The sequence below is a fragment of the Arachis ipaensis genome, chromosome B1 (assembly GCF_059453495.1).
Source record: "Arachis ipaensis isolate K30076 ecotype BB chromosome B1, ASM5945349v1, whole genome shotgun sequence".
In the NCBI taxonomy this organism is placed as follows: domain Eukaryota; kingdom Viridiplantae; phylum Streptophyta; class Magnoliopsida; order Fabales; family Fabaceae; genus Arachis; species Arachis ipaensis.
Genome location: NC_142436.1, coordinates 12,240,656 through 12,384,834, shown reverse-complemented (window position 1 = coordinate 12,384,834; position 144,179 = coordinate 12,240,656). Strand labels below are relative to the sequence as shown.

General features: G+C 36.3%; 9 protein-coding genes and 3 pseudogenes across 11 annotated transcripts; 8 read left to right on the top strand and 4 right to left on the bottom strand.

Moving 5' to 3' along the window:
* Window positions 1–10,009: 10,009 nt before the first annotated feature.
* Window positions 10,010–14,511, top strand: LOC107625144 (uncharacterized). The gene is made up of 6 exons (XM_016327725.2): window positions 10,010–10,317; window positions 10,448–10,646; window positions 11,230–11,359; window positions 11,452–11,652; window positions 11,768–11,935; window positions 13,879–14,511. The coding sequence occupies exons 2-6, from the start codon at window positions 10,513–10,515 to the stop codon at window positions 14,329–14,331; spliced, it is 1,086 nt and encodes a 361-aa protein (XP_016183211.1). The 5' UTR covers window positions 10,010–10,317; window positions 10,448–10,512; the 3' UTR covers window positions 14,332–14,511.
* A 7,511-nt stretch (window positions 14,512–22,022) lies between these two features.
* LOC107625135 (uncharacterized) lies at window positions 22,023–29,175 on the top strand. Its single transcript, XM_016327713.3, has 13 exons — window positions 22,023–22,418; window positions 23,052–23,173; window positions 23,276–23,430; window positions 24,311–24,461; window positions 24,859–24,893; window positions 25,560–25,635; window positions 25,738–25,774; window positions 26,185–26,447; window positions 26,885–27,139; window positions 27,314–27,418; window positions 27,571–27,621; window positions 28,032–28,113; window positions 28,757–29,175. Exons 1-13 carry the CDS (start codon window positions 22,070–22,072, stop codon window positions 28,927–28,929), a joined length of 1,854 nt encoding a protein of 617 aa, XP_016183199.2. The 5' UTR covers window positions 22,023–22,069; the 3' UTR covers window positions 28,930–29,175.
* Window positions 29,176–30,641: 1,466 nt separating this feature from the next.
* LOC107625119 (AT hook motif-containing protein) lies at window positions 30,642–35,531 on the bottom strand. 3 transcript variants are annotated; one of them, XM_088501024.1, is made up of 5 exons: window positions 35,328–35,524; window positions 34,791–34,829; window positions 31,687–32,348; window positions 31,151–31,590; window positions 30,642–31,014 (listed from the first exon to the last, which is right to left on the bottom strand). In XM_088501024.1, the coding sequence occupies exons 3-5, from the start codon at window positions 32,321–32,323 to the stop codon at window positions 30,919–30,921; spliced, it is 1,173 nt and encodes a 390-aa protein (XP_088357150.1). In that variant the 5' UTR covers window positions 32,324–32,348; window positions 34,791–34,829; window positions 35,328–35,524; the 3' UTR covers window positions 30,642–30,918. The 3 variants fall into 3 exon arrangements, with proteins under 3 accessions (XP_088357150.1, XP_016183186.1, XP_088357148.1); XM_016327700.3 differs by having other exon boundaries at window positions 31,151–32,348; window positions 35,328–35,531; XM_088501022.1 differs by having other exon boundaries at window positions 30,642–31,005; window positions 31,151–32,348; window positions 35,328–35,526.
* A 7,579-nt stretch (window positions 35,532–43,110) lies between these two features.
* Window positions 43,111–44,616, top strand: LOC107646382 (uncharacterized). The gene has a single exon (XM_016350571.1). It carries the CDS (start codon window positions 43,111–43,113, stop codon window positions 44,614–44,616), a length of 1,506 nt encoding a protein of 501 aa, XP_016206057.1.
* A 5,295-nt stretch (window positions 44,617–49,911) lies between these two features.
* On the bottom strand, window positions 49,912–50,520 carry LOC148575737 (uncharacterized). Its single transcript, XM_088501768.1, has one exon. It carries the CDS (start codon window positions 50,518–50,520, stop codon window positions 49,912–49,914), a length of 609 nt encoding a protein of 202 aa, XP_088357894.1.
* A 3,831-nt stretch (window positions 50,521–54,351) lies between these two features.
* LOC148575736 (uncharacterized) lies at window positions 54,352–58,269 on the bottom strand. Its single transcript, XM_088502525.1, has 3 exons — window positions 57,380–58,269; window positions 56,406–57,136; window positions 54,352–55,904 (listed from the first exon to the last, which is right to left on the bottom strand). The coding sequence occupies exons 1-3, from the start codon at window positions 58,267–58,269 to the stop codon at window positions 54,352–54,354; spliced, it is 3,174 nt and encodes a 1,057-aa protein (XP_088358651.1).
* Window positions 58,270–84,493: 26,224 nt separating this feature from the next.
* EMB2788 (ribosome 60S biogenesis amino-terminal protein) lies at window positions 84,494–101,130 on the bottom strand. The gene is made up of 13 exons (XM_088501021.1): window positions 99,861–101,130; window positions 99,022–99,751; window positions 97,783–98,278; window positions 97,362–97,513; window positions 93,892–97,281; window positions 93,567–93,779; window positions 91,926–92,129; window positions 91,591–91,794; window positions 90,412–90,570; window positions 87,989–88,333; window positions 86,827–87,262; window positions 85,417–85,513; window positions 84,494–84,968 (listed from the first exon to the last, which is right to left on the bottom strand). The coding sequence occupies exons 1-13, from the start codon at window positions 100,985–100,987 to the stop codon at window positions 84,767–84,769; spliced, it is 7,755 nt and encodes a 2,584-aa protein (XP_088357147.1). The 5' UTR covers window positions 100,988–101,130; the 3' UTR covers window positions 84,494–84,766.
* A 2,842-nt stretch (window positions 101,131–103,972) lies between these two features.
* LOC107646343 (uncharacterized) lies at window positions 103,973–104,932 on the top strand. Its single transcript, XM_016350536.1, has 3 exons — window positions 103,973–104,341; window positions 104,475–104,700; window positions 104,793–104,932. Exons 1-3 carry the CDS (start codon window positions 103,973–103,975, stop codon window positions 104,930–104,932), a joined length of 735 nt encoding a protein of 244 aa, XP_016206022.1.
* Window positions 104,933–105,915: 983 nt separating this feature from the next.
* Window positions 105,916–106,528, top strand: LOC148575735 (uncharacterized). Its single transcript, XM_088502524.1, has 2 exons — window positions 105,916–106,017; window positions 106,124–106,528. The coding sequence occupies exons 1-2, from the start codon at window positions 105,916–105,918 to the stop codon at window positions 106,526–106,528; spliced, it is 507 nt and encodes a 168-aa protein (XP_088358650.1).
* A 7,078-nt stretch (window positions 106,529–113,606) lies between these two features.
* Window positions 113,607–115,605, top strand: LOC107646334 (protein NRT1/ PTR FAMILY 5.4 pseudogene; annotated as a pseudogene).
* Window positions 115,606–116,010: 405 nt separating this feature from the next.
* Window positions 116,011–121,617, top strand: LOC148575734 (uncharacterized; annotated as a pseudogene).
* Window positions 121,618–122,358: 741 nt separating this feature from the next.
* On the top strand, window positions 122,359–123,020 carry LOC148575733 (protein NRT1/ PTR FAMILY 5.4 pseudogene; annotated as a pseudogene).
* Window positions 123,021–144,179: the final 21,159 nt, after the last annotated feature.

Here is a 144,179-nt window from a genome sequence, read left to right as displayed (position 1 = left end):
CGGTTAGTTTGTGGACTCTGAATTTCGCATCACCAGCCGTTTGGTTCAGAATTTTGTTGCATATATGAAAACTCATTTTAATTCTCAAGTAAAGATTATCCAAACTAACAATGGTCCTGAGTTTAAACTTGATATTTTATATAATTCACAGGGTATAGTGCATCAAATATCATGTGTTAAGACACTTCAACAAAATAGTGTTGTTGAGCAGAAACACTAACATATTCTTAACATTGCAAGAGCATTAATATTTTAACCATCCTTGCCAAAAAAAAATTTGGAATTTTGCTATTGGTTTAGCTGTTCATTTAATTAATAAACTTCCAACTCCAGTTTTAAAAAATAAAATCCCTTATGCTACCTTATTTGGCAAGGATGCAAACATCAGTAACCTTAAAGTATTTGGATGCTTGACATTTGCTTCAACCTTAACTTATAGACAAAGAAAATTTGATAAATGAGCAAGAAAAAAAATTTTTCTTGGCTATCCAATTGGCACAAAAATATATATTATGTTTGATATTCACACTAGAGAACTATTTTTGTCTCGAAATGTGAAATTTTATGAACATTATCTTTTTTTATAAATCCTTTCATGATAACATGACCAAAAATTTCATAAATGTTTCTTTTCTACCTATTTCTGATTCTAATTCTAATGGGTTTGATCCTTTTACTTATAACTCTTTAGATGCATTTCATCCATCTCATGTAAATACTGATTCTTTTCATGAGTCTAGAACCCTACCTCACTCATTGATTCACATGTAGCTTCTACTAGCCTACCAAATAGTGCATCATTTAATTCTCATTCAAATAATAACATACATCATCAGGATCTTAGAAGATCAACTCATACACATAAATCACCTTCTTATCTTCAAGTTTATCATTGTATGCTACTTAGAACAGGAAGTTCTAGTAACCAATCATGTTCTAAGCGGTACGGTTTATCTCATATGGTGGATTATAAGAAGTTGTTCCCTGTCCATAGAGTTTTTTTCCTAACAATAACCACAACATTTGAACCGAAGACTTATGAACAAGTTGTGCGGCATGTATACTGGAGAAATACAATTAGTGCAGAATTGCTTGCTCTTGTGAAGAATAAGACTTGGTCTATCACTTCTTTGTCTCTTGGAAAGAACCTCATTGGATGCAAGTGGATTTTTAAGGTGAAGTTTCATCTAGATGGTAATGTTGAATGCCACAAAGCCCGTCTTGTGGCTCAAGATTTTTGTCAACGAGTTGGCTATGATTACTTCGATACATTCAGTCCGGTTGTGAAAATCACCACTTTACGACTTATTCTTACTCTTGCTGTTGTCCATGGCTGAAAACTTTACCAATTAGATGTTAATACAGCATTCTTGCATGGTTATTTGCAAGAAGAGGTTTATATGAAACCCCAAGGTCTCGATGTTCCAAATGGTGCTGTTTGTAAGTTGAATCGTTCTCTATATGGCTTGAAACAGGCAAGCCGTCAATGGAATTTAAGATTAAGTGGTTTTCTTCAGTAACATGGCTTTATCAAGTCTCCTCATGATCACTCTTTGTTCACCAAGCACATTAACATTGGCTTGGTTATTATTATTGTTTATGTTGATGATCTTGTTTTATCTGGAGATAATCTATTTGAAATTGAAGCTATTAAAAGGGCGCTTGATACTGAATTTTAGTATTAACGACTTAGGCCAGTTGAAATTTTTTCTTGGAATGGAAGTTGCTCGTAGTTCCAAAGGGATTGCTTTGTATCAACGTAAGTACACTCTTGATTTGCTTGAGGAATATGGTATCTTGGAAGTTAAACCTGTTTCGGTTCCTATGTTGTATAATGAAAAATTTTCTAAGGAGAATGGAACAAGATTACCAGATCCATTACAATATAGAAGACTGCTCGGACAACTCTTATATCTCACCAATACTCGGCCGGACATTGCTTTTGCAGTTGAGAAACTCAGCCAAGTTGTCCAATACTCGTCGATCAATAATTGTGTACTATTTTTTATTAGGTTCTTCATTAGTGTCTTGAAAGATCAAGAAGCAAACAACTGTGGCATGTTCTTTCTCAGAGCTGAATATCGTGCCAGGGCACATGTAATTCGGGAAGGTCAATGGCTTCTTTATCTTCTTAATGACTGCCATGTATCTCATCCTTAGCCGATCAATCTCTATTGTGACAATCAATCTGTGATGTACATTGCAGCTAATCTGGTTTTTCACGAAAGAACCAAGCACATTGAAGTAGATTATCACATTGTATGGGAAAAGTCCAAAATAGGGGTGTTGAAAATTGCTACCTATTAAATCAGCTCATCAAACAACTGATTTACTTACTACTAGAAGGACCTTTTTGTAACGACCCTCCCAGAAAAACACCATGCTTAAGCCATAGTACTTTTACTAGAAAGACGTCACAGGACTTTCCTATTACTATCTACATAGTATTAAGCATTTACACATTAACTTGTCAACAGTTTTAAGAAAAACTAATTTTTTTTCCATCAAGTACGAATGTATATCAAAAAGCACATATTCACATAATTAATACTAATAATACATAATAGTTATTCAAAAGAACTCAAATACAAAACATATCCCACTGTAAAAAAAAATACAATACTAAAATATCAAGGGTGAGGGGAAATAAACCCAAAAGTAACTATCCAAACAAATCTTCTATTCATCTGTAGCTTCCCAATCAGTCGTCCTGTCTGTATCTCTGAAAAGATTTTAGAAAATTTGGGGTATTACAATCCATCCACCTTACAAAAATTTTCGTCCTCGAAAATTGATATAAGGTGAAAAAGATTCATACAACTTCACTTTCAAACCTACCAAAGAAAACAGAAAGATTTGGCATGTCTAGCTTTTAAACATGAAAGAAATCACAATTTATGAAAACAAAAGAAAAAATGTAGTGTGGTGTAGACATTGTGTGATAGATCTAATGCAAATTAAACCTCAGAACCTGAAGATTTGGAAATTAACAGATAAACTCAGGGTGCGTTTAAAGTCTTCAACAAGACATGACCACCTCCTTAATCCACAACCATCTCGCAAAGTTTTCCCACCAAATCCACAACTTTGCAATTTCTTGTGATATCTCGCACAAGTCGGTTTCACTTTTTGCATCCTCAAACCATATCCTAAGGAACTAATGTATTTCTTGCTATTGCTAGGTACCGTATATGACACAGGACAAACTCAAGCTTGAACAAAGAAATTCAAATTTCAGGAAGAAAAGAACGGATATCACAGACAGTGTTACAAGAATTTGGAAGGATGCTTAAGATCGTAATCGAACAAGGATGCATAAAATGTGAAGTCTACCAGAAGAGAGTTATATCGCATCTTAAGAAAGAAATTTGAGGCAAAGAACTTGGAGAGAAACAATGAAAGAAAAGGTAGCATAATGAGTCAAAACAAACTAGTTGAATCAAAGGCAACGACAATGTTTCTAAAGATCCGAGAATCGCTTGTTGCACTAGAACAAATTCCAAGATCAAATCAAGGAGTACAAAATTTATAAACAGTGACAAAGTTGAATGTTCCAAAGGATTCAATCAACAACTAAGACATAATCAAGTATGGTTGGAAAATATTCGAAACATATTCCAAGAAGGAAGTTCGAAACAAAGAATTCCACTGCAAGCAATTAAGAAAGAGATGACACCGAGTCATATCGGCACGAATAAAGATTATACGTCAAAACGTAACTAATCCCTACAACTTAACTTCTAATGTTCCCAAATCCCGTGATTTGCATTAGCTATTACTCCTATTTTGTCTATGATAATCCATTAATGTTTCCGTATACACAAATCATGAGTATTAAGTTGGCCAGACCTAATACCATGAGACATGTAACAGTAAACTAACGGCATTAATCAATAGACAATCATACACTTAAAAAACTCAAACTCTTGACAAGTCCTATTACATGACAGACACTTAGAGTATGCAGTGAAACATAGTTAGTCAATTTCCAAGGCTCTATAGAAAAGACTGCTCTGATATCATTTGTAATGACCTTTCCAGCAAAACACCATGCTTAAGGCATAGTACTTCTACTAGAAGGACGTCACATGACTTTCCTATTATTATCTATATAGTATTAAGCTTTTACACGTTAACTTGTCAACAGTTTTAAGAAAAACTAAATCCTTTTTCCATCAAGTACGAATGTATATCAAAAAGCATATATTTACAAAATTAATACTAATAATACATAATAGTTATTCAAAATAACTCAAATACAAAACCTATCTCGCTGTAAAAAAAAATACAACACTAAAATATCAAGGGCGAGAAAAAATAAACTCAAAAGTAACTATCCAAACAAATCTTCTATTCGTCTGTAGTTTTTCAATCAATGTGTCATGTCTATATCTCTGAAAAGGTTTTAGAAAATTTGGGGTGTTACACCTTTTTCTTAGCCTTCTTCTTCAACCTCAATCTTATTTTCTTCACTAAAATTAGATCTATACCACGATTTCTTCAGCATCGAGATTCAACAAGAAAAAATGAGCAGGGTGATAATATTTTTAGAACATATTGGATCAATACAAAATAGTTCATCTTTTCTTTCTCGTGAGATATATTTTCTGGTTCTACCTCTACTTTTTTACTATTAAACATAGGATTAAATAAACATCAATTTTTGATCTACTTTAACAACAAAACCTTCATAATCTTTAAAATCTATTTATATCACTTCTCTAGTAGTATTTAAACTTTTTGTGCTACTCTCAGTAGCATATTAAGATTAATCATCATTTTTTAATATTTATTTTAACTCTGTCACTTCATTGCGTAATAAAATCAATATTTGAAAGTCACAAAAAACCAATATTTGAAGAACTTCTTCAGGAATGCTAGAGCAAGACAAATTTAAAAAGATTTTTTTTTATTTTTTAAAGTGTTTGACAAATTTTTTAGTAATAAAAGTAAAAATAGAAAAAATAAAAAATATCAAGGGCGAGAAAAAATAAACTCAAAAGTAACTATCCAAATAAATCTTCTATTCGTCTGTAGTTTTTCGATCAGTGTGTCATGTCTATATCTCTGAAAAGGTTTTAGAAAATTTGGGGTGTTACACCTTTTTCTTAGTCTTCTTCTTCAATCTCAATCTTATTTTCTTCACTAAAATTAGATATAGACCACGATTTCTTCAGCATCGAGATTCAACAAGAAAAAACGAGCAGGGTGATAATATTTTTAGAACATATTGGATCAATACAAAATAGTTCATCTTTTCTTTCTCGTGAGATACATTTTCTGGTTCTACTTCTACTTTTTCAGTATCAAACATAGGATTAAATAAACATCAATTGTTAATCTACTTTAACAACAAAACCTTCATAATCTTTAAAATCTATTTACATCACTTCTCTAGTAGTATTTAAACTTTTTGTGCTACTCTCAGTAGCATGTTAAGATTAATCATCATTTTTTTAATATTTATTTTAACTATGTCACTTGATTGAGTATCAAAATTAATATTTGAAAGTCACAAAAAAATCAATATTTGAAGAACTTCTTTAGGAATGCTAGAGGAAGACAAATTTAAAAAGATTTTTTTTAAAAGTATTTGACAAAGTTTTTGGTAATAAAAGTAAAAATAAAAAAATAAAAAATATCAAGGGCAAGAAAAAATAAACTCAAAAGTAACTATCCAAACAAATCTTCTATTCGTCTGTAGTTTTTCGATCAATGTGTTATGTTTATATCTCTGAAAAGGTTTTAGAAAATTTGGGGTGTTATACCTTTTTCCTAGTCTTCTTCTTCAACCTCAATCTTATTTTCTTCACTAAAATTAGATTTAGACCACAATTTCTTCAGCATCGAGATTCAACAAAAAAAAACGAGCAGGGTGATCATATTTTTAGAACATATTGGATCAATATGAAATAGTTCATCTTTTCTTTCTTGTGAGATACATTTTCTGGTTCTATTTCTACTTTTTTACTATCAAACATGAGTTAAGCTCCACTTTGGTTCTTGAGATTGACGAGTTGCACTAATTTAGTCCTCTAGATCCCGATTGCATTAAATTAGTCTATCATATTCGAAAAAATGCACCACGTTTGTCCTTGTCCTATTTTCCGTCACCAGAGCACTGATGTAGTCAGTGACGTGGCCAATTGTTGCCACGCTGGACACAATGAAACGACGTCATTTTTAATTTGGCGCTAAACACCCCTTTGAACGACGTCATTTGTATGTGATGGAAAATAAAACATTAGCATTCCTCTTTTGTCTCCACTCTTTATCTTCAGCTTCTCCATGAGTGACGCAAAATAAGAACTGGTAGCTGCAATAGGATTTCTGGAGCCTATTGGAACACGAGAAACACTATACGGTTGTTTGAAGAGTTCGTTTGCCGCTACAAGGATCTTCTGTTTCGTCACCGAAGTTGGTGAAGAGAGTAAAATTTTATTTTTTCAAATTTTAGGTAATGCTTTGATGTTTGTTGATCATGGTTTATTCTTTTGTATGTTGTTAGTCCCCAAGTTTTGAAATGAATTTTGTGCTAGGGTTTTATTTTGATGTTGTTTGGGACTATTTTTAGGGGTTTATCTTCATGCTCTTTTCCAATGATGGAACAATCCGTATCTTCTCATGGTGGATAACTGTGTTTTATTTTGATATTTTTCTGTGCCATGTATGAATGTAGTTGATGAAAACTATCTTAAAGTGATCATTGTGTGGAACTGGTGATAAAAATAATTTTTTTTGAATCATGCAGATAGATGTGCAGTTAGATATTATGTTCCACCATGGGAAAAAATTTCAGAAAGATGAAAAAGGAATAACTATTTATTTTTCTGATATGAAGGCATGTGTTGGTGACATTGATGTAGATACTTTAGATGTGTTTTGGGTGAGAAATTATTATAAAGAACTAGGATATGATAAGATAAAAGAATATTGGTGGCATGTTCTCAGGAGGAGTTTAGATAGTGATTTAAGAGCTCTACATTCTGATGATGAATTGAGATACAATATAAGAATGATGGCACTCTCTGTCCTTACTATAGGTGTATTTTGAATTTATGACTAGTCTTTACTTTTGTGGGAGAATTGTCATTGATATGGCAGGAGTATTATTATTTTTCTTGAAACTCATTGATATGTTAATATATTATTATTATGACAATTTGTTCCACCCTTAATTATGCTACTGCAGATTTTTTTTTGTAATTTTTTTTCAATAATTTTATTAGATGACAGAAAAACTTGCTTTATGTTTATACCATGACTAACAATTTGAAAATTTGAAAATAACACTTTTTTTTTTCTTTTACTACACATTAACCCTAAACACAGTAAAACAAAATCATCCTCAAACTTTAACCACCAACATGAAACCAGTATTTATTGAATGTTTTAAGTATTAGTGTGTTCAGTGTGACAACAATTGGCCATGTCACTGACGGTATCAATGCTCCGGTGATGGAAAATAGGACAAGGACTAACGTAATGCATTTTTTCGAATCTGAGAGATTAATTTAGTGCAATTAGAATCTGAAGCACTAAATCAGTACAACTTGCCAATCTCAGGGACCAAAGTGGGACTTAACTCTATCAAATATAGGATTAAATAAACATTAATTGTTGATCTACTTTAACAATAAAACCTTCATGATCTTTAAAATCTATTTACATCACTTCTCTAGTAGTATTTAAACTTTTTGTGCTACTTGTTCGAGAAATAACGAGATCTTTCATCCTCACGAGTATTGGACCACAGACAAGGTGATTGGTATGGCTTTGTCCTTAGAAAAGGAGCTCCGAAATATTTTTGAGTTGCAACGACTATCTATCCCCTCAACCATTAGTGGCTCTTGGATTCCCCCCTCAGTGGGTACCTTTAAGATTAATTGTGATGCTAGCTATCCTGGCAGTGGTGCTCGAGTTAGTTTTGCTTGTGTTAGCAGAGATTGGAAGAGAAGGTGGCAACGAGGCTATCTGGGAACAATTGAAAGTCGTAGCATTTTGCAAGGAGAGTTGTTTGCTATTTGGAGAGGCTTTTTTTTAGCATGGGACTCGGGACAAAGAGACATTATATGTGAGACAGACTGTGTGGAGGCATTTACTATTGTCAATAATTTACAAGATTGCTCTGGGTTTATTAATCCTTTGGTGTTAAAAATCTGAGATATCATGTCTTGGAAATGGCGTGCTGATCTTCGGTTGATCTTGAGAGATGCAAATACAGTAGCAGACATCATGGCAAAGACGGCAATGAGGACTATTTCTCCCCAAGTGGAGCTTCCATTGCCTTGGAAGGAGTTTGAGAGTAGTATTCAGCGGGACTGCCTTTCTTAAGCAGTTTCTTGTTTTTTTTTCTTTCTTAGTTTTTGTTTATTTTCTTTTAAGTCACCAAAAAAAAAAACTTTTTGTGCTACTCTCAGTAGCATGTTAAGATTAATCATCATTTTTTTAATATGAGTAAAGTATCGTTTTTGTCCCCAACGTTTGGGGTAAGTTCTAAAATTGTTATTCCTAATGTTTCAATCGTCCTATTTAAGTCCCTAACGTTTCAAAATTGACTCAATGTTGTCCTGCCGTTAGGGATCCGTTAACAGAATTGACGGCGGGACAAAATTGAGATGATTTTGAAACGTTAGGGACTTAAATAGGATGAAAATGTTAGGGACAAAAACGATACATAAAAATAAATTTTAATTTAATTTTATCTTTCAATAATATTAATTTTTTACTGTACATAGTATCAATTATTTTTTAATTACATCTAAATAAATTACACTTAATCACATTACTTTTATTTTAAATAAATTTATTTTTTTATAATTTTAAAAAATTTTGATACATTAGAGACAAAAGGTATAATTTATATTTTATTGTATATATATATATCTATATATTATTTTTTTTCTTTTCTGCAAGTTTATATACTAGTCATTCTACAAACATTTCATGATAACTAAAAATCTTTAAGAGTAAAATTATAAAAAAAAAATTAATTTATTTAAAATGAAAGTAATATGAAGTGTAATTTACTTAAATGTGATTAAAAAATAATTGAATACTATGTATAGTAAAAAATTGATATTATTGAATGATAAAATTAAAATTTATTTCTATGTATCATTTTTGCCCCCAACGTTTTCGTCCTATTTAAGTCCCTAACGTTTCAAAATCGTGTCAATTTTGTCCCGCCGTCAATTCTGTTAATGGATCCTTAACGGCAGGACAACATTTAGTCAGTTTTGAAACGTAGGACGATTGAAACGTTAGAGACAACTTTAGGACTTACCCTAAATGTTGAGGACAAAAACGATACTTTACTCTTTTAATATTTATTTTAACTGTGTCACTTGATTGAGTATCAAAACCAATATTTGAAAGTCACCAAAAAAAACCAATATAACCAATATTTAAAGAACTTTTTCAGAAATGCTAGAGTAAGACAAATTTAAAAAGAATTTTTTTTAATTTTTTAAAGTGTTTAACAAATTTTTTGGTAATAAAAATAAAAATATAAAAAATAAAAATATTTTGTTTGAGAAATTATAATTTATATTTTTTTAAAAAGATATTTTAAACATAAAATATTTTTTATATAATAAATAAATAAACAATATCTTTATATTATTGTATTCAAATATAATTGATAAATAAAAAATTTTTATATAAAATATTTAAATATAAAATTATTTTTATTTTTTAAGTTTTTTTTAAAAAATAAAAAAATATTTTTTTTTAAAAACTCATCTAAAGAAAACTTATGAATAATAAGAAAGAACAATGTAATTTTTCTAATGAAAAGTATCACTGATTTTTATGGGACATCTGGAATAATTTTTTTTCATTTATTTTGTATTTTGATGACCTATTAGGCTATTACAATCGAAGGATACGAAATTAATTTTTAAGAAATAAAAATAAAATTGTTAAAAACTAAAGTGTCTTGAATAAAACTAAACTTCGAGTCACCAAAAAAACACAACAAGTCACAAAAAAAAAAAAAAAAACTAAAAACTTCGTTATGACCAATTTGGTATTTATTCTAAAATTTATTTCTCTCAGAAAATTCTCCCCAACGCACAGTCGCACACTATACCTTTTTCAAAAATCAACACAACACCGCTGTCTTCTCTTCCAGCTCCTACCAGCTTGAACCACCGCCCCGCCCTTCATCTTCTGCTACCGCCCCCGTCTTCATCTCCTGCCACCACCTTCGCCGCGATACAAGCTTCTTTCCGCCGCCGATTATCGTTTGTGTTCGATTCTTCTTCTCGCCGCAGCCTCCATTTCCTTCCTCCGCCGACGCAGGCTTACGTCGAGGTAACGCCCCCGCCATCATCTCCCCAGTTCTTGAACCCTAGAATCGTTTTTGCACTCGTAAACATATATTATATTATTCTGATTATCATTTCCTAACTGATTCTTCTGATTATCAATTCGGTCTTTACAGAACAAGCAACGAAGTTGGAAGTGATAGTCAAAGATAAGTAGACAGATACATATTGCATTGGAGAGATGTCGCGGACGCTGGTGCAGCCGATAGGGCAGAAGAGGCTGACCAACGTGGCCGTCGTGCGACTCAAGAAGCATGGCATGCGCTTTGAGATCGCCTGCTACCCCAATACTGTCCTCGCTTGGCGTTCCGGCGTGTAAGCGATCCTTCTACCTATTTTACTTCTTCCTATGCTTTTAAATTGCGGTTGCAATCTGAAAATATGGAAAATGTAATGCAACTGTAGTGGCACTCAAGATGTAGTCCGAATACGGGTTTAGTTTTGTAAGGCTACATTTGGGTATTTCTAGTCCTCTCTGTTAGGAAATACAGAAATTTGTGTGTCTCTGTTCACTCCATACCAAGTAAGTTTATGTGTCTCGGTTTATGTCTCAAGCAATATCCAAACTGAACCCGAAAGGAAGGAGTTTTGCAAATAGAGAAACTGAGGAGCGAGTCACCTTTAGATCAATAGCTTTCATTTTAAGTGAGTTCCACAAACATCCTCACTTTTGACGCCAAATCCTCTTAATTCTGCTGATTAAAACAGTGAACACATCGGTGTGTTTTGGTTTCAGGATCTTCTGCATGAGACACTGAAATTATTTTTTTTTTTGGTTTGTAACACCGAATTTAGTAAGTTGTTGAAAATTATGCAAAAATTGTATGATTAATTTTGGAAACAGAAAATTAATAATGATGAAAACAGATGACATTTTACATTTGTTTTTCAATAATAGGGAGAAGGACCTGGATGAAGTGTTGCAGTCACATACTGTTTATTCCAATGTTTCCAAAGGTGTTCTTGCCAAGTCAAAGGATTTGATTGCTGCTTTTGGGACTGATGATCAGACCAAGATATGCTTAGAGGTCAGATAAAAGAAAATGATGATGATGATAATAATTAAGGAAAAAATGTTTGGTGGATGATTGATTAATTAAATGCTGTGTTTTGGTTGCAGGTTTTGAAGAAAGGGGAACTTCAGGTTGCCGGGAAAGAAAGGGAATCCTTGCTGTCAAGTCAGTTCAGGGATATTGCCACCATTGTGATGCAGAAGACATACAATCCTGAGACGCAGCGCCCTTACACTATTAGCATGATTGAGCGCCTGATGAGGGACATTCATTTTGCTGTTGATCCAAATAGCAGTTCCAAGAAGCAGGTCAGGGGTCTTTTGCATCACTGTTTCATTCAACATCTTCACTTTTTAATTGTCAAACTGGTTCCGTTTTATAATAATGGTAATTAGTGAAAAGTGGAACCTGTTGTTTATACAGGCTTTGGAGTTGATTCAGGAGCTTCAAAAGCACTACCCTATAAAACGATGTCCGTTAAGAATCCGAGTTGCTGCTCCTGAGGAGGAAGTGCCTGCCCTTTTAGAAAAGTTGAATGAGTGGAAGTCTACCATTATTTCTAAAGAAGGATCTTCTGGTCAGCTATCTGTTGTAAGTCTTTATTTATCCTTCAATTCTTACAAACAAGTTTGGTATGTGTTTCAATTCCTTTATCAATTTTGTACCATTTGTTTTTACGCTTGGTTAGTCTTGGCAAAGTATATCTTGAAACAAAACCTATGTTTGGATAAGATTGTTATGATGGTATGTGATGAATGGAATGGCATTGAATAAAGTTTCCATCTCACTGTCAGATATGTTGAGAGATTGGAAAGCTGTGTCTTATAGTTTTCTTCCCCTTTGCTGTTGCCAAGGGGAACTCATATCTCAATGTCCCCATCATGAAATTCTTCTTTTTATCCCCCCTAAATTAATAATAATAATAATAAAACATGAACAGATCAACATGACACTCTATCACTATATGTCTATATCTGTGTGTTCATCACATGTTGAATATGTATACTAATAAAATTGTGCGGCACATGTCTCCAATAACTGGCCACACCATTTAATTATTTATTATATCTTTTTCTTCATTTTGATTGGAAAGCCATTTAAAATCTAAAGATGAATGTTATCCTTGTACCATTGAGATTTGTGTCTGATTCTTAAAATCTCGTCTTGTGAGCCCTAGTTAGTTTAGTTCTTATTCATTTCCTTCGCTAGTCTATGTACTTGTGTATGTGTAGTGAAAGTAGAAATCTTAAATATTTTTCGAAAATGCTAATTAGAAATGCCGCTCCATGTATTTTCTGGAAGGGGCTTAAAAATAGCTAACCATTATGAATAGATTTGTGCCATGTCCAAAAATTTTTTGTCCCGTGCTAGTGCTATTCAAGCATTGATATATGTGAGTTTTGCTCTGTGGTCCTTAGACTAGCTTTTTTGTGGTACACAAGTTTGGCATTTAACATTGAAGGGTAAGGGGAAACAGAGGCGTGTAAATGAGGAGGATGAGGAGATTAAGGGTCAAGTTTTGAGGAGTACTTATTTAAAAGCAGAAACTGAATCATTTGGCATTTGGCATTTAAATGTAGGTATTTTTAAGAGTACTACCCAAAATCGGTCTCTTAGAAATTTTTAGTTATCAACAAATTTTAATCATAAAATAGTCCCACATTAGTTTGTTCGTCTATATGGAGGGACTGATTGAGATTTTTAAAATTTTTTAGGTATTGTTATATCTTTATCAAATAAAGATAAGATTTGATTTGTCTAATTTTTACCATAATTTGACATGAGGATTGATTAGTCTAACAAAATAAAAGGTTAGAGACTGATTTGGTGATTAACATTTGATCAGGATTAAAGTGTCTGACTAAAAGTTCATTGGGGGACTGATTTGGGATGACTCTATTTTTAATTAGATTACAAAATGGATGTGAAATATAGAAAAAAAAAATATTTTCCTCTTATTTCATAAAATTTATAAGATATATTAGAAGTTAGTGGTTTCCAAGCTTTAGAAATCAATTTCTCTCACTTCTACTGTTTCAAATTTTGGGAGAATGCTTTCCTGAAAGACAGAAAGATAATTATTTTCTGTTTCTAGAAAATCAGAAATAGACAACACTAGAAATTTCAGAAGTATTGAAGAGAGAGAGAGAGTGAAAAACCAGTACTCCTTTTGGTGCTAAAATCACAAACAAATTTGCTCTAACACTTGGCAGTGACAACACATGGCACATAACTGGCATTATAAGAGAGATTTATTTTCTTGCATTTATTTTTACTTGTTGAAGTTTGTACCTACAATCTAGCATAGTAGCATTAATATACATCAAGAAGTAACTTGACCAATTCAGTTGTTGCCAACTTGCCATTACCTGATTTTGTTGGATATTGGCCATGTTTATTCATTGGTTTTTAGCAACGTTCAATCTGTTTAGAATTTGTGTAGTTAGGAATTTCCTTTTCCGTTGTGTATATGGTTAATCTTGAATATGCTAAAATGTGGAGGAAAATTGATATGGTTTCTGATTGGGTTGCAGATCTTTGAATTGGAACCTGGTCTATATAAGGGTTGTCATGACTTCGTTGTGAACAACATGCATGGAAGATTTGAGGTTCTTGCACACTCTCTTTATGTGGATGGGGATACCCAGGTAGAACAATACACTGATGATTATGAGGATATGCCTCCACCGTTGACCAAAGAAACTCGCGAATCTGTTCTTGAATTGAATGATAAACTTCAAAAGCAGACAATTTCATCTACGAGTAGGCTGCCTCCTGAGATGCAACAACAAAAGGCAAACAAGTGCAGCACATGCAATGTTTCTTTTGAGGACTCTAAGCAGTACAGGGAACACCACAAGAGTGAGTGGCACAAGCATAATATGAAGCGCAAGACGAGGCAACTCCCACCCCTTACCGAGGAAGAGTGCTTGGCAGACATGGAACTGGGTGACTTAAAATCTGATTTGAAGGATTATTCATTTTGAGTTGATAATCATCAAATTGTAGATGTTACTGGATAATCATCTATTTCGAGTCTAGTGTGTATACTTAGTTCAATTTTGTCTTGCATAGTCTGAGTTATAGTAAAATGCTTACCCAATGCTTACATGGGAATACTTGTAATAAAAATACTCCAAAGTAGTCTATGTCTTTTCAAGGATTAATGCTTCCCAATTTTCTCTTAACTTGATGTGTAGATTTCGTTTTGGTGAGGGTAAAATAAAGAAAAAAAGAAAGGAAAGAAAACAGGAACAAGCTCAGGTCAAGGCTACTGAGGCATATCCTGCAAAATCAGGCTCGGGATCTGAAGGTTGCAACCAACACGAAGAGGCCGAGTCTTCTCTGGTCCCTTTCTTTGCCATCCAATCAGTTCAAACCGCATCGACCACCTCTGCACCTGCTTCAGCTCGAAAATACGCAGGATTAAGTTAGCTTCAGCATGCTTATGAGGGATTCTCCAATGGGGATACCAATCCAAAGGCTTCTAGAGTCAGTCTCATAAATCAGGAGCAGGATATCAGCCTCCAAAGTCATAGACAACCCCCGGCCAAATGCTGCAGAGTTCATCACGAAGAACGCTTGTGCCTGACACTTTCCCGGAACAACCATGAATCCAATTACCATAGTAGTCACGTAGAACGAACCATAATTCTGGGAAGATGCTTCCATCACAGTTCAGCTTGGAAAAGCTAGTATTTGGGCAAGTTCAAGAGGCAAGGAGAGGATAGAAGTTCAAACTGAAAATCGAATTGAGGGCCGATTTCAGGTCTTCCATTAGCAATTGAGCTCAGCACGCTACCTTAGCAGCAGAATTGGTTGAATTGTTGAAAACCTGGTAGTTTCTATTCATCAAGACACCAAATACTAGCTGGAATCATTTCTAGATAGGGGAGTGATCCAATGCCACACTGCGAGTTAGAAGCCAATCATATCCCCTCTTGGTTGAGTAATCCTCTGATTCTGCCTCTTCCCATTTCCACCCCGTGCTTTTCCATTAATGAAACGCATTGGGTTATGCTAAGAATTTCAAGCTTGAGAGGTTCAGGAATAGAAGAAATAACTTGGTTCAAGTGCCACTGATTATTATAAGTCACAATTACGGAAGTCAATCTCTAAAATGTTTATGATCTGCATTCTTTCCAAAGCCATCCCTGGTTGCATCCATTTGTGAAACCAAAAGGGACCGGTTAAATCTCCTACACCCCACACAAAGTCACAAACCCCTCCTTTTTGAGCCGTTTTGACAATAGCTTTCCAAGTTCAGGAGGCTAAGCCTCTAGCCTTAACAAATAAATTGTGTTTTTTTTTTAATATTTGGCAAAATCACGAACCATTATAATGAAAGTTGGTTTTCAAACCTCGTTAGTGAACTGAACTCTCTTTTCTAATTTCTACTGTCTGCTCTATCTCAACTATCTCTATCTCCATAAAACGTAGATTGCAGGCCAATTTATAAGTTGGAACCGTGTCTCCCATTCTGTCCATCATGACACGTGTCACTCTCGTACAAAATCGCAACTTGCGTTTCCCAAAAATGTGTCACCTGCATGCCAGCACCTGCAAAACGCAGGTCATGTTTTGTAGAAAAAGCTACAAAAAAGCAGTCAAACCATGGTTGGTCTTATCTCCTGCATGCCTGCAATGAGCCACGTGTCATCGTATCAGCGTTCCTGAACCTACAAAACGCAGGTCACATTTCTGCCAAACTCAAGCTGCTTTTTGCATCTCTACCACTGCAACGACCCATATTATCATTATATCTGCCTACATATGAGTAAATCTCCACAGTGGTCTTCGAGATTGACGCCGTACACCAAAATCGTTCTTGAAATTCTAATTGTACTAATTATATCCCTGAAATTAGAAAAATTGCACCATAATAGTCCTGACCCATTTTCTGTTAACGATGCGCTGACGTGGCTTAATGACGTGGACCTTTAGTGACACGTGTCACCTCATGGTTTGGCCGCGTGTAACGGTATGATGACGTGTCGGTTAACGACATGTGACATGCTGACATGGATGGGTATGCCACGTGTCACAATGCTATTTTGCCACGTGTAAGATTATGCCACGTGTCGCAATGCTATTTGTCCACGTGTCATCCACTATGTCATCGTTACATATGCACCAAATTGATCCCTTACTTTACATCAAATGACTCATTTTAGTCCCTGAAATTGAATGTCGTGCACCAAATTAGTCCCTTCATAAGTTTCTTTTCATTTTTTTATAAATTTAAAATTCTCAATATTTTTTTATACACTAATTTTAATTATATATTTTATTTTAATTATATTTTATAATAAATTTTTAATTAATAATATTAACTTGTATCATTAGAGTACATGTTAACTAAGACCAAAATTTTATTATTGTCTCTTGTATTTATTTGTATCTGTTTTAATATTGTTCAAGTCATGGTTACAATAAATACTTATATTGATTAATAGTGTAATATAGAAAAAGCCGCCTAACTAAGGTATAGATAAAATAAATTATTATAATCGACAGTATAAATCTATCTCATTAATTTAGTGAGAAGTTAATTATATGGGAAATCGGACATTCTTAAAATGGATGGGAATAATGAATTTATATTAGATAATAAGTGCCTTATCAAGAATTCCTAAAATATTTATTAAAGTGTTAAATATTAAAAAAATGTATTAAGGAATATTATTATACTATTAACTTACACTCTTTATTAAATCAATATTAATATGTCACATAATTTTTTTAATAAAATATTGTAGAAAAAAATTGTATAATTAAAACTAATATTTTAAAAATATTTTATAAAAACATTTGTATTTAAATAACTTGTGAAAAGATAAAATTAAAATTAGTGTATTCAAATATATAGTGAAAATTTTAAATTTATAAAAAAATGAGAAAAACTGATGAATAAACTAATTTGGTGCACGATATTCAATTTCAGAGACTAAAATGAGTCATTTGATGCAAAGTAAGGGACTAATTTGGTACACATGTAACAATGACATAGTGGATGACACGTGGACAAATAGCATTGCGACACGTGGCATAATCTGACACGTGGCAAAATAGCATTGTGACATGTGGCATACCCATCCATGTCATCATACTGTTACACATGGCCCAACCATGAGGTGACACGTGTCACCAAAGGTCCACGTCATCACGCCATGTCAGCGTGTCGTTAACGGAAAACGGGTCAGGGACTACTATGGTGCAATTTTTCCAATCTCAGGGACGTAATTAGTGCAATTAGAATCTCAGAGACGATTTTAGTGTACGACGTCAATTTTGGGGACCATCATGGGGATTTACTCGCCTACATATCCTAAAATTACTCAATATCTTTGCATTACACCATTTTTCTTTCCATAACAAAATTAATTTGGAGTAAATAATATACTTTACTCAATCTGAAGATATTAAAATTTTATTAATTTAATTTTTAAATTTTTTATTTTAATAAATAAAATAAATGTAATAATTATCGAAATAAATAATTTAAAAAATATTTACTGATTTAAATTTTTCAGTCTTATCTCGTTTACACTGTGCACGCTTATAAGTAGAAGTCGTTTACAGCGGCTGTGGGGGCTCCAATTTGACTTAGTCAACCACTTTCTCCCCTCTTTTGACCCTTTCTTACCTTACTTTAGACCGATACGGTGATGCCGCGCTAGGCGGGGAACGACGGAGACATCAATAGGCTGAACGAGACGTCGCATTACGCTGGAGCGGCCGACTTCGAAGTTAGTTGCATTCTTTTTGTTCAATCTAAGTATATGGCTGTTGTTAGGGTAGTTCTGAAGTAACAAGAACATAGTTAAATGATTTAGTGATAAGTCTCTAGGAGGAACTTTGTTTTTCTTGTGCTAGGTTGTTAGTATTTATAACGTTCTAATTAGGAAAGATTTTCTGGCATATGTAATTTAGAGACATGTGTAGGCTAGAAACATGAAAGTATGTTCTTAAGTAGAAGTAACTATAAGTTAGATAGAAATATTTGTTGTGTATCATGCTAAAGTGATTTAATTACTAAAAAAAAAATAAAAAGTAAGAATTCAGTAATGTGCATAAATTTATGATCATCTAACGCTGAATATTTTTTTATTCTTCAGAGGCCTTGCCTTCTACTGCCCCGGCGAGTGAGCCATACCCTTCCTCCACCCGACACCATCGTCCCGTATCTGGTTGAGGCCGGATTCAGCGACACGGTGCCACTCAGGGACTTCACTTTTGACAATTCCCTGATTTTGGCACTCGTCGAGCGATGGTATCCGGAGACGCACACGTTTCATCTCCCGTGGGGTGAGGTTACTATCACCCTGCAAGACGTGGCGTACCACCTAGGCCTACGCGCACACGGTAACCCCGTTGGGGGTGCCTCCGTGACTTCGGTAGGTGGTATGGCACGGAGACGTGGGCTATGGTGGAGCAGCTGCTTGGTGCCAGGCCTCCGTTGGCGGCATAGCAGGCTGCGCAGAGGAAGGAGTCCTTCACGCTGAAGCTCGTGTGGCTGCGGGATCGTGTCTGCCAGATGCCCCCGACAGACGACCCGAAGACCCTTCGACAGTACGCCAGGTACTATATTATGCTACTTATCGGAGGGTATCTGATGACAGACAAGTCCAACAACCTGGTTGGCTACCGCTTCTCCGAGACTTCGGGGAGTGTAGGGCGTTTTCCTGGGGTTCGGCTGTGCTGGCTTGGACGTACCAGTCACTTTGTTCGGTGGCACAGCGGGCATCACGGACATCGCCAGTTTGAAGTGATAGCTTGCCTGGACCGCACCTTGCAATACTAGAATACTCACAGAGGGGTTGGACTGAATCAACGGCAATATGACCCCGCAGATCAGACTGCTGTCTAACTGACGATGGTAGGTGCTAGACAACTGTGCGCTCCACCAACTCTCCGAACCTCCCTGAACACAACAAAACAGTATTGCTTCAGCCATATCTCAAACCTACTTAATATATCGTACAGAAGTACTGAAAAGCACAAGTAAAGTTGAACTTACCAGTATCCAAGGTTCTGCCGAAGGGCCACACAGAGGCTCCATTGACAACCATTCTTAGCTTGACGGCACTACACATGATACTTTAACCGGTCCGATTCGATCACCTGGTACTCCGCACTCCTGCAAATACTGTAGTTCTTCACACCCTAAAGCACTGCCTCTCGGCTTCTAAACCTGTGGCCGACCCGAAACTCTACACCGCCGTCTAGATTGTAATCCTCTTCACCCGTGTCAGAGATCAGAGTCCTCTCATGCGATCCAGACTGTGATAGTGAGTTAGTACTGTCGATAGCGCCAGAATTGGGCGAGGTGGAGGCAGGACATGGCGCGCCACAGTCTGGACAGGTGTCTCCGGAACACACTCATCCTCATCCCCACCATCGGACGAGTCGCTGTTCGCCACGTAATCATCGTCCGACTCCTCCTCGCCCTCTTCTGCCTCATCCACTGGAATGGCGACATAAATGGGCGGTGGCGCGAGAGGTCGGTCGTCCTGTACATAGGTCGAGTGTACAGAACTCCCACCACCACTGTGTCCCACTTCGGCGGAAAGCTCCATTACCTGCTCCACCATGATCCTCCCATGGATGTCGAATATCAGTCGGAATAGTCAAAACCGGAAAACTCCGTTACCCATGGGTGCTAGACACGTTACAACTGACGTGTCTTATTTCGTTTACACTATAAACGAGATAAGACTAAAGAATTTAAATCGATAAATATTTTTTAAATTATTTATTTTGATAATTATTATATTTATTTTATTTATTAAAATAAAAAATCCTTTAATTTTTGGGTCTAAAATCTAGCCATGATCTAAAAAATTTGCACATTGGAACTAGGGATAATAATAGAACATTCTTTGTACCAATTGAATTATCCGAGACTTGGCCCATTATTGCCATCTGAAAATTATGATACAAAGAACAGTAAGGTATTTAAGATCAAAATTAAACTCAATGTTAAGAAAAGTTTTTCACTCGCATTTTACCAATATTCTATCTTTTTGAAAAAAAAAAAGTTAGCCTTTAAAACTTTAAAAAGCAAACACTTTAGTTCTTTACAAAATAATTTTTAATATTTATTTTCGTTAGACAATACAGTCTTTTTCCATTAGTTACTAACAATGATTGCTATTGACGTGAAACGTTGACTCGCACACATAGCCGATAAGTGTCCATATATACAATTTGGATAAATCAGTTCCAAAAAAATGAAGTAAAAAATAGTCCGTAAAAAAGTTTAAAAAATCTCAAAAATCTCTAAAAAATCTAAAATAGTTCATTCGAATTATTTATATATAATTATTTTTAAATTGATAAATTTTAATTTCTAACATTTTTATTTTAAAAAATCTCAAAAATCTCTAAAAAATCTAAAATAGTTCATTCGAATTATTTATATATAATTATTTTTAAATTGATAAATTTTAATTTCTAACATTTTTATTTATTTATCTCAAATTTGATTATTCATATATACAAAAAAAAATGCATTTTCAAATCCTAAATTATAAATTAATTTTCAAGTTTTAAAAAAAAAGTAAATAATTAAATGAACTTATATTTATTTTCGATCATGCAAAATATTAATTTAATTTGTAAGTACCATATTTTTAATTTTATGATCATTATTTAATGATGAAGAAGAGAATAAATTAGTGAAGAATTTCTATTTAATATAAAATTTTTTACAAAAACAATTAGAAATATTTGTGCCAAATAATTATGAAGAACAACACTTTAAAACTTGTATGCATTCTGAACCAAGTCATTTATGAAGTCAAATTTGTAAATTTTGGTTAATTACAATTACAAAGTTAATATGGATAATTTATAAAATCTCAATGCAATGTGAAAATTCCTAATATTTTGTAATATTTGAAGAAGAAATGTCTTAATAAATTCAAGTATTTTGTTTATATTTTTTTCAAAATTTTGGGATTTATTGGTTGTAATGTTGCATAAAATAGGTTTGCAGTTAAAATTATTTGTACTACTATAATTAATAGCTATGTTAAGAAAAAATAGATTTATTTCACTTATAAGTATTTTTCTAAGTTTATTTGGTGTCAGTATCTTAACAATTTTAGATATATAAATAATAATTTTTATAATGCAATGAACTGTTAGATTTAGTTGTTATTATTATAATTTTATACCACTTCGATATAAGTATTATATGTTAGTAATTAAATAATATTATTTTTTATGACATTTTAATGTTAACGAATAAAATAATCTTATAGTATATATTTTGTTATTTTATCTATTTTTTATTTATTATATATATTTTTAATAATATTTTATTATTATATTTTTTAAAAATATTATAAGACATTAACTTTTGAAAAAAATTAAAAATATTTAAAAGTACTATTTAGGAATTTTAAAATTTTTTTAAGGATTATTTTGATATTTTAAAATTTTTTAAAAATTATTTTATATTTTATCTTGGATATCAATTTGTTCAACTTGCATATATAAATATTTAACAGTTATGTGTGTGAGTTAACATATTCTATGTTAATATGTTAATGACTAATGAAAAATTATTTGTTTTGTATATTTTAAAATTTAAAAAACTAAAATATCCAATTTCAAAAATCTGAATAACTAATTTGAGTAATTACTCAAAAAAAATTGAAAAAAAAATTCTATGATTTTATATTTAAAATGCATCAAAATTAAAACCTGCTCGTATATATGTATATTCAAAATTATTCATTCATTATACTTGGCTTTTTGGCCAGAAAATTCTCTTTTTTGCAATTGCAAGAACAAGATCTCTCTATTCCAGTATTCCTTGATACACTTATATTCATACCAGTCAGCCAGGCAACCATAGAAGCTTCTAGGGAGAAGAGAGAGGAAGATATGGGTTGCAGGAACAGGGCGGAGTCGTTCGAAGAGGATCATAGCGGAGCATCGTCACTAAGCGAGGCGTTACTGTTAACGACGATGTGCATCATAGGCCTCCCCGTCGATGTCCACGTTAAGGATGGCTCCGTCTATTCTGGAATCTTCCACACTGCCTCTGTCGATTCCGATTACGGTTACATGCCTCTTCTTCAAGAAAACTTCTAAAGTTTTTCTTGTTATTATTATTGGTTCATTGCTGGAAAATCGTTTGTTGTATTGATTTCATCGTAATGTGAATTTTGATATTACATATGTTCAATGCTTTGAGTAATTGACGTTACTCTGCTTGAACAATCTCTTCTAGTTTTTGTTTAGTTTGGTTTGGTTTCACTTTCTTTAGTTTTTCAGTAATAGTAAACTTAATAGTGAAACATGAACTGTTTTGATCCTAAGAGAGTCTACAGTGTTAAGTTTCATTCGATTTGTGAGGGTTTCCTGTTAGCTAATGAATGAAATAGGAGAAATTAAACTGGTGATTCAATTGTTAAAATCCTAATAGGAGTATATGTTTTAGACTTTTAGGTCTGGATCTAGGGTGGTTACTTAATGGACTTGTTTCTGTCATGATTTCATCAAACTTTTTTTGTTAATATAGAAAAGCATAGTCCTAGTTTTGATCTTGTTTTCTATGTATTTATCTATAAAAATGGATGTTAGGAAAAGCTAGACCTGAGTTATCAGCATTCTTTAATTGTTTAGTTTTGGGATAAAACTCCCATTATTTGATTTCATTTGTCATCGTTCTCTTGCTTTTTGTGACGTTCAGGTATCGTTTTGAAGAAGGCAAGGATGACCAAGAAGGGAAAGGGAAAGACCAATGTGGGAAAGGAGGATTTGGTAGATACACTGGTAGTTCTATCTCGTGATTTGGTGCAAGTTGTTGCTAAGGTAAGGCACTTGGTTATGCAATGTGAATGCACGGCCTTACAATATCTCGGTTAGGAAATAACTACATGTTTAATATTAATACACGTGTGGCTTTGTATGCAGGAAGTAATGCTTCCTACCAAGAGTTTTGGTGGAAATATAACTAGTGATGATGGCGAAACAGTTATGCACGATATGTGTTCTCGTGAGAGTCCAACATGTGAGGTAGAGAATCATATGAAGTCTTTGACGGATGTAAAGCATGTTAATCAATCAAGGTACTATAAATGGATGGAAAGATGTGTGTTAACAAGAATGCTCAAGTTATGAACAGAATAATTAGCCGTTTCTTCTTTAAACACTTATCATCTTCGATTTTCGGTTTTTTCCTTTTTAATGAAAGAAAAGAAAACCTCTTTAGGGAGTGTTTGGATGGAGGGTTTTTGGAGGAAATGGGAATGAAAGATTTATCTTTTTTCTTTTTCGAAACAAAAAAAGTTAGTAGCTATACAGTTTCTATAAAGTTAAAAAATAGGATGATAGGAAAGTTCTGATAGTCTATCATTTTATTTTACTTATTCGAATATATCCCAGTTTCTTTTCCTACAAAACCCTTCCTTCCAAGAATATCCTTAACCTTAAGCATCACACAAATATCCTGACTTGTTTTAGAAAGCTTCAGAGATATTTTTTCTTCTGCCATCTACATTTAGAGTAAGAATCAACAGTTGTGATATTTGACTATTTGTGACCTTTGTGCACTCTGAATTTGCATTAAGAATCAACAGTTGGGATATTTTGTTATTTATGCTTATATCATTATATGTTTAAATTCTTCACAACTTGTATTTGCTGGTTGCTGAAGAATTGACCATCTTATTCTTATGTTGAAGTTCAGGCCTAGTTATGAATATTTCATATACTTGCTTTGAGTTTTTTTGGTTAGAGAAAGGAGGTTTAATTTGATTATTTGATTTGATGTGATTTTCTATGTATTTCACTATAGGCATGTCTAAGGGATTATTGAGTTCCTTGGAGATCTATTAATTACTTTTTGACTTTGGAGATTGAAATATTAATTGAATCCTCCACAATTTTATGTATTTTGGTTAGACAAAAGAGGATTAGTGACATTTCCCCCCCTTTATGTGAAAATAGGACTCCAGTCCAAAATGAGAATGGATTTACCCATTGTCTTCCACCTTCAACTGCTGCCATTGATTTTGAAAGAAATAAGTTGCCTGTTAATCAGATGAGAACTTCCACAGAAGTTGATTGCGGGAAAACTGATAAAACAAATATTGGAGAGGTAATGTATGCATGAACTTGTGCATGATTATGCATTACTGCATGCTAGCGAAATTACCAGGCCATGTTAACTTGCATCATTGGCTTTGATTTCCTAATTTTCAAAACAGTTACGTCGAAAATTGAGATATCTTTCTTGTTAATGTTATCCACTTTGGCTCCTTCAAGTTTGAGTTGATACCAACTATTTTTGTTAAAAGATTTTCTATTTTAAACTGAACTGACTCAAAATAAGTGTAATCAATCACTTTCTGAAATCATTTGCCATTTTCTATTGTTTAAGCATATTTATATTATAACAGAATGGTGGTGCATATTCTAGAATGTGCCTAACTGTTAGAATTGTTCATAGAACATATAATTCCTTACACTTAAGTTAAATTATTTTGTTGATGCAGATTGAAGCATATTCTGGTTCCTCAATCAACTGTAGGTATGACATTCAATTATTTTGATTCTTATGCTTGTTGGTAGAGTTAAAAAAACCATGATAATGTGATAATGTTGTAAATTGAACCTTGGGTTACATTTTCCTATTATTTCAATGGTAAAGAAACATATTTGTAAAACATTGATAGGAAACTTGTATTTTCTTACTCAATGAACTTCAAATTATACTATTTACATATGCATTATATAACTCAAATATGGATGTTTAGTGTGACAAATACTATATCCTTTGTATTTAATTTAATTTTTTCTTAACACATTGTATGTATATCTCGGGTAGTTTAGACACATTATTTAGGGTACATATATGTCATTGACATGTATTTTCAGTAAACTGCTAAAGACATACTAGAAAACAGTTTATTGTAGAAACTATTCCAAAGATGGCATTCCCTTGTCAAGTCCTGATTAAACTATCACAATTTGTTGATTTTACTCCCTCTTCCTAACAATCAAAAAACCCAAGTTGTAATAGACTTCTGTCATTTTGCTAATATACTTTGGTGGATTTGTGTCACATAAGATATGATATTATGTTACCTACTACCATGCTACCAATATGGCATGATTCGAATTTTTGAATAATCATAGTATGAGAATCATTGTATTATTTCATCAACCAGTTCCTCCTGACTGTTTCTATTGACAGACAGGCTGGAGATGACAATTCAAAAAGGAATGCTGATGACTTCAGAGAGAAGCCTGAGTTTGTTCAAGGAAAACTTGTATGTCGAATTCTTGGGTTGGGCAAAGCTACTAATTCCAAACAGGATTCTGTACATTTTATTCTTTTATATTATTATTTCTAATACTGTGGCTTTCCGTAGGATGAGAAGAATCAAGTCATCAAATCAACTCATGAAAGTAAGTCTGGTTTCTCTGATCTTATCTGCATGTAAAATTATCAGTATTAGTTATCACTGTTTACAGGAATAGCACAAGTTGTAATTGATAGTGGATATTGTAAACTATCTGGAATATTAAAAATTTTTATACACGTAAACCACTTTTCCCCCCTCTGCTAATCCCTATTGCAAAGTTTTGTTTAATGGCAGTATATATGATTTTGTTAAGTGACAATATATATAATTTTTCAAAATTTTAATGTGACCTCTCTTATTTTCTTTTGGGTTATCCACCACTTATTGCTCTCCAACCTAATTTGCGGCGTTGCCTTGTATTACTTGAATTTCTTCTTTCTAACACCAAGACAATGATGATGCTTCCATAGCTCTCTTTTATTCATATTTAATTTGTTGGAACTTCCATTACAGCTAATACTCATCTTGTCCAAGTAGAAGCTGTTGAGAATAGAAGCTATATGGCATCAAATGCTTCTGATAATGGGTTTTATAGAACTAACGGTAATGCATCTGTTAAAGCTGATGATCGGTGTAGTGAAAGGTCTACTACAGCAAATTCTGCTCCTATGAGTTCTGCCCAAGGCATAGATCTCATTTTAGAGTCACACAATATGCCAGAAAAATCTGTTGAGATGTCTGCTCCAAAGGGTACAGATTCTACCAGAAATACTAAGGTAAATAAATCAGTTTGACTTGTACCAACTGCTGTTGGCTAAATGCTGCTTATAAACAAAAGATATGTTGGCTGAGGATTTCTTTATGAAAAATAAAATAGAAGAATTCATGTTTCACATTGGATGCATTTTATTAATTTTCGTTGAGATCATTTTGTAAACTTCTTTCTCAAGGATTATTTGTCAGGTTCTCAATTGAATCATCTGCCAAATATTCTTCTATTTAATTGTGCTCAAATATTTTAATTAGTTAACACAAATCTATCATCCATCTCTTTAAGATCTTTAGAATATTTGGTTCATAGTCTTTTGTTCGGGTTTAACAAGAGAATAAGTAGATTGTGATAATGAATTTCCCCTTCCCCTCACCCCACCCAAAAAAAAAGTTAACTAATTGGTGTTAACATGCTGCTTTTCCCCATGTGACGTTCTTCTAGGAATTTAAGCTCAACCCAGCGGCCAAAATTTTCTCTCCATCTTTTGTAAATCCTATTTCAACAACTGCTTCCATGCCTATTTCTGCAAACATGGTTTATGTACCAAATAGTTCTCCTGTGGTACATACTGCTGCTGTTCAACCTGAAACCGGTCTCAGTACTTTTGCTTCACTGCCTTCCATGCCTGTTAAGGTTGCACAGTATAGTAACTTGACAATAGGAAATGGTGGAAGTGGTTCTCAATTTTCACCTCCTGTAAGTATGAGTAAATATTTTGAAAATTTTTCTCTTATTTGCATGAATGCTTGTACTGTGTTGTGTTTGATAATTGATACGAAATCTCATGACTGTGGTTACTGTCACAAACCATATATTGCTTAGTACTCATTGTAGTTATTTTGTGCATTCCTTTTGGCAACACCAAAATAGATTGTTGGACAACTTGCTCATAACAGAGCACAACCTCTACGCTATGGTGCACATTACCCTCCCGTTTTGTCTGAACATGCTTATTTGCAACCCAGCTCCCCTGCTGTAAGTATGAAAGGATCTCATGTACCATCTAACTTGATTTTTTTTTTTTCACTTTTGTTTTTGGTAACTTCTCACAATTGGTTGAGATAATCCATTTTACATGCTAAGGAATCTGCCACCAACAGAACATTGTCTTCTGTTTCTGAGTGCAGGTTATGGTTGGACGTTCCGGGCAGTTAGTCTATGTTCATTCAGTTTCCCATGTATGATAGCCTGCCTATAACCCCTTTAAAGCTAATTATTTTCTTCAATTCACCTTTAAATATAATTTGTAAGAAACTAATTCCACAGATTTTTTACTTATTTTAGAAAAGTAATTCCCACTGATAAGAATGCTCCTGTTCTGTATACCATAATTCCTATATCTATAAGGAATGACGGGATGAGACTTGTGTGGAAATGGACGGATATATCTAGCTTTTAGTTAATTCAATCAATAAGCAACAGACAATTGCTCCACTTTGCTATATCTTTTTTTTTTTTTTTTCTTATTCTTATACAGTTAGTCAAATTGAATTCAAATACTATTTTTTCCCCGTCTGCAAATGTTTACTGTTATGTTGTAATATTTTACCATTACATTTCTAACTTAGTATTTTGTCTGTAACTCAAGGATTTGGTTCATGGTGGAACTGCTATCTCCTCAATCTCAGCTCGTCCTATGTTGAATCATGTACAATATCCAAAGCAGCAAGGTAAAAGGATGATGGTTTCGTTCATAAATAAAGAACAGAGATTTATCACCCATACCCAAAATATACTAAATTAGAGAGAGGTTTATATTATCCGAAAAAGCACTGTGATGCGATAGTGAGTTAGTGACAATTCTGGGCGATTAAAAAGTCCTCAGTCCTTCCAAGTTCCAACAGCCTAGCCCAACTCTTGCTTGAAATTGGAACATATTCTCCCCTTTACATCATCTACCCATCTTGGTCACATTGTTTTTATTCCAGTGTTATCCCATCTTAATGAAGTTCTTTCTATTATCAGATTTTTTTTTTCTAAAAAAAGTGTTTCTTGCATCTCAATTCTCACTATGCACCTTTTTTGTTTAACATAGCATTGAGACAGAACTGGTTCATCGAAACTTCTTGTATAACAAAAATGCTATGTTCCCCCCAAAATCAACCATTATGTATTTGTGTATAAGTACATATGTTTAATTCATTTTCAATGTGTGTTTTATATTTCAACATATATTTATACTAGTGATCGATTTTGGTGGCTGATTTTAGTTTACACCTAACATATTTGTATGAATATATCATTTAAGCTATGATGAAACTGTAATTCAGACTTCATTTCATTTGTGCTGATGGTTCAATTTTCCAATATCAGGAGCCTCAGTTGGTCAGCCAATACCAATTTGTGTACCCCCGCCAATCCTAACGAATGCGCCGCAACCCTTTGCTCTTCAAAGCCACATTCCGCTTCTGCAACCTGGGTTTCCTGTAACTCGACCTGTTTCAGTACCCGGGCCAAATGGTTACTATGGAGCTAAATTTTCATGAGAGCATGCTCTTTCATCCAGGTTTATCTACTCGTGAGCATGTCAATTTCTGAGTTGAATCTAATTCTCAATTTTTTTTTTATTGATAGAAATTACAAAGTTTTGTCTCTTCTCTCAGTATGAGAACTGTACAGTTGTTTTTGTTATGAAAACATTATTAGATCCTTTTAAGGGGGATATTAATATACAATGCTTGTGGATGAAGTTCAATTCAAGTATTATTATTGGACGTGAGGAAATTTTATTACTTTCGGGGTTTATATGGTATGTTTGATAACTGAATGCGTTCTAATCGTTAGTGTACAATAATGTCATCACTAATTTTTTATATTTTATCTTTGACAAACTGATGTAACATTCAACGTGGATTTTTTACCAAGGTTGTAAAAATTGATCCGGTGATTAAACCGGTAGAACTAGTACAAAAGTTTAACCAAATATAATAAAATAATATATTTATATATAAAATATATAATTTTTTAGAAAAAGAAATAATTTTTTTATATTTTATTATTTTAAACCAGTTAACTAGTAAAAAATTGAACCTATTTGATTGATTACCAATTTTTTATTTTTTGATCAGTTCATTATTGAATAATTTTTGTCCTAAATCGAACCAGTTTTTTATTCCGGTCCGGTCTTAAAACAATGTTCTTTACATAGCTAATCGATTTTTTGTGATAGGCATTAACAATTTATTTATTGTTTTTTAAATGTATATTTTCCTTGTTAAAATATCATTCGTTAGTGTCCCCTTGATTTTGTACCAAAGTAAATTTTCCATATTTAATGTGGTACAGAATTGTTAAAATCAAATGAGTCATTATTAACTAGTTCGATTGGGAAAGTTTAAATCCTAAAGACGTAATTTTTTATTTATCCAGCATGCAATGTAAATTTTGGCCAATTGGCCATTGAAAATATGAATGAATGACTGAAATTGAAGAAAGTAATCATTTTTAATATGGTGGATGAATGGTTAAATGGGTAGAAAAATATACATGTATCATCGGAAAAAAATATGACAAAATTTCTTCATAAAATAAATTTATGGCAAAACATTGAATACGTTTAAAAAAGGTTCTTCACACAAATTTAAACTCGGTTTAAGAATGTGTTGTTTTTAATATCAATTAGCAAAATGTGGAGATAAGTACTGTGTTACACAGAAAACTACAATGCAATTAGCGCGTTCTGTGTCATTGTATACGAAAATTTTGTTCACGTTTGGTGGTGCTGAAAACTGAAATTCTGTGGCATCATGTGCGTCCGGGAATCCCGCTTCCTCCTTCAGCATGCAGCAGTGATATTTTCAAGAGTCAATACTTCCATGAAAGTAAATGTTAAAAACTTTTGCACTCTGGAAAGTGCTAGAAGAAGAGAGCTTTGTATGGGTTCATTCATCGAGTAACAGAGATATCAAAGTGAGTTTTTCACTCTAGGACTGGAGGGCGAATGAGAGAGATCTCTTAGTTTTTATTTTTACACTTTTAGAGTGCTTTATATATATGTTGTGGGTTCAGACAAATATCTGATTTTATGACGCTTTAATATCACAGGTTCTATGGCGGCAGAATGAAGATCAGTTTGTGGCAAGGCTAATGCCACCAGATGTGATGGTGGACATTGGATATGGATATAGATTTGTAAATATTACGTTGTGGTTCTTATGTACCCAAGAAAATATAAAATGGTTAAAGAGACACCTGTGTATGACAGTAACAATTTCTCTGTGAATAAAGTAATTACTAATTAGCATCCCTACTTGAAGGTTGCGTCTCTAATTTTAAAATAATTAATAGCAATGTAACAGGGCATAGATATGCAAGTTTAAAATTATTCAAGACCCTTGAGATACCTAGACCTGTATATTTCAGATATGCCAGAAAATTTTGCCTAACTTATGATATATAACCCGGCTGGCACATTAGCTACAATTGATTGATTAAATTAAAGGTTTTGTTGATTGAACAGTTATTCCATCTCCAAGTCAGGTTCCTAAATTCCTTATATCATCCAGCTGGTACCCAGATCCTAGATCTGCTGCTTTGGATGCCTGGTTCTCCGGTTTGTTATCCTGCAACATCTTAACAAATTATAGCCATATGTCAGTACACAGTTCACAACAAATACACATAATAGACTACGTATCAAGTGTTAAGTTTTGGTATCCTAGCTTCCATCTTACTTGCATAACAATTTTAAGTCAAGACTGTTTTTACCTGCAATAACTCTGTCATTTTTCCGGTCTTGGTAAAGTCTGACGGTTGGGGAGCAGAAGTGGAATTTTCCTGAGGATGAGATTGTACAGCTTGTAGAGGCTTAATTAAAACGGGTTGATCCATGTCATTTACTTTTTCTTCTTGTCTACAGCTTGATTCCTTCAGTTGCGTCTTGTCACCTGGCTTACTGTTGTCAGTGTCAACATCCATGACATCTGATGGAGCTTCGATCCTCTTGACAACCTCTGTAACGAGCTGCTCAAATGGTGCGTTAGGCACTCTCATTGATTTCAGTTCTTCATTTGGCAGATTAGAAGACTGATGGTGAGGAACAACTTCGCACTGCATGCTGCTCGACAAGATGTTCTGGCTAGTTTGAGAGATAAGTGCTCGATTTCCATCTGGTGCTGGGATTTCTTTGGCAACACTTGATCCACTTCCTACAGAAACTTGGGCCATAAATTGGGACGGTGGAGTTGAAACTGGCAACCCATTTGAAAAATTGGTAGGTTGGAGCAAAGCAGGCACTATATTACCTCCAGGTATTTGAGGAGCGGTTTGACCTGCCACAGTAGGTGCATTGTTTCCTAAAGTGACAACTGAATTACTAGAACCAGCTGCCGTTCTAGGTACAAGAGGGAGTGACGGTGACCCATTCATTGCATGAATTTCATTTCTATTAATGTTTGCATGCTGTTCATTCCTTTCCTTTGGAAGAGGATTCTGAAACTGAGCAGTTCCAGAAGGGATGGGAACCTCATCTCTTCGTATCATTGGAACACCTGGAGCAACATCATTTTCAGACGAGATAGGAACGTATCGTCCAGGCTTGAAGACTAGCCCCCTCAAAGTAGTATCAGAGTCACCAACTCTTACACTGAGCAGATACCCGGCATCAAATACTGCCTCAATTACACCAGAAACTGCCTGACCAATCATGGCATCATTTTCTTGATTCCTTTGGAAGTGTTGATTTACATTAGCCCCTTGAAATCCAGGATGTACTACTGCTGGCTCACCACTGACAGAATTCAGCTTTTTACTGTAACTATGTGAAATATATGAACCATCTTCCAAATCTGGTCGTGGGTACTTCCTTGGACGACCACGTTTGCGCTTCAAAGGCACATCGCCAGAACCATCTGGAGTGTTATTTTGGTTTTGCTGGTCCATATTATTATCTCTGTAACTCCAAGGTCTACAATTACAAGAGGAGGGAAGAAGAGAAAGGGGGGGGGGGTCAATATCAATAAGCTTCTTGAGTGGATTAAGTGTGTTTGGATTAGCTTATGCTAAAAACAGCTTACAAGCAAAATATCTGAGAGGTTCAAGAAGAGTGGCTACACCCCAACAAAATGTGATTATAAACGCAACATTGATAAACAAAAATATAAATATGTACTACAGCCAGCAGATAGGAACATAGTTTTCTAAAACAACACAAATTTTATGTACTCTCTACTAGGATAATGATAAACCTGCCTCAAGGTCACGAGCTACCAACTCATTGCCTAGTGTTACTAAAACCAATATTAGTAGCAAAATCAATATCATGGCTATGTGAGATGGTGTAATGATTTGGTACTATCAGCACACAATCTAACGTATAATATACCATTTTCCATATTCTACCTCACTATCAACAAAACTAGTTAGTAGTTTCCAATTTAATAAAGTTTGCAGCACACAAACAAATTGTTACCATTTTGAGAGATCTACAGTAAGCTTGTTGCCACAAAGAATAGAAAAAGATTAGTGATACACATGTACAGGTTTCATATTTTCATCTAGGCTTGCTTGGGAGAGTTTCGACCATCAGGGAAAGTCATGTTTGTTTAATCATCTGGCTGAAGGAATTGAAAGAAACAACAAAACAAACCATACTTGATGAAACGCATAACAAAAGTTTGACCACAAACTAACTAAAATTTCAAAACTGCAAGTGAAAGAAAGAAGTAAATGAAAACAAGTATCATAATGGAATGCAGGGAAAATAAACAGATATAATGAAGTATGCACAGTATAAAGAGTAAGTCATAATATAAGAAACATATAAATGACAAGAAATAATATAAAATACTAAAGCAATAAAACAAAATATATAACATCACTAAGGCTCAATTTGGGTAAACAGCTTAATTAAGCTCCTTTGAAAAAAAGAATTTAAACAATAAATACTTATATTAAAAGTAACTTATAAATAAGTTATTTTGTGTTTGGTTTTTTAGTGCTAAAAGTGCTTATTTAAAAGAAGAATGATAAAAAGCTTTTTACTATAAGAGAAGTCATTTTTTTTAACTTCTCCATAAGCACTTAGATAGCTTTTTAGAAAGTTACAATTTGGTTTTGAAAATTGTACCAAACATTAATGCTATAACTTTTCATAAGTTAAAAGTTAAAAGAAGTTACTTATGGACCTATCCAAACTGACAAGAATAGTTTGGATATTAAGCATTTGACAAAAATGCCTTGTCTATAGACATAGCATTATAGGACACAATGGCATTATTCAATCCATTTAGCCAACCCCACTTAGCACAAGGAAAAAACTCATATTCGAAGTCCATATTGTAAGCAACTCATCCAAATTGTCATTGGTACCAATCTTTAACAGAATATGCATGCAACCAATATGCAGAATAAGGAGTAAAGACCAATCCTTTTAGAACTCTATAAGAAAAATATCGTAGGACTCATTAATTAGTTGGCGGAGTCATGTTACCATTAAGAAAAAGTAGAAGGGATTAATTAGGTGTATTTGATTATTTTGAGCATTTCTCTTGGAGAGATTGTGGAGCTTCTAAATCTTCCACTACAAATCGATACCCCACTTGTATTTCCCCCAACAAAGTGCTAGTGATTTCCCAAATAAACACATTTCTAGGCTTTTATTAGTACCATTTCAAACATATGTAATTGTAATCCATTGACGATTCCCGACACTGAATAAACACATTATACATATAATCTCAGTTCAGTTGCATTAGCAATACTTCATTCAGCTGGTGTGGCCATTCAAATCTGGAAGCAAGAAAGGAGGACTAAGAAAAGGTGTCTTGATGAGGCTTTGGCGGCTGTTGGAGCAATTTTTCGTTTGAGAAAATGAAATTTTGTTCTAACTCTGACAGGTATATCAACATAATTATGAGCAAATTATAAGGAGGATATAAGGAGTTTTCTATAGATGATGGAAGAGAGAAGCTCATAAAGGAATAGATTGAAAAGGCAAGGAACAAACTAGAATGGATCATGTCATCCTATAAAATGAATCGTAAGTTTAGTGGGTAAGGGAAAGGGGCATAATGACAATGCCTCCTTCCCATTCCAATTTAATGGGGGCAAAGGAAAAGGACTCTGAGTGGCAAGGGGTGGAATTTTTGCAATTCCGCATTCTCTTTTTGAATCACTCTCAAACACATTCTTAGCAAAACTAGTCATTCACTTCCTTAATTGTTTCCTCTATTGCAATCTTATTCAAAGCCAGTGAACTACAACTAGTCAAGTACTCATTTGAGGGAACAAAATTTGACAGTATATCAACACAGAGATGCAGAAGCACCATAAAAACAGAGAAAGGGCTACTCTACGGTCTACAGAATAATAAATTAAATAGTAAGGAAAGTGTTTCTAGCTATTGGACCTCTTTCAATGGTGGTAACATTGGCAGCAACACAAGCACCTGCAACAATTACCAACACAAAAGTCAGTTACATAATAATAATAATAATAATAATAATAATAATAATAATAATAATAATAAGCATGATTCATGACCTAACAGTCATCTGTACCCAAGAGAAAAATTCCAAGGGGTTAACCTAGACAAAGTTTCAATTTTCAATTTTCATTATCACTTTGTGACACCAATTAAAAGTATACCCCAGAAAACTTCCCGATATAATTTCATCATAAACCAAAAGAAAAAAAAATCGTACACCACACTCCAATCCAAGGGTCTAACATCTCCATAAGTGGAAATAAAAATCTAATTCTTTAGCCTCCCTGACAATAAAAATTCTGAAAATATATATTAAAAAAAGAAATATTCACCTCAGAAAAACCCCGACAAGGGCTTGATCCTAAACGACAAAGAAAAAAGAGAACGCTAAAACAACTATGCATACAGATACATACATGGAGAGAGAGAGAGAGAGAGAGAGAGAGAGAGAGAGATTACCGCTTTCAGAATAGAAAAAAAAAGTAAAAGTAATAATGGAAAATGTGTTAAGGTTGAGAGATTGAGAGTGTTGAGATTCGATTTTGCAGAAGAAGACGAAGGAAGAGGAAAGAGGGAAGAAGAGGCGGAGAGAACGAGGAGGCTGGGATGGGAGCAGTGTAGAGTGTGCGCACAGTAACACACGTTCGCGCACACGTACTCAATGCTAATCTATCAGGCTGTTATATAATGGTTTGTCACCGTCCAGTAATAACGTGCCACGAGTCACTGTTTCCGTTTGATAATAAGTTAATAAATGAATAAAAAGGGATTTTTTTAAATAAATAATTTAATTATTTTAATTATTGAAATATATAATTTGTAAGGTAAACGAGATATGCGTATTTATAAACATAAATATATCATTTTTAAAAATAATAAAAAATATAAATAATTTAAATTAGACTAAACTCTTAAAAATAAAACGTTTCAAATAATAAAAAAGATGAATAATTTTAAATAATAAAAAAGATGAATGATTTTAAAATAATATAAAAAATATGTGATTTTAACTTATTGATTAATTGACATATCACATCTCATTTAAAATTATCCATTTAAAATTAATATATTATTTTTTTAGAAACCAATTTATTTAAATTTTAAATTAATAACTTCTTTATATTTATTTGTACTAAAAATTTTAAAATGAATAGTTTCAAATAACATAAAGTTAGACTATTAGTTTAGATTAATGGACGTATAATGTTAGTTTAGATTAATATTAGCCTACCACTTATATACTTTCATTTATTTCAACTGTTTGGAAAAGTGAACATATTAATAGTGTTAATAGTAAAAAATTTAAATTTAAATTAATTTAGTGTAAATTCAAATTTTTAACTAACATTATACGTCCATTAACACGCTAGGCAGTTTAATAGCTTTTTCCATTCGCTAACTTCCACCCGCTAACAGTTTTTATTAGGATTTATATTAAATCAATTTTTTTTTTGTGACTGAAATAAATTAAACAAAGAAAAACAAAAGAAACAAAACAAGGAACTGCTTAAATAGAGGGACAGTCCCGTTTAAGACTACTCTTAAACTCCTCCCAAGGTGAAAGAAGCTTCATATGCGAAAGTTGTAACTTCATCGCCATCTTTGCCATAGTATCTGCCACCGTGTTTGCATCTCTCATAATCAAACGAAAGTCAACACGCCAATTCCAATGCATGATATCTCTTATTTTGAGCACCAGTGGATCAATAAACCCAAAACCATCTTGAGTAACAAGATTAAATGCTTCCACACAATCCGTCTCACAAATAACATCTCGTTGACCCACATCCCAAGCTAAGAGATATCATCTCCAAATAGCAAACAATTCTCCTTGAAGAATACTATTACTCTCAATCATTCCCAAACACCCCCTTTGCCAGCTCCCATTACAATCTCTAATAACACAAGCAAAACCAACACTATCACCCGAACCAAAATAACTAGCATCACAATTAATCTTAAAAGTACCAATGGATGGGGGATTCCAAAAACCATTTAGAGTAGAGGGAAGGGACATACGTTGTAATTCAAAAATATTTCTAAGCTCCTTTTCTGAAGTTAATGCCAGACAAATGACTTTTTTCGGAGGCCAAGTTTCATGGGGATTAAAGATGTCGTTATTCCTTACTCGCCATATCCACCAAAGTCCCGAAAAGAACTTGAACGGGTGCTCTCTGCTATGATACAAGAACCAGTTCTTCAAATCCAAAGGATGACAAGGAATATCCAACCTTTACCAGACAAGCTGAGCTTTTGGACAATCCCGAATACAATGTATAACCGATTCCTGGCTAGAAAGACATCTTGGACACCTATCCGATGACGACATCCATCTTCTAAAGCGAAAACTTGCAGTAGGAAGAGCCTCCTTAAGACACAACCAAGCCAAAAACTTATGCTTTTCCGGAACAAGCTGACGCCAAAGCCAAAGCCAATTCTCCCTCTCCTCCCAACCAAACAGCTGCTTACACAATCACAAGTAACCATTGCGTGAGTCATAGACTTTGGCAGCAGACCCACTCCAATACCAACCCACTTCCGGACCTGCTTGTTCATCTGGATTGTAAGAGAGAATATTATCTTTCAGATTTTGAGATAAAGGAGAATAAAGAGCATCCAAATGCCACCTACCAACCGACCAAATATCCTGTATCCGGAGATTCGAATCAGAAATGTGGACATAATCCATCTCATTAGATAACCGTCCTTCTCTCCTTCAGCTAGAAAACCAAAAATTCTGGTTCAAATCTCCAATACACCAAGCAAACCCATCCTTCAACACTTTCCAAGCCTTGCAAAGACACCTCCAAATGAGAGAGTCCTTGTTCTTAGGATAACTAAAACAGTCATATAGAGATGATCGGTATTTGGCATCCAATAATTGGACCCATAGCTTGTTTGGCTGCTGGAAAAAAGTCCAAACTAGCTTCCCAAGAAGAGCAATATTTACACAATAAGGATCTCTAATCCCCAAACCTCCATATTTTTTTGGAGTAACCAGTACCTTCCAACTAACAAGATTCAATCCTCTTCCATCAACTTGTCCTTTCCAAAAAAAATTCCTCATCATAGACTCCAATTTACTAATGATTCATTTGGGAAAAATAGAGACCTGCATCTGGTACGTGGGAATAGCAGCGGCAACAGAATTAACCAAGCAGAGTCTACCAGCCCGATTGAGTAAACTCCCTTTCCAGCTTGTTAGCCTACTCCGAATCTTATCCAGGACACCATTGAAAGCTGAACGAGTCACTCTAGAATGGCTAAGGGTAACTCCAAGATACTTGCCCAAATCCTAGACAAATCTGATAGAGGATACCCCAGTGAAAACCTCTTTCCTTGTTGCAGAGACATTCTTGGAGCAAAGCGTTTTAGACTTCTCCACATTAATTTTCATCCCAGATGCTTTGCAAAAAGTCTCTAAAACCAACATCACATTTTGCACTTGTCTCTTTGTAGCTTTATAGAATAGAAGCAAGTCATCCGCAAACATTAAATGGGATATTCTTGGTCCCCCTCTAGAAATAGCAACCGGCTCCCACAAGCCCAAATCAACCTGATGACTAATAAAGCATGCAAGTCGCTCCATACACAACACAAAAAGATAGGGTGACATAGGGTCTCCTTGTCTAAGACCTCGGCTAGGAGTAAAGCCATTCAGACGACTCCCATTCCAAAGAATAGATAAGGAAGAAGCAGTGACACAATTCATAATCAAATTAAGTGTAGGAATAGGAAAACCAAAGCTCTTAAGGGTATGAGCTAAAAACCTCCAGTCAACTCTGTCATAAGCTTTCTCCAGATCAATCTTAAAGGCCAGTGTGCCTTTCTTTGATTTAGTCTTCTTCATAAAGTGGAGGACTTCTTGAGCAATAATGATGTTGTCAGGAGTTCCTCGTCCCGGAATAAATCCTCCTTGAAGCGGGCCAACAATCTCCGCAAGATGAGGACGAAGCCTATTAACAAGGACCTTCGTGATGATCTTGTAAACTACATTGCAGAGACTAATCGGCCTGAAATCTTTCATAGATACCGGTGATTCAACCTTTGGAATGAGAACCAGTAAAGTCTCCAACATTCTCGGATCAAGAGTAACACCGGAGAATGCCTGCTTAACCATCTTCCAAACATCAAGACCAATGATCTCCCAATATTCTTTGAAGAAGAAAGCTTGAAACCCATCCGGACATGGAGCTTTAAAAGAGTTCATGTGAAAAACAGCTGTTTTGACTTCCTCCATAGTAACTGGTGCCGTAAGATTATTGCAAGCTTCCTCATTCAGAGAAGGAAGAGGCACATCACCAAAGCAACCCAAATCAACATCATCCAAATGACAGAATAAGCTATTTTAAGATATAATAATAATTAAATTTAAATAACGCTACAAATTTTTATTTGACATATAATAATAATTAAATTTAAATAATAATAAAATATACTAAAAATTATTAACACTTTTTTATTATTTTAAGATATTAAATAGATTGATTTCTAAAAAAATAATAAACTAATTTTAAATTGACAGTTTTAAATTACGTAATAAGTTCAATCGCCTATTAATTAATGAGTTAAAATCATTTATTTTTGTTATTTTGAAACCTAATCTTTTCTATTATTTGAAACATTTTATTTTAAAAAATTTGAACCAATTTAAATTATTAAGATTTTTTATTATTTTAAAAAATTATATTTTTATATTTACAAATACATATATCCCGTTTATACGATAAACGAAATACATTCATAATTATCTTGTTTACAGTGTAAATGAGATAAATCAATGCAATGTAAATTAGTAAATACGTTATAAATTACATATTTTAGTAATTAAAATATTTATTTAAAAAAAATTCCTGAATAAAAATGGTAAGATTTGTTTTAATGTATTTAATAGATAAGAAACTAAAAATATTTATAATTAGGTAAAAACTCAGGTACAGTTAACTTTATGTGAAGTTGATAGTTGAGAGTTTAAATAATTTGATAAATTTGACTAAATTGTCATCTAACTATTTTCAACTATCAACTTCACATGAAGTTAACTGCATCTAACTTTTTACCTTATAATTAACTCATATTTTTATTTAATTTTTTTATTTGTAATACGTTCAAATAGTGTATCAAAAATTGAATTAGACTAATCGATCTGATTGAAGAATTGTAAATCAGTTGTCTGGTCAATTCGATTTAAGACTAAAAATGTTTTTATATTTAAATTGATTATAGAATTAGAAATAAGTTGAGCTTAGTTGACTCGAGTCAAGTTCAAAGTTTAACTCATAAAAATTGAGTTTAATTCATGATTGAACTCATTAACAATTGATCCTATTATATAACTCAAACTCAACTTATCAAAAGTTCATAAGTTAACTCAAATTCACGAGTCAATTCAAATAACATGAACATAATTTATAATTTTATATAAATAAATAAATTATAAATTATATATAAAAATTTATTAATTATATATTTTAATTTGTCAATCGATCAATTATAATTTATATTCTCTATTTAATTATATAAAAAATTATATAAGCATATGTAAAATTATATATTATTATTAATATAATTAAAATTATAAAATATATTATTGAGTTTAGTAAACAATAATAACACTTTTGGTGATGACAAACATGATTTTGATTGGATTAATAACTTAAAAATATTTTTGATGAATTATTTAGTGATACAGGCCCAAATGTTATTGTGTAGTCTAAACAATAGAATCAAATATCTAAAATTTTAACTACTTGGACCAAGTTCTTAGTCCAACCCATTGCCTTCATGAAATAAAAGGCATCTAATTGCTGGTGGAGTTCTCGTGATTTGGGTAAGGCACCGAGAAAAAAGAGAAATTCACTTTTTCACTAAGTACTAAAGAGAAAGGAAGAAAAAGCAAATCTTGGAGGCTATGTCAAATCAAATTGGAGCGAAAATCAACATGCTTAAGTTAAGCTAAATCAAAATAAAAAGGTAAAAATTTTTCATTAACATACAAGTCAATTACTCATTGAATCCACCTTCCCTCTGCACAAGCATTTTGGGTAACAAAAGAAAGATGGGGTCTACTTTCTTCTGTTGTGAATTAACGGCTAATATTGAAACTTGGGAGCAAAGCACAAGATTAAGGATTTTGATTTACCAAATTCATTGAAGATCTATTACCAATGAAGATGTTGCTGCACTGTATATCTCTGATTCTTAATCCCTGATTTTATAGTCTGATTGATGAAAAGAAAAGGGAAGACTTCAATTGGTTCAAGATTCAATGAGTTGACTTAGTTCAGCAAATCCTAGTCTTGGCAATGGTACTCCATATAAAAAGGAAAAATCAACTTTGGTTTTGGGTAAGGAGAGTGAACCAAAATCAGAGTTTTTATTGAGAGCTTTTCTACTGTTCTTGCTCAATGTTTTGGACAGTGTTTCTATATCAAAAGAACATTCTGCCAAGATGGAGAGCTACACAAGAGAGTGTTGAATACGGTTCATCCAATAGTTTCAGAGCTATTAAATATGATCTCCTTCATGATTTATCATTGAATATTCTATTTATATATTGTATCTTTCTTTGTTTCAATTCAGTGAAAAAGGGTATATATGTGAGGCATTCAGAAAAAGCCATTGAGAGAAAAGGCAAAGAGAAGTACTTGGAGAAAAAAGCCAAAATTTATGTTATATCTTTTTTTTACTGTATTTCTATTTTGTATCATGTACTTGAGAGGTATCCCTTGCTAAGTTGGGTGAGCACTTAGTGTGTTGTAAGTCTATGGAGTGAACCTAGCCAAGTCAAGCTTATGAAGAAATTTGATTTGTCCCTGATAGAATTAGGTTGACTCCTTGAAAATTGGTGTAGTAATACTTGAAAAGATAGTGAAAATTTCACTACTGTTATAGTGGAGACTGGATGTAGGCTATATTGCAAAAGGTAGCTGAACCAAGATACATGACTGTATCATTTTCTTCTTCTCTGCTCTGATTCTGTTTTCACTCGGTATGAGACAAAATAAAATTGTCTCCTGCATAATCAATCACGCAGTCTGAACAGAAGCGAAGTTTCATTTTTTGATTTGAGGATTAATTAATCAAATTTAAAAGAAGGTCATAGATTCAACCCCCTTCTCTAGGTTATCAAGAATCTTCAATTGGTATCAAAACTTCGGTCACAATGATCAAGTTTCACAACTTGGAGAAAAGGTCCAATTACAAACAACATGGATGCAAGCTATACTCTCTCTCTCTCTCTCTCTCTCTCTCTCTCTCTCTCTCTCTCTCTCTCTCTCTCTCACTCTCTCTCTCTCTCTGTTACGGATCGGGCCCACATATTCCACATCCAGAATGACTTCCATACCCGGTTACCCAGGTTCGAACCAACTCGCCCTTCCAGAAGGTTCGAGACCGGCCCACTGAAGCTCATAACCAACTTTCAAACGTCTCCCTTATCTTAGCCAAATAAGATAAGATAAGATATCGGCCATCACTTATAAATAGAGGACCCAGGTCCCTCCAGGTATTCATTCACTCTACACACCTTATACCGCTCAGATCCATTCTGACTTGAGCGTCGGAGTGTCTTTGCAAGTACCGCTCCCTCTGCCCCTGTCAAATAATCTGGCATCCGCCTCAATCCGCAAGTTCCCAGTCCATCTCTCAACCCGTATTGGAGGCTTCCAGTACATTGGTGTCTTCTGTGGGGAACTCGCGACGATTGGACGGAATGGCGGATGAATTCGAAGAACGATCCCCGAGCCACCATGACAACTCCCGAACAAGGAACCCGACTCCCAAACACTAAGAGGCTACACCCCACGGGAGGATAGCAAGCGCTCTTCGCCAGACCACTCCAGTACACAACAAAGAAAACAGCCCCATCATCGTCGAGGCACGACACCCTGAAGACCTGGGAGAAAAAGCAGCTCAGATAATCCAAGACCTCTGCCTCCAAGTACAAGTACTCGAGGGCCGGGTTGCAACCAAGGGAAAGCACAACGCCGAAAACGGAAGTCACGCAACCTCCAGATCAAGATCTCGCCATGAAACCCGACACGGCAGATCGTCAGAATGGCGACATGCCAAGAGGTACAACCGCAATGTCTCTTGTGATCACGGACACGACAGAATGCTCGAACGACGACACGGCAAGAGGTACGATTGCTGCACCTCACGAGACCTAGCTCATCAACACAACACGGACAACGACCGACGACACCGAGAGGCTAAATGCACAAGAAGCGACCACGTCATAATGGGAGCTACTCCCTTAACTGAAAGAATCCTGAAAGCAAAAATCCCTAAAGGCTTCGACAAACCCACAGATATGAAGTACGACGGAACCAAGGATCCCCAGGAACACCTAACGGCCTTCGAGGCCAGAATGAACCTGGAAGGGGACGCTGACGCAGTCCGATTTAGGGCCTTCCCGGTAATCCTAGCTGGGCCCGTGATTAAATGGTTCACTGCCCTGCCCAACGGATCCATAACCGGCTTTCACAATATTTTGCGGAAATTCATGGCCCAATTCACCACCAGAATCACCAAAACCAAACACCCCATCAGCTTGCTGGGAGTTACCCAGAGACAAGACAAGTCCACGAGAAAATACCTCGACCGATTCAACGACGAGTGCTTGACGGTTGACGGACTCACGGACTCAGTCGCAAGCCTCTGCCTAACCAATGGACTCATGAATGAAGACTTCCGGAAGCACCTCACCACCAGACTGGTATGGACCATGCACGAGATCCAAGGCGTTGCAAAAGAGTACATAAACGACGAAGAGGTAAGCCAAGTCGTAGCTGCCAATAAACGGCAGCATGGCAACACAGCACCTCGACATAACCCCCCACCAAGAGAAAACCAGAAGGAACACCCCACACCAGCAAACATCAACCGACCTCCCAGAGTCGGAAAATTCTCTAACTACACACCCCTGACGGCCCCGATCACCGAGATATACCACCAAATAGCAGAACGAGGTATCCTCCCGAGGGCCCGACAACTCAAGGAAAGAACTGGCGGGAACAAAACCTTATACTACGATTACCACCGAGGTTACGGACATAGGACACAAGACTGTTTCGACCTAAAAGACGCTCTCAAACAAGCAATAAAAGACGGCAAATTCCCCAAGTTCGCCAAAATTATCAGGGAACCAAAACGTGCAGAAAGAGACAAATCACCAGAAAGAAAAGGACGCAACCCGAGGACGCAAAGACAAACCCCCAGGGAAAGTCCAGAAACAGACCCGACCATAATCATAAACGTCATCACAGGCAAAGACGCCCCGGGTAAATCAAAATCAGCACTCAAGAAAGATCTCAAGATCTTGGCAATCAGAAATCAAACCCCAACCACCACCACTGGTAAGGCGATAACATTCTCCCCCGAAGACTGCCAACACGGCACCTCGGCAGAAGATGCCCCCTTTGTCATATCGGCAAAGATCGGAACCGGGCTAGTCAGAAGAATACTAGTGGATACAGGAGTAGACTCTAACATCCTTTTCAGAGGAGCCTTCGACAAGCTCGGACTCCGCAACGATAACCTACAAACACACCGCAACAGAGTCACTGGACTCAGAGACAACTTCCTCAAACCAGACAGTTCTATCGTCCTCCCCCTCACCAAAGGAACGGGAAACCAAAGGAAGACAATCCTATCTGAGTTCGTGGTCCTCAAAGACTCCATCGCCTACAAAGAAAAACAATCAACGATCTCTCCGCCGTCATCTTCACCAAATACCTTCTCATGAAGTTCACGGCAGTAGACGGCTCCATCGGAACCATCCATGGAGACCAGGAACTCGCAGCAGAATGCGACAAAGCCAGCCTAGCCCTATGAAAGAGATCGCGGCCGGCATATTTCTAGCCGACCTGGATGCCCGACAAGACGGACAACCTAGGCCAGAACCAGAAAGAAACATGGAGAAACTGCAAATAGGGCAAGCCAAAGAAGATTACAGTTTCATCAACAGGAACCTCCTATACGATCTTAAAGAATACCTCTCACGCCTCCTAAGACAGAGCAGTGACTTGTTTGCGTTCACACCCGCTAATATGCTAGGAATAGATCCTGACCTAATGTCTCACCGACTAGCCGTGGATCCCAAGGCTAAACCTGGGGCACAGAGGAGACGAAAAATGTCCCCCGACCAAGCTACCGAGGTCAAAAAACAGGTTAAAGCCCTCCTTGAAGTAGGCTTCATCAGGGAACTGCCCTATACGACTTGGCTGGCTAACATCGTGCTAGTCAAAAAAGCTAATGGGAAATGGCGGATGTGTGTCGACTACAGGACCTAAATAAAGCCTGTCCAAAAGACGCCTTCCCCCTACCAAATATCGATGGACTGGTAGACACCACATCCGGCCACCAATACCTCAGCTTCATGGACGCGTACTTCGGGTACCACCAGATACCCATGCACCGACCTGACGAGGAAAATATGACCTTCATCACTCCCGATGGCACGTACTGTTACGCAGTCATGCCCTTCGGCCTAAAAAACGCCGGAGCCACCTACCAAAGGCTCGTCAACAAGATATTCCAAAACTTGTCTGGAACCAAGTTGGAAGTCTACATAGATGACATGCTCGCCAAAACCGAATCCGGAGAGTAGCTCATCAGCGACCTCGAGCTTATAATGAACACCCTAATGAGACACCGAATGCGCCTTAACCCAACAAAATGCGCCTTCGGAATGGAAGCAGAAAAGTTCCTCGGTTTCATGATCACGCAACGTGGGGTAGAGGCTAACCTCGAGAAATGAAGAACCGTCCTCCAAATGGCAAGTCCAAAAAATCTCAAAGACATCCAGAAACTTACCGGCCGACTTACCGCACTATCCCGTTTTCTAGGGGCATCAGCGTAGAAGGAAATCCCTTTCTTCAAACTGATGAAGAAAGGAACCCCCTTCAACTGGGAAGCAGAATGCGAGGAGGCATTCCAAAATTTCAAGAAAGTCCTAGCGAAACCTCCGGTTCTCGCCAAACCCCAAACAAGAGAGATCCTTTACCTATACATCTCCATAACGGAAGAAGCACTCGCAGCAGCGCTTATCCGAGAAGACGAGAATAAGGCCTAGCGACCCATATACTTCATAAGCAAAGTCTTACAAGACATAGAAACACGCTATTCATGCCTTGAGAAACTCGCATTCACACTCCTCACGGCCTCTCGACGTCTCCGACAATATTTCCAGGCCACCCATTACAGTCTGAATCGACTATTCTCACACTTATTCATACAATTCGCATGTTTTACGTTTTTCCTTCCTAATTTTGTGCTATGATTGAAAACATGCTTCTTTGGCCTTAAATTTTCTATGTTTAAATCCTCTCTTATTCCCATTCGATGCCTTGATATGTGTGTTAAGTGTTTTCAAGGTTTATAGGGCAGGAATGGCTTAGAAGATGGAAAGGAAGCATGCAAAAGTGGAAGGAATACAAGAAACTGAAGGAACTGCTAAAGTTGTCCAGCCTGACCTCATGGTACTAAATCGACCATAACTTGAGCTACAGAAATCCAAATGACGCGGTTTCAGTTGCATTGGAAATCTCACATCCGGGGCTTCGCAACGATATATAATTTGCCATAGCTGCCCCGAAGCCAGGCAACGCGCACGTGTGGATCACGCGAACGCGTGACCTGGCAAAAACCCAATCCATGCTAACGCGTGGATGACGCTCCCGCGTGACTTTGCAGCGACCTGTACGTACCAGAAATCGCTGGGAGCGATTTTTGGGCTATTTTTGACCCAGTTTTTGGCCCAGAAAACACAGATTAGAGGTTATAAAATCGGGGGATCAATCCATTCATTCAAACAACAAAAAAGATACAACTTTCATAATTCACAAATTTAGGTTTTAGATGTAGTTTTCTAAAGAGAAAGGCTCTCTCCTCTCTCTTAGGATTTAGGATTAGGATTTCTTCTTCTTTATTCCAGGTTCAATGTTCCTTTACTTTAATTTCTTTTCTACTATTATTTATTCTATTACTTTAGTTTGTTTATTTTCCCAATTTGGTTTATGAACTCTTCATGTTAGATTTGATTTCTTTATTCAATGCAATTTGAGGTATTTCAGATTTATGATTGCTCTCTTTTATTTATTATATAAATAATTTGGATTTTTCCCCTTTTGACTTTGGTTGAGTAATTGGTGACACTTGAGTTGTCAAACTCAACTGTTGATTGAAAATTGGAGTTTGTTGATTGATTTGGATCCCTCTAAAGCTAGTCTTTCCATAGGAGTTGACTAGGAATTGAGGAATCAAGTTAATTGGTCCACTTGACTTTCCTTTATTTAGTAACGGTTAACTAAGTGGGATCAATAAACAATTCTCATCACACCTGATAAGGATAACTGGGATGGGATTTCCAGCTCTCATACCTTGCCAAGAATTTTTATAGTTAGTTTGTTTCCATTGCCATTTACTATTGTTGCTTTTTATCTTATTCAAAAACCCAAAAATATACCTTTTTCCATAACCAATAATAAATCATACTTCCCTCCAATTCTTTGAGAGATGACCCGAGGTTTAAATACTTCAGTTATAAATTTTATTGGGTTTTGTTACTTGTGACAACCAAACTTTTGTACGAAAAGATTCTCTGTTGGTTTAGAAACTATACTGACAACGCAATTATAATTATAAAATTCTTTACCGACAGAAATCCAATCGTCACAAGTCCTACAAAAGCCCAACCTAGCAGGGAGGATGCTTGCATGGTCCATCAAACTGTCCCAATTCCAAATAAAATTCGAATCCCGAAATACAATCAAAACACAGGCCATGGTAGATTTCATCGCCGACATAACGCCAGGAAATCCCACCCTCGAAACTTGGAAGCTACACGTAGACGGCTCATCGAACACCACTTCTGGAGGAGCCGGAGTGATACTCGAAAGCCAAAACGGGATCGTAATCGAGCAATCTATTCGGTACGAGTTTCGGATCTCAAACAACCAAGCAGAGTACGAGGCTCTCTTGGCCGGCTTAACCCTAGCCAAGAAGGTCGGGGCAAAAATCTTGGAGGTATGCAGCGACTCACAGGTAGTCAGCTCCCAGGTCAACAGAGACTACCAAACACGAGACCCCCTGCTCCAACAGTACCTCACCAAAGTAAACAAGCTAAAGGAAGAATTCGATCATGTAACCATACAGCACGTCCCCAGGGAACGAAATGCAAGGGCAAACCTCTTCTCGAAACTGGCCAGCACCAAGCCGGAACAAGGTAACCGGTCGCTAATTCAGGAAGTCGTCAGGACACCGTCTGTATTAGCCATGGCCGACGCCGTCCTACCAGTCTCCAATCAGGAATCATGGACCTTCCCTGTCCTACAATACCTCCTCAAGAGAATGCTACCCGAGAACCCTAAAGAAGCAAATCGGATAAAAAGGGAAGCCGCCAATTACACTATCATAACAAGACAACTATACAAACGAGGATTCTCGCAGCCCCTGCTCAAATGCATCGAGCCCAGGGACATGGAGTACATACTCCGCGAAGTCCATGAAGGCTGTTGCGGTCATCACATCGGAGGCAAGACCTTGGCCCAGAAGATCATCCGAAGCGGATACTTCTGGCCCACAATCATTAAGGACTCCATACAGACAGTCAAAAACTGTGACAAATGCCAAAATCACTCAGACTACCACAAAGCCACCCCACACCAGCTCAGCATCATAACGGCGGATCGGCCATTCAGAAGCCCGGGACAACTCCGATACATCATAGTCGCAGTGGACTATTATACCAAGTGGATCGAAGCCAAACACCTGGCCTCTATCACGGCAGCTCAATGCCATAAATTCATCTAGAGAAATATAATAACTCGATTCGGTATCCCAGAAGTCGTAATTTCAGACAACGAAACCTAGTTCGCTGACAAGAAGTTCAGGGAATTCCTAGAAGGACTACACATATCCCAACGCTTCAACTCGGTAGAACACCCCCAGACAAACGGCCAAGTGGAATCGGCAAATAAAATTATAGTCAAAGAACTCCAAAAATGGCTCGATAAAGCCAAAGGACTCTGGGCTGACGAGCTCGGGTCGGTCCTCTAGTCATATTGGACCACCCTCCAAAGCTCCACTGGGGAGGCCCCCTTCCGCCTGACATACGGGATAGAAGCCATTATCCCAGTCGAGGTCGGGGACCCTAGTCCACGAAGAACCATCGGAGGCAACAACGAAGAGGCCGAGCGAGACCTCACAGACGAGATCAGGGCCGTAGCCCATATGCGAGAGCTAACCTTGAAAAAGGTACAATCACGGCGTGATACAGAGAGACTTCTCACCCGACGACCTGGTCTTGCAACGAAACGACATCGGAGCTCCCACACCAGGCGAAGGAAGGCTCACCCCCAACTGGGAAGGACCATCCCGAATCAAAGGAGTGGTCGGGAAAGGAGCCTACAACCTTGAAAAGCTCGACAGAACCGAGGTCCCGAGAACCTTGAATGCCGCCAACTTACGACGATATTACACGTAGGCACACTCCCTCCCTTAAAAATTATGTCTGTCACTTATAATTATCTTATTTTATTTTCCTTGTACTGTTTTTGGGTACTCTTTCCCCCCAAACGGAGGGTTTTAACGAGGCCCAAACTTAATAAAATTTCATTTAAAAATGCACTTTCCTATTTCTCCCTATACCTTCGTTACGGCAAAAGAGCAAACGGCCAACATCGAGGACCGATCACCCTCGAGGCCTGAAAACGGATATCCATAACACACGACTAAAACGGCCTACCGAGCATCCTAAGTCATAAAGACTCAGGAAACGAAAGCCAATACAAACGGCCTACAAGATAAACAGCCTGACTAGCCCGAAAGCAACTACTCAAAAAATCTAAGACCTAACCGTATGGCTCAATAAAGATGAAAGGGCTCAACCAGCCCAAACGTTTGAAAAGGCAAAGAATATCTAAAACACGGCCACACGGCCAAAATATCCAAAGTCACAAACACGGCCACACGGCCAACAAAACATAAAAAGCTACAAGTTATGAAAACGGCAAATACAAAAAAATACAAGACACCGTATTCAAAGATCCACGATGCAACCTTCCTGAACAATCTTGAACGCCTCCATAACGGATACGTCGGTGTTTGGAGCGAGAATCTGAGCCTGAGCCCTCATCGTCTCCTCGGCCGCCGTCATCGCCTCCTTTACATCAGCAAGAAGCTCCGTCTTCTCCTTATTCAGCACCTCCACCTCAGCCTTCGATCCCCCAACCTCAGCCTTCAGGGAATTCACCTCACCAAGAAGCACGGCAACCTGAGATTCAGCGTCTGAAGCCCGCTTCCGCTCCCCACCCAGTTGAGACAAAAGTGAAGTCTCAACCTCGGAGAGACGAAGGATCTCAGCCCCGGCCTCCTCAGACGACTTCACCGCCTTCTCCCTCGCCACCTCAGACACTTCAAGCTGCTCCTTCAACTTCCTTACCTCAGACTGAGCCAGGCGTAATTTCTTGTCAAGAAGGCCAACCTGAGCCATAACAGGTTCAGCCTTCCGAACTATCACAGCAGAACGAAGGAGGGCCCGATATACCGACTTAGCTTGAAAAGTCACGTCACAATCATCAAAAAACCCCGCGGTGCCAGGCATCAAATACTGATCGATGAAAGCCGGAGCGTTGAAACTCCGGTCCATCATGGATGGAATAGCACCTTCTTCCCCCAAATTCTCGCTGCTGATCTCCTCCGGCCTCTTCCGCTTCCGAGAAGCCTCAGCAGCCGAGACAACAACCACTTCCTCATCTTCGCCAAAAAACGCCGGGCTGGGAGAAACACGACCACCACCCCTAGCCCCAGCCCCAGCTGAAACCACCTCCTGCGATACAGCATGGGAATCCTCAATAGGACAGGAAAAAGAGGTAGTAGGCGAAGGCACCGACGCCTCTTCCGGTCCATAGCCGCCTTCAACCATGCCAAAGATGTCAGACCACCAGCCATCTCAACTGGAAAAAGGAAAAAAGAAAAATATAAGTACCTAATACGGTAACTCGGGTAAAAAAGAAAATAAGTAAAGGAACACACCAACAAAAGTCTGGCAAGCAACTGGATCCCCCATCACATCCTTAGGGCTCAAGGGACGCTCCCCAAACAAAAACCAAAGAACATTAGCGACGTCCCGATCCTCCAGAGACAAGAACTCCTGAGTCGTCCGTGTCAGGACCGACGGTCCCGCGCCAAAATTTCAATACGTCAGAAACTGACGCTCCCCCTCCAATGTTAGCCAAAAGGGATGATGCCCCCTAGCAGGACGCACCTTGAAATACCCCTCTTTAAAACCATGAAAAGAGTCCTCGTACAAACCGAAGACACGACGGTGAAGTTGGGCCCTAAACAACATGTACCCTTTCTTTTGCTTCCCCTCTTTGGCAGGCAAGGTGCATAAGAAGAGGAAAAGGAAAACGTTCACCGAAGCCGGGAGCTCCAGGAACTCACACACAAGCTCAAAAGTCCGTATCGCTGCCCAGCTATTTGGATGCAGCTGAGACGGTGCCACGAAACACCGACTCAACAACTGCTGAACAAAAGGCGAGAAGGGAAGTCGCACGCCAAGCCGGGTGAACATCGCCTCATATACCCACATCCAATCCAGAACGGTCGGCGAGTCGAGATTGGTGTAACAAACCCTCTCGTCGACCCCGGGAAGAGCAAGTTCATAATGGCGCTCGGCGTCGCCACCCCACAAACAGCCCCCTGATCGTGGAGCCGCTGAAGGTCCGCCTCCGTTATCCGCAACGGCGTCCCCCAAACGTCACTAGTTACCCAGGAATAAAGGGAGGTAACGCCCCCCGCCGGGACCACTGGAGCGCCCACACCCTCAGTCCTCCGGCGAGCCATACCTAAAACAGAGATGAGCACCACCATCAGCCAAACCGCACGGCAAAAATGGTGGAGAAAAATCAAATAGACACCACTACCTACTGCCAACTACATAGTGGTGCTCATCCCCTCAAAAATAAAACCCACTACCCCAAGAACAAAGCACCATCACACAAAAAACCAGGACACCGTCCCACCCCACGCCAAGCAAAAACCACCAAAAAGTAGCAAAAATACACAAGAAACACAGGCAGCAAAGCAATGCAAATTCACAAAAGGCAAAGGGAAAAGAACACTAACCTGATGAAACAAGCGTGAGATTGGGGAAAACCAAAACAAGGAGTCGAAGCGCAAAAAGCGACGAGCAAAAGGCAATGAAGGAAGAACTCACAGAAGAAGAAATAGGAAAAATGAATCAAAGTGAAGGAAGGGAGGCAAAAAACCAAAACGGTTTTGAACTTTGAAAAGACGAAAGTACCCCTCGAAGTAACCAAAACACGAGGGGCAAAAAGAAAAAAACAACCCAAGCGTCCCCTCGCAATAAATGCCTCCTCGAAAAACGCAACTGACAGTAAAGGAAAAGAAACAGGCACAGGAATGCCAAACGATCACACCAACTACAACACGAACTACGGAGCTGACAGACCCTACGGACTAACCCATCCTAGGACCCGACGCGCCGACCCTCCACAATAAGAAGAACCCCTCCGGCGAACCGAAGAAGGCCGCCAACGGCCGAAATCATATCCTCCAGCGACGAAGACCGACCTTGCTCGCTCTCCCGCTGCGGGGGCAACTGTTACGGATCGGGCTCACAGATTCCACACCCAGAACAACTTCCATACTCGGTTACCCGGGTCCGAACCATCTCGCCCTTCCAGAAGGCTCGAGACCGGCCCACTGAAGCTCATAACCAACTTTCAAACGTCTCCCTTATCTTAGCCAAATAAGATAAGATAAGATATCGGCCATCACTTATAAATAGAGGATCCAGGTCCCTCCAGGTATTCATTCACTCTGCACACCTTATACCTCTCAGATCCATTCTGACTTGAGCGTCGGAGTGTCTTTGCAGGTACCCCCCACTGACCCAGTCAAATAATCCAGCATCCGCCTTAATCCGCAAATTCCCGGTTCATCTCTCAATCCGTACCGGAAGCTTCCAGTCCGCTACCAAAGCATCACTCTTTTTAAATTCCCCTGCATGTTGCACGTTCCACCATTTTTAATTAAGGTTTTTTACACTAATTTACACAGCATAATGTTACTTCATCAAATCATATATTGAAACGTTTAACACCCATTAAATTATAATTTGGTCATTGTATCCTTTTCTTTGAGCTGTTGTTACGGGGTCTCCATTTGGGCTAAGCTTTATAAAAAGAAAGGAAAAAAAAATACTTTCAGAAAGATAAACAAATAAATTTGAGTGGTTAACAATATATATAATATGAAAAATCACTTACAAAATTTGTGATGTTATTAATGTTTATTTTGCAAAATACGAACAAATAAGCCAAAAATATTATAACTTTTAGTGTTATTTATTTATTTATTTCGGGGATTTTTAAATTGGATTTTTTTTTTTAACTTTTACTTTGATTTTCTGTATACACTCTATTTCTGCATCTAAATTTATACTAATTAAACTTATTATAAAACAATATTTTTTTCCCAAAAGACTGATGATTAAAATAAAACTTCTTAACCCAAGTATGCTTGGGTGTGCATTTTTAAAGAAAAAAGAAAGAAGCTAACTGTTTTGCACGCAAAATAAAAAACAATATTAAGATCATTATGCATTATTATATTATCTATGTTGTGATTTGTCACAGTTAAATGTCTAATTCTCTAATTTTAATAGATAAATAAATATTTAATAGATAATTATCAGTAGAGATAACATTTAGTTTCTTGATCTGGCCATTCATTTGAAATGGCTAGAAATTGCATACGAGGGTGAATAGTGCTTAGAAACTTCTTTATGAATCTAGTTTGTATTTATAATTTAAGATAAATTCTTTAATAATTTAAATATATGAATAATTATCAGATTAATATTAATAAATTTTAAATTATATTTATTATTTTTATTGATTATAAAAAGCTCAATCTAATATATGCGAAAGTAACCTAATTAATTAATTAAGTGCCTAAATCTTTATTTCCAATTACATCTCATCACTCCTCACATTGCTACTATAACTCTCGATAATCTTATTAGCATAGTTAATCAATTAAGAGATGGAGTAGTGTATTTATTTATGTGCAACACGGACGACAATAATTCTTTTGGTGCATAGAAGTGATAGAGCCACTTATTTTCTTGCTATTATTATTATATAATATCCATAGAATAAAGTATAGTAGATACTAATTAAATATATACACAGCTTATTAAGGAAAAGACTTCCATCATATGAGCTAATACTAGATAAGGGGAAAATGTTATTATATTATTAGTGTGACTCCACAAAATGTATCATATTATTAGCTTTTCTTCTTGTCGTTGGTGTAAAACACAGCCTTTAATTTGTAAAACACACCCTTCCATCAAGAGATTCTACAAATTTAAGGCTTTCTTATATGAAATCTTTCCCACCGTCTCAATATTTTTGGTGTCTAGACAAGGAAAGAAACAAAGCAAAAACTATCTTAAATCCGAGCGGATGATTCGTTGGAGATCAACACCAGGCCCAGACCAAATAACATGATTAGAGTTACTCTTGGCACCATATTTAGCCATCCAATCCGCAGCTCTATTTGCTTCTCGGGACACCCATTCAACGTGAATAAACCAAGGACGAGATAAAAGCTCCTGAATCTTGAGAACCAAATCTGTTACTTCAGATGAATACCCACTTGTAAGCTCATGCATGATGGGCAGAATGTCAAGGCAATCCGTTTCACATATAATATCCCTCAAACCGCAATCCCAAGCTAAAACCAGCCCCCTCCAAGCAGCAAATAATTCACATCTGATTATAAACCAAGGGGGAATGCTTCCAGAACAGCCCGAGATCCAATCTCCCTTAGAATCTCTAATAATACACCCAAATCCCGCTAAATTTGAATCCATATACAAGCTTGCATCACAATTAACTTTAAAACCATTGCCTACCGGTGGTTCCCAACACAGGCAATTTCGGAGAGATCTAAAGGCATTGCTTCGATTCCTGTAAAGCTGTAAGTTCTTGGCGGTAATTCTGGCCAAGGCAACAACCTTATGGTCTGTCCAAGGGTTGTCAGTGTTGAATATGTCATTGCACCTATGTCTCCATACCCACCAAAGCCCTGCACCAAAGGACGCCTCATTGTTAGCCAAGGCCTTCCGAAACCACTCTTCAAGAGCAGTACCAGCCGTCGAGTCCAGGATACTAGGATCCAACATATACCAGATTGCCTTTGATCGTTCACAGTCTCTAAGGCAATGCTCCATAGTCTCCTGTGCCTTGTTACATCGCTTACACATATCTGAAGAAGCTAAATGCCGCTTGAATCGAAAGGTCTCAGTTGGTAGAGCATCATGTAAGCTAAGCCACATAGTAAATTTGAACTTCTCTGGAATGTTTGTGTTCCACAACCAGTTCCAATTACTGTTGGCATTCCAATTTAATGTTTTCTTTAATAACCATTTGTAACCCTCCCTTGCACTATACTTTTTTGTTGCTGCAGGCCACCACTCCCACTGTGGCTCCAACTCAGTCAAACTAGGATATCTCAGACCACAAATAAACTGCTTAATCTCATGCGGAATAGGCGTGGTAAGACTATCAACCTCCCAAGACACCCCTTTCCACAAGTCAGCCACCATGAAATCTGATTCAGAAATATGTACATAAGGGACAAGGTTGCAAAGCTTACCAAAAGGAGTCCACTCATCATACCAAACTGATTTGTGGACATCCCCAATATTCCAATGAAGCCCTTCCTTGAGATGCTCATAGGCACTAACAATGTTCTTCCAGGTAGCCGATGAAGAATTTTTACTGTTTCCGTTCATACCAGATTGATTTCTGAGATATTTATGCTTCAGAACCTGCACCCATAACTTCTCACTATTATTTAGACAATCCCATACCAACTTTCCCATAAGCGCCATGTTAGCACAGGAAGTATCCCTAATACCCAATCCTCCTGCCTTTTTAGGAGTTATGGCAACCTCCCACCTGACCAGAGGCAGCCCTTTTCCAGTCTCTTGGCCTTTCCACAAGAATTGTCTCATCAAGGAATCAATTTTATTACATGCATACTTCGGGAGAAGAGAAATTTGCATTTCATAAACTGGGATAGAGGCCATAACCGATTTAACAAGACAAAGCCTCCCTGCCTTATTCAGTAGGCGTCCTTTCCAACTGGAGAGCTTCCTCGAAATTTTTTCAATAATCTCCTGAGCCATCTTCCTGGAAGCTCTGGCATGACCGATGTTAATTCCCAGGTATTTACCCAAATCATTGCAGAACCGGATGTTAGAGACCCCTGAGAGAACCTCTTTTCTCCTCTCTGACACCCTCTTGGAACACTGAGCCTTTGACTTATGAAGATTTACCTTTAAACCTGACGCTCTAGAAAACAAGTCCAAACAATGCATGACCTCTATTACTTGAGCTTTTGATGCCTTACAGAAAAGCAAAAGATCATCTGCAAACATCAAATGAGAGAGTCGTGGTCCATTCCTAGAAACCGCAACTGGGTTCCACAAACCTTGGGAAACTCTATGAGAGATAAAGCAGGCAAGCATTTCCATACAGAGTACAAAAAGATAAGGAGACATAGGATCTCCTTGCCTCAACCCTCTCTTCGGATTGAAATTTTGGAGCCTGTTCCCATTCCACAAAACTGCCAACGAAGAGGAAGTCACACAATTCAATATAAGATTAATGGTAGCCTTTGGAAACCCAAACCGGACCAAAGTAGCTTCCAGAAAACGCCAGTCTACCCTGTCATAAGCTTTTTCCAAATCAATCTTGAATGCCATGGTCCCTTTTCGAGACTTGGTGTTCCTCATGAAGTGCATAATCTCTTGAGCAATGATAATATTCTCTGTGGTTCCTCTTCCTGGAATGAACCCTCCTTGCAAAGGACCAATGATCTCCGACAAGAAAGGTCTGAACCTGTTAACTAGAACCTTTGTGACAATTTTATAAATTACATTACATAAGCTAATAGGCCGAAACTCCCGTAAGGAAGAGGGAACTTCCACTTTAGGAATTAGAACAATGAGAGTATCGAAAATAGCCGCATTCAGTGGCTCACCCTCAAAGGCTCGCTTGACCAGTCCACACACATCGTTGCTAAGAGAGTCCCAGAACTCTTTGTAGAAAATTGCTTGAAATCCATCTGGCCCTGGGGCTTTAAATGAACTCATGGTCATCACAGCTCTTTTAACCTCTTCAGACGTCACCGGTTCCACTAACTTTTGACAAGCCTCAGTACTAAGAGACGGGCAAGGAAAAGGCCCCATGGCGTCCAGGTCAATATCCTCCCTTGTAGAAAAGAGCTTTTGAAAGAAAGAATTTGCCGCCATTTCTAGAGTCGTAGTCTCCGTGGCCCAAGACCCATCCTCCAAAAATAACCCATGAATTTTGTTCCTCTTTCTCCTGATAACTGTCTGCAGATGAAAAAATTTTGTATTTCTGTCTCCACATCTCACCCATTGTTCTCTAGATTTTTGATACCACAACAACTCTTCTTGAAGAAGGACATCATTCAGTTCCTGATGCAAAACTTGCTCTTTGATCCTAAGCTGTTGATCCTCCCGACTTTCCAGAGTAATCTGAACGTCATTCAAAAGCCTCTCCAACTCCCTTTTCTTAACAAAAATATTGCCAAAAACCTTTTTATTGAAGCTAGTTGCATCTTTTTGAACCTCCAACAAACATTTGACTACATCCGGAGCTCCTCTATTCCAAGCTGTATCAACAACATTCCTAAAAAGAGGATGAGTCATCCACGCAGCCTGGAATCTGAACGGACGATGGCCCTTGATAGCCCTCTTTTCCATCTTACACCTAGTGAATAATGGGCAATGATCAGAGTGAAGGCGCGCCAGCACCTCAGTATAAGCCTCCGGAAACATTAGTCGCCAGTCCTGGTTGATGACTGCTCTATCGAGCTTCTTGGCCACCTGCACCCCACCTTTCACCTTCCTATACCAAGTGAATCTTCTCCCAATAGCTCCCATATCAAACAGCCCACAATCCTCCAATGTTTCCGCAAATTGTTCTGCTCTGGCAAGTCTAAATTGCCCCCCTCTAACTTCACTCTGCAATAGAACATCATTAAAGTCCCCTAACACAATCCAAGGTCCGTGGATCATATTAGCAATCCTTGTCAAGTCACCCCACAATTCTTTACGCCGATGTATATGCGGATTAGCATACACCGCACTGCAGTAACTAGATGTATTGCCCATAGTGATTTCAAAACTGATACATTGATCAACTACATCCAATACTCTCACAGAAATATTTGAATTAGAACATAGAACCCAGATACCCCCACTATGACCATTAGCCTCAACAATACCAACACCCTGGTAACCTAGATTATTCCAAAAAGATTTCATCCTCTCGAAAGCAATATGGGTTTCAAACAGAATGAAAAAAGTAGGATGAAATTTATTCGCTAACTCCTTACTATGAACCCGGGCCAATTTATTAGAGGCGCCTCTAATATTCCAAAATAGAAAGCTTAAATCTAAATAATCCATAAAACAATTTGTATTGTAAAAGGACCAACCTCAGCTGAAGTCCCTAACGAGATGATGAAGATCCACCATCATATCCCCCTGAGCCTTGCTTGTCCTTGTCCGGTTGTTGCCCGGTTTGTATGTGTCCCTCCACTGACAACCCTTCCAATTTGCCAATTTGCTGCTTGCTGGTGTCGCCAAGGCAGTCCGGAGTCGACGGCGAATTCTGCAAAGAAGAAGGGCGCAACCTCTTGTGTCCATTTTTGATAATGGCAGTGAAAGTCGGCACCGCAACGGAGACAGCTTTGCCCTTCACCCCTTGCTGTTTGGAAGATGACATGCGTGCCTTAGATCCGCTAACCGACCCGGTCTTCACCCCTGATTCGGCTCCTCTCATACGTAGCCCAAAGTCACGGTTCTGGTCCAATTTCTGATTTGAGCGCACCGGCATTTTATCTTTAGATGTTTGTTGGGCTTTGTTTGATTGACTCAATTTTCCTCTCCTTTTACCGCTGACTTTGGTCCAGCCAGCCTCATTTTCCAAATGTTGGGATCCCACTTCCTTCCCATGCAACGTATCATCTAATTCCTTCCCAATTTTTGCAACTATCACTGACTCTTTGGGATTGCATCCAAATTCAAAAATTTTCTCTTTTGAGGCTTCCTGTGGCTGCACCACCTGGGCCGCCGTCTCGGTCACTGATGTTTCCTTTCGATCCACCCTTTCCGAATCTATTGGGGTCATTCTGCATTCAGTTGTTGGATGCCCGAAACAATTGCACTTGTCACAAATAAGGTGTAAGCATTCATACTCCACCTTATATTCAAACTCATCGACAATCACACTCCGGACCACCGGCAAACCAAGATTAATTTGCACGCAAGCCCGAGCAAATTTTCCCCTTTCCGCCAACTTAGTAGCCAGATCCACCTTGACTGGTCTTCCCACAGCAGAAGCGATTCTCATCATGGCTTTATCCTGATAGTACCATATGCTCAAACCAGAGATTCGAATCCAAACCATAGTCTCCCCGAAAGTGTCCTCACAAGGTTTAAAATCCGGTGTCCATGGCTTGACCGCAATATAGTGACCGAAGATCATCCATGGCCCCCCTAGTAAAACCTTCTCTCGATCGTCCATGCGATCAAATTTAACTAGGAAGTACCCAAAACCCACATCCAAGATTTTATATCCACCGGTGATCCTCCATACCCCTTTCAATTTGTGAAACATGGCCGTGTAACTAAGGTTTTTTCCAAGAACCTTAATCACAATTGCTTCCTTGTATGGTTCAGAAAGGATGTTCCTAGCCTCTTTGGAGAAGCAAACTCTTGAAGGCATAGGATCTCCTTGTTTTCCAGTGACCACTGCCATGGAATCCCCATCTAGAGCTTTAGCCCAATTTATCCCTGTGGCTACCGTAGAACCAATAACCTTGTCACGGAACGAAATCTTGGAAGTCACCCTGGAACTAAGGTCGCCCTTACTTGATCCCTCCTTCACACCTGATGCAAACCCTCCCACACTCTCCCCCTTATCTCTTTCGATGGCATGGCCATCTTCTTCACCGTGTTTCACCCTCAAACACTCTCTCCCGCTCTCTCCTTCTCTCATTCTCTCTGAGTACGGAGTACGTCCCCACCGTCTCAATATGACACGTGTGACAATAATATATAATTTATGATATTATTATATGATGATCAAGTTATTTTAATAGTTAATTAAATTTATCTAATAATTTATTGATACAATAAAAATTAGTTAAAAATAAAATTAAATGACATAAAAAAATTTAGTTAAATTTGATTATAAAAATAATTTATTTATCTAATATTCTCAATAAATTATAACAAAATGTTGAATAAATAAATTATTTTTATACTCTAAAATTTTCTATACTTCGTAAAAGTATTTGTTATCATAAAACAAATAATGGTTTTATAGTTCATCAGATAAAATACCGTCATAAATTAATAAAAAAGTGACAGATAAAATATTATTTTTAAATTGGTAAAGTTATATTTAAGTAGTGTAAATTAAAATGTTATTTTTATTGATCAAATCATATTATTTTATCATATATAATTAATTAGAGAATTCATCTTCTTAAAATTAAAAAGTAAGACTCTTTAAAAAAAACCTTTTTATAGTAGGTATACTTATTATTAAATGATGATATCAATCTTTTCAAAAATATAAATCAATCTTTCTCACTAGGAAGAAAAATATGTCCTATAATTTAATATTTATGTTGTTAAAATAATCACCATAATTTATGTTATTGCAAATTATATTCATACTTTTAAATTAGATTATTAATTGTCAACGAATTATAACTCAAATGACATAATCTCGTAATTCTCACCTAAAAATTTCGCACTCGACTCTCTTCCTAACTTTAGGAAAAGAAAACTGAGTTATTAATTAGTTGCAACCTATTGGAATCTGAATAATTTAAAAAAAATAAAAAGAAGAAATTAAAGAAAGTTGATACATTTACCTAAATATATATATACCTTTTTATATATGAAATTAAAATTATAAAAGATATATATACAGAGAAATTATTGGAGTCTAATAATTTTTAATATTTTAATTATTATTTGATCACTATAAATATTAAATTTTATTAATTTATATATATAAATTTTAAAAATTAAATATAAATATAAATTATATTAATTTATATGTATAAAATTTTAATAAATATAAATACATATTATATATTTTTTATACAAAATATCTATAAATATAAAATTATTGCTGGTCATCTAGCATTCGTCGTTAGTAATTATTAATTTATATATATATATATACTTTCATTATTGGAAGAGTGAAGAAAAAGTGTAATTTCCTGACATAGACATGTGTACTTGCCTTAGGTTGTGCAGTGCTTGAAACGTGCTTATAAATACCCCCTGATAATGCTGTGGCATGCATCGTACACATAAATACATAAATAAATATCATATTACAGAAGAGAAATAATGGGGTTGAAAAAAAATAACAATGCTTTTGTGAAGATAGCAATATTGCTAGTTCTCCTACTAGGACTCACTACAACAACTGTTATGGCTCATCAACGCTTCCATCGAAGGCCCTTTGCTTATTATAACTCCTTTGATCCAAGCTTCCTATTAGATCGTTCTTATAATTCCTTTGATCCAATTCAATTCCTCAATGGTAACAGTTACTTTTACAAGTCAACAACCGGTGCTTTTTCAAGGTCAAGGTCAACGCCAATGCCGCCGGTGCCGCCACCGGAATTAGGTCATGACTTTGCTAATTGGAAAGCATGCTTTTGTGCTGGGTCATACTCTCCTGGATGGAAATGCATTGATATCAGCGATTTCTTTGGTGAAGAGTGGAAAAAATCATTTTTGTTTCTTAAGGAGGAGATTTTCTTTGTCCATACATCAAATGATGATGATGGTGGAGATGTTCCTGTCGGAATAAAATATTTTCACCCTGGATCACACCATAAGGGTTTCCCATGAACCACATTATGTTGCTCTAATTAAATATCTGATGAGTGGTTCAATAAGCTCAGGCAAATTCATGTTAGGTATTGTTGGGGAAATTAAAGGAAAAAAAAATTCAAAAGAAACTTTAATTTGTGGGTTGTTTCACTTGTTTGGTTTAGTTTGGAATTGAACTTTGGATTATGGTGATGCATAGTGATATGTTTGTGTTGTTTAAAGTAATAGTTTTTATGAAGTCAACATGAACTTTTAGTTTGTGCTTTGTACGAGGAATGAATAATTTGTAAATGCCATGTGGTGTTTTTAATTTAACTAATTTAATAACAACTCTGCTAAATAACTAACAGGATCATGTCAACTCCTACCAATTTTTATTGAGTTAGATCTCAAAACCTAAAAAAGAAAAAATCTCATTTTTCTCTTTCCGATCTTAATTCAAAATTTAGCTTTAACCTTTTTATCTATCACCTTTTACCATTACTCATGTTCTTCTTCTCACCTCCATCAATGACACTAGCTTCACTGCTCAGCCTCCTTCACTCGCCGCTTCTGCCACTGTCGACGGGTCTCCTTGGCACCGCCTCTGCCTGCCACCTACGCAACCCGAGTTGCTCCCCTACCCATGAGGACGCCGTCGTCTTCAATACCACAACACAACGTTGCTGCTTCTCACGGAGGTTGACGTCGCCGCGGGAGTCCTTCTCGTCTAAAGGCGTTGATGACGCACTGCCTCCTCCAGGCTGCAACAACAACTGCCTCTGTGTCCACGCCGCCTCGCCGTGTCTCGTTGCTGATCATCGCACGCCGCTCTCTGCAATTATCATGGTGTTCTCTAATTGGTTAGTATATTGTTAGGGTTTTAAGTAATAGTAGATGCTTCGATTTTGTTTCAGGGTTAAGACTCTTGGTATTCGTGGTTCTTATGTGATGTTCTTCTAATTTCTGTTAGATTAATGAATTTTTCGTTGATTTTAATTGTTGGATATTTCTTTTGGGTAGCTTGATACAATTTTCTTGTAACTTTTTTTGAATTGCAGTTCATTGAGCTCCTTTAATTCATGCTTGTCTTAGTGGGAATATAATGGTGTATATTGATTTTAAGGCCGAATTTTTTATTTTGGACTTTCATGTCATGTAATTTCATTTAATTTTCATTTGTTATTATGTGTTTGTTACTTGGTTATATGTATGTTTGGTGTAACTTTGCTATTTTTAGCTATATGCTATGATGAGTTTATTGACTTTTTATTGGTTATATGCTACAATAGAAACACCAAAGAATTGAATTTACCAAAAATTCATCATTACTAAACACCAATTCACTATGATGAGATGTTAAATTGGTTATGAATGGCTAGTCTTTGTTTATAGCTATGATGAATTTCTTCTGTTGTTGATTTAGGAGCAAAGTAGGAACTTTTAAATGGTTGATCACATGGTGATTGACATAAATTCTTAAGAGAAGGCTTGTTCTAATTTTTCGAGAGATGCATAGATGGAGAAGAAATAAAAGATTGTGCAGTATAGAAGAGAAAGACTTGATAGGACTCTTGCCTCACTTGATCTTACAAATGATGAAATGCTCAAAACACATGTCGAAAGCCAACTTGTATGTTCTTTGGAACAAAAAGTAGAATGTCACGTCCCTTCTGTCCTTTGAATTCATTTAGAAATGGTACTAGCTTGGTGGAGCCATTATTTTTAGTTAAATTATTTTTTTATAGGTTTTTAAGATACTTCGTTTGATTAATTAGCATACAAGGAGAAGTTGTTAGAAATGAAGATGGCAGAGGCATCTTGTAACACCCTATTACACAGAGTTTTACGCTTAAGTCATAGAACAGAGGTAATGTGGTGCTACGGACCTCTAAACAGCAAAATAAATACATAATAGAGAATAAGATAATATACTAGGAGCCTTGAAACGAATCCGGTAAGCAAAAATTGCAAAATGAAAAGCGCAGCGTTCAAAGGAAATGATTACTTGCGTGCTAAGAAACCTAATAAGAACATGATAAAACATTAAACAAAAGGATAAAGGAAAGCCAAGGAACAGCATAACGAGCCCCCTGACTCAGCCTGCGAAGCTAAGGCTGGCCGGAGGATACATATATACATATAAACATACATAAGTGTCCCCAAAATATACCAAAATATCAAAGTAAACTCCTAACTCTCCCTCAACCTCTAAGAGGAGCACCATACATAAGTTACTTGGAGAGTAAGCTAAACATATATATATATATGTACAACCAGAAACCAAAATACACCCAAGAACCACTTCGCTTTCCAGGATCCAGATGTCTAGCGAGGAGCCTCTCGACCTGCATCTGAAAAACAACAATACAATATGGAATGAGAACCGGAGGTTCTCAGCATGGTAAAAGTGCCACGCGTATAATAAATAAGATCCTGAGAATGCCATAGGCAATCCTAGAACTCCGTTATTCAGTTATCCAACTTAAATACTAATCAGAAGCCATAAATAGAGGTAGGTGTTCTAATTCTACCTAACTCACTCAAATTCAAACTTAACCTAACACCAAACCATTTTCTCCGTTTCCTCCATCCTTCCATAATTCAGAATGCAACAGAAACAGGCAACCAAACAAGTTCACGCACAAGTAGTGAGCAGATAGTACAAATAGCAAGTATAACAGATAGTAGGTGACATATATCAATTAGGCAAACCCAGAAAATGTATAGCAGTCAAACAAACAAATGCATATGATGCATGCCTGTCCTATGGCTGATAGGGCCCATCTGTCGGTTATCCAGCCAACCCGACAAGTCCGAAAACCTTAGACTGTCCCCCGTCACGCATTCCCAAGAGTCTATGCATAGAGTTCATATTCATTTATCATATAATCACTCAATGGGGGCTATCCATACCCGAAAATTTATACGTGCCCGGTCACCCTTACGACGTAGGGTCAACAGAGTATCGAGAATCAACCTGGAACACGTGATGGCGAGCCACGGTTCTTACCCAGGGAAACTCGTATCTCAGATATCTTTATTCATAAGCCATGGAAATTATCATCAATTCATCATCAATTGGCAAGCCTTAACTTTAAACCTCATTAACATTCTTATCTTCTTCATAAAAGCCACCGTTTACAACTTTCTTCACCCTCAAGTTATCTTGTTTTCCTAGCTTCTTTTGTCTACTCAACCCAGAACCATACTTAAAGCCTTAAAGGGAAGAAAAATGGAGGTTTAGAAGTGGAAAATTGGTTTAAAAACGGCCAAAACCAGTTTTTGCAGCAGGCAGCATCCACGCGTACGCGTGAATATGCACACACGCGTATGCATGCTTCTCGCGCATGCGTCGCCAAAATTCCACGCCACGCGTACGCGTGGGTGGGCCTGTTTTGAAAAAAATGGGCAGAATGCCCAGAAGCATTCTACACCCAGTTTTTACCATCCTGCAACACAGTTTTATACCTCTAACTTGCAACATCCATAACTTTCTCTACGAAGTTTCATTTTTCACAAAATTGATATCAATCAAAAGTTCTTAAAACCATCTTTTACTTGCAACAAACCACAAATCAATCCAGAATTTGAGGAGTAAATTATGGATGTCCAAAGTTCACAAAAATTTGGTTTTAACCAATTTCCAACAAAACTTCACTTTCACCAATTTAAGTTTCTTATCATAGAACTTGCCTTACAATACCATATCAACCCAATACATCAACAACCATTGCCAATATAACCTATAATCAATTTAACCAACCTTGATCATCAACAATTATCCACATTTATCTCATACATCATTAACCCTTCATTTATTCATATCAATTCTTCACCTACACCAACTTTCATCATATATTTGTCAACCTTCCATCAACATATACCAATTAAATACCATTAACACAAATCAACCCTTCGTACATTCAACCATCAAATTAACATAATAACTATTTATTAACAATTACCAACCATACAACAACAACAACAACAAAGCCTTGTCCCACTAAGTGGGGTCGGCTACATGAATCAAACGACGCCATTGTGCTCTGTCATATATCATGTCTATAGAGAGACCGTTTACATGTAGATCTCGTTTGACCACCTCATGGATGGTCTTCTTAGGTCTTCCTCTGCCTTTCGCTCTTTGTCCATCTTCCATCTCATCCACCCTCCTGACTGGATGTTCTATCGGTCTTCTTCTCACATGTCCAAATCACCTGAGACGCGATTCAACCATCTTTTCCACAATGGGTGCTACTCCAACTCTCTCCCTTATATCTTCATTCCTTATTTTATCCAATCGCGTATGACCACTCATCCATCTCAACATCTTCATCTCTGCCACACTCAGCTTATGTTCGTGTTCCCCTTTAGCCGCCCAACATTCCGTACCATACAGCATAGCCGGTCTTATAGCGGTGCGATAGAATTTACCTTTAAGTTTTAAAGGCACTTTTTTGTCGCATATAAAACCAGATGCACTCCGCCATTTTGACCAACCTGCTTGAATCCTATGATTTACATCCTGTTCAATCTCTCCATTATCCTGTATGATGCACCCAAGATACTTAAAACTTTTAACTTTTCGTAGGATATTTTCTCCAATCTTCACCTCTATATTGGGGTTTTCCCTTCTCAGACTGAACTTACATTCCATATAGTCCGTCTTGCTACGGCTTATGCGCAGACCATACACTTCTAGAGCTTCTCTCCATAACTCCAACTTCTTATTTAGGTCTTCTCTTAACTCTCCCATAAGGACGATATCATCGGCAAAAAGCATGCACCATGGCACAGGCTCTTGGATGTGCACTGTGAGTACTTCCAAGACTAATGTGAAAAGGTATGGACTTAAGGATGATCCCTGGTATAATCCTATACCAATAGAGAATTCCTCTGTCACACCACCTTGAGTCTTCACACTAGTTATGGCCCCATCATACATGTCTTTAATTGCCCGAATATATGCGATCCTTACTCTCCTCTTTTCTAAAACCTTCCATAAGACCTCCCTTGGTACCCTATCATACGCTTTTTCCAAATCAATAAACACCATATGTAGATCCCTTTTATTACTACGATACCTCTCCATCATCCTTCTTAATAGGTATATCGCTTCAGTGGTAGATCTGCCTGGCATAAATCCAAATTGGTTCTCTGTTACTTGTATCTCTTTTCTCAACCTCCGTTCTATCACCCTTTCCCATAACTTCATAGTATGACTCATAAGCTTAATCCCTCTATAGTTTCCGCAACTTTGTATATCCCCCTTATTCTTGTAGATAGGTACCAAGGTGCTCTTTCTCTACTCATCAGGCATCTTCTTTGACCTTAAAATCTCATTAAAAAACTTGGTTAACCAATTGATGCCTTTTTCTCCAAGACCCTTCCAAACCTCAATCGGGATATTATCAGGTCCTACTGCCCTGCCATTTTTCATCTGCTTTAGAGCCTCTTTTACCTCGAAGTCTCGAATCCTTCGATAGTAGTCAAAGTTTTGGTCTTCTTCCCTTGTGCATAATCGACCAAGGCTCAGAAGAGTCTTATGTCCCTCATTAAATAACTCGTAGAAGTAGTTCTTCCACCTTTCATTAATCTTCTCCTCTTGAACCAACACCTCTCCATCCTTATCCTTTATGCACTTAACCTGATCCAAATATCTCGTTCTTCTTTCTCGGCTCTTTGCGATTCTATATATACCTTTTTCTCCTTCTTTCGTGCCCAAAGACTGATAGAGACCCTCATATGCTCTTGTTCTTGCTTCACTTACAGCCACTTTTGTCTCTTTCTTAGCCGCTTTATATTTTTCCCAGTTATCTGCATTGCGGCATAAAAACCACTCTTTAAAGCATTCTCTTTTTATCTTTATCTTTTCTTGTATACTCACATTCCACCACCAGGACTCCTTGTCTCTTGGTCCTATTCCTTTAGATTCACCAAAACTTTCTTTTGCTGTTCTTCTAATAACTTCTGCCATCTCCCTCCACATCTCTTCCGCGCTTCCATTCCCATCCCACTTTGCCTCTTCTCCTACCCGTCTTAAGAAACTTCTTTGTTCCTCACCTTTCATCCGCCACCACCTCGTCCTTGGGTTCTTCGTATGATGTCTTTTCCTCAACTTTTTCTCAATGCGAAAATCCATGACGAGCACCCTATGTTGTGTTGTCAAACTTTCTCCCGGGATAATTTTACAGTTAATGCAAAATTTCCGGTCGACTCTCCTCAACAAGAAGAAGTCGATTTGAGAGCTTGTCATGCCACTCTTATAGGTTATAAGATGTTCGTCTCTCTTTTTAAAATATGTATTTGCGATGAGAAGATCAAAAGTTGAGGAAAAGTCCAAAATAGTTTTACCCTCGGCATTGATCACCCCGAAACTATGGCCTCCGTGAATACTCCCATATCCAGTCACTTCTCTCCCAACATGGCCATTTAAATCTCCTCCTAAGAAAATCTTATCTCCCAAAGGTATGCCTTGAACCAAACTCTCTAGATCCTCCCAAAACCTTATCTTGTGTTGTTCGTCCGAACCCACTTGCGGTGCATAGGCGCTAATCACATGGAAAGCACCTCCCTCTACCACAAGTTTGATAGAGATGATCCGATCTCCCACCCTCTTGACATCCACTACGTCCTTCTTCCACTGCTTATCCACAATTATTCCAACCCCATTCCTATTCTTCACCTTTCCTGTATACCAAAGTTTGAAACCAGAAGTATCCAACTCCCTAGCCTTTGCACCAACCCATTTCGTTTCTTGTAGGCACATAATGTTAATCTTCCTCCTTGTCATGGTGTCCACCACCTCCATGGACTTTCCTGTTAGAGTGCCTATGTTCCATGTCCCAAATCTCAACCTTCTGTCGCTTCGACCTTTACCTTTTACTTTGTGAACTAGCTTATTTACCCTCGTCCGTTCACGAAAACGCGAGAACCCTTGCTCATTTAACACTACATCCAGGCACCGATGTAGCGGCTCTTGCTTTGACACCGTACTCGAGCCATACGGCGCGTTGGTTCCGGGAAACGACCTAGCTTTAGCGCAATAATGTCTTTGATTCATGTCATGGGGGTTTGGCTATATTTTTATGTTGGTTGCCGAAGACCTAACACAACCCTCCTCCTTTATCCGGGCTTGGGACCGGCTATGTACCGCAAGTGTAACATAGGCGGAGTTAATTACCAACCATAATTCATTAATTTTAACATCAACACAACCCATTATACACAAGTCCAACAACATGAAATCAATAACCTCATCATCCCAATTTATGTCCATCAACATTTATACCAACAACAACACAAAGCTACTCATTAAATGCCATTAACAAATTCAACTTATCCTATGGTTCTTCTAACCTAAGTTTTCACAACACCGTAAATATTAAACGTGCGAAACTTAAACCATACCTTGGCCGATCACTTAATCCACCCAAGGCAACCTCACAACTCAAAATTACAGCCCCTCCAAGCTCAATTAAAACAGCCCCCAAACCAAGCTTGATCACCAACAAGCCTCCATTCACTCCCAAGCCAATTCCAATGCTTATATACCCACTTAATCTACACCTAATACATATACGTGCTCCAATTTCAGTTTTCCCATCATAAATACAAGATTGAGCTAGGGTTAGAATGTTCTTACCATACCCATATGCTCAATAGTTTGAGCCCATAACTTCCGGAAGCTAACTTGAACCTAGAACACAAAAATTGGACAAGATTCACCATAGGTTTTCAAGTTTACCAAAGAAAGAGGGATAGAGATTCTGAACTCAATAGGAGGCTTACCAGAGAAATTATTTGGATAGAAAGGTAGAGCTCGACGCGCTGAGCGCGTGGCCACGAACGGTGTGGCGATCGGAGCCCGGATAGAGGAGTTATGGTAGTGAGAAGGAAAGGTGAGGGTTAGGTTTCTTCTCTTCTCCCCCTTGCTGTGTTTTTCGTTGCTATGGTGAAATGGAGAAGATGAAGCTGCTGCTTCATTTATGTTATAGGCCCGGTTGAACCCACAGGCCCGGTTTGGGCCCAGTTCGGGCCCGATTCAATCGGTTCGGCCCTTCCGGTCCGATTTTGGGCCAAATTTTTGAAATTAGTATCAAAATTCTCGTTTCGACGAGCTCTATACTATTTTGATATTAGTTTTGTATTTTTAGCTTTCCTAATAAAAATTCAACTTATTAACTAATAATTTACCGATTTTTGCGGGGTTTACATATCTAATTTTCTTGATATGTTAAGGAGTGCTTCTTCAGATGATATCTCTTTGCTTTTGTTAAATACTTATTTTGTTTTAACCGGTTAATACTTGGATGTGTCTTTAATAGATGTCTCTTCTATTTAAAACTTATTTGAAAGTATCTTTAATGAATGTGCTAGTGACTAATTGATTTTTCCAAACACGGGTGCATCTTTAATAGATGTGTCTTTAATGGGTGTATCTCCAGTTAGATGTGTCTTTAATAGATGTGTCTTTAATGAATACGTCTTCTATTTAAAACTTGCTTGAACGTATGATTAATTTCATAACTACTTAAAATCAGGTAAGATTTAGATTCGCTCTGGCACACCCTAATCTAATCTTTGAATACAAGCTCCTACCTTTAGTAAAGAAGACCAAGTTTTAATCAAGACTACAAAAATAAAAATGAAATAAATAATTATGTCATATAATCTGAAGATAATTGACTACAACCTAAAGTTCACAGTTCATGAAACTAAACAATAAACTTCATATTTGAGAAGAATATTATGTCATATTCTGAAGTTGATAATACACGAGCAAACATCATGTCTGAATACTAGGCTTGTAAGCAATACCATTATATATTGTAGTTATTATGCTTTAGGCATCTAATTTCAACAAAATATTGACAACTTTACAGTCACCTATGCAAAAAGTAAAAAATCTGACTAAAGGATTTAAGAAACATTTTAAAAACAAATCAATTAATTATTATTTTGGTCAGGCTCAGCATCAAAGGACAATGCAGGGTCTTCAGATGGATTAGGCTGCCTTGATCTATCTGATTCAGTTGCCCCTCCTAGCATATGATCGCTAATACAGATAAGAAAATTAAATTTAAAGGTTAGAAACTTATGTGATCAAGCACCAACTATATTCCAGAGCCAAGAAACATAATCATCAACCTGAATCACTTATCTTCACCACCATGCTCTTAACAATTTGGATCTCTGCTTGATATGAACTCACAAGTTTGATTTGCAACCACAAGACAAATTCTACTGTAAAAACAACATTTTTATTTTCTTTAATGACCAACACATTTGAAACAAGATCTTGAAAATGCAGAAAATCATTATTGTGATTACATATCTTCAAAATCATTCTTGATTTTCAACTTTAAAGCCTTGATATCTTGAAAAAATACAGGATGTTACAAGCATTATCACAGTAAATACGGAAAACCATTAAATCAACAAAACAAGAATAATATTCTTTAGCAATTATAGAACACAAATTTCCAAAATCAACAAACAGCGCAAATTCCACAAGGACCCAACAACAAAAAAAATAATCATGAATTCCAATACATATCTAACGTCTGCCACCCTCATTATCATAGTTTATAATAGAAACAACATATCACCAACAAAAATTTCAAAAACAGTGAATAACATACTTGATCATCTAAAATTTAAATACCATACACATGCACTTGGAAAAATCAGAAATTTAAAGAGGGAAATTGAACCATTGAGTGATTGTACCTAATTCGGATTCAAAAATAATGCCCCAACGTTGCTCTCTCGGGAGGCCTACAGCCGCGACCAAATAGAACGGGCTGGCGGCAGGAGGAGTTCGACGTGGAAGGGCCGGCGGCACTGGCTCAGAAGACCTGCAGCAGCGACCACTTAGATGTGTGAAAGGGATACGACGGTGGTGGCGGGCTGCAAATCGCGACGAGGGAGTTGTGGTGGTTGGTGGCGCTGTGAATCGCGACGAAAACGGCTCTGCGGTGGTCAATGGTGCTGTGAATCGCGAGGGAGGCGCTGCGGTGGTGGTGTGCTGCAAATCGCAATGAGGAGGACGCTGTGGTGGTCAGCGGTGCGGCGAATCACGACGAGAACGGCTCTGCAGTGGTTAGCGGTGCTGTGAATCGCGAGGGATGACGGCACTCTTGAGGGACAACAACGGTGGAGGTGGGGCGAGATCGCGGAGTGTTATTGGGATGGGGAAGAGGAGAATACAGGATTAAAGGGTTGTTTTACCAATCCTTATAATTTAAAATGGTAATTAATACTGATTATTCAGATTTATTTTTTTAATTTTAAATAAATAATTATTCATTATAGTTGTTAAAACTTAGCTGATTGTAAATTGTCCCCCAATACTTCTCCATCTAATAATTTGTAAGATCTTTTAAGTTTAAAACTTTAAAGGTTATGCATGCTATCCTAAATTTGTTCTTTTTTTGAAAGGACTAAATCCTTGGACTACTTTGTATGATTTTTATGGAGTTACATCTATTAAATCAAGTCACTTGTGGTTAGCGGTTACTTTTTGAAGAATTCACTTGAATTAAATGAGAATGTATAAGAAATTTTATTTTTATTGTGTCTTTCATAAATGGTGTTTCTTTTTCATATGTTCCATAAACAACTAATATAATTGTCCCTTATTAAAAGAAAATAGATTGAATTATCATGACCAATCGCTTTTCTAGGGTTTCAACCCAAGAATTCGATCTTCTTCGACAAAGTATTAAGAAAATTAAAACACAAGAAAAGGTTGATCTAAATCAACCAGGAGAATCCATGGATATCTTGGGGGGATGAGAATGGAAACTCCTCTCCTTCTTCGAAGGCTTTGTACAAGAATTCCCTCCTTATCATTCATGGTGTGCAAATGGACCAAGGCGATCTCTCCCTTGACGAGGTAGATGAAGATGAGCCTGACCTTGAAGATTGTTGGTACAATGAAGAGGAACTCTTTCTAAAAGAGGACAAGCCATTTGATCCTTGCCCAAATATCCCCGTGTCCAAAGAAGAATTTGAAGAGTGGTGTAAACTATGGAATGCGGCACTCATTGTGATAGTGCTAGGGAAGAGAGTGAACCTTGGCATTGTGGAGCATCGACTCAATAGGGACTGGGTCAAGAAAGGTACGATAAATGTTATTAATATGGATTGTGACTATTTTTTTGTTCACTCTTTAGATGAGGAAAACTACTCGCATGCCCTTCTCGGTGGACCGTGGAAAATAACAGGCCATTATCTGATAGTGCAACATTGGAGACTGTTCTTTTTATCCTTAAAGAATCAAGTTAAGAAGATTACGACTTGGATTTGCATACCAAATCTACCCATTGGGCTTTATAACCAATGCTTTTTATGGAGAGTAGGCTCTGCTATTGGCACTATATTAAAGATTGACCGAGCTACCTCAATCTGTTCTAGAGGAAGGTTCACCAGAATTTGTGTTGAGATTGATCTCTCTAAGAAGTTAGTTCCTCAGATTTCGGTTCTTGGTAGTACTCTCAACATCGAATATGAAGGGTTGCACTTGATTTGTTTCTCTTGTGTCAAATATGCTCATAGATTAGATCAATGTGTTGAAGCTTCGATTAGTGCAGAAGTCCAACAAAAGACGAGTGCCGACGACGTGCAGGCAACCGTGGAAGTTGACACAAGTCTGACTGAGAGTGAAGATCATGACATTAATGGTGAAGATTCTAATTCCAATCCTATAAAGAAAGAAAATCAAGACCCTCCAAATTTTGATCCTTGGATGATAGTGAGGAGGCAAATTTAAAGTAAATTAGGTTCGGGATTTAAGGGATATCGTATTATGAAAGATAACCAATATAATATAGAAGGTGCCACAAATAGGGAAAACGATTCAAGATTTGATCTTTTAAGTGAGGAAGATAATGAGAATCAACATGATAGCAATGTGCATGAAGGTGTTATGTCTAACATGCATGGTGGGCTAAGAATTAATGTTTCTTCTCAATCCAACAAAGGAGTCCAACAATCTATTCAAATTATTAAGAAGGTTCCTAGGCCTGATGCTGGTAAGAATGCCCAAGGTGGGAAAATAGAATAGTAATAAAAATGGCCCTAGTCTAGTTACTAAAGCAAACAAAGCCAAAGCCAAACAGGTTGACCCAATGCCCCCCAAAATGGATGATGCTATTACCCCGCTACAAGACTCGTCTTCCTTGGTTGGGATTTTAGAAAAAGAGAGTATGGAGATGGTTATGTTGGAGTACATGCGCAGGTTCCAAAAGAAACAAAGGGAAGCCTTTGAAGCCTCCAAATCGTGCAAGCATATTCTCGATAACTTTATGGTTAAAAACACTTTCTCACCCACATCCCAAACCATCAATCCGAGGCGGTGGATATGGTGGTGGGTGATGATGCTTCAGCTGTGGAGACCCTGCAAGAGAAACCGCTTGATGTTATAATGAAGGAGCAACCCGAAGATTCCATTGACGGTGAGAGGAAATCCTCTTATTCTTAAGGTGAAAATGGTAGGGCGAATGCCCAATCGTGATTTTGGTCTCTCTAGTCCCTTCTCCTTCTCTGTTTCCATAAATTTTATTGCTTGGAATTATCGTAGTTTTTCCAGTAAAACGTTTCCTTCTCTCATTAGAGATATCAAAAGAGAATTTGGGATTAGCTTTCTAATTCTCCTTGAAACCCATGTAAGTGGTGATCATGATGTCAAGATCAGAGACATGTTGGACTTTGATAACTGCCTTGTAGAAGAAGCCAGAGGTCATTCAGGGGGTATCTGGTGCCTTTGGGACTCTAGCTTATGGTAGGTGGATATTCTTCAGACCAACTCTCAATTTATTCATATGAGAGTATAGGTTGGTACCTCTAATCCTTGGGCTTTGACCGCGGTTTATGGGATCCCCCAGAGGCTACTACGCAAAAACCTTTAGAGTCTTTTGAGTTCTATGAGTTCCAACATAAATTTTTCTTGGTGTTCAATTGGGGACTTTAATGCTATTCTTCATAGTTTTGAAAGAAATGGAGGGTCTAATTCTCAAAACAATGGAGCTTGTGCTGATTTTTAGGCTTGTGCTGATTGCGGCTTGATTGATCTTGGGTGTACTGGTTGGCCTTTTACCTGGAGGAGAGGTAGCTTGGTTGAAAGGCTAGATAGAGGCTTGGGCTATGTCGATTGGCATATTATATTTTCTGAGGCTAGAATTAATCACCTTCTTTACTTCAAATTGGACCATTCTCCTCTGTGTCTACAATTTTTTATTTCTTCTCTGCCCAATATGGGTACGAAGCCCTTTCAGTTTCTTATGGCTTGGTTCTTTCACCTAGAGTTTGATAGGTTGGTTTAGAATAATTGGAATATGTAGGGATCCTGGTCTAAATGTGTTGATGATTTTCAAAAAGTGCTGAAGGCTTGGAACTCTACTATTTTTGGAAATATTTTTAAAAGAAAAGAGAAGATCCTAAGAAGACTTCGTGGTATTACAACCAGTCTTGACTCAAATAACATTGCAACAAGATCTATGGAGAGAATATGAAGATATTCTAACCCAAGAAGAATTGTTGTGGTTCCAAAAGTCTATGTGCAAATGGATTGAATATGGTGATAGGAATACTAAATATTTTTATGGCACAACTATAGCTAGAAGGTGGAGGAATAAGATGAATTCCCTTCAAGATGATAATGGCAACTGGATAAATGATATTTCTACGCTTGAGCAGATGGTTACTTCTTTCTGTTCCTCTCTCTATTGTGATGATACACCTGATGTTCCCTATATCCTCTCCAATGTCTTTCCTTCTCTCACTGATGATGATTTAGGTTATATTAGATGTAGTATTACTCTAGAGGAAGTTAAGAACACTGTGTTTAGCATAGGAGGTCTTAAGGCCCCTGATAAGGATGGGATACAACTCATACAAGCTATTTTTTACCAGAATAACTGGGATGTGGTGGGCTTAGATCTTTGTAGAATGGTAAAAAATATCTTCACCAATCCTTCTGATGTTGGTGAGATCAATGATACCCCGATCACTCTTGTTCCCAAAGTAGAGAATGTACTTAATCTAAAACAAATGACACCTATTAGTCTTTGTAATGTGTCTTATAAAGTTATTACCAAGATCCTTGCTAGGAGGTTTAGGAAGATTATGGATAAGCATGTGAGTCCTACTCAGTGTAGCTTTGTGCCTGGTAGGCATAGCTCTGAAAACATCATCATAGCTCAAGAAATTATCCACTCTATGAAAACTAGGAAATGTGCAAAGGGTTAGATGGCGATTAAGATCAATTTAGAGAAAGTATACGACAGACTCAAAGGGACATTCATCAGAAACACTCTCCTTGATATCGGCCTGCCGAACTATATTATTAAGTTAATCTACAGTTGTATCTCTTCGGCTAAGATAAGGGTTCGTTGGAATGGAGAGGTCTTAGATGAATTCTCCCCTTCTAGAGGAATTCATCAAGGTGACCCTATTTCTCCTATATCTTTGTCCTTTGTATGGAGTGTCTTTTTCATCTTATCGGGGCTGCTGTTGAGCATGGGTTTTGGAAGTCTATCCACCTGAACAGACATGGACCAAAGCTCTCTTACCTCTATTTTACGGATGATCTGATTCTCTTTGCTGAAGCAAGCTTGGACCAAGCTGAGATTATTAACAAAGTTCTTAACTCCTTTTGCAAGAGTTCAGGACAGAAAGTCAGCAATGAGAAGACTCGTGTGTCCTTCTCTAAAAATGTGGGCATACATGTTAGAAGTGAGATCATTAATGCTTTAAATTTCATGAGGACTGTTGATTTGGGAAAGTATTTGGGAGTTTCCCTAGTTCATTCCAGAGTCAACAAGAATACCTACGAAGAGATAATTAACAAGATGAACTCCAGACTGAATAACTGGAAGGCAGCTTCATTGTCCCTAGCTAGGTGAGCAACTCTGGTGAAATCTATCCTTTTCTCTTTTCCTGCTTATACTATGCAAACTACTTTTTTACCTGTTTATACTTGTAATGCGATTAATCGTAAATGCAAGAACTTTTTGTGGAGTGATGGTAATAATACTAAGAAGATTCATCTGGTCAAATGGAGAGATGTTAACAAACCAAAGAGCTCTGGTGGTTTGGAAATTAGACATGCAAAAGATATTAATCGTGCTTTCAGAATGAAGATCGACTGGGGACTAGTTGAAAAAAAAGGCACTCTGTGCGATAGAGTGCTCATATTAAAGTACAAGTGTGGCAACGACATTGTCCTTAAAGTTGCTAGAAGAAACAATAATTCTATTTTATGAAAGGGAATTCGTTCAACTTGGGAGGATGTTTAGACCAATTCTATTTGGCGTATTGGGGATGGAAATAAGATAAATTTCTGGAACTATAATTGGGTTCCCAAGCTTGGCCCCCTCAACCACCAAGCTTTGCAGGTAATATCTGATGTTGATATGAATTCTTCTCTTATGGATTTTATTTCTGTTTCAGGAGGTTGGGATGAGTGTAAACTGAAAGACTGGCTTCCTATGACTACGATGAACAAGATCGTTGCCCTCTCCCCTCCCTCCCCATGAAAAACTCAGGACCATATTGCTTGGGATGGATCCACAGATGACACTTTCTCCCTCAAATCTGGCTATAGTTCTATTTGTGATGATCCTGGGCCTCCTAATCATGTGTTCAATCTCATTTGACACTGGAATGACCCTGAACAGATTCGGTCCTTCTCGTGGTTGGTGGCTCACGAGGCTATCCTTACTAATGTGGAGAGGAGAAGAAGACACTTAGCGGATAACTCGTTGTAATGCAGATGATGAGACTTTGATCCATGTCCTTCGAGGTTGTTCGTATGCAAAGTTAGTTTGGAATTTTCTCGACCCCTTACATCATAGTCAAGACTTATATCATCTCAACTGCCAAGAGTAGTTATCTAGCAACCTTTCTAATAAATCTAATTGGTCTATTTTGTTTGGAGTGGCTACGTCGTCCTTGTGGTTCTACCAAAATAAATTGATCTTTGAGGGGTTGATGACTCACCCTGCTACTGCTACTGCTTCCATTAAATCCCAAACAAATGAGATTTTGAAGGTGATGAAGAGAACTCCTAGTCTTAAGAAACGTGGCCATGACTATGATCAGTTGATTAAATGGACACCTCCTCCTGAAACTTTCATCAAGTTGAATGTTGATGGCTCTTATTATTTGAGTATCACCAATGCCGCTTGCGGGGGAGTGTTCTGTAATCATTTAGGCAAGTGCTTGTTGAGATTTTCATGCAATATCGGCAATTGCTCCATCATGCATACAGAGCTATGGGGCATTATCAGAGGCCTTCCAATAGCAATAGCTAATGACTTCAAGCATGTGATTGCTGAGTCAGACTCGTTAATAGCCATTACCTTCATCTGTGAAGGTGCGGATACTCAGCACCCATGCAAAGCTCTGCTTGATAACGTTGAGCTCTTGGGTAAGCGCTTGCAAATGGTGAATTGGACTCATACTCTCCGTGAAGCCAATCATGTTGCTGATCTCTTGGCCAAGAAAAGGCAGTCTCTACCTACTGGACTCCATATTTTTTATAGTCCCCCACCTGAGATAAGACATGCTTTGTTGGTTGATGGTTATCACTCCTTTAGATTAAGAGAAGGGTGATAATGTTTTTTGTCTTTTCTTTTTGGGGTCCTTGACCCTGATAAACCTCAATTTTGTGGTTTATCTTGTGTTGAATTTAGAAAATTTTATCAATTTTTCTTACATTTATTCAATGAAATAGTATGGTTTTGTGAATTTCCCATAAATTGTGCTTAAGAGTGAAAACATACTTTTTAGGCCTTAAAATTGCTAAATTTAATTCACTTTAATTCCACTCGATGCCTTGATATGTTTGTTAAGTAATTTCAGATTTAGGAGGCAAGGATTGGATCAAAGAAGTGAAGAAAAAGCATGCAAAGTGGAGAATTCACGAAGAAATGAGAATTTGGTGATTTCTTGGCGACGCCTGCGCATGACCCACGCATACGCATGACCAGAGACTTTGCCAAGTGACGCACACGCGTCACTCACGCGTATGCGTGACACTGGTCACATGACCTCATTAAAGGAACACGCTAGGGACGATTTCTGAGCTTATCCAGGCCCAAATCCAACTCATTTCTAAAGCTATTTGATGTAGAATTCAAGAGGGAACTAGTGTAGAGTAGGAAACATGCTTTAGGTTAGTTTTAGAGAGAGAAGCTCCCTCTTCTCTCTAGAAATTAGAGTTCTTAGTATAATTGTCTCTTAGATTTAGGTTTTAATTCTTGTTTTCATCTAGTTCCTTTTACTTTTCCTTGTTCAATTGCTTTGATTTTCTTAGTTCTTCTTGTTAATTTCTCATTTTGGTTACTTTTATGCTAATGAACTATTGTTAATTTTTATTTTCTTTAATGCAATTGATATCTTTTTATGTTTCTTATTGTTTAATTGAGTTGTTATTGTTATTTTCTTACATTTGGTAGTAGTAGAATTTATTATTTTTGCACTTTTATAATGTTTTCCTTTTATGCCTACCAAGTATTTGATAAAATGCTTGGCTTAGTTTTAGAGTAGATTTTGAGCATTCTTGGCTTGGAAAGAGAAATTAGGTGCTCTTGAGTCATTAATACCCAAGTTGGATTGGTGATCTAGAGTTGTTAATTAATATTGTTTTTATTGACACTAATCTCTTGCTAATTCAATTAGTAAGTTGATTAGGACTTATGGATTGAAATTAATTAGGCCTATTTAATTTTCTCCCGATGTTGGAGATAATAAAATAGGATTAGCTCTTGATAATTATTGTGCTATGATTAATGACTAGGATAAAAAAAACCTTGGTTCTCAATCCTTGCCATGAATGCCTCTTTAGTATTTGTTATATTTAGTTGTTTACTTTCCTTTCTTGCAATTTAATTTCTTGTCTTCTTTATCCGCAAACCCTCCTTGAACCTCATAACCAATAATTAAGCATTCGATTATAATTCTTAGGGAGAATGACCCAGGAGTAATACTCTCGGTTATTTTTATTGGGTTTGTATTCTTGAAAAACAAAACTAAACTTTGATTGAGGGTTAATTGTTGGTTTGGATCTATACTTCAACAGAATTAATTTTGTGAAATTCCAAACCGATGATTTTTTTTACATCAAGTTTTTGGTGCCGTTGCCGGGGAATTGCAATGTGTGCTTGTTATTGGTTATTGTTCATATGTGAATATTGTAAATATGTTTGCTTTTTGTTTCTTTGTTAGTTATTGCTAGTTTTAGGAGTTGTTTTCTTTGTTTCTTACTAGCTTTTGTTTTTATTTTCTCTTTCTACTATGAATTCTCACCCTTTTGGTTATGAGTTTGGTTCAAACTATGTTGTAGAAAATGAAAGCTTCAATGAGGGTTTGCATCAAGGAATTGTAAATCAAAGGTGGGAGGAGCCTCAAGCATATGGATACTCTTCTTGGCAACAACCTCCTTCGGTTTCTTAAGGGTATAATCCAACTCATAATGCATACCAATCTAATGGATGTGGTGAACCTCATTGTGGTTGTCAACCACAACCACCATATGCATATGATCCCTTCCCTCAACATTGTCCTCAACAACCTTACTTACAAGCCCCATATCACCAAACATCTCTATATGATTCTAACACATACCCACCATACCAACAACCATATGAACCATATTTCGAGCCACCACCAATCCAACATCAACACCACTACTCACAAGAACCACTAATCCCATATACACCACCTCAAAACTCTCACCAATATGAACCACCTTCCAACTATGATACCTCTCCTCCAAACAATGAACTCTCTTTCCCACCACCACCCTCATTGGACGAACTGCTCAAACCCCTGATGCAAGAACAAAAAGATCTCTATTTTCGTCTTCAAAAGCAAGAAGAAGAGAATCAAAAGAAGCTAAAGGGTTGGAAGTCATGATGGCCACCATAACCGAAGCCGTTCACCATTTAGTCTCCCTACATTTATGCGATCAAAGTACCCCCCATTGATGAATGTGGAAGATCAACCAAAGAGCATAGGGAGGAAAAGAACTTGGAGCTTCAAGGTGAAAAAGAGGAGTTAAAGCAAGAGTTATAACAAGAAGAGGTAGTTGAGATCATTAGTATAGAGGAAGTGGTTAGAGAATTCAGAAAAATTGATCAAGAAGTGGATTCCATCATTAGTGATTTTTTGTCCACATTGATCAATCCCCTTGATGATCTTGTTGAGCCTTTCCCCATTGAATTTGAAACGGATGCTAACATAGATCTTATGCAACCTCCAAGATATGACTCAAGTGATGGGGAAGAGCTAGAAGACATTGGTGAAGAAGCATTTGAATTTGAGAAAGCTTGGCAAGAGGTGGAGATTAAAGAATCTAGTCAAGTGGTGGAAGCCCTTCAAATTAAAGAGGACGGACGGGAGTGGAAATTGCCTTATCAAGACCATTGGAGATATCTCCTCCTAAGTTACCATCACCCCTTACATTTGAGTGGGTAAAATTCTTGTCCTTGAGCTTTATTATCCCGCTTGAATATGGTTTGCTTGAAACGGATGGTCAATTTAGGAATATTTGTGGGTTGAAGAGTAAAAGAGAGATGGTTAGTGGTTGGAAACATAACTCTCGGTTCATTATGGTTGGAAGCTCAAAGTCTAGGAGCAAGGATTGGTGTGCTACTCAATTGATAGGATCTAGGAGGATGTTTGGGTGCTTAAATGAGAATTTACAAGTCTTGTCACCTGGATTGAACTATAGTAGTCAATAAGAAGACGGGTGCAAAAACAAGGTTTGGGATCCCGGAATCCACTTCATCAATCAACAATTTTGGGGTCTTGTCACTTGTTTAATTTTGCTTGGAAGCTTTGTGCGCATAATTTGGGATCCCGGTGGATATTGAAAATGCAAACATTGGTGGGGATTCAAGGATGAATTCAAGCACAAGTCACCTTGATAAGCACCCCATCAATGGTCCAACTTAAGGACAATAAATAAAAGTGTTAGGTGGAAGACACCACACCATAATAACCTCTTTCTATTCTCTTGTATATATAGTTGATGAATGAATGATGGCATTAGGAGTGCTTTCTCATAATTGAGTTTATTGAATTTATTGGATGCTTTGTGTTCACAATTCCAGCTACAGTTCTGGTTGGTTTTAGACTTTTCATGTAATTCAGGGTAATTTATACTATATTTATACACGAGTACATAAACCCTACTTTGTTGAACATTTTAAATCCACCAAAAACTGGTTATAGTTATATAATAAGATTAAGATTGCTATTACATTTATCATCCACAAAAAAAAAAAATTGCTGTTAAGACTAAACCCAAAACACTTCATTAAGGAATCAAAGCATCTGTTGCTTTGACCAAACTTTCGAATATCGCCTTGTGCGTACAATAACTTATTGGCTACAGACCTTTAAATGGAGCTCAAATTCACGACGGATCAGTTGTTGGCCTATTGGACTAGAAGATACAAAAGTAGGTAACCAAATCTTCTAAGTTAATCATTCAAGAAACTCTTCCAAGTTGCAGTTATAAAGGATCGAAAATGTTTGGTAACCAAAGAAAATCAGGCAAAAACAGTCATAACTTACCTTATTTAGCATTTATTAATTATTGCGACAATTAATGAATGCGAAATAAAACAAGTTATAGCTGTTTTTTTTTTGTCTCCCTAAAAATGCTAAATAAAGGATCAAGCTCTTATAAAACGTGAAGGTTGTAAAATGAGAAAGTGATTGTCTAATGATTCTTGAATTAATATAGTAAGGTTTATACATAATAGAAGTTATAAATTCAATAGTGATCAAATTTCCTTTTTTTTTCACTTTACTTATTCCTTCATTTTATAGATTTTTTTTGCAAACTTCACAACATACATTTACGCACTCTGAAGTATTTGTGTTATTGCGAACCGAGATTTAGGTTATGCATGCTTTAATTGTTACTAGTGGTAATGATGGTATCATTTCCAACATGCACACTAACACTAGAGCCCTCCAACGGTCTATCTTCATGCACTGCCATTTAACAAGAAAGCACTTTTCCTTTTCTCTTTTCTTAGTTTGGCATGTAATCTTCTCTGTCGTTGACAAAGGAAAAGAATGATTTGAGACGAAGAAGAGCACCATGATGATGCTACTACTGCAGTGCCTCCTAAAACGGTAGGCCATGCTAATAACATAGCAAAGGAGAGCAATGAAGCATGCCATGACACAAGCACTTAGTCTCAAGCCTATCTATGCCTTGCTTTGCACGTTCTGAGATACAAGCACTTCTCTCATAGTTTTAGAATAGCTGTTGACATATAAATTGCAATAGAAGAACATAGTAGATTTGTCGGTTGTTGTACCCCCATGAGAGGAAGACGAGAACCGCATAAATGATTATGAAAATGACTAAGATTTTAAGAATGAAAACTATCTATTTATTTATTTATTTTTATTATATAAAAGTTGATACTATATTTTTATATAAAAAGTCTAAATCATATTTTTTTTAATAATGTCATATCAGTAACTTTAATAATTTGACAAAAAATTTAAAAATCAACTAATAAATAATTTTTTTAAAAAATTAAAAGAAAAAATCTTACTTGTTATTATTCATTCAAACATAAAATACTAATTAAATACAATAAATATACATTAAAAATATCATAATAAAAATAATTATAAAAATTTTAATTATAAATATTAAAATTCTGTTAATAGTATATTTATCTTATTTTTTTAAATAAGTTTAAATTTAATACATTTTTTATTAAATATATTTAAATATATCATAATTATAAAATTTATTTATAATTTAATTTTATATTATATTTTTTATATTTTTTATTCTCATTTATTTTTCTAAAATTAAGTATATTATCATTATTATAAAATTAATATATTATATTTTTTGTGTTTCTCATTCTTATTAATTTTTTTTAATTTTTTCTTTAATTATTTGCAAAGCAAAGAACACCATATAAGAGGATAAAATATAAATAGAAACAACAATTAAAAATATAATTTTGTATAACTCTAATATAAAAAATTTATGTCTTTTTTAAAAATAAATAAATTTAAATTTTTAAACTAATAAACTATATTTTAATTTATATTAAATAAAAACAACAAATAAATATATAATTTTGTACAACTCTAATATAAAAAAACTTACGTCTTTTTTAAAAATAAATAAATTTAAATTTTTAAACTAATAAGCTATATTTTAATTTATATTACTTTTAGTTAAATAATTATATAAAATTATATACAAATTATCAAATAAATATTCTGCAAAATAATTTTAAAATAAATAATTCAAATTTAACATTAATTTATATATTATCTAATCAATCTCTAAATAACATAACACTTATTAGAATACACTATATAGTATAATTAATTTACCTCTCCACTCATTGCACGGGTCTCAATGTAGTTATTATAAAGATTATAAAAAATAAAAAAATTAAAGATATATCTGTCTCTCTTAAATATTTAAAATATTAATCCTTCTTAATAATTTTAATATTAAAAATCTTTTTTTAATAGTTAAATCGTACTATCGATTCTTTGTAATTTTTTCTATAAATAAAGTAGCTATTATATCAATTTATACAGAGGGATCAAGTACATTAGTACAATACATATATGAGCTGAGAAAATTGTAATTCTTAATTTAAAAGAATTAAATAAAATAAAATAAGTTACAAAAATGATACACTCAGTCACTCATGCTTCTCACGTTGCTATACATATCTTGATTACAGGTAACTGAAGTGAGCGCCATCATATATACACTTTCTCCATGCTTTTTTCCTCGGATGAGAAACATCTTCAAAAATGATGTATATATATAACATTATTCTTTCAAACCTAACACAAACACTACATTGCCACACAAGATAAAATTCTTGGTTAGCACTCAATTTTCTAGTAAACTTTTTTCCCATTGGAATAAGCCAGATCTCTCTATATCTAATGGAGAGAAACTCGCCAACTCTAATTTCTTTTCGCCAAGAACATTTGAGACAACCACTAACAAAGTCAGACAAGAATGATATTCATCCATCTTCTGGGAATCAGTTAACTCCGGTGAACAATCCTTCCATGGATGGTAAAAGGACCTAAACAATGAATATAGGTCAAACTTGCTTCATTTTTTGAGGCACAAAAATTGCAACAATGCATTTAGAAGTACAGGTCGTCCAAATTCTTCTACTGTAAGACCAAAATATTATGACTATAGCTCTTCATGTAATCAAATATTGGCAAATTATACTTCGATCTAATGATGATATACAGACTTCGATCCAATGATGGATTTTATTGATAATAGTTCCAAGCTTATACTAGTAACACCAAAGAAATTAACTTTACACCAGACTTAAATCAAAATTAAAAACCTACTTATCTTTTTTTATTTTTATTTTCTTTTTGGAGAAAAAACTGGACTCCAAGAACTATAAGCCACAAGAAATTCCATTTTCCTCGCATAACAATATGGCTACATAATATACTAAGATGAAACGGGTTAGAAAATAAACATAAAAAGAGGAGCAAGAAAAGAATTACCATCTCCAAGCTGGATTAGCTTCAGGAGGGCACCGCACCCTTGAACAGTGTGATGATATCAAAGTGCTGTATTCTTTCAATAAATCACCTCTGCCAACTACAGAATGAAAGGGAAAAAAAGAAGCATTGTAAATATATAACCAAAGACATGAGCGTCTATATCCAAATCCAAATGGTCAACTACAATTTTGATGCATCACACTTGCATCCAAGATGCCAAGTAGTCTCAATGCACATCTATTATCTTTAACTAATAAGTGCCATGTGGTGTTCTATAATTGCAATTCAGGGAAAAAAAATTCTTCCTGCCCAAAATTTTTTCTTCTGATCTCCCATCCATGCTGCAGTATGCAATTCTTTTCAGGGATGCTCTATGCGCTATATTACTCTTCAGGTCTCCCCCCTCAGGCTTTCTTCTTAGCCATATTCGCTTATCATAATATTTATTTATGCACTTAAATAATTCTTTTTCCTGGTTAGTACCTATCTCTCTGTTTCGTTCTTTTGTTTAGATCATTGTTTTTTTCAAAATAATTGGTTATCTGTCACTTGTATTTTACAATATGATGTTGGCTTCTAATAATACTAATACATTATTTATTTTATTCTATTATTCAGGTGCACTTTATTATTTACACAATATTGGTCAATATGATTAAGTATTTTGATTATTTATTACAACTTTGGGGTTTAATGGATCTAAACGTAGGAGGTTCAATAAAATAAAAAACAGCATACTTTTTATTTTATTTTTTTACACTAATTAGTTTGTTAACAACAATAGATAAGCAGTTTGTTATATCACTAGAAGATATAGTTTTAGAAGTGTATAATGTTTTTGCTTCTATAGATTTCATATTAGATGCCTACTCATAATTAATTATAATTATAATTATGCAAGTGTAATAATTATAGTCCTGGATTTCTATTCAAGCTTCTAATTAGAAATTTTAAGAATGAATTAGCCTTATGTAAATATTTATTTGTTAAAGATTATAACAATAAAATGATATTTACTTTGTTTAAAACATAATAAAACAATAAAATTCAAATAAACCCTTAATGTAAAGGAGTACAAGATACTAGTAAAGATCCAAGGCACAATTAACGACTACATGCCCGAAAACTTACTTTTTTACCCAATGCATTCTTTCAGTCGATCATTGTTTTAACCAAAAAAATTAAGGCTAGGAATTATTTCAAGGGGATATTTTGGGGAGGGTGTCACTCAAGTTTCAAATGAGATATGCAAAAGCCATTCAACTCAACAGTGTTATGCTTATTAGAAGGTAACGGTAAAGCGGGGGCAAGTAAATGTAGTGCAACATTATAATATAAATTAGGGAAAACACAACTATCAGCCCTGAGATGGCACTTGATAAAGCATATTAAGTCAGTAAAATGGAATACCTGCAAAGTTGGAAGCACCAAAGGTTAGAAGACAGAGAGCGGAGACAGTTGATGGTAGCACCTCAGGGTCTATGTCATGAAGAAGTTGCAGACAGAAAATCACAGAAGCCAGTAACTTCCCACAGCCAATTCCAATATCATGTCTTTGTCCATTGGCATTTCCAGCTTGTACCAGTAAAGAATGAAGGGAATTTAAATCATGTGTTTCAACAAATGCCGAATCCATATCATTGGGTTTCTGATAGAGTTTCGCAATGATTACTGATGCTGTTAACCAACGTAATAATTTTGACAGTAACGAACGCTCGTGAGACTCTTCCCTGTAATTATTTGTGTGAAAGATGTGAGACTTATTCGCTCTCATCCTTCGTGAGGAATCAGACTGTAAAGCAGTTGTAATTGCCCAAATAAGAAAGCTTTCAAGCCTTTCCTGTTTCTGCATAGACACAAGTCCAGTTATTCATATGTAAGTCACAACATTAAGATGCAAGGATCAAGTTTTTAGGGTGTAAAATGTTCCACAAAACCCCTATTAGATTCAAAGGTAGTAGATTATTAAACCATGCTAATAAAAACTTCATACTAATATGAAATAATATTTAATATTTTTTTTATATATATGTTTAAAATGTATGAGGGTTACCAGTCACCCTTACTCCTTACATCAATAACTTCTATTGTGTGTGGATCCATGATACATCAAAATGATGCCAAATGTGATTAGTGTCTTTCTCGCTTTATAACTATACCCACTTTAGCTCCTAACTCAAGAATATCTATTTGATTACACTTTTAAGGTTCAACCTTTTATCAACGGTCTTAGTAGGATAGGACCCAGCAACTTGCCAAAATCTCGAGCAAATTGGTCAAAATATGCAAAAGTCACCCTTTTCCTTTTTGAAAAAAAATGCTCTTAATTTGGATGGGATGTAAGGTGAGTAAAAGTAGAGATTTCCCGATACCATATTCTAAAGCGAGTAGAATCATGACGCAAGACAAATCTCAAAACAAAAACAATAAGAAATGCCAATGAAAGTTTCAAAAGTCCTAAATTGATTGTTTGTATATTTTTTAATGAACAATATAGAAAGAATATTTAAGTAGAGTAATTAGTAACCATATTCAAGAGTCTTTAAATAAAAGAGTTCAAAAGAGAAAGTACCATAAGGAAGATTGAGATAGGAGGTGCATTCATAAGTATGGCTTCCAAAGCAGCCTCCTGATTAATACCTTTTGTTGCTTCAGTACTACCAGCCTGATATATCTGATATAAGCCCTCAATTGATAGTGTAAAATGTGGCTGATATATTTTCCTTTTCTGAGATAATTTAAACATTGATGCTATCATTTTTAGAAAAGGATTTATAAATCCTAAAGTTTCATTAGCAAATGTAACATCCTGTAGTAAGGAATTCAATAGAATAGACGAAAGCTCCATAAGCTGCTCAAGGCCATAACTTTGCAGCCACTTGGAGATGCTTCCCAATGAAATGACATCATTGACAGCCTGAAAATAAAAAATAGAAATAATTAGTACAACAGAAGTTGAAATTTAATCTTTTAGAAGCACACTTGTTTGTTTTTCTCAAGTAACTCTGTCAATATATTTAATTTCTAATCCACAATTTAGGGCCTACCTTTTGTGGTGTATATATACATATTTATACATCTATACATATGGTAATGCCTTTGGTGATAGTAGTGGATGGGCCATACAACAATATATGGATGGTTAGGAAATGTCGCAGAATCACTAAAACAAAGTCTAATGGCTCAAATTTGTTCATCTATCTCTCACAATTATCCACTGCTCTCACTATTGCAAATTGATCTAGTATGCTGATATAATAAGTCTGGAGTATCATGATTAATTTTAGGTTATAATCCCACAAATGGAAGAATTACGAATGAAACGCTTCAGCAAATCTATTATAATATATTAAAGGAGAGCCCAAAATAGTGTTATAGTGAATGAATGACACATAAGGTTTTAAATTTCATATGAAATTGCCACGTCATCCATTGCAACAACATAGAAAAAGCATCTATCTTAGAACTACGTTTATACTACTATAGAGAATAGCATCTATATAATCAATCTAGCATTAATCTCATAATTTCACACACTAAATTATCTAATTCTAAAAAGAAATGATATGAAAAATATTAATTCATATCAATGGTCTAAATTTTAATATTCGATATCATATTTGAAGAATAAATTTCATTTTATAAAAATCTATTTATTTATTCATCTATCTATCTATCAATTTATTTATAATATATAAATATAATGACACAATAAACTCTTGATATATTAAATGACTCCTAATATTGCAACATAAACATTTTAGTGAAATTGTCATTTTATAGTTTTTCTATCGCTGTATCACATCACTTTTTATCCTTCTTATGTAGTGTTTAGTCTTACCTTTTAATCTCTTTTTACTCTTTATTTTTATGTAGGTTGCTCTATGCCTTCAGTAGTAATGTTATTTCTCTTTAATAAATACACATTGGTTAATAAAACCTAATTCATTCTGTCTTTTTATTCTCATTTCTATTCATGTTTACTATAAAAATCAACATTCACTTCACATATCTTTTTTTATCACCTCTCACATAATCTTATGTCTCTCACTCTTTCTCCTTATCTTTGCTAATATTTTGCACAATTATTTAAAAAATTTAGTTGATGACCACAGTTCTTTATTTTAGTTTGTTAAACAATTTGTACACTGTATGTTGGGTAATGAACTCCTAAAATACTATAATGTATGATGTTCTTACAATGTTTTTAAGTTTTCTTTTTCTATTTTTGATCTAATTGTGTTTATCAATTATATATTGTTTTTGTCACTTATATATCCTTTTTTTTCACAATTTATATCTTTTGATATTATTTAGTTGTAATAATAATGTTAAAAATGCATGTCATGATTCATCAAAAGATAGATGTTATTTTTAATTATTAAAATATATTCATATTTGCATTACATTCATTCATGTGCTATAGTATTTAAGTTTGCTAAATATATATATTAAGTGATGAATTCTTTCAAATAATAAAATGTATAATATTTTTACAATTTTATTTAAATTTAATATTAATTTTTAAATTTTTTTTATTAAATAATTTTTTATATATAAAAATTAATTCATTTTAGGGGTTTGAATCTAGTACAGAGATAAAGTTGATTATTGTTTTGGTGTTGGCCTCCTTGTTTTCAGGAGAAACATAGGTTACGGGTTATCAAAGAATCAAACTGCCACCCATATGCATTTTGACAACATGCTCAATTAACTAAGTAGATGAAAAATAATGCAGTCTTGCTACTTGCTAGTCATAAATTTAGCATACCTAATATATTCAAAAGATAAAACACAAAAATATTAACTGACAGAATTTGTTATACAAAGATGCATACAAAAAGAAGGGGGAAGGATAAAGGAGGAACAGGTAAGGAGAATATATTAAAGACAGATCAGAAAATAAATGATGCATAATAGGACTCAGGAAGGAGGACCTTTGTGCATACAAAAGGAACTTTAAACTGAATGAGAAACTGAGAATCAAGCACTTACCTTCAATATTACCGACACATGCTTCAAGAATACTCTCTTTTCTTCTCCGTTGAGCCTCTCCCTATTAACAGAGATAATAGATGAAAACCATGAAAGTAGAGAACATTGTTTCACTAGATGTCGAGCAATCTTATGAAATCTAACAGACTTCTTTATAACCTGCAGAGTGGATAAGAACCTACATTATATTGATATATAAGATGCCCAGAGAATTAAGATTATAGGTTGCATAATATATCATAAACAAGAATTATTATCCAAAAAGCAAATATATACAATAATAAAGATCACAACATCTAAAAACATTTACATTCATAAGTAGAAAAGAAGTTCAAATAACTTTCTTCACTATTCTTTCAGTTATGCTAGCACATGTCAGTCACAAATCAGCTTCATTTTAGAACACAATAACCACAAGAATGCCAGTTAGTCCAGGCCACTGTCAGAAACTAACCCTTGGTATTATAAATCACATTGGTTTACATTAAAACTTTATGATTTTACAAATTTATCAGTTAAGTACAGTTATCAATAAAAAAAAGCAGTGGCTTTTGGCTTTGGGTGGATAATTAAGTAAAATCCAAATATTGATGTTCTCATCTACAGTGTGTTTTTAATCAGCGATTTTGGCTTGCAAGGAGGAGGGTGGCCATGGTGGTGACAACCAAATGAGCATGAAAAATAAGTGCCAACCTTTGGAAAAATGGGTTCTGATGGCAAAAGTTGGAAGCTTTTGTGATCAAAGAGAAAAGAGTGGGCAACGAAAGAAAGATAGGTGGTGAAGTGAATGGAAGATAAGAGTGCAAAGAGGAGAGACATTGATGAAGGTCATGGCAAAACACAGTAACAGGTGGCCACCAGAATTACATAGGAAAGGAATGTTAAAGCTGTAATATAGAAAGAAGACCAGTGGAATAGTGTTGGCACATAACTAGAGTGGGCTAACAATTCTTAGACTTTGTTGGAAATATGGAGGTAGTATTGCAAGTTGAGCAATTTAATTTATGATTCAATTCAATTAGCATCGGAACTAACAAAATTGCCATTCTGATTCATGATTCAATTCACATGCAATTTGAAAACCAATTACAACCAAGTTAAAGGCGATACTACTCCAACACTACAGTTAAAGCAATATGATAAAGGAAACACAAACAACTTTTGAGAATGCATGATTACCTCAATGATTAGGTCCTTTGACTCAACATCCATAAGAGGAGAGACATAAAAGCTCATTAGACTCTCAAGGATAGAGTGCTTGATATATATGATGGCATCATCATCTGAGTTCAGGCCAGCATAAAGTAGCCTAAGCATCCAACACCTTTCAGCTTTGAAATTTATAGATGTACTCCAAAAAAAGTTATCAAACAAAGGTATAACCTACAAAATTGAAACAAATGGAACAGAAAACAAAATCACCCTTCATTATGAAGCCAAAGTTTTAGTATAAAAACAGAAAAAATTTCAATGCCAGAAAATAATACGAAGGGTATTATAAGGTCAATTTATACCCTCATGTTCAGTTTAGAAGAGTGTATCAACATTGTACTTATAGCAGCATATTGATCGTGTGAAGAATCTAACAATACGCAGGATGCCTCAGCAGCGAAAAGCGCAATAAACGAAGGGATTCTTTGCCATGGCTCTTCTATGCTATTCTGAATAGAATTTAATAGAAGCCGAAGTCCCATGACATCCTTCCTCTTTTGGCACTTCTGTAATGTAAACTATTGTTAATCAACCGCAACATTTAAATCAAGAACATATGCATGTCAATGCGTTTGTGTAGGTTTGTATGGATGTGTTTTCTCTCTATATATATCTAGCTATCTGGAAAAGAAAAATTAATATTTAAAATAAATAAATATAAAGAAAGCCAGAGAAGCCAATTCATAAAAACCAGTAACAGAATATACAAGGAAACATTAGAAACTGCAGAACTTCAAAGGTCATCTCTTCGTCCAATTGCCAATAAAATTGTATCCTTCACTCAGTAGATTCTTTACCTCTCTCATTATTCCCTTCTCAACTTATAACCCCCAGCTACTATCAATTTTTCCTTTTTTCCCCACCACCTTTTGCCATGTGGGGAAGCCTTTTACAGTCAGAATCCCCTCGTTGGCCATCATTCATATTTCACCTTAGCCTATCTAGGTGTACCTACACTTGAAGAGGGAAAGAAACAAAGTAAACCCCCAAATCAGTCCCCAATAATATCCCCAATGGACATGTTAGTCCTTCGCAAGAAACAACTAGTGCTATAGTTCATGACAACCACAAAATTGGACACCATAGTCATGGATAAATTGCAATGATATAGAAGTCTGATGTGTAGGTAAAATGGCGATTAGGACTTCCCTAGCCTCCATCTTGGGTGGACATAGTTCGCACATCTAAAATAAAAAGTAAATAATAAAAAACTCCAAACATTAGTTTGAAAGGTTGGGATAGGTATGATAACAAAAAAACAGGACATTTCAAAAGTATTTTCAAAGCTATCCAGATTTTTATGTTTAGAGCATGCCCTATGGGATTGGATTAGATAAGGTCAGTGAGCCAGGTCAGGGAACATATGTATCCAATTATATTTTGGGTAAGAATATTATTATGTGGGATTAACTTGAGATTTTTCTCCCCCAAAAAGAAGAGGACCCATAATGCCCTCAAGATAAGGGAAGGTACAATAACAGAAAAAAGACATCCCAAACTAACTCCCACCAGGGTACCATAATTCCATCAATAGAAGAACAATGGCCTGGTATCCTGATGAAGTTGAGTCCTAGTAATTCAGCCTATAGAATTGTTCACTAACTCACATCATAATGAATACATAAATACACTAATGCACCAAAGAAATGCCAAAAGGCAATGCAATTAATATTTGAAATTCTTGTAGACAATATACTCAGAGCATAACCACTCAGGGAAAATAATGAGTAAACACAATCATTTCTTTACAAAGCCAAATTAGATTAGTCAGCAAGAACAACGCTTTTCACATGCAAGTATAAAACTATAAATATTCAAAGAAAAAGAATCAAGCAAACATAAAATAAATAACCAGTTTAGTCTTAAAACAGAGTTAAATCTGATAATGCCAATGAAATTTTATATTATGCTAAGGAAACAACATTGATAATCCCATTACCAACCTCTAATGCACTCTTAAATTTATCAAGAGTACCATAAGCCAATTTTCTTATCCCAAGGTCTGATGATGACATGCCAACAAATGCAATTGCAAGCAACCCTGACCCAGCAAACTCCACAGGCTCTATACGTGACTGTGACAGGCTATGAATTGAGAAACGCAAGATAAATCGTGGATCATAACGTAGTCCGACTTCAACAAGAGGAGATTGTATCTGTACAGGATTTGATGTAGTTAGTGAAAAACATGATAGAAAGATTATAACATGTTAAAACCACTGACAATACAAACTGCACCAGTGAAGTAACTTGAGAACATGTCCTAACCTGTTTACCAAAAGTATCTGGTTCAATATTGTTTCCTGCTGGTAGCATATCGGCAATACTTCTATTGTAGGGAAAACTGAGAACTGTTGAAATGCATATGTCAGGATCAATTGGAATGTTCTCTCTATTTTGGCTTCCAGAGCATACTTCAATTGGTTCTGAATCAAACTTGATATTAGAAGATGCACACTGTTCAAGAGAATGGCCCATGTTGGGGTCCAAAGAAGCAAGTCCCCATAGGCACTCCACATCAGATAAGTTCAAAGACTGTGATCCAGTCATAGACTCAATTTCATGAATCAGATTATATATCTCCAAATCAATCTGATTGAGTGTTGCACCATAACAATGACATAGTAGTGCATGCAATTCTTTTATATTTATACCAATATCATTTCCAGAATCTATATCAGTTTGATGACCCCTCATCCATAAGAGTACCCGAAGCAATCTAACAATTTCCAATGGTCCTGTAGAAAGATCAGTCAATTTCTCAGTGAGCTTCTCATCATTTTCACGATGGTCATGAGAAGGGATGACAAGACATTTCAGAATGCTGGATACTGGCTTGAATAAGGAACCTGCTGGTTTGCACACTGAATAAAGAGTGGAGGCAAACTGAGAGTGGGCAAGTAACAACTGAAGATATGTATCACATGATAGGCTGCCCCCATTAAGCTGAGTTAATATAAGACGGAGGGTCTTCATTGTTGTAAAATCACCAAATCTATATAGAAAAGCATGTCTGATTAATTGCTCTAGGAAAGCAATGGACTGCAACTGGATAAGACCATCATGCATCTTTACTGTTAACTCAAGAATATTTTCTAACACAAAGACCTCCAAGTGATTATATAGCAACAAAATGTTTGTGCTTTTTCCAGCTCCAGCCTGATTAGGAGGCAAAGATGTTTTCTTAACAATTGACTGCCAAATATCCACCAACAAGTTTATATATCTTATCCTGGATGTATCCAATTTGCTTTGCATTTCAGCAGGAGCCACTTTGAAATCCTCACCTGCTTCTTCAGGAAACAATAATAGTTTGCAAAATGATATCCTTGCAACAACACGATTAATGAAGTTGAGAGACTGGTTCAATGAATAATTATTAATAACTTGACTATCACAGTCCATCAGTTCATCACGTGCAGCAGAATGTTGGCAAATGGATTTGAACAGCTTTAGACGCTTCTTCAATTTCATTGAATCTCCATTAAGAGCAAAGTGGTACTGCAACATATGGATTGATTTTCCAAGAAGACTATGATCCATATGACACAGTAGTTGTTGCACAGATGCTGGAAAGAATTCTCCATATTCTTCCTCAAATATGTCTTTTGAAATAAATTTGTTCCACTCACTAAGACCTTTCAAAAGAATCTTGGAGTAAAAGTATGGTAAATGTTTAAGATCTTTGTGATTGCACCTCCCAAATCTCTTAGAGCTTTGGCTCAAATAAGACAAAGCAGCAGGAAGAAGCAGCAAAAACTGATCCTCTGAAAGAGTAAGATCAGAGGCTTGTCCCTCGAATCCAATATTATCATGATATAAACCCTTATTCACCAAAGCCAAAAATAAATGCCCAAAGATTGACGAGTGAACAGAGCTCATTTCAGTGAGGATATACAGGAATTTTGCTCTCTGTGCATTTGTTTTCTGAACACATTGAAAAAGCATTCTCACAGGAGTAACCATTACGATTTTGCACATGACCAACAGCAAAGGATGAAATGTTTCTTGTTGCATGTGTTTCTGCATATACAAAGCATTCACAGCTTCAACTAAGCATTTATCCGCACAATCTGTTTCATAATTTAGAGAAAATTCAACTACCCTGCTGTAGATCTGCTCGAAAACATCAGCTCTGATATTCTTTTCAGATATCTCCCAAAAGTTATCATAGGGTGCTCGGTTCCTGATTGGCTGTTGAAAATAAATGGACAAAGTATTAAAAGCACCGGCAACCAAGGAACATCCAATAGACAAACAGGATTTCTTAGTTGGCAAATCATCCACCTCGACTCTTTTGAATATCCAGTCTACTAATTCAAGGAGCTTAAAAGGAGATAAAAACCGAATGCAAAAATGCAATGCATATGATGTTGGAAGGAGAGGTATCATATCTTTAGCAGAAATACACAGCTCAAATCTGTCTCTAACAATTACAAATAGCTTGTGTTGAAGACCTTTAAAGGCTTCCACAATATTATTGGTAACTTCTTGGGATTCTGATGCACAAAGTTGGGAACTACATAAGGACCACATGTAGTCTAGAGCCATTCTCAATATATTTAAAATTGGATTCCTAAATTTGTGAAACTCCTCTCCGGATAATCCGTTGAGCACCTCAAAGCCATTCCCTACAGTGACATTTGTAAAGTTGTGACTACTTCCCAATGGAGAGGATAATGACATCAAAAGAGAAGGATGACAAAAGATTATTTTAATCACTTCTTGATTGTTATAGCTTGAAGAACAAAAAGCAGAGTTTGTAGAGCAGTCCAAAGAACCTTCTGGAACCAACAATTGTGCTAGTATCTTCCTTACAAGAATGACACATAGATTCAAATGCCATTCAGTTTCAGCTAACGGATTAACTTTATAACACAACTGAATCTGGTGAGTCCAGAAGAGCACAAGTCTCAGAGAGTGAAGAAGGGAGGAATCACTCATGGACCTAGATAATTTATGCAGAAGCAGGTCTTTCACTTTAGATACCTTTGATATATCAGGGCCTTCCATACACATCACTGCAGGAAATATCACATGGAAAGGTGCCTGTTTTAGAAAGATACTGAATGCAGTTACATCAGCTTCAGAAGAATCCAAAAGTTGGTTGCATGTTAGGGAGTCAGGATGAAAAGTAAGATCAAAAGTATCAACAGGAGGAGCATTTTGACTATTAGTATCAAGATCTGATATGGCCATGTCCAAGCCAACAGCAAACTTTACAGGCCACAGCTTGGAAGCATGGAGAATAACACTAGGATCAAGAAGAAATACTGATGACAAAAGTGAGAAAGGAACTCCAAGTAAGTCATGTGAAATGAGTGCATGTGATCGCAGATTCATCAATTTATCATCAATTCCTCCCCAAATAAAGGAGGATAGGAGAGCCATGGATGTTTCAGCCATCTCATTGCTAGCAGTGCTACTTAATAATACTTTTAAATCACCAAGTGCACTTCCTAAGGAGCCATCAGGAGGCACAGATTCCTCATTCTTAGAGAAATGTGAGCAATTTTGTTGGCATGATATGCTCTCCAGAAAATCCAACAAATTCTTCATTGGCTTCCACTTGGGAAATGCTCCGTCATATTCATAATTGTCATCAAGTCTCTGCATTAAGTCTGCAGTAACTAAAGCAGATAACAATTCAGCATCGACCTATCAAAAACACATATCTAAAATTAGATGCACACAAGCAAGTAGACTACAGCAAAGATGTCCAGTTATGCACCAAGTACCTGTGTTTGCAAGAGAGACTTGACTGTATTGCAAGTGTATGATAATACCAATGATTTTTTAGGCAGCGAATAGGTTCCTGATTTAGATCTGATCACCCTCAGACATTTCTCCAGCACACATACAGTCAAAGGGCTAAAATCAGGTGATAACTCTGCAATGAAATCCATTAAATCAGCACTGCAAAGTCTAGCAACACGAGATAATAAAGTCTCCAAGAAATTCCAAAACAGAGAATACAATAAGCACAAAAAAAATGATTATATGTGTTATATTTCCCAGACATATGGAAAGATACTAATCATACAAATTCATCATGCTAGTTCAAAAATGGATATGGTAAGTAACTCTAGAGTTATACCACGTACACATAAGATTAAGCACAAGCATAGAAATATATGATGAGATAATAAAACCAATTACCTTTTCCACCTTTCAAACCATCGACATAGTTCTTAAGAATACTCCAATATTTGAATAAATTATTCCCAATTGTAGAAACAGCATCACACAAGAATGATATGACAGTTGAGCACAAACTCTGCAATACTTCTACCTCCAGGATATTGATGGGGGATCTCGTTTTGTGATAACCTGGTAAATATAAAAACCATGCTTCTATTTCATGAGGGTTCCTGTCAAAAGCACCAGTACTAAACATAGCTGCCATAGCCAGCCTATATGCCTGATCCCTTGCACCATTGACTGGTGAAAACATTAACAACTTAAGTAACGGCTGGAGATATTTGTACAACATGGGAGGAGTTCTTATTGGAATATCATTTTCCGGACACCATTCAATATATTCCGCTAGCAAAGACAACAATGAGACCTGCAGATTACTTGTTAACTCCAATGGGTTTTTGAGAAGATCCTTGAAAGACTCAAAAGATTTATCCAGAGTGAAAGGCAAAGTTCGCTGCATATGAAAATCAGACAGCAAATACATAAGATAAACTTCATACATATTCACCAAAAAAAAATGTAATATTCAATAGGGTGGTTCTAAATACAAGATCTTTTAGCTGGTGGGTCCTACAATATTATGAACTATTAAGAGTATCCATTGACAATAAAATAAAACGTGCATACAAAGCCATAAGGAATATGTTTCTAACATTAGATTATTTCTTATATAAAGTATATCACACTAGAGTTATTATCTTTCACCAGGAAGGTTTAGCAAGATGGTGATCCACTAGTTATGAAGACATTCTTTGGTGCATTTCACACAACAGCTGAGATTTTTTCATTCCAGTAAACCTGTTCTTTAAATGACACTATCTGACAGATTGGGCATAATCCACTTCTTGATTATTTACCATTTCCAGTGTTAAACTTCACGAATTCTAGTAGATAGAAAGGTAGGTCCACAAAAGCAACTACCTCATAACTCATGAGTGGTTAATTATTCAGCAGAGCAGTTTCTAGTGGCAACCGAACACCACATAATTAGCAAACCAATTTTAGAAAATAAAAATGCTTAAAAAAATATCAAAAGGAGCTTAGTTAGTTGAACCATAACGATGAAACAATTTGAAATATTGGTGATTGCAAAAGACATTTTCTATTAATATATTTACATTTTACAAAAATACATAACAACAGTGTCTCCCAAAGGAATGAATGAAAAAGATTTTTCAAAAGAACTACTATACATACGCGATAGTATTTGAGAGCATCAAGCAGTTTAGACTTTAAGTATGATTCTGCATCCCTCAATGTGCTGACACCCATGGAACAGAGATCCACACTCCAAATTTCCCCCATAATATTCATGAGATCCTCTTCATCGTCCAACATATCAGGTTTTACATCATTGTCAACTGCTCCACTGTCGCTGGCCAAATCAATATCTGGACCTGTACTAATCCCACCAACAACTATATCTATGTCATTCTCTGATGTATCCATTTTTAACTTCTTTCTGCTGTTGCTGACATGTTCAAGATCACATGCAGTTCTCTTCAAACTTGACTCTTGTGCTTCTGAACAGGAATCTAAAGGGTAAATCAGAGATATTAAAACTTGAGGATCAGGAAGAAATGCCTGAACATAATTCTGAATCTCCTGCTTGGTAGACCCCATATTTTGTGATAATTTATATCTAAAACTCGAATTGCGGCTCATACCACCAAAGAGAGAATCTAGAAATTTCATTAACTCCAGGATAAGCCTTAGAGCGCCATGTTTCACATGAGGTTTAGTACTAAGCAATCCCTTATTAAAAATTGACCTGCTGAATGGACGAGGAAACAAACACTTCACGGTACTGTGTAAATCCATTTTGTCAAATGATTGCAGATCCTTTGATTGACAATCAACCAGTTCCTTGGAAAGGCCATTCCCCACTGATGAAACCAAATCAGCTGCCAGAGATATTGCATATATCCTGCGAAATACAGCAGTCACTATCAGAAAACAGAGTAACAAAACATAAATACTTATGCATATATAGATACAATTTTAAGAACATAGAAGTCCAAATAAATAATTCTGACCATGAAGGTGATGTATCATCTTCAATGTTGTATGGAAACTCTTTCAAATATGACAAGCCAAAAGAAAATCTGGCATTAGAAATCGCCAAAAGCAAATCTCTGTGGTATTGAATCTCAGTCCCCCTCAGCTTTCTCATGAACCCCATGATCCTCTTCGGATTACCCTTCAACGGATTCGGACGCCTTTCCAAGTCCGGCATCAACCCATTAATCGGATTAGTACAAACCATAACAAGAACCTCATACGCCAACTTAGCAGAATCACCACCACCATCCCTTCCACAAACACCAACCAGCTGATCCAGCGTCACACTCCCAAACAACACACTCCTCAGACTCGGTGGCACCAACGACTCCTTCACAAGAACCCTGTCCCGCAGGGTCGTCAAAACAAACATAACTGTCTCATCATCGTCGTTTCCCAATCCACGAAGCACGCCATAATACATCTCCCTCTGCTGCAGAATCCATCTGAGTAGGCCAGGCTTCCCAACCTCCAAAAAAGACATAGCGAACCCAACAAACGACTTTCTCAATAATAACCACCTCCCCCCAATCTTGGCACTCCTCTCGTCATTGTTCCTCCTCTTAGGCTCCGCAATTCGCTTGAATTCCGGGTGCTTAAAATCGAAATTCTTGGCAACCTCAGAGGCCAAACTATGTCCCCGCCGAACCACCGAAACCATGAGCATAAGTGCAGCCTTCTGGCGCTTCACTTCCTTACTACTCAACTCCTTATAAACATCACCTATATACTCAGCAAAAATCAACCTCGCGAACTTGTCGAGTTCTTTGCTAACACTCACACTTTCCACGTCAGCATGATTGTATTTTCCGATAGGGTGGTTAAGGATGGTGGAAATTAAGTCCAATACATAGTGCATTCCCTGTTTTCCTTGCCTTAGCTTCCATGCTCCCAATAACTCAGAACACTTCGGTGAACCGCGAAGGTACTCGCGCAGCAACGATCCTCCGTCTTCGGATTTAAGGATCTTGATGAACTCTTTTGTGGCGTCGGAGCATAGCTTTATCTCCAGCGAGGTGATCCTGTGGAGCAGTTCTTTGAGCTTCGCGTCGTGTGTGACCTTTGCGTGCAGGTTTAGGCCAGCACCTTCGCGATCCGCCATGGCTGCAATGTGGGGAATGACGAAGGAATTTGAATTGTTTGGGTGGACGAATTTGAACCTGCAAGATAACTTGAGAAGTGAACTAGGGCTTTACTAGGGTTTCAGAGGAACGGAACCCCAATGGAGGAAGAAACGACGCGGGCATGGGTTGGAACTTATTTGAATACTAAAATGTTTGGTAACAAAAAAAAATTAGCCAAAAATAGTCATATTTTGTCTTATTTAGTATTTATTAATTGTTATGACAATTAATAAATACTAGATAAGACAAATTCTGGCTGTATTTTTTGTCTACTTAATATTATCCATTTGAATATTATTTATTTGAGAAAAAGACAAATAGAGGTTAGCGAATATTTAAATCCTTGAGGCTTTGTTTGATTGATGTATATAATAAGACATAGACACAAAGACACATATATTAAAGATATAGACATAAAATATTTTTGTCTATATATTGTGCTTGTTTAGACGCCATTATTTTGATAAAAAAATATCTTTTTTCAATGAAAAAAGATCTTTTTTTATTTTTTAACGTGTTTGGCAAATTTCTAGTAGTAAAAGTAAAAGTACTAGAAAAATCAAAAAAAGATCTTTTTTGAGAAGTTGTAATTTACATCTTTTTTTAAAAGATCTTTTTCTCTTAAAAAAAGATGTTTTTCATCTAATAAATAAACAAAAAAGTACTTTTATATCGTTATACCCAAACATAATTGATAGATAAAAATATATTTTTGCATGAGATACCCAAACATAAAATTACTTTTACTTTTCCATAAAATCTTTTAAAAAAACATAACTCAAAAAAAAGATCTTTTTTTAGAAGCTCACCCAAACAAGCTCATTATCTTTAACAAAAATAAAGAATAAGACACACATATTTAAAAAAAATTGAATTACTTTTTATTCAACCACAAATTTTATCAATATCACTGTACATCTATTATCCTAAACACTGTATGTCATCATTATTGAATTTTTATTTCTTCTAATAATTTTTATTTCTTCCAATATCATCTTAAATTATCATTTAAATATTAAATATATAATTTTCTTAAAAAAAATAGAAAACTAAAGCTCAGAATTTATCAAAAATTAATCAAAATTTAATTAAACAAAAAAATTAAATGTACAATTTTTTTTTTTTGAAAAAAATAGAAGGATAAATTTTGAGTTGTAGAATCTAAAAGAAGAAGAAGAAAATGAAAGGTTTAAAGAGATAAGGGGACAAATTTTAAAATTTGAATAAAGGTAAAAGAGTAAAAAATTAGTGTCCACAAGTTGTATCTCAATGTCTCACCAAATTGGAGATACACAAATTTAGTAGCTCTATGTCCATCCGTGTCCTCTTGTGTCCTTCGAAAATCTGTCTCACCAAACCAAATAGCAGACATGTGTCATCGTATCCATATCTCAATGAGACATAGACATCAACCAAACACTACCTGAGAATTTAAAAATACATTTAAGTTTCTGACCTCTTCAAAATCTGGACATATCGATCCATGAGTTTAATTTGTTCAATTTTAAAAACTCTCTCACGTGTACATCCGTATCAACCAGGTTAGTACAACGGGAGTCACGTTTGATTTTTTTGTTGAGTCTGACATACCCAAGGCTCCGTTTGGTTAGTGTGTGTGTCTGGGCAAGACATAGACACGGTGAAACGTGTCTTGTATTTAGTTAGTGAGACACAAAAATTGGAAAGACACACATACCCATAAACATACACAATATACATATTTTCAGTGTCTCAGTAAAATGGTGAGACACAGAACAAAAGTCATGGACACAGATCTGAAATTTTTTTTTTGGACCATTTTATCTTCATCAATTTTTTGAAATTCCAAATATCTCCTTCTCTGTTTACAAATCCTAATCAGTTCTCAGCTTTTGTCTTCTGTTTTCTGAAGCTTCGTGTGTTCTTCATTGTGTGTATGCGTTGATTGATTTTGTGAAGCTTTTTATTATTCTATGATAATTTCCTTCTCCTTTTCACAAACCCTGACTAGTTCTAATCTCTTCTCCTATGTTTTCTCACTTTCTGCAGTTTTATGTCTTCTTCACTTGTGTGTGTTGTTTGATGTTTTAAAGCTTTTTATTGTTCTATTATAATCTTTCTCCTTCATCTGTGCTAGAAAGCTCAACTCAAGATTTGAAATAATTGTAATCTTCTTGTTTGTTTGTATATTGTATTTGTATGTTGCTGTATTGGATATCCAATTTTCTTTTTTAGCACATATGTGTTGGGTAATCTTCTGTTTTGGGTATATATTTTTAATGGGGTTCGGTTAGAGTATTATGTTTAGAGTTTAGTTGGAGTATTATGTATCTTGTTTTCTCTGATTTAGTCAATAAAATAGATTATAAGTAATGGTAACAAATAGAAAGATAATGTGATAGTATTATGTTTCAATTTGAATCAGGTTGATGTTTCAAAATTATAGTTTTGAGTCTATGTGAGAGCTTCTTATACTTGTCCCCAATTGTAAACTTGTTATGATAATGGAGCTTTGTGTATCTTCACTTGATGAGTTATATTTAATTAGATTCCAATAATTTATTTGCTGTTTTGTTCATGGAATCTGAGCCAGCCAGTTGATTGCTTAGTTTTGAAATTTATTAGTATATTTTTACCTTGAATTTTATTTCCAATTTATAGTGCAAGAAAAATTAGCAACTGAAATAAATTAAGAGTTCTCCATTTATGTATCAAAAACTGTTAGCTTGCTAATATGAGTATGTGATTATGTAATGAGTATTTTCTCTATTTGTAGTTTAATTGAAATGATAAAGAAAAGTTTATTTTTGATTGTTGTCATGCTGGATATTAGAATTTATTTTATTTTTATGCGTTTATTTTTTATTGTTTCGTAGAAAGTGATAATAGATCGTTCTGAACAAATTAAGCTATGTGTTGGATATTACTGGATCATGAGAATGCAATTTGACACGATAATGTTATTTTTTTTAGTTACTTTATATATGTATATTAGGAATAGAAGGTGGGGTCATTCTTCAATTGGGCGAAGAGTGAACACATTGCCATTAAGGCGAGATGCATTAGATAACATCATTGGGATGGGTGGAGATAGAAATTGCATATGGGAGTTAAGAATGAGTTTGAATGCATTTGCTAATTTGTGTGAATTGCTACAAGTTCAAGGTGGGTTAGATGAAGATGGTCATGTTGGCATAGGCGAGCAAGTAGCAACTTTCTTGATCATATTAGCTCATCATACCAAAAATCGCAGCGTACAAGTTAGATTTTATAGGTATGGTGAAATTGTTAGTAGGTATTTTCATAAGGTGTTAGGTTCGGTTTTGCGTGTCCAAAGTGTGTTATTTGCAAAGGTAGACCCTGTACCAAAGGATTGTATAGATCCCAGGTGAAAATGGTTTAAGGTAAGGTGTTGCATAAAGTTTAAATTTTTATTGGTCAAGTTTACTTGTATGTAATAACTATTTTGTTTTGTCCATTTGATAGGGTTGTCTAGGAGTATTAGATGGCACTTATGTAGATGTCACAGTCCCCAAGAGTGATAAATCTAGGTATCAGACAAGGAAATCTAGAATATCCACCAATGTCTTAGGAGTTTGCAATCGGAACATGAATTTCATCTATGTCCTTAGCGGTTGGGAAGGATCGGCATCTGATTCAAGGGTACTTAGAGATGCAATTACTCGACGTAATGGCTTGAAAATACTTGTTGGTATGTTTAAATTAATCTCTTGATAAGTGCATTAGCTATCTATTGAAGAATTACAATATACTCCTTATAATTTTTCCATCCTTCCATTTTAGGGACTTATTATTTAGTGGACACTAGCTATACCAATGGTAGAGGATTTTTATCTCCTTATAGAAATGTCCGGTATCATGTGAATGAGTGGGCTCAAGGTCACCGTGCACCACAAAATCGCATTCGTCGGTTAGGAATGTGATTGAGCGGTGCTTTGGGCTGCTTAAGAAGAGATAGGCAACTCTACGAAGCCCCTCATTCTATCCAATTAGAATTCAAAGCCACATTATTATTGCGTGTTGTTTGTTACAAAATTTTATTCATATGAACATGGATGTTGATCCCGAAGAAGATGCAACTCTTTTACCGAAGCATATACCCATAGGAGATGACATTGTTGTTGATGAAGTCGACGTAACTGATGTTGTGGAAAGTAGCCATGAGTGGACTCAATGGCGTGAGGACTTAGCAACTGAAATGTGAGGGAGAGGAGAACATGACACGTAGAGTTTCAAAATTTTCCTAGTTTTATTATATCTGCAATTGTCGTGGACTATAAATTGTTGTACTTGAAATTATTTGAGTTTTTTTTTAAGGCATAATGTATTTGCATACTAGGTTTAATTAGTTGTGTTCTAATTAAAGATACAGTTGGTTGTATTATTGTAGGATTTGATTGTTTCTAATTTTATTAAAATTGTTGAATTATGTTGATATTCTACTAGTAATTATTTAAATTCTGTTGCAATTGTTAATTTATTGTAGTGTTACTCTATTACAAATGTGCTAGTCAGTATTGCTCTGCTAAAATTCTGCTAGTCACTTGATATTTATTGTGTTGTTACTGTTATTGTAAGTCTGTTGTAATGTTGATAAAGATTCTGTTGTAACTGATTTATAATTCTGATAGTAATTCCATTGGTGTGGTGCTTTTTTTTCGTTATTGTGCAACTAAATTATCCAGCATCAATGGCTTCCATACCACGTCAGTGGACTAAACAGGAAACTAAATAATTTGTGGTCTTCATGGAGGAATTGGTTGTTGAAGGCAAGAGGGCGGATGCCGGTCAATTTAAACCCGACGCGTTTCAAAAGCTAGCAGATAAGATGAATGAGAAGTTTCCTGGATGTGGCCTCATTGTGAAGCGCATCAAAAATAAACACAAGCGACTAAAAGAAAAGTATATGTATGTGGCTGAGATGTTGGGTTGTAGCGGCTTTGGATGGAATTCGGAAAAAATGTGTGTTGAAGTAGATAGCAAGCAAGTATTGGAAGCTTGGGGAAAGGTATGATTTTCGTTTTTAATCAATCCTCTTGCAAGATTTTCAAACTTACAAATGTGAATTTCACTTTTGCTATATTTATTAATGTCGACTTTGTTTTATGGTATAGGGTCGCAACGTCACACTCTACACTCCCGGCAAGTCATTTCCCTTGTTTGAACGTCTTGGCAATATTTTTGGTAAGGATAGAGCTACCGGTGTTGAAGCATGCAGTGGCAAAGATGCTGAAGAAGATGTTACTCCGGGATCTACATTTGCTGCGGCCACAGCTGGTGGCTTGGGATTAGGTGGCGAGGATATTGACATGGAGGATTTAGCTGCTGTTGAGAGTGAATTACCCAACACCTTTTCGACTTCTTTTGCTTCATCAAGTGAGAGAAATCAAGGACGTCAATCTGCAACTAAAAAAACCAATGATGTTGCAATCCTATCAAACTTGGCTGAAACTTTTAAGTTTGCAGTAGAAGATCAAGGAAAGCATGTGAAAGTACTAGCAAATGCAATGAGTGGGTAAATGACTAAGTGAATCTGGGCAGAACATTGAAGAGTCTTGGCTTTGACACAATGGAGATAGTGCAAGTTGCAAAGAAATTTGTGTAGAATCCGGAATTGAAGGCAACCTTTTGGAGTTTGGACGAGGAAAAGGCAGCATTCGTGCAAGATATAATGGAAAACTTTTAGCTATTATTGGTGTTGTTGGTTTAATTAGTTGTTAGCTTATTAAGGTCTATTGCTAAATACTGTGGGTACTTTGCTATAATTGACAATGGTTTAAGTAATTGTTATATTATTAAAGTGCAATAGCTATATTTGCACCTAATTTATGCATGAACTGACTTTTATTTGTAATCTGTAACTCTATGTGTTGATTTTTTTGTTTATGCACCTAAGTTATGCCTCAGGTGTTTATTAATTATATTATGCAAATTTACACTCTATATTGTGCAATTATGCAGTATTGCAATCAAATGCTGTAATTCTGTGTGTCGATTTTTGAATGTATTATGTAATTTTGTCCTTAAATTTATTTACTTCTGCATATTTAAAATTAAATTCTGCATTCTCTTTGTTAATTTTCTGCACTTAGGTACAGTTGAATTTTAATTGTGCAGTGTACTTTTGCACAACAAAGTTGTACACTTCTCGGAAATTCGAATCAAATTTTAGTTTCTAAAATAATGCACTTCTTGTGTTGATTTCATACATGATGTTTACAGCTTGAGTTCCAAATTCTGCACTTACATATTTATGCAAAGCAAACAAAATATACTCCAAATACTCATTGCTGAAAGCAAACAGCAAGCCAAATTAAATTTCAAAGAAACCACTTTCCATTCAATTTTTAATTCATACAATTTTCAATCATACAATTGTGTTGAATCATAAAACTATACCAATGAAACTCTTATGCTATTGTTTGTCATATTCATTGGTACAAATACAATGCCAAATAATTGAAAAAAATACAACTTTCAAAAGTAATATTTGGTCCAAAGTTGCAGTTGTTTTAAGCCGTTGAACATTTGATCCATGACCAAGTTCTGTTTGTGCATAGCAACCAATTATTTGCATCTTATAAGCCAAAGGCAACCATTTCTGTTGTTGTTCATAACTGGCTGATCCTTTCATAGCAGGCACAAACATTTCCTGCAAAAAGAATTTCAATAACAAAACTTTTGTGGAAGCACAACATGCTTTGATCTTACAACACACTGTATTCCCAATAAATTTAGTAACATAAGATGAGAAGGCCGTAATGGCACCTTATCAAACTCCCAAATGAAGCCTTTTAAAGGTTCTTCTATCTTCTCAAATGGGATTGAAGTAGCAGAATTAATGAAGGATCGAATTTTCGGAGGCTACAACAAGTCAAAGTAAAAAAGAAAAGTTATTATATCTTCATTGGTTAAATGATGTGTGCATATCTCTCATATTAGAGAAGTGAAACAGTGTATCAACATAACTTCTGCAGAACTCATACACAAATTTAAAGATGACGAAGTACAATGAGCAATAAATTAAGAACGTACTTACATATGAAGGACTATAAGTTGGTTACATCTGGAGCAATAAACACATTTAAGATTTGAAATAAGAGACAGCTTAAGCTAAATGCATTACCAGGAAAAAGCATATAGCTCAAACACCAAACCTATTCTCAAAGTATTAGCATGAATTTACTGGTAAATGGATTGATTATAAATATGGATTTCATCAACATTTCCAACAATAATAAATAATAAAATGCATCAACAATATCAAGCCTAATATCAATATATAATGCATCTTTGAAGGTGTCACCTACACACTTCAATTTACTCAGCATTATAAGCTAAATACTTAAATATATTTTGATCAACATTAAAATATGGATATTTGTAAGCGCAATACATTAAGAATTGCAATACTGAGTATTGATGCAAATCAGGCCAACAAATGTAGTTAATTGCTCTTCGCCATATGAAAATAAGAAAAACAACAACACAAACAAGTGGACAGATGTTGAAGCCATCAATTGTTTGAACACAGTATACAACAAGCAAAGCAAACCCTAAATTGCAAAATCCTAACTCTTAAAAATATAGTTTAAGCTGTAAATATTATGAATGGGTATGGTTGATACCTGCCAAACGCGGAGGAGACGCTTCTTGGCATTGGCTTCTTCTTTGACGCTAATTCAACACACGGGCTTTCCATCGATGAGCCATGCCTTTCTGGTTAGGGGGAGAAAGTAGAAACCCTGGAATCAATTTGGGGCTCTGCCTCTCTGTTTTTTTTTAATTATTGAATTTTTAATTTAAATTAGGAGGGTAAAATAGTCATTTTAATTATGTAGTGTTCTTGTGTTTTATTAACCAAACATAACATTAGACACTACACTAATGTCATCTTCATTATATCCAAACATCATACATACACACAAATATTTTATGTCTATGTCTCAAGTGTCTATGTCTTAATGTCTATGTCTTAGTACATACACAAACCAAATGGAGCCCAAGTGAACATGAGGGATCAACATGTCTAGGTTTTGAAAAGGTTAAAAACTTAAATATTTTCAAATTCTCGAGAACTTAAATGTTTGCGAATCAAAAGGTTAAGGATATATTTGTTCTTTTCTCTATTTATTTTTAATGGTTAATTAGAGTAAGAAAAAGTATAAGTAGGCAACATAATCAAGTCAACATTTTAAATAACTCTATTTAATAATTAATTTTTTATTTAATTAAATCAAAATTTGCCGCATTAATAACATAATTTGAAAATATAGGGTTTGGTGCAATTAAACCCCCTCATCACTGTGATCAACTTTCTTAATATAATTACGTTGGTATTTTTCTCCCCAAAAGTCCCGATCGCTGCTGCTCCAGTGCGCCGCAGGTATCGCCTCCATAACAACAGCGTCGTTGCCTCCTTGGTGCGCCCCAAGTCTCCCCAGTTGCGGTTGGTAGTGTGTGCACCGCCTAGTCGCGCCGCTGACCCGCCACAAGAACCAGTGTCCCATCCGTCGCGGCCTCTATTCGTCGATAGTGAAAAATCTGTACCTCACGGCTCTCCATCCGTCGCGACGCAGCCGCCGCCAGGCCCCATTCGCGACACGCGATCAACTACTCTGATCCATGGCGACTCCTTCACTCGCGATGCGTGGTCTCCGTGGCTTCCTCCTTACTACGCGCCACCATGAGTCCCCCACCGTCCATGCAACGCCGTCCAATACATCATCGCCAGCTACCCTGCGACTCTTTTTCTCCTCCTCCTATTTGGTTTTGAATGATTCTTTTTAACTAATTTTTTATATTTCTTTTTCCTAAATTTTGGATGATTCTTTTTATTAATTTTGGATGATTCTTTTTCCTATAGTTTGTATGTTTTTTTCTTAGGATTTGGATGATTCTTTTTTATCAGTTTTGGATTATTCTTTTCCTATGTTTTGTATGTTTTTTTAGGAGTTGGATGATTCTTTATCTTATGTTTTGGTATTTTTTTTGGAGTTTCGAAGTTTTTTTTTTTTTGAAAGAGGAATTAGGGTTTGTGTAATAAATGGTAAAAGGTGAATTAGAGTAAGAAGTGGTAATTAATAATCATTAATTTTGTATCTTTTAAAAATAAAATTTAAATCACTAATTAATGATAATTAATTAGTATAGAATTCAGTTAAAAAAAGCTTGTTGTTGGCTAAACCCTTGTTGGTTACCTAGCAAAATTTAGAGTAAATAGATTTTAAAGAATTGTGGCCAACTAGGTACAAATCTGACCCAATATTTAAAAAAATTCCTAAAAAATTAACTTAATTTCACTTTAATCCTAATTACAGCACATAGTAAAAATAATATTAACGAAGTGTGGCCAACTAAAACCAACTAGGTACAAACCCGACCCAATATTAAAAAAAGATCTTTAAAATTAACCTAATTTCACTTTAATCCTATTTACAGTACACAATACAAATAATAACCGCAGAAACCCTAATTGATTAGTGATTTTGCACGTGGTTGCTGCTTTCATCTGACGGCCTCAATTGCTACGTTCAAGAACTACTGTTGACCACCTCTGGGCTCGCGCAGAGCTACCGCCTACTGGCAACCACTGGAAGCGTCAAGCGCCATCACAGACGCCACCACCAAACATGTAAGCAGCTGTAGCATGAAGTCTCGTCTGTACCAAGCTAACCGTCACCATCAACTGAGAGCACGAAGCATCATCCGTTCCATGCCAGCAGTCGTCGTCTATCGCGAACATCATGGATTACGATCGCTGCTGGAGCCTCCTCTGTTCAAAGCCACCGCCGTCGTCCAGCTGTGAAGATTGCTATTTTCATTCGCTACTGCAGCCACGTACGTCCCAAGTCACACGCCGGTGTCCACTCGCTGCAGCCACCGTTTTGCAGCAGCACACGTACGCATTTCACCATTCCGTCTACATTCCCACCTGTTTATAGTGAGAAGCTTTAATCCCATATTATTTACATGAATTGGGATATTAGTTTGGATGTTTTTTTTACATAAATTGGATTATTAATTTTATAATTTTTTTATTTCATAATTTTTTTATGGGATTTTGAAATTTATTATTGCAAAATTGGTGTTCATATCAAGAGTTTAGGAATGTTTCTTTTTGTGCTATGTAGATGTTTATTTGGTTATTTTTTAATATATTTTGAATGTATTTTTTTCCCTTGTATATTAGATAGTTTTTTATATGTATTTTGGATGTTTCGTAAAAAATATTTTGGATGTTTTTTGCAAATTAATTTGGACATATTTTGTCAATCTTTATAGTTCGATTCAACTGGATTATTTGGATGGTTCTTTTGTCAGAAATTGGATTATTTATTTTACAATATATATGATTATTTTATGTGGGATTAAATTATTTATTATCATGGAATTGTTGTTCTTATCAAAGGTTTAGTGATGTTTTTTTGTGCTATTTAGATGTTTATTTAGTTATTCTTTTAATAATATTTCGGATGTTTTTTTGCATGTTTTTGGATATTCTTTTAAATGAATTTTGGATGTGATTTTTAATATGTACGTGAATGGTTTTTTGTAAAGTGTTTTAGATTCTTTTTTATGTATTATGGATTCTTTTTATTAATTTTTTGAATGTTTTTATGTAATGTAATTGAATGTGAATATTTACATCTCATGTAAGATTGGATGTTTTTGTTTAATTAAGAGTTTAATAATGTTTATTAATATACATATGGTAAGACGTAGGGTTTAGGGTTTACAATCTAGAGTTTAGGATTTTTTGGTTTAGAGTTTTGGGTTTTAGGGTTTTAGGTTTTTAAGTTTTACGATATTAGGGTTTTATAGTTTAGTATTTTAGTGTTCTAAGTATTTATGGTTCAGAATTTAGGGTTTATAGTTTATGGGTTAGTGTTCTAAGTATTTAGGGTTTAGGGTTTCTGAATTAGGGTTTGGGTTTTAGAATTTAGAGCTTAGGGTTACTATTTATGTTTTAGGATTTGTGGTTTAGGGTTTTAGGGTTAGGGTTTATGTTTTAGTATTCAGGGCTTAGGATTATATGTTTTGGGGTTTAGAGTAGTGTTTAGTGTTTTAGGGTTGTAGGAATTATGGTTTAGGATTTAGTGTTTAGTGTTTTAGAGTTTTAGGGATTATGGCTTATGATTCAGGATTTAAGGTTTGAGTTTTATGTTTAGGGTTTAGTGCTTTATGGTCTTATGGTGTACAGCTTAGGATCTAGGTTTTGGATTTTAGATTTAAGATTTACGGTTTTATGAGAAATTTGAGTTGTATACCTATAAAATAAGTCGGTCTTGAGAAATTTCGCACTCAAACTTTTAGGTACAGGAAAAATGTTTAATTTTTTTTCAATGAACTGATAGGTTTTTGAAAGAAAAAAATTAAATTTCTAAATAATTTATGGGTCAACTATTTTTTTTAAAGGACTATGCAAAATTTCTCAATGACCATTTATTTTATTACTCTAAAAATAAATTAGATAATAAATTGAAGAGGAATGACTAATTGACAATAAAAATTCATCAATAATTAACTTGTTATTATTAAAAAAATTTAAATTTACACATTTAAAATTCACATTAACTTGTTATTAATTAAATGTCTTTTAAGTGTTGTTTAATTTTTCATCCTTTTAAACAAATTAAAGTGTATAGTATAAAGTGTTGGCAAGGGTTCTTTTGATATTGGAGACAATGATGTCTTCACTCTTTTGTGACATTGTTATCCAAGTCCTATTTTTGGTCAATTTCGTGCACCGCCTGACATAAAAAAAGATGTAATCAACACATACATATAATACATACCATAATAAAATGTGAGATATAAACTATCGAAATTAAATAAATAAAAAGCATATTCGATCGGAGCATTATTATGATAGTGAATTCCAAATACGTACACTTATTATTCATATCTAAAAGAAGAAGAAAATTCTTATATAGAAAATGCTTTTTCAAGGCATCTATTTGGTTCTTATTGCATAATTAGGTAGGTTTTCTATTATTATTCACTTTCATGTTTCACCAAATTTTATATATTACGTGAATTTTCACCACCCACTTATTTATATATATATATATATATATATATTAACACCATCCAATGCTCATTAGTTGCATAAATCTATGGATGATAGTAAGAATACCAAAACCACAAAAAAGGGTGGAAGGCCTGCTGGCTGCTGCCATCTTCATCACTTGTAAGTTTATTATTATACACTTAAATTTAATAAACCTCATTTTCTTGTTTCACTATATTTTGTTTTTTCTTTCATTTCGTTTCATGAGTTTGAAGATAAGAGACACTCTTTCTGTCTCTTTCTGTTTGATCTTTTTTTTTTTCAAATTTCAAAATATTTTTTCCATTTTTATACCCTTAATTTAATCATATATTATGATGAGACTTTGTAAATCTTTTGAAAAAAAAATCTAATATTAATTCTAATTATAAAAAAAATTTAGGATAATTTTTTAATTACATAATAAACTTCTACTAGTCTCAAAAATATATATTTTTCTTGAAATAGTTATTATAAAATAATAAGAGTTTATAGTTACTATTAATTTACAATGCAATAAGAAATAATTTGTGTGTGGAATATATATTACAACATTTGTGGAATTTGCAGAGTCATTTGTTATAACAGAATTACGTGCGAATTTGATAACATACTTAACAAATGAGCTTGATAAGTATCTAAGTGAAGCTACAAAGAATATAAACACTTGAAATGGTGTTTTGTTACTCTTCTCTTTGTTGGGTGGCGTCATTGTTGATTCATATCTTGGTCGCTTTACCACTATCATCCTCTCTTCTCTCATTTATCTTTTGATAATTCAATTTTTATATTATATATATACAAATTATATTTGTTCCCATCACTTTTAAGTTGATTATTAGTGTGGATGTCATGTAACTACTTTTTCTCAAATTTATTATGCACATATTTTTAAGTTTAAATTATTCATACTGTTTATCTTAAAATGTTTTTTATTGAATAAAAGGAGTATTTTACTATTTGTTTATTAAATAAATTTTAACTCTTTATTTAAAAAATGATAATTCTATTCTCTTTTTTAATGTCAGTCCAAAACTCCAAATATGATTTTTTATATTATATATTTTCTAGAAAAAGAGAGTGGCATTATCGAAAAAGGAGTGATAATATTTATTTTTTTATTTATTATATTTTATATTAATGGTTTAAATTGAGGATTTATGGTTAGAATATAGAGTTTAGGATATTTTATTTTATATTTTATTTTTATTTTTAATAGCAAATTAATTTTTAAGGAGCGTTGCTCTCTATTTTTTTTCGACTGAAAGCACATTCATTGTCTAAAGGAGATTAAATTCGTTTATTAACTATGATATAAATAAATTTTTAAGTAAATTCTAGTGGTAAGCTCGATCGGTAAATTTGCATAAATAAATGATAATCTCTCAATTTTTACTCTTTTAGAAATAATAAATATATAGTTATACATTTTACATGTATAAAATTATAGATATTAAATTAAAAAGAATAATTTTGAATTATTATCTTCTTATAATTATTAATTTAATTCTTATTATTCTTGAATTGCATGCATGCATGGAATGGTTTTGTTGACAATATCAGTCTCTTTAGAGAACCATCATGAGAAGTTATTCTTTATAGCTCTTTACATAACATTCATCGGCGACGGCGGCCATCTGCGTATCCAAACTTTCGCGGCCAATCAGTTCGATGACGGCAGCGGAGGAGACGGATGCTAAGAGCTCATTCTTTAATTGGTGGTTCTTGATACAAGTTCTTGTCGCAATTTCTGCTGTGTTTTTTCTAGGATATTTACAGGTAATAATACATTAATGTTAGGAAGATAATTAATAAATATTAAATAAAATAAGTTTAGACGGTCTATACTGATTTTTTTTAAATATTATTATAATAATTTACTCTATATATAACGCACATCAAGATATTTTGTGCACAATTTTTTAAGAAAAAATTACATATAAATATATTTATTATTATATACATACAAATTAGTTTCCAAAAATTTCTTTAGCTAAAAAATTAGTCTCTAAAAATAATTAATAAAAATTTTCCATTTAGCCACTTTTATAAAATTTTGATTTTAACTAGGAAATTAACTTTTTTTTTTCATTTAATATCATATATTTTTTTTAATTTTAAATATTAAATTTTATATCCAGAGTTCCAATCTTAAACTTTAAATTGTCTAAAAATAAATATTAAAAAACATAATTTTGCAAAAAAATAAAAAAGAAAATTAGCTAATGTATCTATACATTTTCTAAAATTTTTATTCTAAATCTGTATCTGAACAAAACAGCTATAATCTCATTTTTAAGAAAATTATTTTATTATTTGAAATGAATAAAATCACAGGAGAATGTTGGGTGGAATAAGGCAATGGCATTGCAAACTATTGTGGATAATTTCATTATCAATATTCTTAGTTGGAATCAAAAGGTACAAAAAACAAAGTCCAACAGGAAGCCCACTTACTACTATTGGACAAGTTTTTGTTGCCGCATCTCGCAAGCGGCGCGTGAAAGCCACGCTCCACCATGCACACTGATCAATACAGGTTGAATGCATTTTAATTAGTTTCATACTATATTATTTCACATTTTAATTTAACCTTTTCTTTTTTGAAAATAAAAATAATGATTATCTCTTTGATTGAATATTAGTATATAAAAAAAATATTTTAAATATTGTTCACCATGAAGAACATATATTAACACAAAATTACCAGATTATATCTTAACTAATTCCTATATTAATGAAATAATATATTTTTCTAAAGATACTAATTCCTAAAGTTGACATACAGAAATATTAAAAAATATCAAATAATAAATAATAACATGTCATTTTTACCGGAAAAATATATCAAATAATAAATAATATGTCACTTTACTTAAGTGAAACCAACCTGATTTATAAAAAAAAAACCCTAGCAGAGAAAGAGTACGTACTCCGTACTCAAGGAGAATGAGAGAAGGAGAGAGCGGGGGCGAACGGTTGAGGGTGAAACACAGTGAGGAAGATGGCCATGCCATCGGAAGAGATAAGGGGGAGAGCGTGGGTGGGTGTGTATCCGGTGTTAAGGAGGGTTCTTCTTGAGAGGGGTTAGAAAAGCCATCCAAGGTCTCTTTTAGAGATAAAGTCATTGGTGCAGAAAAGTCTAAGGCCTTTGCATTAGTAGGGTCTTTATCTGGGGATGGTATCGCGACGGTGACAGGTAAGTAGGGTGATTCTCGTCCACCAAGTGTCAATTTTACCAAGGAGGCAAAGAGTTGTCTAGCTGAACCTTATAAGGAAGCCATCGTGATCAAGGTGCTGGATAAGCATTATGGCTACACTGCTCTCATGCATAAGCTTTGGATAGTATGGCGCATCAAAGGAGGGTTTGATTTGTTGGATGTGGGGTTTGGGTATTTTTTGGTTAAATTTGATATTGCTGCGGATCGTGAGAAAGTCATTCTTGGTGGCCCGTGGTTGATAGACGGTCACTATGTTGCAGTAAAGCCATGGGATGTGGATTTTAGGCCATGCGAAAAATTCTTTGGATCAACGCTGGTATGGATTCGAGTCTTGGGACTTCCAATTTGGTGCTACCAGGAACAAGCAATGCTGCGAATTGCTTCTGCAATAGGGATTCCGGTGAAAGTAGATTTGGCTACTAAGCTTGCAGAAAGAGGAAAATATGCTCGAGCTTGTGTTCAAATTAATCTTGAGTTGCCTGTAATCAAACATATTATAGTGGAGGGTGTGACTTATGAAGTGGAGTACGAGAGTTTACCGTTGATTTGTGCTACTTGTGCACGATATGGGCATGATAAATCGTTGTGCATGGATAAGAAGTCCTTGGAAGGAAATGGGAATTCCTTTGGTGATGAAAAAAATAATGAAGCCCCGACACTAGTGCCACACAACAATCATGAGATTCAACAAGAGGCTGAATCAGAAGCTCGTGTTTTGGGTGAGAATCCTCATAATTTAGGTGAGAAATTAGGAGTTGTTAAAGGGAAGGATGTGGTTACGAAATCATTGGCTCCTCACGTGCCTGATGGTCATGTTAATGAGGCATGCATGGATGATGGAGAGGGCTGGCAACAAGTGCTCCGTAAGGGAAAATTCACAATGGGCCAGTCATCATGTTTGAAGGACCAAGATGGAAAGCAGCACAAGTTTGGTTCGAGAAGGGTTCCAAGACCCAATTTGCATGGTGATGGAGGTAAATCAATTGGCATTAGGATGGGGAAGCGAGAAAAACATGAAATTGCGCCATCTCCATCACGTAGAACTCCTGCACGTCGTGGAATTTCTCTACGGAAGCGTCCTCGGCCTTCCTCCTTGCAGAACTCGCCAGTTGATAAAAATGATGGCACAATGGAGGAAACCTTAGTAGATGGAAGCATGGCAGGTGCAGTGTCAGGAGGTCCGAAGGTGGCAATTATTGAGGATCAGAGTGTGCCAGTACCGCAGGACAAACCACCTATTGAGGTTGGTGATTCTGTTTAGAGTTTTATGTTCTTATTTATTCTGTCCCTATTATTTATGGATAGTTTAAATATGATTGTTTGGAATATTAGGGGTGCTTCTAATAAGTTAGCTCGTGTGCATTGCAAGGAACTTGTTAGGAAATTTAGACCTGTTTTCTTTATTGTGGTTGAAACTCACTCCCCTTTTCAGCATTTAAAATTATTCTGGGAAAGATTGGGGTATCACTCTGTTGGTATAGTAGAAGCAGAGGGGCATAAGGGAGGTATTTGGTTTCTATCCTCTATGAAGGGTGTTTGTTGTAAGTTCATTGATGCTTTTGATCAGGGTGTTACTGTTGAGGTTCACTTTGATAATTTAATTTGGAGGTGTAGTGGTATTTATGGCAGTCCTCAATTTAATAAAAGGGTTCTCCTTTGGGATTATCTTGTTACACAATCCATGGTTTTTCAAGGACCTTGGATTGTTCTTGGTGATTTTAATGAAGTCAAATTTTCTCATGAATCTAAGGGCTGTCAGTTTTCTCATCAAAGAGCAGACATGTTTGCTACTTCATTAGGGGATAGTGGTTTGTTTGATCTGAAGACTATTGGGAGGCAGTTTTCTTGGTACAGAAGGGTGAAAAATTATGTTGACGTGGCAAAAAAGCTTGATCGAGTCTGTATAAATAATAGTTGGTTATCTATCTTTCCAGAGGCTTATGCAGAAGTTTTAAATACGTTTCAGTCTGATCATTGCCCTATTCTGGTGCGTTGTAAAGGTCGTCCTCAGCCTAAAGGGAATCGACCTTTCCGATTTGTTGCTGCTTGGGCTACTCATCCTGGGTATAGGGATATTGTGAACCAGTCATGGTGGTCTGGTAATAGAGGAATTCATGGCAAGCTTTCGGAAGTACAGAAGAATTCACTAGAGTTTAACTCGAAGGTATTTGGTAACATTTTTGTTAAGAAATGTGAATTAGAGCAGCAGATTAATTATTTACAAAAGCGTTTGGAAGTGGTGGATAGTATTTATTTGCGTCAGAAAGAGCAACAGTTGCTTGATGATTATAATAATACTCTAGTGCAAGAAGAGCTCCTATGGTTCCAAAAGTCCAGAGAGCAGTGGGTAAGGTTCGGGGATAGGAATACAAGATTCTTTCATATTCAAACTCTTGCGCGAAGGAAGCATAATAAGATTCATGGCCTTTTTCTCAAGGATGGAGTGTGGGAAACTGATCCAGAGGTTCTGAGTCAAGAAGCAGAGTCTTTCTTTAAAAGCTTATTCTGTCATTTGGATGATATTGATTTGGGTTGCCTTGGTGATGTGCCTCTTCCTTCTCTAAATGAGGAAGCTTGCAATAACCTTACGGCACCAGTTACTATGGAGGAAGTCAAAGCAGCGGTTTTTCACATGAACTCTTTTAAAGCTCCGGGTCCTGATGGGTTTCAAGCTTTCTTCTTCAAAGAATATTGGGAGATCATTGGTCTTGATGTTTGGAAGATGGTTAAGCAGGCATTCTCCGGTGTTCCTCTTGATCCAAGAATGTTGGAGACTTTACTAGTTCTCATTCCAAAGGTTGAATCACCGGTATCTATGAAAGATTTCAGGCCGATTAGTCTCTGCAATGTAGTTTACAAGATCATCATGAAGGTCCTTGTTAATAGGCTTCGTCCTCATCTTGCAGAGATTGTTGGCCCGCTTCAAGGAGGATTTATTCCGGGACGAGGAACTCCTGACAACATCATTATTGCCCAAGAAGTCCTCCACTTTATGAAGAAGACTAAATCAAAGAAAGGCACACTGGCATTTAAGATTGATCTGGAGAAAGCTTATGACAGAGTTGACTGGAGGTTTTTAGCTCATACCCTTAAAAGCTTTGGTTTTCCTATTCCTACACTTAATTTGATTATGAATTGTGTCACTGCTTCTTCCTTATCTATTCTTTGGAATGGGAGTCATCTGAATGGCTTTACTCCTAGCCGAGGTCTTAGACAAGGAGACCCTATGTCACCCTATCTTTTTGTGTTGTGTATGGAGCGATTGGCATGTTTTATTAGTCATCAGGTTGATTTGGGATTGTGGGAACCAGTTGCTATTTCTAGAGGAGGACCAAGAATATCCCACTTAATGTTTGCGGATGACTTGCTTCTATTCTGTAAAGCTATAAAGAGACAAGTGCAAAATGTGATGTTGGTTTTAGAGACTTTTTGCAAAGCATCTGGGATGAAGATTAATGTGGAGAAGTCTAAAGCGCTTTGCTCCAAGAATGTCTCTGCAACAAGGAAAGAGGTTTTCACTGGGGTATCCTCTATCAGATTTGTCCAGGACTTGGGCAAGTATCTTGGAGTTACCCTTAGCCATTCTAGGGTGACTCGTTCAGCTTTCAATGGTGTCCTGGATAAGATTCGGAGTAGGCTAGCAAGCTGGAAAGGAAGTTTACTCAATCGGGCTGGTAGACTTTGCTTGGTTAATTCTGTTGTCGCTGCTATTCCCACGTACCAGATGCAGGTCTCTATTTTTCCCAAAGGAATCATTAGTAAATTGGAGTCTATGATGAGGAATTTTCTTTAGAAAGGACAAGTTGATGGAAGAGGATTGAATCTTGTTAGTTGGAAGGTACTGGTTACTCCAAAAAAATATGGAGGTTTAGGGATTAGAGATCCTTATTGTGTAAATATTGCTCTTCTTGGGAAGCTAGTTTGGACTTTCTTCCAGCAGCCAAACAAGCTATGGGTCCAATTGTTGGATGCCAAATACCGATCATCTCTATATGACTGTTTTAGTTATCCTAAGAACAAGGACTCTCCTATTTGGAGGTGTCTTTGCAAGGGTTGGGAAGTGTTGAAGGATGGGTTTGCTTGGTGTATTGGAGATTTGAACCAGAATTTTTGGTTTTCTAACTGGAGGAAAGAAGGACGGTTATCTAATGAGATCGATTATGTTCACATTTCTGATTCGAATCTCCGGATACAGGATATTTGGTCGGTTGGTAGGTGGCATTTGGATACTCTTTATTCTCCTTTATCTCAAAATCTGAAAGATAATATTCTTTCTTACAATCCAGATGAACAAGCAGGTCCGGAAGTGGGTTGGTATTGGAGTGGGTCTGCTGCCAAAGTCTATAACTCTCGCAATGGTTACTTGTGGTTGTGTAAGCAACTGTTTGGTTGGGAGGAGCGGGAGAATTGACTTTGGCTTTGGCGCCAGCTTGTTCCGGAAAAGCATAAATTTTTGGCTTGGTTGTGTCTTAAGGAGGCTCTTCCTACTGCAAGTTTTCGCTTTAGAAGAGGGATGTCGTCATCGGATAAGTGTCCAAGATGTCTTTCTAGCCAGGAATCGGTTTTACATTGTATCTGGGATTGTCCCAAAGCTCAGCTTGTCTGGCATAGGTTGGATATTTCTTGTCATCCTTTGGATTTGAAGAACTGGTTCTTGTATCATAGCAGAGAGCATCCGTTCAAGTTTTTTTCGGGACTTTGGTGGATATGGCGAGCAAGGAATAATGACATCTTTAATCCCGATGAAACTTGGCCTCCGGAAAAAGTGATTTGTCTGGCATTAACTTCAGAAAAGGAGCTTAGGAATATCTTTGAATTACAACGTATGTCCCTTCCCTCTACTCTAAATGGTTTTTGGAATCCCCCATCCATTGGTACTTTTAAGATTAATTGTGATGCTAGTTATTTTGGTTCGGGTGATAGTGTTAGTTTTGCTTGTGTTATTAGAGATTGTAATGGGAGCTGGCAAAGGGGGTGTTTGGGAATAATTGAGAGTAATAGTATTCTTCAAGGAGAATTGTTTGCTATTTGGAGAGGATATCTCTTAGCTTGGGATGTGGGTCAACGAGATGTTATTTGTGAGACGGATTGTGTGGAAGTATTTAATCTTGTTACTCAAGATGGTTTTGGGTTTATTGATCCACTGGTGCTCAAAATAAGAGATATCATGCATTGGAATTGGCGGGTTGACTTTCGTTTGATTATGAGAGATGCAAACATGGTGGCAGATACTATGGCAAAGATGGCGATGAAGTTACAACTTTCGCATGTGGAGCTTCTTTCACCTTGGGAGGAGTTTAAGAATAGTCTTAAACGGGACTGTCCCTCTATTTAGGCAGTTCCTTGTTTTGTTTGTTTTGTTTTTCTTTGTTTAATTTATTTCAGTCACAAAAAAAAATAATATGTCACTTTTTTCAGAAAAAAAAGTTACAAGTAGTTACCAATAGTATTAATCTTCTTTCATTTCATAACTTATACTATGAAATGCTTTTATATAAAAATATTAGGAAAGAAGCGTATAAGTATTATATTAAATAATTTAAGTCAGAGTGACTCGAATATAAAGATGATAATCAATAATCGTTAAATAATTTATATATTTAATTTAATTATTTTTAGCCAAATATATTAATTCATATATCTAATTTTTAATGATATTTTTGTATAAAATTTTTTTCATGTGAGTAATACATTTTCATTTAAAAGTTTATAGTAAAAAATTGTTAGATAATTTGATAAATTTAATTAAATTATCATTTAACGATTATCAACTATCAACTTTAATTTTACTATTGCACCTAAGTTTAATTTACTAGGTAAAATTAATAGTTGAGAACCGTTCAATCAAATTATTTAACGACTCTTAACTATTAATTTCACTACTGCACCTAAGTTTTCACCATCATTTCGTCGTAATATTTGAAATCATTATGATAGATTTCTGGACAAGGCAATGATGATGGATGAAGATGAAGCTTCAAGCAACGTGAAAGATCCATGGAGGCTATGGACAATGAATCAAGTAGAAGAAGTAAAGATTCTCTTTGACCTCATCCCTATTTCACTATCTCGTGTGATGTTTGTCGTTGTTCAACGCCAACTCTCCACATTCTTCATCAAACAAGCCACCACAATGCAACGTTCCATACCACCAAATTTCAAAATCCCTGCCGCATCATTTCAAGGAGTCGTTGGAATCGTAATCCTCTTTTGTGTTCCAATCTACGACTGAATTTTCGTCCCATTGCTAGAAAATTCACCGGCCAACGTTCCGGCATAACGTTTTGTCAAAGAATTGGAACCGGCCTTGTTCTATTTGTACCAAACATGGTTGTCTCGCATTTTGTAGAAACCAAAAGAATTAGAGTCTGTATTCAACATAATCTTATGGAGAATCCCGAAGCCGACGTGCCAATAAATATATGGTGGCTTCTGCCACAATATGTTATTAATGGCACGTCGGATGCGTTAACATAGGATTTCAAGAATTGTACTACAATTAGATGCCGGAGGGAATGAGAAGTTTAGGAGCGGCGCACTCTCCGTTGTTTTTGGACTCGGAAGTTTTGTTAACAATGGGATTATAGTTGTTGTGGTTGCAATCAGCTCAAGATTTGGAGATAAATGGTTGCAAAACAATCTGAATAAGGTTCATCTTCATCACTTTTACCAGTTCTTGCTAGGTTAAGTGTTATCAACCTATGTGTTTATGTGTTTAATGCACACATAAACACATAGGTTGCTAGCACTTAACCAAGCAAGAACCCAGTAAAAATGATGAAGATGAGCCTTATTCAGATTGTTTTGCAACCATTTATCCCCAAATCTTGAGATGATTGCAACCACAACAACTACAATCCCATTGTTAACAAAACTTCTGAGTCCAAAAATAACGGAGAGTGCCGCCGCTCCCAAACTTCTCATTCCCTCCGGCATCTGATTGTAGTACAATTCTTGAAATCCTATCACTATTAACGCATCCGACGTGCCATTAATAATATATTGTGGCAGAAGCCACCATATACTTATTGGCACGTCGGCTTCGGATTCTCTATAAGATTATGTTGAATACAGACTCCAATTTTTTTGGTCTCTACAAAATTCGAGACGACCATGTTTGGTACGGACAGAACAAGGCCGGCTTCGATTCTTTGACAAAACGTTATGCCAGAACGTTGGCCGATGAATTTTCTAGCAATGGGGACGAAAACTCGGTCGTAGATTGGAACACAAAAGAGGATTACGATTCCAACGACTCCTTGAAGTGATGCGGTAGGGATTTTGAAATTTGGTGGTATGGAACGTTGCATTGTAGTGGCTTGTTTGAGTTAGTATTTAGGTTTTATGATCTAGGGTTTTGGAGTTAGAATTTAGGGTTTAAGATTTATGGTTTATTATTCAGGATGTTTCTTTTTTGTTATTTGGACGCTTCTTTTATGTTAAATGGATGTTTTTTTGTGTGTTGTATAGATGCATTTTTTAACAGTTTTTTTTTTTAATTTACAAGGACATTGTATCATATGTTTTCTATTCATTAGTTGAATGATCCACCTGACACATGTTTTGTATGTTTTTCGTAACATACGTTTATCTTTTGAGGTTTTAACAATCGACAATGAGTCGCTGTAAAAAGGAATGTGGACCTAAAAAAAGGTATTATGCTTAACGTTTCTATCTACCATCATTTTAACATCAATGTTGTGGTTTTACGTTAAAAAATATATACATTATTAGAAATTGTTGGAGACAAGGTGCACTCAAGTTACATAGCTGGCATCTTTAAACACCTTACAAAGTCCAATGCAGAGGCAAAGCTTTTGGAAACAGATGTCATTAGATTCGAATTCTTACAATTTATCTCTCGGTTGGCGTTTAAGAAAAATATCATGGTAGCATTGGCAAAATCGTATGATTTAGACTCAAATAAAATGGTATTGGATGTTGACACCATCAAAGTTAATGCTGCTTTAATTAGGCATGTCTTCGTCCTTTCATCTATTGGTAAGTATTCTTTTGCTTCTATTATTCTGTAAAGTTAGACTGTGTAACTATAACAATATTTGCGCATTTGACTTCTCAAAATATTGAATATGGCAGACGATGACTTTCCAAAATTTGACAAGAAGAATCCGGCGCACGTCTAACAACAACTACACTTCGTGACTACTGCTTCATGGATAGTGAAGCTGACATGATGAAATTTCACAAACACTTTATACTGGTTGTGATGAAGATGTTTCTCTGCCCAACAATGCAGCAAGTCTTGTCACCTTGGCATATTCCCCCATTTTGGATGTTTAAGATCCTAGTCGATTCAACTGGCCAATGAAAATCTTCAATTGGCTGAAGAAGACAATCAGTAGATACCAGCTTAAACACAACAAGACCTGTGAAGGCTGCATGTTCACCTTGTTGGTTATATTCATGGTTATTTTAAAGAACTTGAGATGACATTTTTGCAACTTTGAATTTGATTCCATTGTTGTTTGTACTTATACCAATTAGATATTATACTTTCAACGACTAAAGAGTGGCCTGCTAGAACAGTATGAGGAACCAGAGCCATGGATATCTGCATGGCTAGCAGAGCAGCTAGAGAAAAAAGCCAACAATGATTCTATCAGAGACATGTAAATACTTATTTACACTTATAGCAATTTAGACATTCATAACTAACTATATCAAAGTCATAAACACTTCTTCATATGTCTTCCATCAACATATTATCTGTTTGCATTGGAACAGGAAACATTGATACAACAAAAAATAGGGCTGCTTTCATGGATAAGGCAAACCCAACATATGTAGGGTTGGGTGCAAATTTCGAGGTTGATAAAAAATATTTTGATAAAGTAGAGGCAGCTAAAAGGAAATGTTCAACACCCTAACTTTTAGTACCTCATGATCGCACTAAAAGTCTGGGCGTTACCTACCTCTACTCCTTTAATTTCATACTATATTTATTTAATATCGAGCTTTTGCAAATATGTACCGAAATTTTAATTAAGAAAACGAAGAGTCTGTACCTTAAACCATTTAATCACAAAGGTATATATTTACATAGGATTATATACATAGACTTATTCAAATAATCTCAAATACAAGTCCTACCTCTCTAAAAACTAAAACAATAAACGATGAGGGGAAATTAAAATCTAAGACTAAACAAAATACAGAAAATACGAATACATATGTAAATAAAATTCTGTACTTCAGTCCCGGCTCCGTGCCAAGGAATTCTGAATCTGTCGTTGTAAAGAAAATCTGTAGGGGGTGAGAACATCGTCCTCGCAGGTTCTCAATGGGGAAAGGGAATGCCGTAAAAGTAATGAATAAAATGCAAATAATTAACCTTACTTAGTAAGACTATTTATATCAAAATCTTTGAAAATATATTTTATTCTACTTTAAATAATTAATTACTTTCTTTAAATTTCTGAACTTAACCAATTCTCAATCACAACATTAGTCTTAATCACCTCAATATACAAACTAATATTACAAGAAACCCAATTGAACACACAAATAAGGCATAATAAGACAAACAGCATAATTACTAAGAAATAAAATAAGTAAACACAACCAAATGCAAATGCGCAAACAATATGATGCATGTCTGTCCTAAGTAGGCTATGAGATCATGCGTCGGTTGTCTACCCGTAACCCGACGTTACTTGGAGCAAACCTCGAATATGTTTTCTCTACTGTGTTAGTTAGGCACATAAGTATCATCATGGATGAACCCATGTCAGTCAAGATACCTTAGCATCACGGGTTATCCGTGTCAATTAGGCCAAATCACAATAATGTCGCTAGCATTTCTATGTGCATCACAGTAAGAAACATGCTATCAGTTAGGTGGACATTCCTGCATTAGTAAACTTAGGCTATCAGTCAGGCGGGCACTTTCACATTAGCGGTTTGGCACAAAATCCCAATCAAACAAACAATTCTCAATAATCAATTTCATTCATCGTTTCTTATTTCTTTTCTTTTTTTTTTTGTCATACATCCGCATCACCAAATAATCAATCACACCTCCGCATCACCAAATAATCATTCACACCTTCGCATCACCATATTATTATTCACACCTCTGCATCACCCAAAAGATACACTTTCAGTCATTCATTAATCGCAACCTCAAAAACGTTTAGTTAAGAATAAAAATTCATTTTCTTAATAAACCAAATTCAAATAATAACTTAAAACAAAATCTTTTCTCAATAAATTAAACTTAAAACATAATACTTTTCTTAATAAATCGAAATCAAATAATATGATTCTAAAATCAAATTTTTCTTTTAAATAATGTTTTAAACAAAGTCTCAGAGTTTTATAAAAATTTCTGCAGTATTTTTTCTAAAATTCTGGATTTGCCACCCTTCAAGGGTTCCAACCAAATCATTTCTCAAACCCTTTCCAACCATTTTCAAGTAACAAATCATTTTCAATAATCACACTGTTCCAAATATCAAATAAAATTTCAATAATCAAATTGTTTCCTTTGAAGCTAAGCCACTTCCTATTTCAATAAAATTAAGCTCTCTTTCAAATCTTTTGCTATTCAAACCAAAGGAAAATTCACACGTTCATTCAAACTTTACAAAACCCTCCGACCATGTTCTTTTTACATATAACACTAACCAAAACCACTTTTTCGTTTATTTTTTACAAGAACTCAGACAAAACCTCCCCCTTAATGCACAAATAGGAAGCATATACGACAATTACACAATTAGCGAGTATTATGCAGTCAATTAGGCATTCCAAATAATTCACATATAATGCATATGATGTATGCCTATCCTATTGGCTGATGAGTTAGTTATAAAGCCAACCCGACAAGTCCTAGTAGCTAACCATTGGACTGTCCCTCTGTTGTGCATCCCCAACTCGAGTTATACTCAATCATAATCATCAATACATATTCATAACACCCACAATGGTGTTTATCCATGGGGGCGAGCTCATCCGGAACTTTCACAGTGTTCGGCCACACTTACGACATAGGGTCAGCAGAGTATCGAGTCTCCACCTGGAACACGTGGTGGCTAGCCACTGCTTTCACCCAGGAAAATTCGTATCTCAGATAGTTGAAGTGCAACATTCACATTTCATTCAATAAGCATATATGCAATCATACTCAGCCATAATTCAATAATAGCTCAACCATAATTCGGTAATAACTCAGCCATTCGGCTCATAATACAACCCATAACCAGCCAATTTATTAACAATTATAGCCCTTCGGCTCATGGCATATAAAACACTTCCACCATCATCCTCTGTATCTCATACAATTATCTTTGATCATCATTCATCATTAATTCTCCCCTTACTTCATCCACAAGTTACCACATTTTCTAGCTCCTTCCCATTGCTAGGCATACTATAAGGATTCCGGGCATAAGGGTTGAGAACGGAAGCTTAGAAGTCTGAAATTTGGCTTTGAAAACTCAAAAATTAATTTTTTGATGAAAATGGTGTCACGCGTGCGCGTCGCCCATGCGCACGCGTGGGAGGCTGAAACCGTAGAGTGACGCGTGAGCGTCGCCCATTGGTGCGGAATTTATAACCCACAAACTAACCGGCAAGTGCACCGGGTCGTACCAAGTAATACCTCAGGTGAGTGAGGGTCGATCCCACGAGGATTGATGGATCAAGCAACAATGATTGAGTGATTTACTTAGTTAGACAAACAGAAAAGGGTGTTTTGAGAGTTCAAAAGCATAAAAAGTAATTCAGAGAATCAGAAGCAAGCAGTAAACAAGTTGTGAATAATATATGGAGAAACAGTTAAGGCTTCAGAGATATCTATTTTCCGGATTGACTTTTCTTACTAACTATTTTAATCATGCAAGATTTAATTCATGGCAAACTATATGTGACTAAACTCTAATTTCTTAGACCTTTTTAGTCTCCTCTAAAATTCATCAACCGCCAATTATTCGGTCACTTAATTCCAATTAGAGGGTAAAGTTCAATTCTAGTTTATATGCCACAAAAATTCTAATTATCCAAATATAAGAGGATTATATGTCACGTATCCCATTAGGTCCAGATAATTAGAAATTTAGGAGAATATATTTTCAAGCTGTTGTTCAAGTAAAGAGCTTTTCCAAGTTATACAAGAACTCAATTAGAACAAGGGTCATACTTTTGGTCCACCCAGATTCATAAAATAAAGAACGAAAACAATTCTTGAAATATAAATCAGTACATGAATTAAAATAGAAAAATAATATTATCAATTCATACAATAGATAGAGCTCCTAACCTTAACAGTGGAGGTTTAGTTGCTCATGGTTCAGAGAAAAAACTAGGATTCTGAAAAACTGTAAAGTGTGTAATGAGGTAGAAGAGAAGAGGAGAGTTCGAAGGGCTGATTCTTTTTCCCTTTTATATCTAATTCTAATTAATATAAAATATATTTCCTAAAAATAAATAATATCTTTTCTTATTTTTAAATAAAATAAATTTTAAATCAGAATTAATAGGAGATTGCGTGCTTGCTTCTTGGAGAGTTGGGGACCACTTGATTCCTTAATAATCCACGCCTAACTTGAGATTTCTCAAGTTAGGCGCAGCCTTGGCCGAATTGATGGAGAAAAAGTATGGACTATTATATATCGTTGGAAAGCTCTGGAAGTTAGCTTTCCAACGCCACTAGAATCACGTCAATTGAACCTCTGTAGCTTGAGATATTTAGGTTTGAGTGCAGAGAGGTCAGGGTTGACAGCATCATTCGCCTTCTTCTCTTTTTCTGCGGAAACTCCATCAAATCCATCCGAATGATACCTAAAATAAACAAAATTGCACACAACTCAAAGTAGCATCTATAGTGGCTAAAAGATAATTAATTCTTGATAAAACTCAACAAATTAAATGCAAATTCACTAGGAAAAGGTAGGAAAGATGCTCACGCATCACCCATGCGCACGCATGGGAAGCAGAGAGACCAAGTGACGCGTACGCGTCAACCACGTGCACGCGTGAGTACGTTTTGTGCTCCTCGCACAAAACCAGCACAATACCAGCGCAACTCTCTAGATTTTCTACTGGGCACTTGCATCCACACATCGACGCGTTCGCGTCGGCTAGGTGCACGCGTGATGGAGCAAAATCTGAGATTGATGCGTGCGAGTGGGAGTACGATCTGCCAAAATTTTTACTAAGTTTAAAAAGATGCAAGATTCCATTTTCAAACCCAAACTTTTGACGAGCATAACTTTTTCGTTTCAAATCATTTTCCATCCGTTCTTCGAATAGCATAAACATCTCGGATCCAATTTTATTTCTAAACAAGTTTTACACAAATCGGGGATCTGGAGACCAAGTTATACTCCGTCAAAGTATGCCCAAAAACTACATTTTTATACAAAACCACAAAGTTCCATTTTCAAAACAAACCAATTTCACCCCTTTTCAAAACAAACCAAAATATACCAAAAATCAACCTCAAGCCTCCTCAACTCATATGTTGACATTTTTATCAAATTTATAACCCACCAATCCACCATTTTAACCAATCTCAATCAAATAACTCAATTTTAAATACAATATCATGTCATATATCTTTCATCATCCCAATTTCCAACAATACCATTTCCAATCAACCATCAATACAAACAATCAACATGGTTTCACCCACAATTCAACCTCAACCAATCATTAAGCATATATGAAAACATGCATATCTTTCATGCATCATACCATCAAAACATCAATATCCATTAATCACATACATGACCACACAATTCATCTCAACCATTCAACAACATCAACAATTCAAATCCTATCTTAGGGCCTCTAGCCTAAGTTTTTACACCACATTACAGTTTAGATACAGGAAACCGAGACCATACCTTAGCCGATTCCCCGCTCAACCCGGAACACCTCCAAATCTCTTTTTCACAAGCTCTCAAAGCTTCAACACCTATAAGAATAGATTTTTAGCACACCAAAGCCCTTTTCCAAGCTTTCCAAAACCTCAATCAAGTTTCAATATTCACATACATACTACCTAAACCACAATTATCACATCCAAACACAACAACTCAATACCCAAACATCATAAACCAACAAATTCCACTAGGTTTGGGAATCTTACCACACCCAAGGATCAAGGAGACAAGATTAAGCCTCTACTTCAAGCTAGTTGGATCCTATAACATCAAAGAGCCCAAAATCTCAACACTTTTTACCTAAAAATTCGAATTTAAGGGATGAGGAAACTGAACTAAAATCATGACTTAACTTAAAAACAAAGTTGTGGGTTTTGTAGAGCTCATTGTGGTGAATGCATGGGCACAAACAGTGTGGAAATCGAAGCTCCGGATCAAAAGTTATGGTGGTTTGAAGATCAAGTGAGGATTAGAACTTTGGAAGAGTGTTCTTCCCTCTTTCCTCACACATTTCAGCGTTTTAGAGGTTTAAGAGAGGAGAGAGATTGCTGTTTTTGGGTTTTAGGTTGAGCTTGGTTGAGTCAAGGGCCCAATATGGGTCCGGTTGGCCCAGTTTGACCCGTTCGGTCCAATCTTGGGCCGTTTTTCTTAAAATTGGTATCAAAATTCTTGTTTTAATTTCTTCTATCATATTAAGGCATAAAAATCACATTTTTTATTTTCTAGAATAAATTCTAATTTATGGGTTAATTAGTCATTAATTAATTGAGTTTTATATTCCACCCACCTAAATGGGAATTTTGCCCACAAAATTCGAGTTCAGTTACCTGAGAATAGGTGTGGGTATTCAGTTCGCATCTCCGACTCAAGTTCCCAAGTGTGCTGCTCAACACCGGCTCGACTCCATACCACTTTGACTAAAGAAACCTCTTTTCCACGCAACCGTTTGATACTCGTATCGTCAATTCTGACCGGAGTCACTGGAAGCGTCAAATCTTCTTTTAACTGAACCGATTTAGGTTCTAACACATGGCTAGCATTAGGAGTATACTTTCAGAGCTGTGACACATGAAATACGTTGTGCAGGTTCGAAAGGTGAGGTGGTAGAGCCACTCGATACGCCACCGGTCCAATCCTCTCCAGGATCTAAAACGGACCGATGTATCGAGGATTTAGCTTCTTTGCTTTAATCGCCCTACCTACTCCTGTTGTTGGAGTAACCTTAAGGAAAACATGGTCTCCTTCCTCAAATTTCAAGGGCTTCTGCCTCTGATTGGGGTAACTCTTCTGACGACTCTGTGTAGTGAGCATCCTGTCTCGGATTTTCTTGACTTGTTCAGTGGTCTCAGCTATCATCTCTGGCCCCAACAAGCTTTTCTCCCAACTTCATACCAGCATTGCGAAGATTGACATTTCCTCCCATACAGAGCGTCATACGGAGCCATTCCGATGCTCGCATGGTAGCTATTATTGCATGTAAACTCTACTAGCGGCATATACCTATCCCAGCTCGCCGGTTGGTCCAAAACATAAGCCCTCAATATATCCTCTAGTGTTTGGATCGTCCTCTCAGATTGACCATCTGTTTGAGGATGGTAAGCCGTACTCAAACTTAATCGGGTTCCGAAAGCTTTCTGAAATGCACCTCAGAACCTTGAAGTGAAACGGGGATCTCGATCAGAAATTATAGTAGTAGGCACACCATGAAGTCTCACAATCTTCTTTATGTACAAGCGTGCTAACTCCTCAAGAGTATAGTTTATCCGAATGGGTAGAAAGTGAGCTGACTTCGTCAGTCAGACCACAATCACCCAGACAGCATCAAAATTGGCCTTAGTCCTTGGCAGTCCCGACACAAAGTTCATCGCAATGCTATCCTATTTCCATTGTGGAACCTCTAAAGGTTCCAACGTCCCGGAAGGTCTCTGGTGTTCGATCTTTACTTTCTGACAGGTTAAACACTTTGAGACATATTTTGCCACATCATTTTTCATACCCGGCCACCAAAACATCGCTTTCAAATCATGGTACATCTTAGTACTTCCCGGGTGAATTGAGAATCCACTTTTGTGTGCTTCCTTTAAGATATCTTGCCGCAAAGTCCCAACATCCGGCACAATGATCCTACCCTTGAATCTCCATAATCCATCTTGATTCCATGACACTCTCCAATGTTTCCCTTGCTCAATAGCTGGCAACACCTTCGGTAACACGTCATCATTTTGATGAGCCTTTAGGAGTTCGAATTTAAAGTCACTTGAGATTTGTAATCGACTCAAACACAGAGTCCTAGATGCTTCTTGAACACTGATCTTCAGACTCTCGAATGCCTTGAGCAACTCCTCTTCTCGAAGCATCATCCAAGCAGCATACAACGACTTCCGACTTAACGCATCCGCCACTACATTCGCTTTCCCCAGATGGTAACTAAACTCAAATTTGTAGTCTTTCAGTAACTCCATCCACCTCATCTGCCGCATATTAAGCTCTTTCTGATCAAAGAGGTATTTCAAACTCTTATGATCAGAGAAATCTTGGAACTTAACCCCATAGAGGTAATGTCTCCACACCTTTGGGGCAAACACAACCGCAACAAGCTCCAACTCGTGCGTAGGGTAATTAAGTTCATGAGGTCTCAACTGCCATGAGGCATACGCCACCACATTACGATGCTGCATCAACACGCACCCTAGACCCTTTAGTAAGGCATCACAGTACACCTCAAATGATTCATTTGGTTCAGGTAACACCAACACAGGCGCGGTGGTCAACCTTTGCTTCAACGCTTGAAAACTCTCCTCACACTCAGGAGTCCAAACAAATGGTGCGTCCTTGCAGGTTAACTTTGTCAATGGCAAAGCTATTCGCGAAAAACCTTTGATAAATCTCCAGTAGTAATCAGCTAAGCCCAGAAAACTCCTTATCTCAGTTACTGAGGTTGGTCGCCCCCAATCCATTACTGCCTCCACTTTAGATGGGTCTACTGCTATCCCCAATTTACTCACTACATGGCCCAAAAACTGTACCTCGTCTTTCTAGAATTCATATTTGGACAGTTTCGCATAAAGTTTCCTTTCCTTTAGTATCTGCAACACGGTCCTCAAGTGTTCTGCATGCTCTTCTTCAGTCTTGGAGTAAATCAGTATGTCATCAATGAAGACAACAACAAATTTATCCAGAAACGGACGGAAAATTCTGTTCATATAATCCATGAACACTGCAGGGGCATTCATTAGCTCAAAAGACATTACAGTATACTTGTAATGACCGTAACGAGTTCTGAAAGCGGTCTTAGGGATGTCCTCGTCTCTCACCCTTATCTGGTGATAGCCGGATCGTAAATCAATTTTAGAGAAAACTCCGGCTCCTTGTAACTGATCCATGAGATCGTCAATCCTCGGCAGCGGGTACTTATTCTTTATTGTGACCTTATTCAGTTGCCTGTAGTCTACACAGAGCCGCATACTCCCATTTTTCTTCTTCACTAGTAGCACCGGTGCTCCCCACGGAGAAACACTAGGGCGGATAAAGCGTTTGCTCATTAAGTCTTCCAACTGAGCCTTGAGTTCGGTCATTTCTAAAGGTGATATTCTGTAAGGGGAAATCGAAATTGGCCCCGTTCCCGGTACCAATTCAATTGCAAATTCAACCTCTAGGCTAGGAGGGAATTCCTCAATGTCATCCGGAAACACCTCAGGAAATTCGCAAACAACTGGAATTTTCTCTAAACTTTATTCCTCACCCGACACACTCACAGCTAGCAGCATAACGCCCTGACACTCCTGTTCCGAACAGTTTACTACCACGTAGTTTAAATAATAACCATTCACTACAACTGGTCCTTCCGACACTTCAGGCATGAAATACAACGATTTTTCAAAACAGTTCAACAAGACATGGTTCATAGACAACTAGTCCAACCCCAAGATAAGATCAAGACCGGTCATCGGCAAGCAAATCAAATCATGAACAAAATCACGTTGTTTAACCCTAAATAAAACTTGCGGACATCCTAGCCTAGTCACCATGGCTTCATGGGTGGCATTATACACCTCAAGATCGTAGCCCAAAACCACAATCTTCAATCCTAACTCACTAGCTTTTTCGAATGCAATGAATGAATGTGTTGCTCCCAAATCAAATAAAGCATTTAAAATTTGACCAGACATTTCACATTTATCTCGGATAAGTGTATCGGATCCCTTGGCACCTACAGCTTAGGTGGTGAACACCCGACCAGGCTACTGTGCTCTCTCAGCACCTTGCTTCTGCTTCTCCGGACAGTTTGAGGCTTTATACCCCGCCTTACCATAAGAATAACACAGGCCCTATTCGGCCTTGCATGGGACTCCCGGATGGTGACTCATGCACCTAGTACAAGCTTGCTCGTTCTGAGACTGCTTCCCAAACCTTTTCCCCTGGGAGTTGTTGTTGTTGGGCCTTCTGGAACTATTCTGACCCTAAGTCTGGTGTGGTACAAAGTGTCCTCACTTGAAAGTCAGACCTCTAAGAGCAATGTTCTTCCCTCAGTTCTGTGGGAATGGTCTCCTATGGCTTCCTCTTTCTGCAGCCGCCTTTTTCACACACTTTTCAGCAACCCTGCTCTTATTCACCAACTCTGAGAAAGTTCTGATCTCCATTGGTCCCATTGAACTCAAGATATCGCTCCAGAGCCCTCCTTCATACTTAATGCACTTCCATTCCTCGAAGTCTTCTAGAGCTCCCTGACACATGTGGGAAAACCTAAATAGCTCCTCAAACTTATCTGTATACTCAGATACGGACATAGCACCCTGCTTCAGCTACAGTAACTGCAGTTTCTTGGCCGTCCTGGCAGAATTCGGAAAGTACTTCTTATAGAATTTTGCCTAGAAGGCATCCCAAGTGATAGGGTCATCACCCTACTGCAGAAGATGTCGGGCTCCCTGCCACCAATGCGATGCTTCCCCAATGAGCAGATAGGTAGCAAATTCAACACACTGCTCTTTAGGTACCAACTGTGCTTACAGTGCTTGCTCCATAGCCTGAAACCAGGTATCGGCTTCAGTCGGGTTGGTAGTTCCCTTGAACTTAAGTGGATTAACCTTTAAGAAGGTTTCCAGTGTCATCGGGCCCTGATCTCCACTTCCGTCATTGCCATTATTGTTCATCTGTTGCCCAAGAGGCCTGCATAGCAGTAGCCATGTTCTCCAACGCCACCATAAAGTTTACCGGGTCATTTAGGTGGATACCCGGTCCCTGAGCACTAGTACGACCTCTCCCACGACCTCGACCGCGTCCACGAGGCGCCATCTGGTTCCTATACACACCAAACAATCGATATCAAGTTTATCAGTCTCAATATCGGAAGTCTAGTGCTTCAAAGTCCCAAATGCATGCTCATGAAAGTTTATAACAGGTATATCAATTAGATATTATAATAGCACATAAACACATATACAGAGAATGCACAGAAGCATAGTCAGTCCGTCCCTCAGGCTCTACAGGAACGAACTGCTCTGATACCATAATGTAACACCCTACCACACAGAGCCTTATGCTTATGTCATAAGATAGAGGTGGCAAGGTATTACGACCTCTAAAAATAAAATTTAGTACATATAGTAGTGTGAAAAATGTTTATAACTGGGAGTCTTTGAAGAAAAAGGGGTAAAACAAAGTCGTTAAATTGAAAAGTGAAACACTCCGATCGATAACGTAACGAAACAGATAAAAGATAAACTAACGCGAGTATATAAACAAGAGAGTGCCAAAGATACGAATATCAAAACTCAAGACCCGGTTTGCGAAGATAACCAGTCCGAGCATAAAAGTACACACACACACACACACACACACACACACACACACACACACACACATATATATATATATATATATATATAGTAAGGAACCCAAAAGAAACCCAAAAGACAAGTTACAAAACCTGTTCTCCAAAACAACCTCTAAGAGGAGTCAAAATAGTATATATGTATATAGTGGAGATAATAAGTATCTAAGTAAGTATATAAAACCAAAATAAAGTACCGAGAGCTAAGGATCTTCGCTAATCCAGAAGTCTCCAGCATGCCTCAGCGAGGAGCCTTACGACCTGCATTTGAAAACTACAAAATTCGCATGGGTGAGAACCGGAGGTTCTCAGTATGGTAACAGCGCCCACATATCTAACATGTAATGTCTTGGGAAAGTCGAAGGCAATTGGTAGTGGGAAATCGTGATTCACACTTTTCACATCTCCGCATAACTAACCAGCAAGTGCACTGGGTCGTCCAAGTAATAAACCTTACGTGAGTAAGGGTCGATCCCACAGAGATTGTTGGCTTGAAGCAAGCTATAGTCATCCTTGTAAATCTCAGTCAGGCGGATTCAAATAGTTATGAGGTTTTGATAATTAAAAGATAAATAAAACATAAAATAAAATAAAGTTACTTATGTAATTCATTGGTGGGAATTTCAGATAAGCGTCTGGAGATGCTTTGTTGCTTCTGAATCTCTGCTTTCCTATTGCCTTCTTTCAACCATGCGTGCTCCCTTCCATGGCAAGTTGTAGGATCCTCTCAGTGAAAATGGTCCTCTACGATTTCTGCACGGCTAATCAACTGTCGGATTTCTCGTCTCGGATGAAAAATACCAGGCACAGCTACCGCATGGCTAATCATCTGTCGGTTCCCGCTAGCGTCAGAATAGAATCCATTGATCCTTTTGCACACTGTCACTGCGCCCAACATTCGCAGGTTTGAAGCTCATCACAGTCATCCATTCCCAGATCCTACTCAAAATACAACAGACAAGGTTTAGACTTTTCGGATCCCAGGAATGCTGCCAATGATTCTAGCCTATACCACAAAGATACTAATCTCACGGACTCGGTCCGTGTATTAGATATCCAAGAGAATATACTCCGGCTGTCATCCAATGACTACGTTGAACATCATGTAGACCGCTTGTGGTTGTCAGGCACGCGGATCTTGGCTAAGCGAGTAACGAAGATAGTGGGTGATTGTCACGGGTCACCCCTTCATTCTGACTTAACTGAATTAAGTACAAGAGTATATCTTGGAGAAGAAGTAGGCGTGAATTGAAAGAAAAACAATAGTACTTGCATTAATTCATGAAGAACAGCAGAGCTCCACACCTTAATCTATAGGGTGTAGAAACTCCACCGTAGAAAATACATAAGTGAAAAAGGTTTAGGCATGGCCGAATGGCCAACCTCCAATGGAGGTTCCAAAGTGTAAAAAGTTACATATGGTCCAAAGATATAAAATAAATCTCTAAAAGTAGTTTTTATACTAAACTAGTAACCTAGGGTTACAGAAAATGAGTGACTAAGTGTAGATAGTGTAGAAATCCACTTCCGGAGCCCACTTGGTGTGTGCTTGGGCTGAGCATTGAAGATTTTTCGTGCTTAGACTGTTCTTGGAGTTAAACGCCAGAAAGTTTTAGCCTGGCTTTGAACGCCAGTTTGGGCCATTAAATCTCGGGCAAAGCATAAACTATTATATATTGCTGGAAAGCCCAAGATGTCTACTTTCCAACGCAATTGAGAGCGTGCCAATTGGGCTTATGTAGCTCCAGAAAATCCACTTCGAGTGCAGGAGGATCATAATCCAACAGCATCTGCAGTCCTTTTTCAACCTCTGAATCAGATTTTTACTCAGGTCCCTCAATTTCAACCAGAAAATACATGAAATCACAGAAAAATACACAAACTCATAGTAAAGTCTAGAAATGTGACTTTTGAATAAAAACTAATAAAAATATAATAAAAACTAACTAAAATATACTAAAAACTATGTAAAAACAAGGCCAAAAAGGGTATAAATTATCCGCTCACTACAACACCAAACTTAAATTGTTGCTTGTCCCCAAATAACTAAAATCAAAATAGGATAAAAAAAAGAGAATATACAATGAATCTCAAATATCAATGAAGCTCAGTTCCAATTAGATGAGCGAGGCTAGTGGCTTTTTGCTTCTGAAAAGTTTTGGCATCTCACTTTATCCTTTGAAGTTCAGAATGATTGGCATCTACAGGAACTCAGAATTCAAATAGTGTTATTGATTCTCCTAGTTCAGTATGTTGATTCTTGAACACAGCTACTTTATGAGTCTTGGCCGTGACCCTAAGCATTTTATTTTCCAGTATTACCACCAGATACATAAATGCCACAGACACATAACTGGGTGAACCTTTTCAGAATGTGACTCAGCTTTGCTAAAGTCCCCAGTTAGAGGTGCCCAGAGCTCTTAAGCACACTCTTTTTGCTTGGACCACGACTTTAACCGCTCAGTCTCAAGCTTTTCACTTGACACCTTCATGCCACAAGCACATGGTTAGGGATAGCTTGGTTTAGCCGCTTAGGCCAAGATTTTATTCCTTTGGGCCCTCCTATCCATTAATGCTCAAAGCCTTGCATCCTTTTTACCCTTGCCTTTTGGTTTAAAGAGCTATTGGCTTTTTCTGCTTGCTTTTTTCTTTTTTCTTTCTCTTTTTTTCACCTTTTTTTTCGCAAGCTTTGTTCTTCACTGCTTTTTCTTGCTTCAAGAATCAATTTTATGATTTTTCATATCATCAATAACATTTCTCTTTTTTCATTATTCTTTCAAGAGCCAATAATTTTAACATTCATAAACAACAATATCAAAAATATGCACTATTCAACCATTTATTCAAAAAACAAAAAGTATTGCTACCACATCAAAATAATTAGATTATTTTCAAGATATAATTCGAAATTCATGTACTTCTTTTTATTTTTCAATAAAAAAACATTTTTTATTTAAGAGAGGTGAAGGATTCATAGGACATTCATAGCTTTAAGACATAGACACTAAACACTAATGATCATGTAATAAAGACACAAACATAGATAAAATATAAAGCATAGAAATTGAAAAAACAGAAAAATAAGAACAAGGAAATTAAAGAACGGGTCCACCTTAGTGATGGCGGCTAGTTCTTCCTCTTGAAGATCTTATGGAGTGCTTGAGCTCCTCTATGTCTCTTCCTTGCCTTTGTTGCTCCTCTCTCATGGCCTTTTGGTCCTCTCTGATTTCATGGAGGATGATGGAGTGCTCTTGGTGCTCCACTCTTAGTTACTCCATGTTAGAACTCAAATCTCCTAAAGAGGTGTTGAGTTGCTCCCAATAGTTATGTGGAGAAAAATGCATCCCTTGAGGCATTTCAGGGATTTCATGATGAGGAATTTCCTCATGCTCTTGTTGAGGTCCATGAGTGGGCTCTCTTGTTTGCTCCATCATTTTCTTAGTAATGGACTTGTCCTCTTCAATGAGGGTGTCTTCCTCTATGACAACTCCAGCTGAATTGCATAGGTGACAGATGAGATGAGGAAAGACTAACCTTGCCAAAGTGAAAGGCTTGTCAGCCACCTTGTATAGTTCTAGAGATATGATCTCATGAACTTCTACTTCCTCTCTAATCATGATACTATGGATCATGATAGCCCGGTCTATAGTAACTTCAGACCGGTTGCTAGTAAGAATGATAGAGCGTTGGATAAACTCCAACCATCCCCTAGCCACGGGTTTGAGGTCAGGCCTTCTCAATTGAACCGGCTTGCCTCTTGAGTCTCTCTTCCATTGAGCTCCTTCTATACAGATGTCCATGAGGACTTGGTCCAACCTTTGATCAAAGTTGACTCTTCTAGTGAAAGGATGATGATCTCCTCTCATTATTGGCACGTTGAATGCCAACCTTACAGTTTCCGGACTGAAATCCAAGTATTTTCCCTGAACCATTGTGAGCCAATTCTTTGGGTTCGGGTTCACACTTTGATCATGGTTCTTAGTGATCCATGCATTAGCATAGAACTCTTGAACCATTAAGATCCCGACTTGTTGGATGGGGTTGGTGAGAGATTCACAACCTCTTCTTCGAATCTCACATCGGATCTCCGGATATTCACTCTTTTTTAGCATGAAGGGGACCTCGGGGATCACCTTTTTCTTGGCCACAACTTCATAGAAGTGGTCTTGATGGACCTTTGAGATGAATCTCTCCATCTCCCATGACTCGGAGGTGGAAGCAATTACCTTCCCTTTCCTCTTTCTAGAGGTTTTTCCGGTCTTAGGTGCCATTAATGGTTATGGAAAAAAATAAAAAGCAGAGCTTTTTCCACACCAAACTTAAAACGTTTGCTCGTCCTCGAGCAAAAGAAGAAAGAAAGGAGGAGAAGAAGAAATGGGGGAGATGGAGTGTTGGTTTGGGTTCGGCCAAGGGGTTTGAGTGTGTATGATGTGTGGAAATGAAGGTGGTAAGGAGGGGGTATTTATAGGGTAAGAGAGAGAGAGAGAGAGAGCGTGTATGAAGGGGTGGGTTTGGGAGGGAAATTGTTTGAATTTGAATGGTGAGGTAGGTGGGATTTTATGATAGATGGATGTGAGTGGTGAAGAGAGTATGGAGAAAAGGGTAGGATTTGATAGGTGAAGGATATTTGGGGAAGAGGTATTTATTAGATTGGTCAAGGGTCTTTGGGGAAGAGTGTTATGGAAAGGTGTGAAGAGGAAAGAAGAGAGGTGGGGTAGGTGGGGATCCTGTGGGGTCCACAGATCCTGAGGTGTCAAGGAAATTGGGTCCCTGCACCATTCTGACGTTTAAACGCCCACTGTGTGCCAATTCTGGCATTTAACGCCAGCTCTGCTACCTTTCCTGGCGTTAAACGCCAGTCTGCTGCCCCTTTCTGGCGTTTAACTCCAGCCAGACACCCTTTTCTGGCGTTAAACGCCAGTCTGTCTGCCATTTCTGACGTTTAACGCCAGCCAGATGCCAGACACCCTTTTCTGGCATTAAACGCCCAGAATGCTGCCAGATTGGGCGTTAAACGCCCATTCTACTATCCTTACTGGCGTTTAAACGCTAGTAAGCCTGTCCTCCAGGGTGTGCTGTTTTTGATGCTGTTTTTCATTTTACTTTAATTCTGCAGTTGTTTTTGTGACTTTACATGATCATCAACCTAAAGAAAACATAAAATAACAATGGAAAACAATTATATAATTAAATAATATTGGGTTGCCTCCCAATAAGCGCTTCTTTAATGTCAATAGCTTGATAGTGAGATCTTGGAGAGCCTCACAGAGATTCAGAGCTTAATGGTGGCCTCCCAACACCAAAATCAGAAGTTGAGTGTGGGGGTTCTGTTTGACTCTGTATTGAGAGAAGCTTTTCATGCTTCTTCTCCATGGTTACAGATGGAGATCCTTGAGCCTTAAACACAAGGTAGTCCCATTCAATTGAAGAACTAACTCTCCTCTGTCCACATCAATCACAGCTTTTGCTGTGGCTAGGAAGGATCTTCCAAGGATGATGGATTCATCTTCATCCTTCCCAGTGTCTAGGATTATGAAATCAGCAGGGATGTACAGGCCTTCAATCTTCACCAATACATCCTCTACAAGTCCATAAACCTGTTTTCTTGATTTGTGTGCCAATTCTAATGAGAAATCTTGCAGCTTGTACCTTAAAGATCCCTAGTTTCTCTATTACAGAGAGTGGCATGAGGTTTATTCCTGACCCCAGGTCACACAGAGCCTTCTCAAAGGTCATGGTGCCTATGGTACAAGGTATTAAGAATTTTCCGGGATCCGATTTCTTCTGAGGTAATTTCAATTGAGCCCAAGCATTCAGTTCATTGATGAGCAATGGAGGTTCATCCTCCCAAGTCTCATTACCAAATAGCTTGGCATTTAGCTTCATGATTGCTCCTAGATACTGAGCAACTTGCTCTTCAATAACGTCTTCATCCTCTTCAGAAGAAGAATACTCATCAGAGCTCATGAATGGCAACAGTAAGTTCAGTGGAATCTCTATGGTCTCTGTATGAGCCTCAGATTCCTTTGGTTCCTCATTAGGGAACTCCTTAGTGACCAGTGGATGTCCATGGAGGTCTTCCTCATTGGAAATCACTGCCTTTCCCTCCTCTACAGGTTCGGCCATTTTGGACATATTGATGGCCTTGCACTCTCTTTTTGGATTCTCTTCTGTTTTGCTTGGGAGAGTACTTGGAGGGAGTTCAGTAACTCTTTTACCCAGCTAACCCACTTGTGCCTCCAAATTTCTAATGGAGGACCTTGTTTCAGTCATAAAACTGTGAGTGGTCTTAGATAGATCATAGATTATGGTTGCTAAGTCAGAAAGGCTCTGCTTAGAATTCTCTGTCTATTGCTGAGAAGATGATGGAAAAGGTTTGCTATTGCCAAACCTGTTTCTCCCATCATTATTATTATTATTGAAGCCTTGTTGAGGCTTCTGTTGATCCTTCCATGGGAGATTAGGATGATTCCTCCATGAAGGATTGTAAGTGTTTCCATAGGATTCTCCAATGTAATTCACTTCTTCCATTCCAGGATTCTCAGGGTCATAAGCTTCTCCTTCAGAGGAGGCTTCTTTAGTACTGCCGGATGCAGCTTGCATTCCAGTCAGACTCTGAGAAATTATATTGACTTGCTGAGTTAATATTTTATTCTGAGCCAAGATGGCATTCAGAGTATCAATCTCAAGAATTTCTTTCTTCTGAGTTGTCCCATTATTTACAGGATTTTTTTCAGAAGTGTACATGAACTGGTTATTTGCAACTAGGGCTGGAAGTGAGTCAAGCCAGCTCATGAGCCAGCTCGAGCTCGACTCGTTAACAGCTCGATAAGCTAAGCTCGTGAGCTGGTGAGCCAAACTTGAGCCTGAAATTGAGCTCATAAATTAAATGAGTCGAGCTTGAGCTTGGATAAGCTTAGCTCATTAGCTCGTGAGCTGGCTCGATTATATATATATTATAACAATTTTAATTATTGAATATTTATATTTATTTTTTACATATAATTTTAATACAGGACATAAATAAAAAAAATTATAATTTATTGATAGATAAACAATATATAAAATTGATCTTTTCAAATATTTTTAAAAATATATAAGTTATAATTTATTGATATAAAATTATAGATTATGTATCTATGTTTCTCTTATTTGAGCCAGCTCGTGAGCTCGAGCCAGCTCGTGAGCTTTTAGTGAGCCGAGCTTGAGCTTAAGAAATAAGCTCGATTGTTAATGAGCCGAGTCGTGAGCCAAGCTCAATTTTCGTGAGCCGAGCTTGAGCTTGGCCTAGCTCGGCTCAGCTCGGCTCACTTCCAGCCCTATTTGCAACCATTTCAATGAGTTCCTGGGCTTCTTCAGGTGTCTTCTTCAGATGAAGAGATCCACCAGCAGAGTGGTCCAATGACATCTTGGATAATTCAGACAGACCATCATAGAATATACATAAGATGCTCCATTCTGAAAGCATGTCAGAAGAATACCTTCTGATCAATTGCTTGTATCTTTCCCAAGCTTCATAGAGGGATTCATCTTCCTTCTGTCTGAAGGTTTAGACTTCCACTCTAAGCTTGCTCAACTTTTGAGGTGGAAAGAACTTGGCCAAGAAAGTATTAACCAACTTTTTCCAAGAGTTCAGGCTTTCTTTAGGTTGTGAGTCCAACCATATCCTCGCTCTGTCTCTTACAGCAAAAGGGAAAAGCATAAGTCTGTAGACCTCGGGATTAACCCCATTGGTCTTAACAGTGTCACAGATTTACAAGAATTCAGCTAAAAACTGATGAGGATCTTCCAATGAAAGTCCATAAAACTTGCAATTCTACTGCATTAGAGAAACTAATTGAGACTTAAGCTCAAAGTTGTTTGCTCCAATTGCAGGAATTGAGATGCTCCTTCCACAGAAGTCAGAAGATGGTGCAATAAAGTCACCAAGCATCTTCCTTGCATCTCCACCATTGTTATTGGGTTTGGTCATGTTTTCTTCTTTTTCGAAAATTTCTGTAAGGTCCTCTCCAGAGTGTTATGCTTTAGCTTCTCTTAGGTTCCTCTTTAGAGTCCTTTCAGGTTCAGGATCAGCTTCAACAAGAATGTCTTTATCCTTGTTCCTGCTCATATGAAAAAGAAGAGAACAGAAAAGAAGAGGAATCCTCTATGTCACAGTAT

Excerpts from the sequence above, each read along its gene's own strand:
- LOC107646382 (XM_016350571.1), top strand. The coding sequence starts at position 43,111 with ATGGGAGCTACTCCCTTAACTGAAAGAATCCTGAAAGCAAAAATCCCT.
- LOC107646343 (XM_016350536.1), top strand. The coding sequence starts at position 103,973 with ATGTATATTAGGAATAGAAGGTGGGGTCATTCTTCAATTGGGCGAAGA. Across the intron at positions 104,342-104,474 it reads AAAGTGTGTTATTTGCAAAG|GGTTGTCTAGGAGTATTAGA; the intron begins GTAGACCCTGTA and ends TCCATTTGATAG. Across the intron at positions 104,701-104,792 it reads TGGCTTGAAAATACTTGTTG|GGACTTATTATTTAGTGGAC; the intron begins GTATGTTTAAAT and ends CTTCCATTTTAG.
- LOC148575736 (XM_088502525.1), bottom strand. The coding sequence starts at position 58,269 with ATGAAATCTTTTTGGAATAATCTAGGTTACCAGGGTGTTGGTATTGTT. Across the intron at positions 57,137-57,379 it reads CTTCAAGAAGAGTTGTTGTG|TACTGAGGCTTGTCAAAAGT; the intron begins GTATCAAAAATC and ends CCCGTCTCTTAG. Across the intron at positions 55,905-56,405 it reads CTCTCATAGAGTTTCCCAAG|GCCAAGAGACTGGAAAAGGG; the intron begins GTTTGTGGAACC and ends TCTTGTGGAAAG.
- LOC148575735 (XM_088502524.1), top strand. The coding sequence starts at position 105,916 with ATGTATGTGGCTGAGATGTTGGGTTGTAGCGGCTTTGGATGGAATTCG. Across the intron at positions 106,018-106,123 it reads TATTGGAAGCTTGGGGAAAG|GGTCGCAACGTCACACTCTA; the intron begins GTATGATTTTCG and ends TTTATGGTATAG.
- LOC107625144 (XM_016327725.2), top strand. The coding sequence starts at position 10,513 with ATGTCGCGGACGCTGGTGCAGCCGATAGGGCAGAAGAGGCTGACCAAC. Across the intron at positions 11,360-11,451 it reads AGACCAAGATATGCTTAGAG|GTTTTGAAGAAAGGGGAACT; the intron begins GTCAGATAAAAG and ends TTTTGGTTGCAG. Across the intron at positions 11,653-11,767 it reads ATAGCAGTTCCAAGAAGCAG|GCTTTGGAGTTGATTCAGGA; the intron begins GTCAGGGGTCTT and ends TTGTTTATACAG.
- LOC148575737 (XM_088501768.1), bottom strand. The coding sequence starts at position 50,520 with ATGGACCGGAGTTTCAACGCTCCGGCTTTCATCGATCAGTATTTGATG.
- EMB2788 (XM_088501021.1), bottom strand. The coding sequence starts at position 100,987 with ATGGCGGATCGCGAAGGTGCTGGCCTAAACCTGCACGCAAAGGTCACA. Across the intron at positions 87,263-87,988 it reads CTATCTCAATCTTCCTTATG|AAACAGGAAAGGCTTGAAAG; the intron begins GTACTTTCTCTT and ends GTGTCTATGCAG. Across the intron at positions 85,514-86,826 it reads TGGTGCTTCCAACTTTGCAG|TTGGCAGAGGTGATTTATTG; the intron begins GTATTCCATTTT and ends TTCATTCTGTAG.
- LOC107625135 (XM_016327713.3), top strand. The coding sequence starts at position 22,070 with ATGTATATTCAAAATTATTCATTCATTATACTTGGCTTTTTGGCCAGA. Across the intron at positions 25,636-25,737 it reads AGTTTGTTCAAGGAAAACTT|GATGAGAAGAATCAAGTCAT; the intron begins GTATGTCGAATT and ends GGCTTTCCGTAG. Across the intron at positions 26,448-26,884 it reads ATTCTACCAGAAATACTAAG|GAATTTAAGCTCAACCCAGC; the intron begins GTAAATAAATCA and ends ACGTTCTTCTAG.
- LOC107625119 (XM_016327700.3), bottom strand. The coding sequence starts at position 32,323 with ATGGACCAGCAAAACCAAAATAACACTCCAGATGGTTCTGGCGATGTG. Across the intron at positions 31,015-31,150 it reads AAATGACAGAGTTATTGCAG|ATGTTGCAGGATAACAAACC; the intron begins GTAAAAACAGTC and ends TAATTTGTTAAG.